Source organism: Fundulus heteroclitus, chromosome 14 (assembly GCF_011125445.2).
Source record: "Fundulus heteroclitus isolate FHET01 chromosome 14, MU-UCD_Fhet_4.1, whole genome shotgun sequence".
NCBI lineage: Eukaryota > Metazoa > Chordata > Actinopteri > Cyprinodontiformes > Fundulidae > Fundulus > Fundulus heteroclitus.
In genome coordinates, this window is record NC_046374.1 from 27603150 (window position 1) to 27747328 (window position 144179).

Below are 144179 nucleotides of genomic sequence, written 5' to 3' on the forward strand. Positions count from 1 at the left end.
TTCTGTGGGGAATAATAAATATGGGCACTATTATCCTAATAGAGACAGTGTTTTAGTCCTTATCTGTGTCTTGCCGATCTCTTCCGAACCTGAATAAAAATTTCATAAAACATTTATATGTATACTATATATATATTAATATCTATCTATCTATCTATCTATCTATCTATCTATCTATCTATCTATCTATCTATCTATCTATCTATCTATCTATCTATCTATCTATCTATAGATATATAGATATAAATAGTGTATATATATATATATTTATTTATTTATTTATTCGAACATGATACAAATATAAAAATAAAATAGTGCACAGTAACAAGAAGTGCATAAGAAAGAAGAGAAAATACAGATTTTTGTTTCAGTTAACATATCATGCTCAAAAACGGGATAGGAAGAAGTGAGAACTTATAAACTCCTACCCCTAAACACTTGAGATTTTAGAGTCCTACTGTCATTAAAAAAAAAAAAAAAAAAAATCAAAATCAAAGTGGCAGTTTGAAGTAACAGTTACTAATATTTACCTATACATTTTCCCATTTTATGCTGGTTTATCTTTCTAAACCCTTACACCAAGTTATTATCTTCAATACACACCTTATTGCTTTCTGTCCCCATGTGTATATCTATTGAAAATTACCTCTTTGTACCTTCTTTTGAATTGTGTTAAACTATTGCTTTGTTTTAAATCTTCATGTAACTTATTCCATAACTTTACACCTTTAATTGAAATACAGAAGCTTTTCCTTGTTGTTCTAAAATTGCGGATCTTGAAGATTGAGTGACCCCTTAAGTTATACCCCCCTTCTCTTTCAGAAAACGTGCTCTGTATGTGCTCAGGTAACAACTTCTTTGATACCTTGAACATAAATTGAGCCATTTTAAATTCTACAAGGTCGTCAAATTTGAGAATTCTGGATATTATGAAGAGCGGGTTTGTATGCTCATAATAACCGACATTATGGATGATTCTAATGGCTCGTTTCTGTAGGACGGTTACCGGATGTAAAGAGCTCTTGTAATTAACTCCCCACACTTCACAGCAATATGATAAATATGGTAAAATCAGAGAGTTATATAGAGTATGAAGTGATTTAGCATTCAATACATGTCTAGCTCTGGCCAATATGGATATACTTCTACTGAGTTTACTCTGTAAGTGTTGAATATGAGGTTTCCAACTGATTTTGTCATCTATTATTAAACCGAGGAACTTATTAGCAAAAACCCTTTCTAGAGTTACGTCCTCTATTTGAACTTGAATTTCAATATTTTTATAACAGTTCCCAAAGACCATGAATTTCGTCTTGTCCAAATTTAGGGATAATTTGTTATGGTCAAACCATATCTTTAACTTACTAATCTCTGAAGTGACTGTTGAGAGAAGATGCTCTAAATTATCTCCTGAGGCTAGAATATTTGTGTCATCAGCGAATAAGATAAATTTTAATGCATTGGACACTTTACTGATATCATTTATATAAAGATTAAATAAAATTGGTCCCAATACTGATCCTTGTGGTACTCCACAGACAGTCTCCTGCCAATCAGATTCCACATCTCCCAATTTCACAAATTGTTTCCGGCTCTTTAAATAACTCCTCATCCAGTCAGAAACTACTCCCCTAATTCCATAGCGTTCTAATTTTTTAAGTAGGATTTCATGATTTATTGTATCAAAAGCTTTCTTTAAATCTATAAATATCCCTACTGCCAGTTTCTTACTATCTATTGCGTTGGTTATTTCTTCTATTAAGTCAGTTACGGCCAGCGATGTTGACCGGTTTGCTCTGAATCCATATTGACTGCTGATAAGTAGCGAATGTTTTTCTATGAATTGTTCCAGTCTTTTCTTAAAGAGTTTTTCCAGGATTTTAGAAAATTGTGGGAGAAGAGAAACAGGCCTGTAGTTAGTGAAGAGGTGTTTGTTGCCAGTTTTATACATTGGTTTGACCTTCGCTATTTTCATTTTGTTGGGAAATGATCCTGTTTGAAATGATAAATTGCAAATATAAGTTAGTGGTTTAGAGATTCCTTTAATTACTATTTTAATAGTTTTCATGTCCAGATCATCACAGTCAGTGGAAGTCTTATTTGTACAGTTATTCACAATGTTTATGATTTCTTCTTCTAGTACAGGGTTGAGATATAAGGAGCTGGGATTATTCTCAATTAGATATTGCTGAGTTGCAGTTTTTGTAGTCGGTATTTTTTCTGCTAATTGAGGTCCTATATTAACAAAAAATCTATTAAATTTATTGACGACACTTTTCAAATCAGTTATATTCTGTTCATTATCTATAAAATAGTCTGGATATTTGTTATTGTTAACTTTTCTAATGACTCTATTTAAAATATTCCATGTTTCCTTAATGTTGTTTTTATTCCTATCCAGTAATTTATAATAATAGTCCTTTTTACATGTTTTTATAATATTAGTTAACTTATTTTTATATTTCTTATATTTGTTTTCTGATTCAGACGTTCTATGTTTTAGAAATTCTCTATAAAGTTTGTTTTTCTTTTTACATGCCTTTTGTATTCCTTTTGTGATCCACTGTTCATATATAAATACTATATATAATTAGTTTATATATATATATATATATATATATATATATATATATATATATATATATATATATATATATATATATACTATTTATGTTATCTAAAGTATGCTATTTGTTTTTTATATGATCTCTGTTACTTTTATTATCCATCCATCCATCCATTTTCCAAACCGCTTCTCCCTCATGGGGTCGTGGGGGGTGCTGGTGCCTATCTCCAGCGTTCACTGGGCGAGAGGCGGGATACACCCTGGACAGGTCGCCAGTCTGTCGCAGGGCAACACAGAGAAAAACAGGACAAACAACCATTCACACACACACTTACTACTTTTATTATTTAAATGTAATTGTTCCATTCATTTTTAATGATTTATGACGTTGTATTGTTATTAAATTTCTCTTGATTATTTGTTGATGATGATTTCATAGCACATTTTTATTCTTCAAAGGGCTGGATAGCTAAAGCTCACATTGTTGGCATATAATCTAAATGAGGCCAAACATCTGCATCTTCTTCATAACCATTATCTTTTTTTTATAACTAACAATACCATTGTCTTAAAAATGTTTGCCAAGCCTGTTTTCTTCTGTTTGGGGTCATCATCATCATCATCATCATCATCATCATCATCATCATCATCATCATCATCATCATCATCATCATCATCATCATCATCACCATCATCATCATCATCATCATCATCATAATATCATAACTTTTTTCATCATCTACATTATACTGTTGGTCCGGTTCTTCTTCTTGGTACACCATTTATGTCTGAATTCAAGGAATAAGGGAGAGATAGTTGATATTTTGATCTTCAACTTTTAGTATCTTTAAACTCATAGCAGGACAGACAAGGACAAATTGATTTACACACACTGTCTTTGTTTTAGTAATAGATAACGTGTGTTTGTGTTTTGTAGTAGATTAACCTCTCACAGTACTTGTATTTTCTTGTCACATTAGTTAAAGGGTGTGCTTATATATCTCACAATGAATGTATTCCTATCACTATGATTAAAAGTGTGCCTTAACATGTATCTGAGGGAAATGTGTGTGTCAGTCTTGAGGTCAAGCTGAGAGTTAGACGCACACAGGCAAGGGCAGTCAGACATACATGGTGCACCATGGAAAACATCATGATCAGAAATCAAATTATGTTGTATTGTGAACAAAAGATGTATGGTAAAGGTCCAGGAAGAGGAAACGATGTACAACTGTTTAGCATGGCCACATGATGTTAATATAATGGAGTGTTGTCATCAGCAAAAAGATAATGATGGGGAGCCAGTTTGCAATTGAGGTTAACATAATGAGGTGGGGCCATGTGGAAGGAGGCAGGACAATAAAGTGTTTTAAAAAATATGCACCCTCGGGAAGTTTCCTCCGATATGTAATAAAATAATAAAGATATCCGTGGAAAAGTGATAGAAAATACGTAATAAAAAGGTGGAGCTCAAAGGAGGAGCTCCAAGACACAGAGAATGTATATAAACAGACTGCTCCTGTATGTTGTCAGATGATGTTGTCCGGAGCTCATCTCATTTGTGGTTGTCTTGTGTTGTTGCAATAAACCGCCTTGGACCGAAACTCAGCTACTTTTGTTCACTTTTTGACCGCTGTTGGATATTCTTAACTGCCTTACCAAGAACTTAGAATTTAGAAAGGACTTTGTACAAATTATTACGTTGTGGGAAGAACGTTCCACTACAGTTTGTGTTTGGATATGTGGGAGTGTGCCGGTTGACCTGTGATGACCTTTTGCAAACTTTTATCTGCATCTTTAAAATTACACATTTCTATCAATATCTTTAAAATGATTGCAGCAGAGGCAACAACAAAAAATTTGTGCCCTAAGCAGGCACTAATGTTGCTAAAATATTTGACACAATTTTGTTAAATTTGAAGAATGTGGGGAGGCCAACTTCACCAAGGCCTTTATTTACCAGGACAAATACAGTCATTGTGGAACAGAAGCATGTTTGTTTCTATTCATTTCTACTACTCCTGAGCTGCTAGTTAAACATTCTGCAGTTTTTGTGTAATACTTTATCAACTTGTTCTTTTTCTTCATCATCACAGCAACAAAAATATTGTCAACACAATAAATATACAGATGCCATAAGAAAAGTTGTATCTTTATATGGAACTTTGTCTTTCTCCTAAATGGTATTTGGTGACTTGCAGGTTATTTAGTAGAGTTAGGGGACACGCTAATTTGTTTAACTGATAAAAAAAACTGTATCTATGTTTACAGGATGTTTTCTGTCTACTGTTTAGATTGAGAGACAAATTACATATTTCAAGCATAAAGAGGATTTATAGAGCTGCAACACACACGGTAAGAAGTGGGGTCAATATACTGATCTTTATCTACAACTCTAAAGTTAGCACAAGGGCACACTCACTGTCTAAATGCCTGCAGCCAAGTGGGTCATCTTATAAATAGAGAAGGGCAACAGAAATCCCCTCCTGTCATATTCCAGCTTGCACAGACTAGCAAACATCATCCGTTGCGCTTGTCTGCATGTAATTAAGTGCGTTTTTTAATATTGTTCTTTACCAGTTGGTCAAGCAATGCCATTTAAAGTACTCGTGGGACATTTTACAGGACATGAGGTCAAACGTTCAAGCTGTGAAATCCCCCAACTGCATTTCTCTCTTGCTCTAATCCTCGTTGATCCAAAGCATGAGATTGGTCTCATCTCAGTCATATGGCCCAAAGTGGCGCTTTTCAGAGTTTGATCCAGACTAGTAATAACTTTCACATAGTTGGATAATAACTTGGAGACTAATATTTTATTTTGGTTATTTCTTTTTACCAAAATGTATTAGTTTAGAAGTGGGTGTTAGGGTTGGATACAGATACGGTTTGGTTTAAGTGGAATAAACAAGCTCAATCTTGCCCCATACATTTTGGACACACAACAATTTAATCTACTTTTCGTTTTAATTCAGAGGACCTGGGGTAGGATTTAATAAGCTTATACTTCTTCCAACCCACCTCAAATATAACAGTAAGCTGTTATGCTGAGGATGCTGTGTAATCTCATTTGATTATACATGTAGTATTTATTTGTTCTTTTACTTTGTGATATTAAGCCCCATTTAATGTCAAAATGTCAATCTTGCTTTACACATCCAGCCCTGAGTCACTTGTTCAAAAGTATAACCTATGTAAAGACCAAGCACATTTGGATCACTCCTCCGTTCTAAAAGATAATGTATTTATTTTTTTATTTTTTAGCTGTTTACTCCTGACCTATAAGCTTTCTTCTTCTTTTCTTTTCTGATCCGTACCACCTCCTGCTCATGTTTGGGTCCCTCTCAACCACAGCAAATGACATATGATGATCTAAAGTGAAGGATCTTATTTTACACTTTTTACAAGTGGTCTTCTGTAATACAACATTATACTGTGAGTCTGAAAAAGGTATTTACTAGCTTATGGTCGGTCAGAGCCCTTCTGGTTTGATGAGGGGGTCATACTCTCTCATTTAGGAGTTTTGTGGCTCAAATGTTGATCAGAAACACAAAAAAATGGAGGATGTAACTTTAAATCCCCAGAAAATAAAATGTTACAATAAGTTAAATTGGAGGATTTTAACATATTTGTATCGATATAATCAAATGCACGGCCTGAGCATGTGTTTGTGATCCCTTGGTTTCATGCAAAAAACTAAACAAAAAACAATCCAACGCCTGTCAAGTGCTGGTAAAGGCATCCTCTGAATGGAAACCTTCTCTCACTTTTTTGTCAGTGTGAAGAAAAAATGATTATGTGTCATTCAGGGTACGTATGACTGGAAAAATGAGCGTGTGTGTTGCCCTTTAAGCCAGCTGTGATTGAAGGGACAGGTTGTATGCATGAGTCAGCTGTTGGTGGGGTGAGGGAGCGCAGCGCCACAGCTCCACCAGTCGCTGTCCAAGTCCTTATTCATTCTCTCTCCTCTTCCCGTTTCCTCCTCTATCTTTAACTGGATCGTCCCTGATTTCCTAGACATGTCTTTGGGACCTGTGTGTCCGTCGTCTGGACTCCAGCGTGTGTGCTTATGTTGATGGGATCTAAAGGATTTGTGCCTGTGTGTGTGTGTTTGAACAATGTTGCGGGTCTTTATCCTGTGTGCGGAGCGTCTTCAAACGCCAGATGACGACATCAGTGACGCCTACTGCAGTGTCACCTATGAAGGTATGGACGGCGTGCGTGTGTGTGTTTGTCCGGGTCAGAGGGGAAAGTGAAAGCGAAGAAAGTTCAAAAAGCCAAAAATGTCTTCGCTTGTGTGCAACTGTGTTTTTCCTTGTTGAGGTTCTCACCGTGAAGTAGCTGCAAGGTTATTGAACAAACCCCCCTTCTGGTGTTAGGGTTTTACAGGGTGAGGCTGAAAACAGAAATAGAGGTGGACAGAGAGGAACAGGCGTTAGTATGATGGGAAAGAGTGAGCAGCTAAATCGAGGATGCAGTGACAGATGGGGAAGAAGAATGCCAGTGTTTTTCCTGTAAAGCCTGGCTGTGTTCATGGTTACCCCTCTGATCTTTCAGCAGAGCTCATCCTTTGGGAACTCCCACACTCCTCCCTCTCACACTCCTGCTCGCATGGTGTTGATATGTGGCGTCATTAGGGCAGCTGGTCCACCGGTTGGGTTGAAATCAGAGCTAGCAGACAGAGGTTTCTTAGACTGACCACTTACCAAGTTTTATATTATTTAACAACCAACTTTCAATAGATTAATCATTCAATGTTTTGAACGTTTGAATTATTTTAGTTGTCTTATCATAGCCGGGAGTTAAAGAGCTCAAGTGTGGACAGAAATCAGCAGTGGTCTGTTTCTTGCATAGTGAAGGAAGAGCTGCGTATGCATTTTTTTTTTTTTTGCACAAAAGCCAAGCTTGTTCCTAGTGAATGTGGGACTTCTGTTTGTGGCATCCATCGACTGGATGTCAAAATGTGTAGACGTTGAAGCGGAGGGTGCCTGCTTGGTTTGGCAACCTCAGGGACTCACTTTGCTTTTTTAGCAGATGATGTTGTTCTTTGGGCCTCTTCCAGCCATGACCCTCAGCATGCACTTGAATGGTTCACGTCCAAATGTGAAGCGGCTAGGACAAGAGTCAGGAATGTTTAGCTGTAGACCCAGTCTCAGGCTCAAGTGGAGGACTTCAAGTAGCTCTGTGGCGTTTTCACGAATTATAGCTGGGTGGGGCGGAAGGCGGATACTCTGATCCTGATCTGAACTGATCTGTTTCTCTAATATGTTGTAGTAAGGAAATAATAGACCCAACAATTCGTTTCAACTCAGTTCAATTTTATTTATATAGCGCTGATTCGTGATAAATGTCATGTCAAGACACTTTACAAAGTCAAATTCAATCAAATCATACAGATTGGTCAAAGAGTTTCCTCTCTAAGGAAACCCAGCAGGTTGCATCAAGTCTCTCCAAGCAGCATTCACTCCTCCTGAAAGAGCGTAGAGCCACAGAGGACAGTCATCTGCTTTGTTGATGGCTTTGCAGCAATCCCTCATACTGAGCATGCATTAAGCGACAGTGGAGAGGAAAACTCTCCTTTAACGGGAAAGGAAAACCTCCAGCAGAACCAGAACCAGGCTCAGTATGAACGGTCATCTGCCTCGACCCACTGGGGCTTAGAGAATCAGAATCAAGTTTAATTGCCAAGTAGGTTTGCACTTACAAGGAATTTGACTTGGTGTCGATGGTGCAGACAAAAAATAACAATACAGTATTATAAAAAGTAAAATGGATATATATACAGAAGCTGTATACACTCAGTAAACTAACGTTAATGTAACGCAGAAGCTTGTAAGTCCTGAACAGGGGAGAGAGACAGTGTCCAGTTTCACGGGCGGCTCTGGGCCTTGTTCATAAGGCCGGTAGCAAGACAGAGCAACAAGCAAAACTGTCTATTTACCGCTCCATAACTGGTAAACCAATGGGGCTGACCCTTGCCTAGGGTCAAGAAATATGGTTTCTGACCGGCAGAATGAGATCTTGCATAGAGTTAGCTGAAATTAACTTCCTCTGTAGGTTTCTAGATAGGGTGATGAGCCGCTTCATTCAGGAAAGCCTGGAGTAGAGTGCTGCTCCTCCTCAGCAAATGGAGTCAGATAATTCAGTCACCTGATCCGAATGGTTTTGGGTTTCTCCTTTCATTGCCTGTCCCTCTGGACCCTGGAGCAGACCAGGAATCTACATCCTACCAGCTTTGAGAAGATCTTGTGATCTCCTGGGACGAGCTGAAGAATATCATAAGGCCGATTAAAGTCTTGGCTTCTCTTCTCAATTTCTTAATTTCAGTTGTAATGTATATATATCACAAAAAAACTTCAAAGCTATTTAATTTATTGAATCTTGTATCTCCACTCATTCTTCAGCACTATTATTGCATTGCTTCTCCCCCCTCTCAGTTTCCAGTAATTTGATCAGATGAATAGATGGGGCACTGAGTCGTGGCTCCTCTCCGGGTCAGAACAGTAAGGATGTAACAAACCTGATCACTGCTACTTTATCTTATCTCTGCATTATGCATGTTAATGCAAAAGAATATGGATTGTCTCTGGCATAGAATAGACAATGGTACAGACCATGCTCATCATTTAGAGACAATAACGATGTCTAAAAAGCCTTAAATGAGTTAATTTTTTTTTAAGTAGCACCTGACAAATCTGAAACAAATTGAAAAAAAAAGTATATTTGCTCAGTGGAAATAATTAATTTGCATTGAGAAACAATTTCGTACCATCACACCTGTAACTAATTATGATAATATAGTATATAACTTCTTCTTTCGGGTCCTTAATGTTTCTCACACAACTTTTCCAACCTCGTAAATTGTGTCGTTTATGATTTTACTCCTGTTTTGCGTTGTTATTCTTATGGCTGCTTCCTTGGCTAGCAACATTTAATCTCAGTGGGACTTCCTGGTTAAATGAAGGTAAATGCATAAATAAACTAGTTATTTCATTTATTAGAACTTTGTCACTCATATATGTCACTTTTATAATAATTTTTCTTAAATACTACAAATTGATCAGTCAGCATTTCAACATAGTTTTGTCTACAGAGTTTTTCTTTAGTCGAGTTTAAGGAAACATTTAGTTTGACAAAGTTCTAAGACTTGAACTTATGACTCTGTTTAAGCACAAAGGTTTCCCTGTGTAATATAGGCCAGAGCCTGCAGCAGGGTTTTAGACACCACACACAAACTTGTGACTATCCAGGCAAAAATCTGGTACTGAATAAAACCCATCATGAACACTTATCCAGATATTTACCATTCAGCTGTCTGCTATAAATCCCAAGCAGCCTTTACACAAGATCTTTGTGTTTAAGTGAGACATGAGTTTACTGTTGTTCTGCTTTTTATTTTTGCATTTCTCTCTAAATACTATCCCAGTGTTGGCCAAGAAAATTATCTTCTTATTGCTCAGATTGTGACGGACGCATATTTTAAACTTCAGCATTATGATTTAAAAGTTAGATGTTTAAACATTGTTTCAGATACAGTATTAAAGGCCCTCGGTAACAGTGAGCGTAGGAAGATGTGAAACAAGGTCATCATTTTGTAAATAACTAGAATAATTCATGTATTTAACAAGCCACTATAGAAACTCATGACAAAGGACAAAAAAGAAGTCTGGTTTTAAGGTTGAAGATGTAAAACTATACTACAGGGCATCAAAGATTTCGTACACTTTGCCAGATTTAAAGAGATTTCTCATATATTTTAATGTGTGCTTCTGTTGAGATTTTACAAACAGTAAAGGTCTTATCTACGGTTAAAAAACGCTCTTGTGATGTAAACAAAATTGCTCATCTAATTAAACACCACAGAAAGTAAGTTAATGTTAATGATCGCCCTGATTATATCCAAAATGCTTTCCTTTTAGTTCAGTTCAATGCAATTTATAAAGCATCATCTCAAGGCACTTTCCAAAATGAAATTCAATCACATTATACAGATTGGTCAAAAGGTTTCCTCTCTAAGGAAACCCAGTAGATTGCATCAAGTCTCTCCAAGCAGCATTCACTCCTGAAAGAGCGTAGAGCCACAGGGACAGTCGCCTGCATTGTTAATGGCATTGCAGCAATCCCTCATACTGAGCAAGCAAGAAGTGACAGTGGAGAGGAAAACTTCCTATTAACCAGGGTCAGTGTCGTCTGGTCATCTACCTCAATCGACTGGGGGTTAGAGAAGGCACAATGAGAGAGACAAAAAAAAACACAGAAGCACACATTGATCCAGTAATCTGTTCTACATTAGATGGTAATAGCAGGTGATCTGTCTCCCCTGGATGATGTCACAGCTGACAGAACGCCAGACCAGGTGTACCTACTATGATGAAAAATAAGAGAGAGCAAAAAGTTAAAAGCTGAAATAGTTATGGAGCTTAAGCAAAAAATTCAAACTGAAGAAACTCTATTGCCTACCTCCATCAATCAGAGACTCATCCGTCTCCGACGCAAGGCAATCAGCTTTGAACTTCTCCTCCTCGAAGCCAATCAGCATCCTGGGTTCATCTTAAAAGAACTCCACATCCTCGTCTCGGCCTTCTGCTCAGCGAGCAAGCAGTGGCTGCACCGTGTCTCTGATGACCCTGATTCAACCCGCCTCCATCCCCTTCTCCACCATCGTAGCAAGCTTCGCCTGGCTTTCCTACGGTCCTCCTTCAACCTCGTCCCTATCAGAGTGTAATTCCTCCTGGACTCTTACGGAATTCCCAGCCACTCATTAAAACGGTCCGGCAGAAGACCGCCATGTTGAGCCTGGTTCTGCCAGAGGTTTCTTCCCAAAGGGGAGTTTTTCCTCTCCACAGTCGCTTCATGCTTGCTCATCATGGACAGTTCATGCAAACCTGTGTTTATCAAGTTGGACATCTAGCTCTAATAGTTCATCATATGGACTGAACAAACTTTATTATCTCCACTCCACCACCAGTTTCAGGCCTGGGGGGAAATATCCCTATTCTCATACGCCTGCTTATGCATATTGAAGTATAATTCAGCGTGAATTTTTCCTGCCGAGGTCTGAGCGCCAAACTCTTAAAATATTGTATCAATAAAATTCTTCTGATTGCCTTTTCTTTCTGTGTGAGTTTTTCAGATTGAAATGTTACGATCTCCGTTGCCATCATTTGTTTGTTTGACATTCATGAAATTTTTAAATTTTTTTAATAAACGATCCCGAGGAATGGTACCATTGCTAGTAATGTTATCTAATCTTCCTTGCAGTTTTCTCACTTATGTCATTATACACACACTGCTATGACTTTTAAACACTCAATATATCATATTAGCTCTGCTTAGTTTAGCTAGTTTGTTAAACTGTTTGTTTAACAGAGGGAGATACTTGATATTAGTGCTAACATGTTAATACTAGCCCTAAACATCTCCTGAAGTTCATGTTAATTTACTATAAGCATTGTTGACATTTAAGAAGTTATTAAAGGATAGCTCCCTATTGACCTTGGTTTGCACAGTCGCTATGCTATTTTTTCACTATTAAAATATTATAGAGAGAAAGGATACCAGATGAAGCACAGCGGTGCTACCATGCCAATACTAGCCCAAAAATCTCCAAAATGTTTTATTTATGTTAATTCACTATAGCAATTTTCATCATGTTTTTGTTTGACATTCAAGAAGTTAAGACTGCCTTTCATCCTCGCCATTTTACTTTCATGTAGACTTAAGATTAGGCTGTTCAAATTGAATGTAAATGAGTCAATCATTACTTTCATTTGTTGCCAAATATTGAGATGTTAAAACATAATTACCTTTTAGTTAATGTTTCTTTATTGAGTATAACTTTTGGCGAGTATGCAGATAAGTGGGTGTATGTTTAGGTAAGTTATTTGATCTGGGTTGGTAAAGCACTGGGGATTGTGTTCAAACTGGGTTGCTTACCTGAACAACCGAGGATTAGTTCACCTTATTGTTAAACAAAAGGTTTAACAACCAAAGGAAATGTCTTGTTGAGTTCATTACTTTAAAAGACATCATAACCAATAACTGTAAGAATTTTACCATTGCCTATAGATTTTTCTTATATTAATAAAAAAGTTCTTGATACTCTATAACACTTTAGACAATAGACAAAACAGAAGGATAAAAAGCGACTTATAAAACTTAAAGGAGATCAATCTAAAACACATGTTTGCAAAAGCTAAAAGACTTGAGCTAAGACTTGAAGTTGAAGTTAAAATTAAAGATAAAGTGCAGCAATTAGACCTTAAATCAGGACCTAATTTGAAACAGCAAGAGTTATAACATGATTCATAGAGAATATGCATTTTTTTTTATTTGATCAACTTTACTTTTTGATATTCTACTAATGTTTGTCCTAAAGTTTACTTTCGCTTTCTTTCCAAATTAATGTAACATTGTGGAAACAGTTTACCACCAGTAGGTGGCGCTATGTTACTGTGTGTCCTTTTATTTACCATAGTATGAGCCTAAAATAAGTGGTTTTTGAATAAAAGCAATACATTTCCAAATGTAGGTTAGTCAAATAATATGTCTGAAATGGTAACTGATGTTTAATACAATTAGGTGAAGCAAAATATGATAGTACTGTAGCTACATATTTTAAACAAATAACTTTTTAAAGCATTTTTTAGTTAAATTATTAGTTTTTTTTTTATTTTTACATATGAGTCGAATCCTGCAGACATTTCTGTTAAAATCACAAGTAAAACTGTAGATTCTGTAAAATATTTTAAAAAGTATAACAAGCCTAACACAGTTTGTTATGGTTTTGAAAACATCAGGACATTTAGCCATCTTGGTTTACCGAAAACATCAGATTAAAATCAGACCTAAACAGTTACCAAAAAGAGCAAGTCAAATGAAGGCACTGACAGAGAGGAAACGGGTGTAGGGAATAGAAAAAGATATTATTCTGGAAAATATTTGGTTGAGAAGGGAACAATCATGAGATAAGAGAGGAAAAGAGCACAGGAAATGTTGAGATTTCCTTTGGATGTGAGGTGTGTGTTCCTGACAGGCTCGCTTAGGGCACTTCTTCTCCACAGCAAAGTCAGACAGAGTCAGAAGGAGACAAGAAATAAACCAGAAAGATTCCTTGAGAAGAAAAAACTTACTTTACTTTTACTCTGTAGATTCTGATCCAGACAGAGACAAAACGGGAGAACAATCCGTGGATAACCAGCATCACTTTTTTTGGCTTTAAAGAACTTTAATTGGTGGATATCTTTTTTTTTTTTGGAAGGAGCAAAGAAGATTTTTATTCTACCAACCCATCCAAGGTTGATTACTTTGGATGCCTTTGGATCATTACGTAGCTCATCTTTTGTTCATGTGAGCCATCGCCTCTTCTGCCCTGGATCCTTACGATCTTCTGAACTCAGCGACCCCTCATTCATTCGGCTCTGAGGGAGTTCTTCAGAGCCCCGTTTGAATCTGCTTTAGCCATGTTACGGTGCGTTCTTCAGCGGGCTAACAACTTAAGACGATCAGACCCTCTGGCCAGTGTCACGTTTAGAGGTAAGGGAATGGTTTGGGGCTCTGGTGAAAGGTGTGTCAAATCATCTAAAACCTCCTGTTTTCATCAATATCCTGAATAACATTAAAATGAACACAGTACCAGCTGAAACCTGGGATTAGAGATGATCAACAAATCACAGATTTCTCACAAAAGTTTACCATTTGCTTGGTTATGTTTTACACATTTGTTCCAGGATTTTACCATATTATTTAGGCCAGCTTGGATTTTAACGTAAAGTATATATAAATTGATGCTTAACTTCTTGCAACAGCATCTTATAGTGAAATAGACAATATTAATCATGTTTCCCATATCAGTTTTCTTAAGTCTTCAAACTAATACTAAGTATAATTACTCTAGAAATACTAATTGATAAATGTCATTTAAATCTATTTTTAAAAGTCTAGAATGTGCAACTTCAGCTTGGTTTTGTTAAAGAGTGAATTGTTTTCATAGTAAAAATATTACAGAAGATTAACTCTCCCACTAGTTTTAAATCAGTGCTGTTGATGTACTACTACTCTGTCTTAATATAATGTAACTCGACTTGTCTTTTCACAATTTAAATAACTCATATAATTTATTAGTCTAAATTTGGTTAGGTTTGGTGTCAAAAGCACTCATTTTTGATTTGGAAAGAGTTTATAATAATATGGCATCAATGTAAAATTTTCACAAGGTAAAAGATGTTTATTATATCACTAAATAAATGGAAAATAAAAGTAGAAAAGTTAATGTTTTGTAAATTTGAAGTAAAATTAGCTTCAAGATTGGCTGTTAATTTTCTACGTCTGTGTTGTTATTGAAGTGTTGAATTGTTAGCTTGTTTGTGAAAGCAAGCTAACGTTGCTTACTCTTTGAACTTTAATCAGGAAATAAGTCTATGTTGTCATTATTTATTCCAACCACGCTGGTTTAGCTGAAGCAAGATGCTAATTTGCTTTGTTAAATAAAAGGAGAGGAAGCGTTACTGTACTAGCGATAATGTTAATTATCACCACAAGGCTTTCATTTATGTTGTCACTATGTTGCGATGTTAAAACAGCATATTAGCCTAACTTAGTTCAGTAAAGATACTAATTTGCATACTTAATAAAATATTAAAGAGAGGAAGAATATCAGTACCAACATCCTTACAGTAGTGCTGTGTTTTTCACTTAAATGTCACTTGTGCCATTGTTATTATTTTTGATCGCCATTCACACAGGTAAGATAGCAAATTAGCCTTGCTTAGCTCAGCATAGTGACTAACTTGGTCATGGCGAGGAGGAATATCAGTTCTAACTCACTAAAATATATTCCTATTGGAAATCATTCAAAACAGTTCTTAATTAAAAAATAATTTATTCATCATTGAAGGGTCAAATGTGAGTAAAAATTTGCTAATCCAGAAATATAGGAAAAACTTTGAATCTATTTTTTTTTTCTTTTGTTATATGCCTATGTCCAAAACAATTCTAATTTGAGAATTATCTTGGTAGTAATCTAGTTACCAGTTATCTAGTTAGCTCCAACACAATGACTTGATTACATCCTCAACATGTCATTAAGATCAGCAGAGGGCCCATTACAAGCTATTCATTTTTGGCTAAGTTTTATATCCATAAATGTAAGACTACTATGATTAAACCCTCGTGTTTCTCTTTTTTAAAGGAAGCAACAACTTATTGTTCTACTTTGTCCTCCGCCAATAACAAAAAAGCTATTAAATCTTTATGCTCCAAATTCAAAGTATTTATGTAATCCCTTTACATGCTGCTATGTGTAGCTTTACTTTATTGCTATTTTTACTTTTATTTAGTAATTTTTTTGTTTATTATTATTATTATTTTATGAGCCCCTGACGATTGTTCACTGGAAATTGTACTAATTTCTTTTTGTATATTATAAAGAATATTCTTCTAAGCAATTCGTTTGACTCAGGTGTGTTAAACAAAGGGAATGTTTATAACACACAGGAAACTGGCTCTTGAGCAGCAAAGAAACAAACAAAAAAAAAACACAAACATGAACAAACACTGTCTAAAGAAAAGTTCAAAAAGGAGTCTATACAACTTTTACCGATAAGTAAATTTGAGTTGAAAGTAAGTAAGTAAGTAAGTAAGTAAGTAAGTATTGTAAGTAATTTCCCCCTGGGATCATTAAAGTATGTCTGAGTCTGAGTCTGAAGTAAGTAAGAAGACAACAAACTCAAAGGAAAAAACTTTGGTCAGTCAAATTAATCACAACTGATCTGAGCTTCCATCTGCTTGGTCCTGTCTTGGCTGGACAAAAGTCAGGTTATTTGCTCATCCAGTTATCCATCTGTGTTGACACTCTAAAACAGCAGGTTCTGGGTTTTTTGGTCCAGTTTCTCACTTTCTTTCTGGTTCCACTCTCTGAATTCGGAGCAAAACTGTTAAGGGGAAAAGAAGTGAACTTGCAGAGTTAGTGTTGAAGCTTCTCTAGCTGATGGGGAGGGGAAATCTTGCAGTAAAGTACACATAATTAGGTTCAATGCAGAAAAAGAAAATTGTGGCGAGCAAAACGATTTTGCATCCAAATGTGGTTGGGTGAACAAGCTCTCCTGGTTCGTTCGTCTGAGCTGCTTCAAACTACGGGGAGAGAGTTAAGCACATATCAACAAATCAATCGATATAATGAAGTTCTGTAGATAAGCATGTTCTTTTAACACATTACACATAAATCTCTATTCAAAGTAATGAGTAATGGATTATTTCAAAAGCTGCATGGACTCCTAAACTAGTACAATACAATTTTTCCCTTTAAAGGAAACTTTTTGACATCTATAGACAGTCAAACAACCAGTTTTTGATCCTCACACATCAGGGTAAGAACATGTTGACAACCTCAGTGATATCAAAGACTATTTTTAGGCCAATCTAAAGTCAAAGCATCGGTGGAAGTAACACAGAGACGGAAAAGGTAACATTTTTACAGCGCAGTATGGGATGAAGCAATGGGTTTCGGTGCTCTTTTGCACATCCACTGGGTCCAGACATGGACTACTGGGACATTGGTCTGCCCAATATGAACCTCCTGGCCTCATGCAAACCCACAATATAAAAATAAGCCTGTGATTTGACTGAGTGACCCATTGGGTAACACTGACACCCATCTGTGCCTGATCTTGATACTCCTATATTTGATTTGTAAGGAGCTGATCTGTTATATATATAGGGAAATAAATATAGGGAAATGTCTATTTATTTAACTCTGCTCCCACTAAATGGGTCTTTTCCTTTAAATTTGATGAAACGTGTTGGCATTCGTGCTATTTCCAGCCGTTCTTCGCTCATCAGAGTAGAGTTCAAACATCCAGAAACTGGAGCCTTGTTAAAACATAAAGCATACTGAGCTATGCAAGTTAAAAAAAAAAAAATCTAATTTTGGATATGAGAACAAAACGTTCTGGCTAGATTCAGCCTCCGGTTTACACCCGTATTAGGAACAATATAGGCCTGAAAGGATAACAAAGTTGTAGCAACCATTCTACCTGTTCATCACGTTGTTTGTCCAACTTTTTTGTTCTTTCCACGAGTTGGTGTTTGCCTCCTTAATGAGGTGAACTCTGTTTTCAGCTTCCTGCCTTTGTTCTGCCACAATTTCCTGGTGCCATCAGACATTTACCTTCCTACTGCAGCCTGAACTTATATCCAATCTTGAGTGCTAAAATAAAGTCCTGCACCAAAACCAGTGCAACTCCGAACAATGGACAGGGGAACAACAGCAACAAGCAATGCTTTGATATCTGTTATTTCTGTTATTCAAAATGATTAATTTTTAATTCAGTGCCGACAGCTGTGTGTCTAAAAATTAATGTGGTGAGTTTCCCTTTCCTGGTATGTGGCGTCTGATTGGATGGAAACCTTTTGTAAGCTTGAATGGAAAAGCTGAAGTTATTTATAAAAGTATTCACACCTGTTTAACTTTTCCACCTTTGGTCACATTAGTCATGAACTTTCACAATCATTTTTATGATATTCAAGCCAGACACAGAGTCTGTGTTTGTTATAAAGGGCCGAGATGAATGCTAAGCAAATGAAGGAAGGCTGAACATGCAGAATCAGGCTGGAGCAGAAAACAGGCCAAAAAAGGCAAGGCTAAACCCACTAATCAGTGAGCAGTTCACATCGTGACCAGAGTAGGCGACCGATAAGTCCCCCAGAACTGGTCTGAGCGAGCACTTATCTTCGTAGGAGCACTATGACGCTAGCATCCCGCACAAGCTCTAGCCACTGAACTAGTGAGGGCAAGCCGAGCACTGGAACACAGGAAAGGCAGGCTGAGCACACGAGCTCTGGGAGAAAACATGCAGGCAGTGAGATAAGATGATCTGGCAGGGTTTGTGGGAGGAGGGATTAAATAGAGTCACAGGTGAACTGGCTTGAGCCTTATTAGCTGCAGCAGGTGGAACTGATAAGGGAGAACAGAGTGGTGGGTGAAGGAAACCAGAGCATCAGTCAATCAGCCCCAAAACACAAGTAAAAGCCCAAATCTTGACATGTAATCCACCAGCGTTAGGGTGGATGTCAGGTCTCGACTTTGACTAGACCATTCTGAGACATAAATATGCTTCGATCTAAACCAGGGGTCCCCAACTTTTTTGAAATTCAGAGCTACTTCATCGGTACTGTGTCAGACGAAGGGCTACCACTACTGACCTTTTAAAAAAAAAAAAAAAAAAAAGAGATATTCTTATTTTTAATGTGTGTTTGCAAAAGTAGAGCAACAGACTAAAGTAACATTTTAGAGGCAGCTCACTGGGGGGGTTGTGCTAGTTTTAGAAAGGGCTTGAGGGTCCCACATGTGGTCTCTGGGGGCTACCTGGTGCCCATGGGCCCTATGTTGGTGACCCCTGGTCTAAACCATTCTATGATAGCAATGGCTGTACAGTACATTCAGAGTCACTGTTCTGTTGGAAGAATCAATTAAATTAAATTCAATTCAATTTTATTTATAAAGCGGCAATTCATGAAACATGTCATCTCAAGGCACTTTCCAAAGTCAAATTCAATTAGATTATACAGATTGGTCAAAAACATTTCCTATCTAAGGAAACCCAGTTGATTGCATCAAAGTCTTAGCAAGCAGCATTCACTCCTCCTGAAGAAGTGTGGACAGTGGACAGTCGTCTGCGTTGTCCATGGTTTGCAGCAATCCCTCATACTGAGCAAGCATGAAGCGACATGATGAATTTACGAGCTAGTCTTTTACCGCCTCTAATGGAATTTCTTCCTGTACTTAGTGTAATCCACCTTTCCATCAACTTTGTCCAGCTTCCATGTAAAGTAGCTCCATGAAAAGCAGCTCCACGGCACAATGCTGCCGTCATTATGTTTCCCCAAAGGCATGGTGTGTTCGGCGTGATGTGCAGCGGTAGTTTTCTGTTGCACAAGGCAATTCGCACCTTGGTCAAAATGTTCAGTTCTTCTCTCTTCTGACCAAAGCACCTACTTCCAGATGTTGGCTGTCTGCTACACGGCTTATGGTTTGACGTCTTATAGCTTTCTCTTAACAATGGCTTTCTTCCTGCCACTTTTCCACAAAGGATAGATTTATGGAGTGCAAAACTAAGAGCTGCCGTGTAAAAGTGATTCTCCCACCTGAGCTGTGGATCTCCGCAGCTCCTCCAGAGATGTCTATGAGGGTTTCTTTGTGTTTTTGGACGATGTGGGATGCTTAATATTTGGTATATTGTTTTAAAGCCTAAGTCTTTAAACTTGGGGCCTGTGCACAGGACAATGTTTTAACTATGATCTATGTGCGCATGACAGTAACGGAAACGTACAAAATGATGTCATTTTCCAGCCATGCCACTAGTGGGCGGTATATTCTTTGAAACTTAAGGACATCCATACAAACACTCCTTGCTTCAAAAGAAAACACCACTACGCTGCACATTTGCCAGCGGGCTTCCCCATCCAGGTGGATTCTGTTTTTCCTGTGTACACGACAACGAAGACTGGGATGTTTTCAAAGCATTACTTTTTGGAACCTGTTTATAAATCAAACCATTTTCAGTGAAACGCTCGCCGTTGTTGTGTATACAGACACTAAAAACGCAACAAAGCTTCTCCGTTTTTTACCAAAAAATGGGCGTTACACAACTTTACCTATGTCTGCTTAGTTTTCATGAGACTGTTTGTTCACTAATACTAACAGACCGCTGAGGCGTTAACAGAACAGCTAAATTTATATTGATATGTTACAAACAGGAGGACTGTTCACTAATAAGGTACCTTCTGGAGGCAGTTTGTTGCAATAAATTAATTTATGAAGGGTTATGGGGGTAAAGGGATACAGATTGCATGCCACACTTTAAGGCTTGTGTTAGTAAAACAATTTGTAAAGCTTCCACTCGCTTTGTGTTGGTCTCACAGGGGTAGAAATAGGCACCGAAACCAGTTGGCGGTGTTGGACAGCACTTACTGAAATTAGAGCAGAATGAACACAGAGGGCCAATTCTGTCACCAAACAGCTGGGTAGAACCATTTTACATTTACAGGCCCATCCTTTCCTGTAAATGTCACAACACCAGACATTTTTCACTCTGTGGGTTTTTAAACCACTCAGGGACTTGCAGCGAGCAATTGTTTCACTCTGGAAGACAGATACCACGTCCATTTATAGAAATTCTGACGGTGCAGCAAGGAAACAGTGGGAGGAGAAGCAGACAGAGCTGTCGTATGGGTGTAATAAATCCTAGTTGAAATATAAACATAGGAAGGGACTGATACCACTGGAACCTGAAAGATTCCTGCAGAAGATTACTCTATTTACAGGAAGAAAAAAGGTTTCTGCTTATCACAGCTATTAACCCAGTTTATATTTCTAAGCTATTAAGTCCTTCTGACGCTGCAGCTCTGTGACACTTTGACGATATCGTGCGGGTCCATTTCAGTCATTCCTGGATCTGTTTGTGTCTGCAGGTGCAAAAGCGATTGAGTTTGACAGCATGCGCTCGTGTTTGTGAGCTGAAAGAAGGATTTCCGGACAAACAATACACCCCCCCCCCCCTTCATCCAAACAAGGAATAAAAAAAACGTGAAACCCTGCCACTTAATCCCTGCCCCATGCTGATTATAATCTGGAATCGTTGCCTTGCATCAGCGTGTTCAGTTGTCAGGATTTGAATCGCCCTACTCATAATTTATTGGTGTGTTTGCACAATAGCGCTGTTAAGAAAAGAACAAACTCCTCACCGGCTTCTGCTGTCGAAACAACACACGCAGTAACGCACACGGACAGACAGACAAACACATGGGCCGGGCAGAGCTAAACTTAGGTTTCCCATGCGGAGTTCACTCAGCGTCCTGTTCTATTCTCAGACGCTGGTAGAAAATGTGCCAAGCTCAACCAACCAGGAAGTGAACACAGATTCAAACTAAGATACCAACCCGAGGGACATTTACGGCTTCACACACACACACAAAAAGTAATGCAACCTCTCGACCTGTGTGTGGAAGGGTGGGGATGTTTTTTAATATATCCTCTAAGAACGGAGGTCCACTTGCGTAGGTGCTCTTGTGTGTGTGTGTGTGTGTGTGTGTGTGTGTGTGTGTGATTCCTTTCTTGGCCATGAGTGGGTCTAATGAGGGTTGTGTGTTGGTGTGCGTCCTGAAAATGAATGATGGAAGCGGGAAAAACAGGAAAGCAAACAAGATTTTAAGGGTAAGCGTTACAAGGGGTGGAGGCTTGTGTGTTTTTGCTTTTTTAACTTTAAGAACACAAGCAGCAAAACAACGAAAAACACTTATAGATTGATCAAGTTGTGTGGTTTTTGGTCAGAAGGACTACCATTTGTGTTTGGGGAAAAATAACTTGATTACATCTTAATTTGTTTCATGCAATTTTATGCTTTTGTCGATTTAAATTTAAGTCAAAATAAACTCTCAGAAGAAAATACAAATTAGATGTACACAAAATCTGGAAGTACTTCCAAATAAGAGACTGCTTTAAAAAGGAGATCAAGTTGGACCCTTCTGGAGTGAATTGTTGCTAAAGCATATCAGGGAAGCAATAAGATTGACATCCTCATGATATTAAGGAATAATATTAACAATAAACATTTAGCTGAATATTTTAAGGTGAAATGGAAGAACATAATGCATAAATTTCAAATGAAATATAAAAGGAGTTGAAGGAGGTTGCATTGAAAAATAAGATCCAGTGGTTTTGTCACATCAAAAATGAAAAATAAGCATCTGCACAGCTGACAGAAATGTTAAGCCTTAAATCTTTTAATGTAGACAACTATCACATATTTTGGAAATGTGAAAAAGGTACTACGACCACTTGCGATAAATACTTGATCAAAATGCTGCTGGTGGCAGCAAAGAAAGCCAGCACCAAGAACTGGGGATGAGAAACTACGCAAAGCACAACTGAGCAGAAATTCGAAAAAAATTGACTCTATGCAAGACTAAATGATAAAAGTGGACGCTAATAGTAAGGCAAGGCAAGGCAAATTTATTTATATAGCACAATTCAGTACAGAGACAATGCAAAGTGCTTTACATGATTAAAATATAGGAAAATAAAACAGAATAAAAGCAACTAGGGATAGAATGTAGAAACAAAAAAGAACATTAAAAACAGTAAAGCAGTTTAACTGAAACATTCAAAGGCAATTTTAAACAAATGTGTTTTTAATCTTGATTTAAAAGAACTCAGGCTTTCAGCACTTTTACAGTAACTGACAGGCACCTCTTAGTTTAGTTTATTTGTTGTGTTGATTGAAAATTTAAGTGGAAAGAGCAATATTTATCAAAATTGATCAAAAACAGAATAAAAACATTGATTCTTCCAAAACTTCAGCTCAAATTCATCTTTCGGGTGAAATCTGGTTGACTTCAAGTTTTCTAAAATGTCTTTATTTTAACTGCATTTGCTTGAATTGAAGGAGATGCCCTTGTCGTTCTACCTTCTGCTTCTAAGAAGTCACAAGCAATTGAAACCAGATATTACTACACTGAAAAAATAATACAGAACCTTTTTTCCCCTCACTGTATGACCTTTCCAGTTGTAGGATGTTGGGTTTGCTTCATCGGGCCATCTGGCCTCTGGATAATAAAAGCTGGTGTGGCGCTGGCACATAGTCAAAGATGTTCCCAGAGCAGCTTGGACTTCACCAGGGTTGCTCCTTCTTTGCAATCCTGCTTTAGATTTTCACCAAAGGGAGTCTTAGGGTGGTTCTGAAGGGGGAACATGTTTGGCCTGAGAACCTGCATATAGCCTGGCTCTGTAGGCATTGTTAAAGCAATCTCTAACTGTTTAGTGGTTTATTTTAATTAGTGGAGCACAGGTTAGTGATGCCAACATTTGGGTTAGCTGTGCTCACCATTGGCCTTCAGTAGAGTAAGTTCCTCTTAGTACAAGGCAATGTTTTTTTTTAACTTAGCAGAAACAGAAAGTTAAAAGTGAAATAAAGGAAGGGAAAAAGATGAGGAAAAACATTAAAAGAGAGAAAAGGTGGAAAAAAATGGGGCTGAGGCTAAAGAGAGTACAAGATAACATCCTCAGAGTCTGCTTCTACACCTGCAAAGAGAGATATAAAAAGAACAGCAAAACCAAACAAAAAAGTATTACAGGTACAAACAACACCTTGAACACGTCAAATTAAAAAATACAAAGTATTGTTTAATATAAGCTGAATAAAGTGACAGCCAAAGCTAACTATAGGGTTTATCTGTATATAAGTGTATATAAGTGTTAGCACCTGGATTCAAGCACCTTTAGGGACACATCTAAAGGTTGCAGGACACCGGCCCTTGAGGACTGGACTTTGACACCTGTGTGTTAAAGATCCTGGTTGTATACATGAGGTTTGTCCATAAGTAAAAAGCTCAATAATGGTTGCAAGAAGCCATAGAGGTGGACACCGGGAGACGAGAGCCCCAGACGTCCGACTGAGGGTGTTTTGGCCACCAGAGATGGACTGTGACCAAACGACCGAAACCCTTGATACAAGCAACTGAAAAGAGCTACCTGGACCCAGCCTTAGACGTAAAGAGGTTCTTCATCAAGGGGAATAGAGGAGACTTTGCTCCTCTGCAAAGAAAAGATTAAACAGAGGTAATTCAGGTTTTTGATTGGGACGCCTTGTTTTGGAGGTTTTCTATTCTCACCTCATTGGTAAAACACCAGGGGGCAGTTTTCGGACGTGCTGGAGCAACTAACCATCTGCTGGTCAGAGACGGAGAGCATTGCTGGACTGGTAACTTCCATCACTTCAGCCCAAGCAAGAAGAAGACAATGGAATAACAGATGAATGGATTATCTATAGTCGCTCACGCTGTGGGAGAGTTTCTTCGGTTGTGTCCAGTTGCGTCACGGACCAGACAATGAGCATTGTTTTTATTTCCTCCTGTCCGGATGGATCGGACTTTGTGTCTGGGTCCGTTCCTCTTTTCGATAAAAACCGAATAAAAACGAGGGAGGATAAGAGTCCTCGTCTGCAAATGTTAATAATTCAGGCTCCTATGTGAGTGCTCATAGTTTGTCTCTCCGTGTCCTGAGATGACCTCTGTATACGCTGATCTGAAATTAGCTGTTCAGAGCTCCCCTGTGTGGTCGATCCCATGTTCTGCCTGCTCAGTGTCCCCCATCACCCTTCACTTTCTGTCTGACAGGCAGGAAATCAGAGCTCAGGACTTTATGTTACAGGAAATGACAGAAAGATAACACCCACACACGATATTGTTTTTGTTAGAAGTTCTTATTTGTGAACAGAACAGGACTAGGACTAATGCGTACTATTCGCCTAACTTGGGGCATTTCCATTTCCAAGTATGATCACCTTCTTCACTGAGATCGCCAGACCTCACAACTCCAAAGGTCCTTTCCTAATGAGAAAAAAAAAAACAAGCTTTGAAGTTAGAGTTAGGACTGTTTAGTTTTTAGGGATCCTGGACACATTTATTGGATGTGAATACAATGTCTTATTGGAAACAACCAAGACTTGAAGGCAGCTCAATCAATACGAAGCTGTCATTCAAGTCTGGCTTCATGAAATAGAAAATCATGGTAATTCTGTTGTCTATTAAATAACATAAGGGTAAATAAAATGGCTTAACACTCCTTTTGCCCATGCTGAACTGAGATGAGCTTTTATCCTTGGATTAAAGAAGCTGTGGTTCTCGTCATACAACGCTCAATAAGCATATTCATCCCTTTTCTGTTTTTTTTTTTTGGCAAGTTTGAATTTCAGAGTTTCTTTGTTGTTGTTTTGTCTAATTTGTGTTTACCACACGATCTTGTTTTGCAAACTACCCTATAAAACCTTCTGATTTAAACTTTCATTCCCAGGGCTTCTCCTCTACACGTCCCGTTAACACGTCAATTCATACAAAATGTCGTCTGTTTTCACTAACCGTGACTCAGACATACAATTTTCTGTTTAAATCCATTAGAGAGCTCATGGCGCGCTATTTCCTGTCTGAATTTTACTCTCAAAACTACAAGCAAAGGGTGTTTTGAACCCGTCATACCTCTAATAGAAAACCCTGTAGACACATAAAACTCCATTTGTGCCTTCCAACCACATATTGGAAAATAAACAGTGATGTTGGATGATGCACAGTTGGCAGGACTGTTGCTTTGCAGCAAGAAAGTCCTGGGTTTTAATCTTGGGGTCTTCCTGCTTGGAGTTTATATGTGGGTTCTCTCCTGGTTCTCCAGCTTTCTGCTTCTGACCAAAACCATGACGGTGAGGTCAATCTCTCTAAGCGTCCCTTAGGTGTGAATGTGTGTGCATGGTCTTTATCCTGTGTTGCCCTGTGATGGGCTGGTGACCTCTCCAGGGTGTGACCCACCTCTCGCCCAATAACCATTGGAAGTAGGCACCAACCCCTCAGTGACTGTGCAAAGTGAAGCGGGTAGACACAATGTATAGACTGCTGTTGAACCTTAAACAATTTTGCAGCTGGATCTGATATATTCCACAGATAATGTCACAAAATTAAGACTAACACACATTAGTGTCAGCTATGATGTATTTATTTTACTATGAGCCACTAATAAAGCATTCTTTCTGTGTTCTGCTTTAGGATCGAAGAAGAAGACCAAGGTTGTTAAGAACAACTCCAACCCGGTCTGGAATGAGGTGATATACATTTTTACCAAAATTTTGAAAAGTTCAAACTTGATGACAAATTAAAGCTCTTTGTGCTATTTGAGAATATATGTAAAAAATTGCATTTAATCGTTAAGAGATTTGTTGTAATATGACCTAAATACTTAGTACTTGTCTGAGCACATTTTTTTTTGATGGGAGCCTTTTAGAAATAAATATATAAATATATATATTGAATATCAGGTATGTAGCTTTCAGGATGCATGTTAAAATGCATATATATATATATATATATATATATATATATATATATATATATATATATATATATATATATATATATATATATATATATATATATAGTTAGGACTCTTTACAGTTATAGATGTAGCTTTCATGAATAATTTTACACCCATTTTTTCAAATGCATATCATTCTGACTGATTGTTGAAACAGAAAATCATAATTTTCTTACCTAACATCAAACCCTACACTGAGTAACAACCTGTGATGCAAACAGCACTTTAGGATAATTTTAAGCAGATCTGAATAATATTCAGTGGGAACAATAAATAAACTATCCGATTTTGAGCATTTACCTTTTTTACTTTATTGTGGAGATATGACGTTTACATGCTCTTTTGTGTTTTATGACAATGTCCTCTCCCTCTGTTAGGGATTTGAATGGGATCTGAAGGGGATCCCTCTGGACTCTGGAGCAGAGATTCACTGTGTGGTTAAAGACCATGAGAAAATGGGAAGAAATAGGTATAAAAAGCCAAATGTCTTATTGTTTGCATTTACGTAGGTTTAATATTTTTAAAATTTGTATATTAGCTGTATGTGGTCAAAGCTGTTAGAGCTATACAGTGTTGGCAAGTTTTACAGTTTTACTTAAAAATATTTACATTTATGTCATTTATAAAGCAAATATGACCAACTAAATTACATATCTAGATGCTTTACCCTAAAACAGGTCAAATACAAATCTGATTACATCTAATCTATTTAATTCACTTTTAATGCATGAGGGCTGAGAGGACAGGAAGGAAACACAGAGAATAGGATACTTTGTTAATCCAGCTCTCTAGACGTACAGGCACATCTAAAAAAGTAGAATATCATTAAAAAGTATATTCTCTGTCACTCTGTCACTCATGAGTTTCACTTTGAGAAAGTGAAGCTCATTTAATATATATACTGATTACACAGAGTCGAAAACATTTCAACCCTTTATTTCTCGTAATTTGATGATTTTGGCTCACAGACATGGAAAACTAAAGTGACACAGTTGGTGTTGCCTTGCAGCAAGAAGGTCCTAAGTTAGAACCACGGTCTGGGATGCCCTCATGGAGTTTTGACAGTCCAAAAACATGACGATCAACTAATTTACGCTACATTTCCTTTAGGCATGAGTATTTCTGTGCATTGTCCTAAAAGGTGTCTGTGTTGCCCTGTAATAAACTGGCAACCAGTCCAGGGTGAACCCCGTCCCTACTCAATGATCGCTGAAGATAGGCCTTTTCCTGCCTATCTCCTGCTGGAAAATGCTCGTCTCCAGTGGGTTGATATTATCTAGCTAATAGCTACAGTAATTATGGGAAATGGTGTTTGGCACTGTTGCCATGACTGCTTGTAAATTTCTTGAGTTTCAGTTTTTTGGGCTTGTTTCTGAACACCCAGTCGCTTATTTTGGCTCTAAAATAAGCAACTATGAACACGAGTAAAGAGACCCGCCTCTGCTTTCACACTACAGGCAGTGAACGGGCCGGCTGATATCCGATGCAGACTTACTTCCTTTTCTTTTCTTGGTTACTTTCTCTTACCTCTCGCTGAGTAGATAGAATGATCTACGGTCGTCTTTGCTTGTTTTATACTCCTCCACCGACAGCACGTCTTCATATAGGAGACAGATGGGGGGAAAACACGTATGGCTGACAACTTTGGCCCCTTTCGGCTTCTGAAATCAGAAATAGCGACGCAACATGGCGTCTCCCAGTGGGCGCACTGACACTTACGTATTTAGAAACTGCTAAGTCTAAGTTATGACAACACTTTCATTTTTGATGTGAGGTTATTAGACTTTGCCAGAATATGTATTTGTAAAAGCAATACTTGATTTGTGCAAATAAAAAGCCAAATTAGTTAAACACTGTCCTTTTTAAGTTAGGTCTACAGGAAAATATCTGGAGAGATTGTCAATAAGTTTCAAAAGGCATTCATGGTTTCCAGAGGATCTTAATTGCTCTAGATTAGAACATTATTTACCTGAAACACCAATCGATATAATGTGACGTCGCAAGTGGCAAAGCTTGTGTAATTGATGAGATTTACATCAGCCTCAGTTGTTTGTATCTGGTGCTGTATGGCACATGTCAGAGGTACTGTTTAGGTCAACGTGGGTTATGTGGGTTTTACTGAAAGAGTTTTGTTCTCCTAAAAGTGTTGAAAAAAATCCATGTAAATCTTTTTTTTCCTGGTCTGAGTAGGTTTCTGGGTGAATGTCGGCTGGGTCTCAGAGACGTCCTCAACTCTCCCAACTTTGCAGCCAGCTTCACCGTCTCGCTGCTGGACACAAAGAGAAACAACACAGGGGTGAGCTCATCTAGCCATGCAACTCAGACACAAAAATCTCACTGTGCCATGAATACACAAGATACAATAAATCACTCTAAACTACATTGCTGGAACAAAAAAAAACAAAAAAACAAAGAAAACTATTCCTAAATCACTGTGTTAACACTTCTCTTTCTTTTCTTCTAAGTTTAAGTCTGTTGTTAAGTGCGTTTCATAAGTCAAGCACCAAATGAGTGCTAAACATCTATAGACTGTATGAGATGAATATGTTCATATGTTTTATCTTCTTAATCATTTGAATATTTAAAACAACAATGTTAAAGAAACATTAACTACATATTTAATTTTCAGAGTTGTTGTGGGAATTAAATGTGTACCTAAACACATTTAATATAAATAAATCCAAATTCAGCTTAGCTGTGTTGAGTAAATTAAACTAAGCTAGCTTTAGCTAAACAAGTTCAATGTAAACTAAGCAAAACTCAGCTATGTTGAGTTTACTAAGTTAAGATACCTTCTAAAATAAATTCTGTAGACCTACTGTGAGATATGTTCAAGTGACCTTTAGGAAAGCGAAGTTAACGTGTTAAATTAAACATACCTGAATTTAGCAAAGCTTTGTTAAGCTAAATTCAGTTGAGGTAAATAGATAAACTGAACTAAGCTAACTTCACCTAAGCAAAGATAAATTAAACGTATCTGAATTTGACAAAGCTTTAAGACACATTTTACTCAGGCAGTAACTATCTTAAATTTAGATAAGCCAAGTAAATGCTAAAATACCTTGAAATAAGCTTAAGTTAAGTAAAATAAGTCAACCTAAGGTAAATTTAGCTAAAACCAATTAAACTACACTAAATCATACTAAACTAGGGTAACTAAGTTGAATTAAGATACTTTTAACTGTGCTAAACCAATGCTAAACTGAACTCTGCCTGTTAACTCAAACCAAGGTAAATTTGGCTAAACTGAGGTAAACGAAGTAAAACTAAGCTAACTTCAGATAAACAAAAAAAGATAAACTAAATAGTCATGCAAAGTTATGCTAGATAAAATTTCGCTACGTTAAAATTTAAATTCAGATAAGCTGAGATAGCTAGCTGCATATTAGCCAACACTGTGTTTCCACAGGTTTCCACTTCCTGTAGCTTTTTCTGGCAGCTATCGATTACCTCATGCTACTTTTTTGTGTTTTCATTCTGCAACTGGTGAGGTGTAACCCTAACAATCACAGTCTCACCAAAGTCCTGCTTTAGCTTCTTGAAGATACACTGATCTACTTTAATAAATAACGCTACGCACAGTTTGATGGTACACGGGGTCTGAACAACAGATAGAACAATGTTTGGTTTTCCAAAACGTACGCTACATGCATTGCATTTGTTCACTGAAGAAAGAGTCTTCATTTACACCCTTACCAGCTGCTGCTTAGGTTTGCATCATCACAGTTAGGGAATGAAGCGAGTCCTTGTTTTTATTGTTGATGTAATGTCTCACCGCTATTGTAATGGTTGTGTATCACAGTCTGTATCAACCCACTGAATGCTTTGCCTCCACCAGGCTACGCTGACCCTGCAGGTCTCCTACATCCCTCCTCCAGGATCGGCTCCAATTTTCCATCCTCCCCCACAGCAGGATTCCCTTCCTCACAGCAACCCCAATATTGAGCTGGACACAGTTACAAGTAATATGATCTGCGTAAAAGCCAATCAATAGTTTTAACAGAGATTTTGTTTTTAAAACCATGTCCAGATGACAGAAGTTGTTTTTCTTTCTAATAAAACGCGGCTCCATGTTTTCCATCTTGCAAATTTTTCCCGTAACAGTGATTTCTCTGGATACTCTGGGCGAGGAGGACACAGAGAGTATGATCATGGTGGAGCCTGCAGAGGAACCAGGAGTTGACGACAGTCGCTCCATGGTGATTGTTGGCCCCCAGGGGCCTACTGGACAGGAGTCCCCCACCAACCAGACACCAAAGCGCTCCCCACCAGCCTACAACACTCATGGAGGGCTGAGGAAGAGGAGGAGAGGAGCCAGCAGTCAGCCTAAACAGTTACCCAACAAACCTCAGGATTTACAGGTGGGGCAAAATCTTACTTGCTTTGACTGTCAATGATTCAAATAGGAATAAAAAAAACCTTACAGCAATGCTTTCATTATATATTTGAAATTATTTATAAAAAAAAGGTGACAGTTGTTTTCCAGGGAAAAGTCACTTAAGTATTGGTGGCATTAAAGTAAAACAGCTTCACACATCTTTTTTGTAATCCCAGTTGTAATCTGATATGAGCAGTGGCAGCTCTTTAATGAGGGGTGGTGGGGCGCTGCTCCCCCCCCCCATCAAAACTGCAGGAAGAACAGCCCAGACACAGTTAACATAACTGTTTACTTTGTCTTCCATCTGACTTTAAGATTCCCATCAGATAAGATAAGATAAGATAAGATAAGATAAGATAAGATAAGATAGGCTTTAATGATCTCACATTGGAGAAATTTAAATGTCACATCGGCTCAGTAATCAGAAGAAGGTGCCAAAGTAGGACGAGGTGCATCAGGTATATACAGTGTGTCCTCGTTTATACAGTGGATCAAAAAGAAGTAGATAAGAAAATAAAAATAAAAATGCAAAATAGAAATAAGGCAGAGGATGTCTTATGTACATTCACGGTGACTTATATACATGTGTATTGACATATATTCAGGTGTAATAGCAGCAAAAGTCACTTCTTTCAGGATTATTGCACAGTGTATTAAATAGAATTGCACATTAGTTATTGCATGTTGGTTCTTACAGTTAAAAGGGAATCAGGGGACAGCTCTCTGAGACCATGGTCTTTTGTCTAATTCTTCATCCAGTCAGATTAATTCATGATAGTTCTTAATAAAAGCCACATCCCTGGTAGCTCAGACATAGAGACACAAATACATCCAGATGCAAACAGAAGAGCCAGACAGCAACAAGAAGACTGGGGAGAATGGCCCACTGAAAGAAATTCAGTCATTTATTTACAAAATAAAATTTTTACTAGACGTTTGCTGGAGGAAAAAAGTGGATAAAAGAAATTGGACTGGACCAACCAGACTTATAAATGAAACAGCTGGCAAATGACCGTAGATGGATTTATATTTAATCGTAGTTTGTTGTGTTGTAATTTCCGGCCTCTAGATCGACTGAAGCTGAAGTGTCCTCTTTCTTTTATTTTATTTTTCCTTTAGGGGTTAGTAATTTGTAAAATGATATTTCAGTTTAAACCGCTCTGTTCATGGTGGTCCTTAAAATTAAGGTTGTTGCTCTTCAGTTTTCTGGACTTTCTTGGAGAAAAACCTTCTCGTTTCTCCTCGCCCCTCGGCAAATGACTGAAAAGCTCCACTCGGTCTGACCAGAAACAGAGAAACCAGGGCTGGTCCTGAAAAAAAAAAACTGTCTACTGAAATTCTGCCAAGTCATTGGAGTGGAGTATAGCGCTCCAAACCGAGGTGGTGGAAATGGAGCTCAACTGACATGTATCCAGTGCTAATCTGATAGTATTACCAAGAGAAAGCATATGTATACAGTATCAAAAGAATTGGCCTGAGCTCTAAGCCCTGCGGTACTCCATATTTTTTTTTTCTCATAAAAGTAAGATCCAAACCAGCCTGCTGCTGTTCTTTTCATTCCTAAATCATGTTTGAGCCTTTTATAGAGAAAACTGGGACCAGGGGTTTAAAATTCAGCACTGAGATCCAACAGGAAACGAACAGAAACCAGTCCAGAATCATTTAATAATAAAATACCTTCAGTGACTTTCAAATTGCTGAGACATGTTCTGGAGGGAGATTGACATATTTTGACATATTTTACAAGTTACACTTTGTAAATGCCAACTTTGAGTACTTCAGTGACAGGAGTCTCTAAATTCATATACAACCATTATAATAAATAAGCTATTCTTATCCTGGATATAACTCGACAAAACTTTTCTGCTCAGGTTCGTGTACGGGTTATCGAAGCGCGACAACTACCAGGAGTCAACATCAAGCCTGTTGTGAAGGTAGCTGTAGCCGGACAGTCTAAGAGGACCCGCATTAGAAAGGGAAACAACCCGGTCTTTGACGAGGTAAACAACCTGTTTCTGACTTCTTTTCACTCTAGCACTAATTATTTTCATGTATCCCTGTTAAAACTCAGATATTTGTCGCTTTCCGTCCCCAGACGTTCTTCCTAAACTTCTATGAGACGCCCTCAGACCTGTTCGACGAACCCATCTTCATCACTGTAAGTGTGGCTTTTGGTTTGTGGAAGGATTCAAAAATAGTCCGAGGAACCATAATTTCCTTTGTTCTTTACATACAGCAGTTTTTTCCCCTGGTATTTGGCAAAGTGGACATAAAAAAAGCTGATTTTAATCTGAAATTTCCTACCACAGGTATGTGACTCCCGCTCACTCAGAACCGACGCTGTAATTGGTGAATTTAAGGTGAAATGTTCACCTCATACTTTTAAATGTTAAAGTTAAGTTTTTTACTTCTGGTTCTCTACCAGAAACAACTACAAGTCACATTTAAATCTGATACCTATTGTCGTCCTCCACAGTTGGATATCGGCACTGTATATAATGAGCACAGTAAGTATGTTTTTAACTGTCCCTCTAGTCTTCACCTTCTTATCGATGGATCGTTTTGCAGCTATGTCTCACAAGCTTGTCCCCCGCTCTTCAGGACACTGCTTCTTGAGGAAATGGCTGCTGCTATGTGACCCCGACGATCTCTCTGCTGGGGTCAGAGGTTACCTGAAGGTCAGCGTGTTTGTCCTGGCAGCTGGAGATGAACCACCGGTGAGAATGATGACGTGGCAGGGCCATAGCTGCTTCAACGATTTCAGTTTGTCTTCATCTGTCTGGATGTGGTCGTGTTGACCTCGTATGTTTCCAGGCTGATAAACGGGAGTGTGTTGAGGAAAAAGAGGACATAGAAGGAAACCTGCTGAGACCAGCTGGGCTCTCTCTTAGAGGAGCCATCTTCACGCTGAGGATATTCAGAGCTGAAGATCTGCCACAAAGTGAGTCTCTGTACGGCACCTGTTTTGTCGTTATCCTCTTAGAACCTTAAATTGAGCAAGCTCTAACATGTTTGCCCAGTGGACGATGCCTTCATGGACGGAATGAGGCAGATTTTCGGCTTTGATTCCAACAGGAAGAATTTGGTGGATCCGATGGTGGAGATCCACTTTGCTGGAAAGACGGTGACTTTTTGCCATCTTTTCTATCGCCTTCAGCAATCTAATCCTTTCATTACTTCAGGCCAAGCTAGGTGCCACTGGTGAAAACAAACCATCTTAAATCCAGAGAGCGTTGTCTGTGTCTTTCAGGTCTATACCAAGATCCTGGAGAAAAACGCCAATCCCCAGTGGAACCAAAGCCTGGCAATGCCCATTAGAGTAAGACACACAAAGACTATTACACCGAGAAATGGTTCAGCACAGAATAACTTTAATGTTTCTGTTTCTTTTACAGTTTCCCTCCATGTGTGAGAAGATGAGGATCCGAATTGTGGATTGGTGAATTCACACATACACACAACTGTCTTTTATTTTACAAAATATTACTAGTTTCATGGTTTTTGTCCCTTAGCCTAAATTCTATGTGTCCCACCGTTATCAAACAGTGTTGATGTTAAAGAAACTAATTTTCAGGGATGTTTTTAAGAAGACATCATAAGAAGGAAGATCATATCAAGACTTAATTTATTTCATTTCATTTCCATTAATGAAGTAGGTTTTTGCTCAGTACTTCGTCTTTAACATGACAGTTGGCATCAAATATACTTTTGGTGGCATAACAAAAAATACTGAATCCTACTTTAATTTAATCTAGATTATGTATATGCTGCAAATGATGAGAGATTACAGGTTTTTGATTCCTGGTTTTTCACAAAAAGCTTAACACAGATATTTTCTTGTAATTTTTACAACGTAGGGCAAGTCTTTAGTTTCTAAAATTACCCAGTGGTAGATTTGGCTTAAAGAGGATGTTTGACAGCTGTGGGTTCTTCTTCTTTCTTGTTTCAGGGACAGAGCAAGTCATAACGACATCATCGGCACCACCCACCTTTGTATGTCTAAGATCTCGGCCCCTGGAGGAGAAATCGATGGTAAATTTCTTGTCTAAAGTCGTCTAAAGTTAGACCGGAATGGACTGTAACCCACCTGCCAAAACTGGCCAGGTCTTTTTTTAATTTAAAGCTGCAAAACCATAACCAGAAGGACCAGACATGTTTGGCATGCAGCCCTTTGCAAAAAAATATAGCATAGACAGATAAATATAACATTACTAATTAACTGGTGACCTCTTGTTTATTAGTACACAAGCTTAACTCAATCTAATGCTTATCATTTACTTGAAAAGAATTAAGAAAAGTTTTGCTTCTCTCTAAGCAAAAGTCTGCTGAAGATACATGATAAATGAGACAATATCTGATTTCTAAACAAAGCCAGAATGTGATCCGAAAGTGAAAGGGGAAAATACTTTTACAACAAGACGTCTTTTGTTATGTAAATTGTCATGAGGCAGACAGGCAGGGAACCTGATATTCAGGACACCGCATTGCGCTTTAAAGGGTTTATTTACAAAGCCCTGGTGCAGACAGGAAAATCTCTGCAGGAGCACGCTGGAGATCCTGTCTGTGAAGAGAGCTGACTTACTCACTGCAGAGGAAACAGACAGGATGACTGAGGAGTGGTATGATGCAGGCTTAGGCCATACACACGTGGTTAGGGCCGAGATAGGCAGACGGATCCAATGGGCTAGACGTGGCTTGTAGCTGTGACATCAATCCTGGTCATGGTCCAAAAGACAACAGCTCAGGCAGATGTCTGACAAGGGCAAGACAGGAAAATCCTTAGATCATGGTTGAAACGTGGTTAGAGGCATGAAAAACTGCAGGACATGTACTCGCTGGAGCTTTCAATAATCTGGCACTGTCTTGCTGTCTGAGCAGAGCTTATAAAGAGTATGAAACAGGTGTGTGGAATGGTAAATGGGACTTGTATAGCGCTTTATTAAGTACAAGGACTCTGAAGCACTTCACACTACATTCAGTCATTCACTCACATTCACTCACACATTGACACCCTGACAGCCCAGCTGTAGCCACAGCTGCCCTGGGGCAGACTGACAGAAGTGGAGCGGCCATTCAATCTGCACCACCAGGTCTTCTGACCACTGGGAGAAGGCAAAGCCGGTGAAGTGTCTCGCACAAAAACACAACTGAGATGTACAAAGTGGCGGTTCGAACCGGTAACTCGTTGGTTATAGGATGGACTGCTGGCTCCTGAGCCACTTTCGCCCCAGACAGATGAGGTTGATTGCAAAGCAGTGGAGAAGCAACTTTGCAGGTCCATCCCAAACGACTTAGAATTAGAAACTGAGGTCTGAGTAGTGGCAGGGTGAAGACAGCAAACAGGCCAGATCATGACACTAAATGCAGTTCAAATATGATTGGGTTGATTAAAAAGCAAACAAGGCTAGCCTTTCAACGCCTTTGTTTGTGGCGCCAATGTGAACGCACCTTAATGTTGTAATGCCTCTGTGTCTGTTTTTAGGTAGAACCACATAACCATGAGCAGACATTTTTACCCCAAATCTGAAGTTTTAACTGTATTTTTGCCTTTTCACAAGCTTTATTGGCAGAAACTAGCTATAACAGAACTATAACACAAATTAGGCCTATTCAAATTGACAAGCAATAGATGAAATTGTCAATATAAGTCAATATTGGCCACACATCATCCTGTGATCCGCGCTTATAAAAGTGATGCCAGCATCTGAGCCGTAAAATGAGGATGGGAATGGGAAAATGAGTTGCAGTTCTGAGCCATTCTTGTTTTTGTTGTTTTTCCACACCAAGTGACAAGGAGAACAGGCACAAGGGGAGGAGCACAGCAGAGTACACCTACTGTGCTTATTTGAAGTTCAGTATCTTTTGATGTCATCTAAGTGTTGCATTCATCTTTCATTAAGCAAGAATTTTTGAATAAAGAGTCGACAACCTCACAAAAACTGTCTAGAATAAGATAATGGAAAAATATTAAGCTCAACATTCATTGGCATTGCATTACCCCTTCTCCACTGTAGGGACTTTCAGCCACAACCCTGGATTTTGAAATCTCACCACACATTCCAACGCAAATTCACCCGAGTAATTTCAATTTCCTGGGTCCACACCTTACCCGACAAAAGTCATAGTCTGGGGTTAGGACTTGCAGATTACCCCGGGATTGTTAAGGGGTGGAGTTATGTGCTGATTTCTCGCTTTGTTTTGGCTTCCGCTTTTCCGCCACATTTAAGCCCTGCATGTTGTTGTTTTTTTATTTTAGATTTCTATTTAAGCAAAGGTTTTGTGATCGCGACTGAACCAAAAGAAGAGGACATACAGCAGTTTTACTTTCTCCATCTTCTTTTCTGAACAAATGGCGGGATATAAACTTCTTGGTTGGGATTAGCTTGTTTGACCTTTGGTGTCATTTGAAAACAAATGCATAAAAAACAAAAGTGCTTTCAAATTGAGAGTTTTGTCCCCTGTGGCAAAATGTTTCTACACCACAGCTTCAAAACCTGGTCCAAAAAGGTTAATTGAGCAGCTGTGCTTTGCTAAGACCTTGGTAAAAATGAATATGTTTTTAATCATTTTAAGGCAGGCTGGTTCCATGTTATTTTGGTCCAGTGATCCTGCATGAGACAGTCAGGTGTACCCTTTGGTCCTAACCTTTATCCATTTCAGGTCTGAATATTTTGCCCCTACATATCTGTTCATTTCTTTTGATATTTAAGTATTTTTGATGAGATATGGGGAGACATAATTATAGACAAGCCCAAAAATAACTCGTAATAAAAATGTCTTTACCTTTACTTGTATGAAGATCTTTCCTTTCTTTTTTTTTTTTTATACTTTATTTTTGAAAAGGATTTTATACAAATCAAGCCGTAACAGTATACAATGAAATAAAAATAAAGTAAATAAACATACAAATAGATAAAATTGAATGTCACAACCAGGACCGTAGTCGACACTAAAAAAAAAAAAAAACAAAAAAAACAAAAAACAAAAAAAAAAAAAAAACAGAGAGGTCACCAAGGGAGGGGAACAGTTATATCATACAATAAGATAAACCGAAGATCTTTCCTTTCAATGTATATTCATTGTAGTTCTAATCCCTGGTCAGGCTTACTAATGCTTCTAAAGAAATCATGACTTCTGATCAAACTCAAATAACTTAGAAACCATCTTTTAGTTTGATGGATATTCTGTTGCTTCAAATTTCAATATTTTTCTACAATGTGTACATAATTGAAGATAATTTAAACTGCTGGCTCCGGAAGTGTGCAAGAAGAGACCCTCCATATGGATGCTGGTTTCTTTGCTCTTACTTTAGGAGACACTTTTCCCAATAAGTGTAGTGACTTGGACACTTGACAAAAGTTGTTTCATTGTCCTCAACACTTTGATGAAGTGGTGGCGTGGTCAGCGTAACAGCATGGGTACTTTGTGGTTGACATGCATGAACACTAACTCTGTGTTTGTGTGCCAAAAATACACGTCGCTCCCATCTTTCAAGTTCCTTGTATTCCAGACAAACTTAGCCTGCTTGAGATTTACTTGATGCCATGTTTTCGATGCATCTGCTGAAGAAAACATGAACAATTTCACGTCATCAGCATCTTTCAAACCAGACAAAATAAACAACATTTGCTAGTTTGCTTGGGTTTGAGTTGCGTTCAGAAACCTCTGTTTCTACACTTTCTTTTGGATTTCTTTGTTTCTTAACCATCCTTCCTCTCTACGCATTCAGATGACTTGACTCCTCGGACCATCCACCCAGGCAGTACGTCTACCTTCCTCTCTACATCACTTTACCTTAAAGAGACCCCACTGACATTTCATACAGTTCTTCCGATTTTTAATCCATCAGCTCTTTTATCTCAAATTAGTTTGAATGAATTTCTGTGTAAAAAAACAAATCGGTTTTTAAACAGAGTTTGTATCATTTGGTTTTAATTGTCCTAGTTGTTCACTTTAACCCGCATCGATGTATTCTGTGTGATTGCAGTTGACGACAGTCTCGGTTTCCTGCCAACATTCGGCCCCTGTTTTGTCAATCTCTACGGGAGCCCCAGAGAGTTCAGCGCCTTCAATGACCCCCACGAAGCTCTAAACCTTGGAAAAGTGAGACTGCATCAATCATTCTTCCTTTTTACATGATTATTTACTCATTAGGGAGCCCAATACAAAAGCAAAACCAGATGTGTGCGGTTGTCAATAATTTACAACCATTAAAACAGGTGTTACTATTTTGGCCTTGGAGACTCAGTAATCTATTGAATGTGCTTGAAATAATTTTGGTATGGAATTTCTACTAATAAAAAAGCAATGGTTGAATGGATGGATTGATGTTACACAGTATCTTTGGTCCTCAGTCGGTGTAGGTTAAAGAAGGGATGTGACTCCTCCTACAGGGTGAAGGTGTGGCATATCGAGGCAGAGTTTTACTTGAACTGACCACAAAACTGACGGACAGGCCGGAGCACAGAACCGAAGACATACCATCAGACGACCTGCTGGTGGTAGAGGTGAGGGACGAGAAAGATCTAAAGGAATGTAGAGAAATGCTAGGCATAGATGTAAAGAATCCAACGTCTATTTTTCCTTTCTTTCCGTCTTACAGAAGTTTCTCAGAAAGAGAAAGTTTTCTCTCTTTGTTGCCTTTTACTCCGCCACGCTGCTTCAGGACGTCGATGACGCAATTCAGTTTGAGGTCAGCATCGGTAATTATGGCAACAAGTTTGACTACACCTGCCTCCCTCTGGCCTCCACCACACAGTTCAGCAGGGCTGTGTTTGATGGTGAGTGAGGGGCCGCAGCTTAGGCTGTTACCAATGCGAGAAACAGATCTTGTTTATGTAAAAATCACCGGCCGTGAGATTAATTGTTAAGATTTGTTTTGGGTCTTAAACAAGTCCACTTCTTCAGCTTGCATTAGGATTCTTTCTTGCACATTTTGATGTATTATTTTTATTATTTTTGATTTAGGTTATACCCTTTTATTGAGGTAATGCTCTTAGCTGGAGCTGGTTGTAGATCTCAAGATTGTCAACATAGTAAAAGCCAAATATTGAGCCCTAAACAAAGCATATAAATCAATCAACAGACTGGGATCTAAAATAGAGCCTTGAGCTGCTTCACAACCCATATATGGTAAATATTTCAAGAACAGTTGCCTGTATCGAGAGAGAAAACCCTTTCTTAAATATTATTTTATAATAATATTTAATATTAATAATATATATATATATATATATTTTTTTTTTTTTATAATTTGATTATTTTTATTTTTATTTTTTTGTTATGTACAGCCCATTGGAAACTTTGTCTGTTGTTAAATGTGCTATATAAATAAAGTGGATTGGATTGGATTGGATAAAACTGGAATCCTTTAAGAACTGTAATTATAATACAAGTTCTGATTCAAGGGAAACGCTGCCTTCATATGTAGCACCAGGCAGCAAATAGTAGCTAAAGTAAGTGCTGGACGATAATTCAATGACGATATATATCGATGATAGACGCATATCGATGATAGAAAAAAAAGGGTCAATAAAAAGTTCAATAGAATACCAGTTTTCCTTCTTCATGCATTCTAGTCATGTAGGTTAATATTACAGTCATTACATCCTCCCAACCAATCACAAATAGAGACCCAGGAACACGCCGTCACCAAGCTCCGCCCCCTTCAAAGAGTTAAAAGAGCACATGTTCTGCTTTTCTTTTTAAAAAAAACTTACAGTTATGGTAAAAAGTTGGTTAAATAAATGGTTGAGTTTGAATTCAGTGTTTTTGCATGTTCTGTATCTAAAAATAGGTCGCTAAGCTACAGCATAGAATGACCAGGGCTGCAAGTTGTTGATATTTATCGATATCGATCAATATGACCTCTATTTTATCGATATGCCTCTTTCTCTATATCGCCCAGCCCTAACTAAAATCTTAAACGAGGCGTTACAGCCTAATGACGCAGTTTGAAACCCACCTGAACTTTGAACAATGACGTTTTTGTTTTAGGTTGCCACTACTACTACCTCCCCTGGGGAAACATTAAGCCGGTGGTGGTCCTGTCCTCAGAGTGGGAGGACATTCGACCGAGGATCGAGGCGCTCAACATGCTGCTTGCAATCACAGACAGACTGGTGCGTGCTCCTGTTACGGCCTCCTGTGCTGTCGTAGTGCTGCACAGATACTAATTTACCGATACCAAAAACATCAAACCAATCTGTTGTGGCACATTTTGCCGTTTACAGGAGGCTAACCTGCAGCAGGTGCAGCTGGCGGTCAAGGATGGGAGTGACATGGAGGACGTGGAGCTGCGAGTTGTCGAGCTGTTGGATCAGCTCATTGCAGACTGCAGGTAAACAATAGATAGTTCTCCTGTCAGTTCCTGCATGGTTAAATAGTTTCATTTAATGAGAGCCACTGCTACTGGAACTGGCAAGTAAATATAACCAGCCGTAAAATAAATGTGTCCTAATGTTGAAGTTGAATCATCACACAATGACAATTGTCTATTCATTTTTGCAGATTTATGCAAATCAAATGTCAATTTTTTTAAACTCTTAGCAACACAAATTCCTTTGAAAGATTAAAAACAGACCCCTCCCCATCAAAACAACAACAAAAACAGCTCACACCATTAAGAATAAACGACAAGAGACATTAAAATGTCCCAAAGGTGAATCTGTCAGTTTGGAAGGGTTGCAGGATTGTTAACTTTTTTTCCTACCCTTTATCAACAAGAAAACACTGAATTACAAAAGCATGAATTAAACTTAATAATAATAATGAATAGAAAAGTACTAATAAAGATCTTTTTTAAAAAAAGAGTAAGAAATGATTTATTAGATTATTAAAAATAAAGCGGTAGAATGCTGTAGAAAAATAATCTGCTGTGGAGTATCTGTCCAGGACACAATTTCTAGCCCGAGTTGATCTGCTTTACTTCAACGGCATGTTCTCCTCTCTTTCCCATTTTGAAGAATTGTTAAGAGGAAAGGGCCTCAATGTCACATCATATTTAATATCCAGGGAAACAGAAAATTACAATTTGCTAATTCCTGGACATTTAGATAACCTAAAAGTGGAAATTTTAAGCTAAATTTGTAGTGGTTTTATACATTTTAATGGCTGGATTTTTGTAAATCTTGTATAATTTTAGATTGATCGGCTATTGCAAAAACATTTAATCCTTTCAGGACTTTCAACAAGTTTTTACCAAATAGTAAAGTGGCACTGAGAACTTTCAGCATGCTTTTCATGGCAGAAATACTGCCAACAGAACGTTATTAAATGTCTCTGCTGTATATTTCTGTTGCCGTTTTTTTCCATCTCTCTCCTCACAGCGAGGAGCTGCCCTCTCTCGACCAGTGGCAGTGCGCTACTCCTCTTGACCGCTCGCTGAGGCACGTCCGTAGCCTCCACCTGCAGCAGATCACGGCGGCGGCTCTGGCCCTGAAGCACGGGCCAGAAACCGAGCTCTCCTCGGTGCTGGAGCAGGCGGAGGACTGGGCCAACAGGCTGAGGACCATGGCGGAGGAGGTGACAGCTGACGTTTAAGTCGCCCTGACTAATTAGCAGGTCACTGAGCTAATTAAAACCTCCACGTTAATGTTTGTCTCCCAGCCTCAGAACAGTCTTCCAGACATTGTGATCTGGATGCTGCAGGGCGACCGCAGGGTGGCATATCACCGCATCCAGGCACACACGGTCCTCTTCTCCCAGCAGCACTGTGGGAAGCAGTGCGGACAGCTGCAGAGCGTCTTACTCAAGGTGTTCACACACACACACACACACACACACACACACACACACACACACACAGACACACACACACACACACACACACACACACACACACACACAGACACACACACAGACACCTGTGCAGTTCTCTATTAGGAGTCTGCTGCATGTGAGCCCTTACGTTGACGTCATCAAGGTTTTGCCCTTGGAAATAACCAAAAATCAAACACTTGTCTGATTCTTTTTGTGATTGACAGTTCTACTTTCATTTTCAGAATTCAACAATAACAAACATACCCCCACTCATCCTTTTCTGGTTACAAACACTTACCCCCTTGCTCCTTCGCGTAACTACCACCGCTACACTAACCATATCGATGAGAACATAATGCAAAAAAAAAACAAAAAAAAACCTATATATATATATATATATATATATATATATATATATATATATATATATATATATATATATAGACAGAAAGTTATTCGAAGGAAGGTCAATACAAGAAGAAAATGAGCATTAAAGAGATATTCTGATGACAGTCGCTAAGATCAGAGTAACAGTAAAAACAGAACACATATCAAATTAGGAAGTAGCACAGTTATATACCTATACACATTTTAATGAAACCTTGCGTCTCAGCAGCATATACCATCTAATAAAGTTAAATATTTGCCCCACTTTGCCTCTCATGTATGTATATTAGGGCTGGGCAAGTTAACGCGTTAATTTTGCGTTAATTCATTAGACTATTAACGGCGATATTTATTTTATCGCGCATTAACGCATGTTGCTCACATGCTTTCAGTCAGTGTCAGTCAGCAGGCGCGCTGACTGCAGCGCGCTGTCACGGCAGCACTCTCCCGCTCCCCCTCCCCTCTCGTACATGGCTCAGCGGCGCCAGCCAATCAGCACGCAGGCTCAGCCTGGCCCGCCCACTCAGCTCTCACACAAACTTAACAAACAAACAGCTGAGAGAGACCACAGCAGCAAAAAAACATGAGCACGGGAAGTTGCACCGTTTGGCTTTATTTTAATACCGTAAATGAAATCAAGCTGTATGTTTTGTAAAAAGCCGGTTCATTTCAGTGGAAACACAACAAATTTATCTAAGCACGTGAAAAAACATGAAAACGTCGAGCCCCAGAAACGGAGAGAGGAGACGAAACTTCTGTCATTGCCCCGACAGACCCACAGACGTCTCTGACTGAGGCGTTTCAGTCCTCCAGGGAACATCCAGGTAGATCAGTGGATGGATGGATGGATGGATGGATGGATGGATGGATGGATGGATGGATGGATGGATGTTACTGGAGCCAACACATAACATGTAATTAAGACCTTGAAAGAACCCAGTACATATATTAAAAAGTGTTATTTAAGATAAGATAACATTAGCTAATCCTTTTTTTTATCCCACGACAGGGAAATTTATAGGATTAAAGCAACAGGCAGGTGCACACAACACAGACAAAATTACATAAGGATTGAAATATATAAGAGGTGGATTAGCGAAAAAACACTGAACATAACATTATTATTATTATTATTATTATTTAATTGTAATAATAAAATAAAAACCACAAAACCCAAAAGGTCAACAGTTTCATGATACATCAAGCTTAGGGACTGGCTAATATACAGCAGGTCAAAAAAGGCCATATTTTGGCTGCAGTGCTTGCTGTTCTCTTATGAAGAAAAGATGGGTTTAAAATATCCAGTATAAAATAAGTGCTACAAATGTTACAACACTTTTGTTCATATGGCAGCAGAACATTAAAATAAAAGTGCTCTTTACACTACTTTTGAATTCATTCTTGGAGTTTGTAAATACAATGCGATTAATCGCGATTAATCGCGATTAAATATTTTAATCGTTGCCCAGCCCTAATGTATATATATATATATATATATATATATATATATATATATATATATATATATATGATATTTTTTCGAATGTTGAAACTCGTGCCATCTCCACAGGGTACCCCCTCCGTCTTCCATCCCCTGACTGACAATACTGGTCTGATAAAACTTTGAATATGTTTATAAATATTTGTCTGATTCTTATAGAAAAAGAATCACAAAATTACCGTAGATCCTGATGAAAAAAAAATATTTTGCATGTTTACCATTTTAAAAATTAACAAATTAAACTCTTTTGAGATGATTGCTTCTGTTTTGGTCCAGAGGAAAATAGCTGAAATGTTGCTCCTAAAGAACCTGAATAAGTATGAAGCAGTGTTCACCTTTGGCCACATGTGCACCACATCTGGACTGAGAGGACCTGGTGTGTTTCTGTTGTTTAGAACCCGCAGGGCAGCGGCGGAGAAGCCAAACTCCCCGGTCAGCTGAGGGTGAAGGTGTGGTTCGGACTGGCTGCCGACACCAAGCACTTCAACCAGTTTGCAGAAGGAAAGCTGTCCGTCTTTGCTGAGACGGTGAGAGACATGTCAAGATTAGGCCATAGGCTGAAGCTCGAAATGAGGCTAGAAGTAGGATTTCGCTCCACTAACCTGGGGGCTACTTTTAGAGAGCAGTTTTCCAATCTTAAATATGTACTCGAGCTGGGAAAAAAAGTTCTCCATGGGATTCCTGCCAGTATTTGAGAAAATGGGTGCCAAAGGTGGCAGTTTACCCAAAAAAGTGACAAATTTGGGTCTTCTACCATTTTCAAACCCTTGTAACTTTTTTATTATTAAGGCGATCGGACTCAAATTTTTGATTCCCACAGACATTCATACTTACTCAGAGCTTATAAAGCGGCAATGTTCTGCGTGCTTTAAGTAAGGAGTAATTCTAAATGAAAAAATACACTTTTTAACAATTTCACAATCTCCCAAAATATATCTTTATTGCACATTAAAACGTGTGAAAATGTGAGACTTCAGGGACGTTGGAGAAAACAGCTCTGATGCCAGTTTTACTGTAACGTTTTAAAGTGTCTTGATCAATAGTTCTCACTAAAGTGTAATAATGTTGCTGGAGGGTCAGATCCCTCTACGGTTGTACAGCTGCTATTGAATTCTGTCTTATTTGCAGTACGAGAACCAGACCCGGCTGGCTCTGGTGGGGAGCTGGGGAACGACGGGTCTGACCTACCCGAAGTTCAGCGACGTCACCGGGAGAGTGAAGCTGCCCAAAGAGAGCTTCAAACCCTCGCCTGGATGGACCTGGGCCGGAGACTGGTTCATCAGCCCTGAGAGGACGTGAGTCTTTGTCCCTCAGCGGTTCCGCCATCGCTTGTGTCAGAACCTTTTATCAGTGCGCACAAGACATCAATACTGGGTCATCTGATGTTTTAGAACTAAGGGAACTTTTTCAGTGGTTTCTACTCACATAGTCAGTTATGATCAAAATAATAATGTGTTTAAAAAAATGTCAAAACCTCCAAATTCTTATAATAATAATAATAATAATAATTATGTATTTTACTTGAAAAACACCTTTCATATCGTCCAAGGACACTATTAAAAATGTAAACCAAACAAGTGGCGGTACAACAGCAAAGCATCAAAATGATATAATAATAAATTTGCTTTTATTTCCAGACACCAATGCATTTGGAACACTAAATTATTCTAAATCAAAGCATGAAGACAGATTGCTCAAATTTGTTCATTTGAACCCACGGTTTTCTTTTATTAAATTAAGGTCCTGCAATAAGGTTGGCTGCGTCATGTTAATTCTAGTTGGTCCGGAACCAAGATGCTGCTTGATTTCTGGTGTTGCCATCTTATTCAAAAACACAATGAGATGGTATTTCCTGTTCAGAACAAGGTGGTTTGACATTTTAATAAATAAACCTGTCATCACAGTATGGTTTATGTCCCCCATACCATAATGTCTGAGCCACCATTTTTTTCAGTGTACTGTGGCTTATATTCAATATTCAAAGACCCAAAGAGGACAATATTACTTTTGTTGGTCTATAAACGGTTGCACCATTTCTCAGTTTGTTCCTCGGCAAACTTTAATCAGCAGTCCATTTTTCAAATATGGCACTTTGTTAGGGTTTCGATTACTTGGCCTTACCTAGTGTCTTTCAAATGTCCTTAAAGTCATTTGTTGATCACATAGGAGCTGATAATTGCCTGATTCGTTGGCATTTTGGTTATGCTTTGATAATTGAAAAGGATTCCTTTCACATCTTTCTGATTATGCTTTGTAATTTAAATAATTTGCGATCATTTTACTCAGCTTTTAGATGAATTGACTATAACAGTTGCTATTTTCTACTTAAACAAGGGTCACCTGTTAGTCACCTGTTTTCCTTCCAGCTGTACTCCACGTTGCTGTTTTTTAACATTAATTTTCAATTAATGGTTACACAATTACACAGAATCTGCAGCGCAAATGTCATGACTGTTAAATCTGTTGATTTTCTATTTCTCAACTACTTATACTTGTAAATTGTTTGCCATTTTTAATAATTAAAAAACAGTGATTGGTCTTGGTTAGTGACAAACAGACAGACAAGGTTGTATTTCAGTTAATATCAGGACTTCGTATTTACTGCATTTTAGTTGCTGCATTTTTACCTAAACTACATTTAGTTCACAAACTTAGTTTCTTATAAGGGTCTTCAATCTTCAGTAGGTTGGAAAGGTCCTAAATAGGCAACATGAGTGAGTGTTAACACATACACACACTGACTTTTTAACACCATATTTATGTCCTTCGAAGAGTTTTATGATGTCACGAAAAATAAAAATGTACGTATCCCAACACCGGGTTGAAAACCAGTCAAGACAGCAGGGATTTATTTAGCCTGGGTCCTATAGTGTAAATGAAACTCAAACAGATGTGGAATAAAACCTTTACAGAGTGTTTTTGGGTTGTTTCCCTCTGCCAGGAAGATTTAACATGCAGAGTATTGATGGTAATTGCAAGCAACTATACTTTTAGGCAGATGATGCAGTGATTTCTGTCCCTCTACCTTTGGTTTCCCTCAGACTGCTGTTTGACACGGACGCCGGTCACATGACCTTCACAGAGGAGGTGTTCGAGAACCAGATGAGGTTACCGGGCGGACAGTGGATCGGCATGCCTGAGGGATACACTGACGTGGTTCGTACCTGGAAGTGTTTCTCACCATGTTGTGGGGTCTTTTGTTTTCGTCAGTAAAAAACAACAATGTGTCTTTCTGCGTCAGAACGGGGAGAAAACTGTGCCGAAGGACGAAGTGGAGTGTCCTCCCGGGTGGGTGTGGGATGAAGTGGAGTGGAGCGAAGATCTCAACAGAGCTGTTGATGATCAAGGTGCTGAGAAAGTAAAAGCTCCGTCGACATGAAGAGGCAGAATCTGTTTTCCGGCTCTAATAAGCGGGCTGCGTTACCTTCAGGTTGGGAGTACGGCATCACCATTCCCCCGGACCGCCGTCCCAAGTCATGGGTTCCTGCAGAGAAGATGTACCACACCAACCGGAGGAGGCGGTGGATACGGTTGAGACGGCGAGACCAGCTGAAGATGGAGGCTCTCAGGAAGGTAATGGGGGTGAGGGACGCCAGAACAGAACTGCTTCTCTTGTTTTTAAATTGAAAAGACGAGCCAATTGAAATACCTATGAAAAGGTAAGTAACACACTGCAAAAACAGAACTAAAAATAAGCAAAAAATCCCTTGAAATTAGTGTATTTGTCCTTGATTTGAGCAGGTAAATAAGATTATCTGCCAATGGAATGAGTATTTTGACCCCTAAAATAAGACAATTAGATATACTGCACTTGAAATAAAGATGATGGAGATGAGTTGTTCCTATTTTAAGTGCAATAATCTTATTCCATTGGCAAATCATCTTATTTATCTGCTCAAATCAAGGACACATTTTTAGTTCCGTTTTTGCAGTGCACCGGCACTTTTCCAGCGCTCAATAGTTGTTCAATGATTTCAACAAGCTGTAACCTTCATTAAGTTCTTAATACTCAATTAAATTCAATTATATTCATTCATCTAGCAACAACTCCCAACAATTGATCCTGGTTGTCAAGCAATGCAATTAAGCTCAGTTTATTATTTAAATTGGTTAAAAGGTTTTCTGTCTGAGGCAGTGGTCAGCAACCTTTACCATGTAAAGAGACATTTATTGAGTTCACTCTTTCTAAATTAAATTCATCCACAGTGGAAAAAAACTCTAAAACCTCTCAACAAAGTTATAAATACCTACAACGCAGGATTTTATAGCAAATTTACCATAGTTTTTCCTTCTATGTTCACCTTTTACAGCAAAGAAAAGCACGAAGGCTTTGCAACCAGAGAACAGATTTTCCTGAACAGAATGTTCCATGTTTACAGAAAATGAAGGAAATAACTAAAATAAATAAATATGTTAAAAATCTGATGTGGGAATTCTGTGCAGATATAATATTAAAATACTTCAGCCTGCCAAAATGTGCCTCTTCATAATTACACATATGTTTCCACATTGTGCTCAGTTTAAGCTAAGAGCTCCTGTGAAGGGCCCACAGAACGACACGTCGCCCCAATGAACATGGCATGGGTTACACTTCGAATTGTAACAATGTTTTTTTTAATGTTCTGTCCCTATCAAATAAACGTATTAATAATAATAACTCTTAATTGAAAAACTGTTGCCTCATAAAACCTTTTTTTTCATCAACTACTACTAATTCTAATTTTGTGGGTATTATATCAACATGTGAAGAAAACTGCACCTGGAGCAGAGGGACAGTGTTGTAATTTATAATTAAATCGGGAGGATTTTCAAGCATTACAACCTGACTAAAGGTGCTGATCCGGAAGTTCTGGAGGAAATGGAAAATGAATCCAAATTCAGCGTAACTTGGAAGAAAGGAGGAAATAATCCCTGACCATTGATGAATTCACATTTAGCTGTCAATTGGCAGAAAAATTATCTAAAACATTTTAATTCATAACATTAACCATACACTAGACATGGTCTAATTTTATTGAAATGTAATATGTTGAATAAAGTGATGTTTATTAATTGTAAATGCTCTGTCAGCATGTTTGCTACTGAAAAACATGCTAAACATGTAACATTTTGATCATTTAACTAAATTTGAGTATAATTAAACAAACAAATAGAGTTATCAACCCTAAATATCTTTCCTCAGCGTTGGTCCAGTTTTTTTCCCTGCCATGATTTTCTCCGTTATTGGCTGAAATTCCCTTTTCTAAACACTAGATGGCGGTCTGGTAGCACAAATCAGACGCAACAGAACCTGATAGAGGCCTCACCTTTGGCCTTGTTTCTGATTTTAGGCCTTTTTGAGAGGAGAAAAACAAAGTATAAAAAGAAAATGTATATTGTGAATACAATTGCTTTCATTGAAATGTTTTTTTTTTTCTCAATTTTGCTCACTTTTATTTCCCACAGCAGCGTCCGGACGATGCGGACAGGGAGGGCTGGGAATACGCCTCGCTGTTCGGCTGGAACTTCCACCTGAAGCCCAGGAAGACGGACAGCTTCAGGAGGCGCAGGTGGAGGTGCCGCATGGAGCCGCTGGAGAAGACTGGACCGGCTGCCATCTTTGCTCTGGAATGCTCCCTGGTGAGGCTTGAGGACTGGAAAACATGTTTACGGATAGGTTTTCTGCACAGGGCACGGTCATATAGTCTTTCTCTTTTTAAAATTTGAATACCTCCTCTGTTGGCGTTCTGTATAGGACAGTCAAGTTCATCCATGTCAAAATGCATATTTACTGTATTTGTTAATGAAGTTGACCTTTGGAGTTGGACTATATCACTACCACATATGAGCAAACAGCAGGGCCTGCATTACTTCTTACAATATTACCGTCCTGTAATTTTAAGGGTTTCGTTGCAAAGAAAAATGTGTTTCCCACTTCTTTTTCGTCCACAGAGCAGCATAGAGGACAAGCACGACGACAAGTCGGTCACCACCACTTTTGGAGTGAACAGACCAACCATTTCCTGCTTCTTTGACCGTAGGACAACACCCACACTTCTACGTCTTTGCTTTTTCTTCCATTTCTGGATCTCACTCCCGATTTTCACGGACTTTCTCTCAGCTCAAACTGCTTGTCCTTGCAGGCGGCACCCGCTACCACCTGCGCTGCTACATGTATCAGGCCAGGGACCTGCTGGCGATGGACAAAGACAGCTTCTCAGGTACAGTGCAGGGAACTGTTCAATGACTCTCAATGGATCTCTTCTGTTATTCAGAGTCAATCATCGCTGGTCATTTGGCGCCCTCTGATGGCCAACTGGTGAATCCAACATTGTTTGGATAGATAAATAAATAAATAAATAAATAAGTTGTATATTAGCATATAATGAATTTCAGTCACAGTATTTCATTAGTTCACTCTCATTAAACTTGGGAAATCAAACTTACCTGAAATGTTTTTGGCCTATTACACATTTATTGTGTGTCAATGAAAAATACAATCTTGGATGTTGATTTATTCAATTGATCATAAATGCTTCAAAGGGAAACATAGCTCAATATTTCACAGCTGTAGTTTTTTTCTCCACAGATTATTTATTTTAATTCAGTTGTATGGCTATGCATCTATTAAGGTTTTCCAGGATGAACGGCCTGTCTAGTTGTATTCAAGCCCGGACTTTGATTAGGCCACTCTAAAATCTGTACTCATTTCTGACCATTCAGAAGTGTATTTGCTGCTGTGCTTCGTATCATTGCTCTGCTACTATGTGTCACCCAGGTCCTATGTAGACCACACCATCACTCTACTACCACCATGCTTTACTGTCGTCTGAGTTATTTTTCAGACATTTATACCAGATTTAAAGGATACAAACGTTTTAAACAGTTCCACTTTTGTCTCATTAGTCTGCAGAGTATTTTCCCAAAAGTAAGGAAATAATCAAAAAAATGTTCTTGTAAATTTTAAATGAGTGGTTTTCTGCTAGGAACTCCCCAAGGAAGTGTCATTTGTCTAGTTTCTTATTGTTGACTCATGAAGTGTGGCTCTAACAGAGTCCAGTAAGGGCTGCAGGCCTTTAAATGTTGTTCTGGGTTTATTTGTGACCTCTTGGATGAGTTGTTGGTGTTCTCTTGGAGTAACTTTCTTAGGCCACCCACTAAGAAGGTTCACCACTATTCTATGCATTCTCCATTAGTGGATAAATGGCTCTCCTTACAAAATACTTTGTAACCCTTTCTTTAGATGTTATAATTTGTTCTTTCTTCAGATTGGGGCAAGATGTGTTGCTTTTTGAAATATTTTCCCTTAGCAAAAAGCAGCACACGTAAATTACATTTTATTAAGTATACTTAAGTATAAGCTTGTCTTAGTATTAATCTACCATACTTCGTCTTATACTTCTTATATATTCTTTTTACTTTTCAGAATAAATCAAGAATACTTCATTACACTATTGTTAAATATATGAAATACAGTTTATAAAAAGTAAACTTCAAATACACCGCTTCATTTTAATTATGAAACAAGTCTTAGTACACTTGAACAAACTACTTTTTGCTTAGGGTCATCCCGCTTTGTTTCATCAGTCGGGTTCAATAAGTTATTTCTTGATTCTGGAGGTTGGGCAGTAATTGGGCCTGGTGATAATGGACCCAGCTTTGCAAAAAATGTTGTTAATAGGGTTAGGGTCAATTAATGATTAAACAAGGGTGAGCATTAAATTTTCACATCATAAAAGTTTGTTTTGCACAGCTGTTTTTTTCCCAGTAAATGACATAGCCTGATCATCTGAAAACTGCATGTTGTATTCAGGTTATCTTTGTCTGATATTGAAAGTTGTTTCTTGATCTGAAACATTTAAGAGCTACAAAAAACAAACAAAAACAAAGCAACAAACGAAGCAAAAACAGAACAAATCTTTGGGGTGCAAATAGTTTTTTTTCTTTACAGCATTGTGTCTGTTCTGGAAACGCTTTGAGATCACCCAGAATGAACTGGAGAGTGGATATTGTTTAAAAAAGAAAGTGAGAATAGTTTCACAATAGTCCTGTCATTTCTTGCAAGTAAAAACTTGCAAATAATGACAGGAGAAGGCTAACAGCTAGCTAACCCCGCCCACTAGCTAAAATAAGCTCATTTTAGCTAGCTTAGAAAAATTAGCTAGCTTACCTCTCTGCTGGTAAAAATAGAAAAAAAATGGCAATCTTAAAGGTGCAACAATTTAAAAAGGTAGCAAGAAATATACATTTACTTTAATTTCACTGGATAAAATAATTTTACTGTGGGTTTAACTGTCAGCACGCGCAAAGCATTAGCCTAACGTGTTGGCGATTGCCAGCTAAGCACAAGCTTCTTCTTTCAGATGTGAGTTTTTAACTTACAAAAGAAAACAGGAGCGATTCAAGCTGACCTTTTAATAATAATAAAAAAATAAATCTGACAGATTAAAAGTCATAAAACGTATAGACTACTACTTTTAAATGAGATGTGAGAGCCAGAAAGCGTTTAACTTGAGGAAACAGGCTTAAAATGTGTGATTTAATTATAAAACAGCTCTGATTGTAATTAGAAGAGAGAGAACAGCGGAGAGAAGTATTTTTTTCCCCCCTTTGATTTAAAGAGGTCATGGAAACTACAGCTACCGTGTGTTAATCAGAAGCCCAGCACAGACTCGCATGTAAAAAACTGATCTTTTATAAACAAACTGGGTGGCAGAGGGAGAGATGATTGATGGGAGGCTGCTTTAAAAACAGGGTCAGAAAGAGGCAACATCAAACAAGATTCTGGCAACAAACTAATGATAAATCACTATCTTAACTCGGCCTCGTTAGCCCATTCACACACACACACACACACACACACACACACACACACACACACACACAAAGAGAGTAATGGGCGAGTAGAACTGATGGATGGGCTTCACTTGTGTTTCCATCTGGTGTTACATGGCATTTTGGTTGAGGATGATTAAAGACTCAGTCTCCTATCAAACACTAAGGGTTTTCTGGTTTTCCTTTTTATTTGTCGTCCCCATTTCATGTGGCCGCCTTTCATCCTTTGTTTTCTTGTATTTTTTTTTCTTCTTCCTCGCCATCAATCGTTTTGGGTCTCGCTCCATGCTGAAATCTGTCTTTTTAAAATCTTTTTGTTTTCTCTGTCTTTGTTTTTTTCTTATTGTCTGAAATAGCTTTGAGAAAAAAGTTTAAGTCGAGCAAACATCATCCTTCACCTTCCCGCGGCATAATTATTGAGCTGAGGCCAAATTTTAAATGTTCAGTTCTTAAAATAAGGTTTTCACGGCGTCACCACGGGCTTCACAGTGGCACACTGGGTAGCACTGTTGCCTTGCAGTAAAATCCCAGCATGGGGTCTTTCTGCATGGAGCGTTCATGTTCTCTCTGTGCATGCGTGGGTTCTCTCTGGGTACTCCAGATTCCTCCCACAGTCTAAAAGCATGGCTGTCACACCTTAGGTGTGAGTTCTTTGGCATGGCTGTTTGTCCTTTGTGTCTCAGTGTTGCCCTGTGAAGGACTTTCCGTCTATTCAAGGTGTATTCAGCTTTTCGCCCAATGACTGTATTCAGCCCCCCTATGACCCTGGGCTGGGTGTGCGGGTATAGACATCAATGGACAGAGGATCACATCATGGCCTTTTTGTATTGAGCAAAAATAAGGATAGAAACATTAACAATGTTACGAGATCTATGATACAATTGCACACAGTATGATACTATATGATTTAATATATTGCAATGAGATCCTATATATATCATATAATATATAATATATTCTAAATTATATATGTGATGGGGAATCATGATACGTAATATATAATAATAAAATATACAATATTATAAGATATGATATAATGCAATGTGATACAAAAGAATGTGACACAATACAATAACTATATATTCAATTCAACTCCTTTCAGTTGAGTCGATTACATAAATTTATTTTGCAACAAGGCACTTTACAAAGTTGATACAATTGAAAAATGCTGAAAAATTAGACTTCTGTCTAAAGACTATAAATATTATAAAATATGATACAATACAATAGGATAAATACACTACAATATATGAAACGATATGATACAGTAAAATGTAAAACCTTCTGATGTTATAATATTTAATAAAATGCAGAACGACACAATACAGAATAATAGCAGAGGATATGACGCAGTGTTGCGATATACTGATATTTTTATGTTATCCTTACACACCCAGGCTTGAACGCTTGTTTTAGTATTTAGAAATCGATTATTTGGTTGTTGTTTATGTTTTTTAAGTTGATGTTTAATCTGTATTTCTAAGCATTTATTCCGTTTCAGGAAAGACGTACACTCTCCTATTTCAAAATCCACCATCTCTTCGAACAATTTCTTTCACTTTCACTCCTTATCTAATATCCCATCTGAATTCCTACCTTTCTTCCTTCTCCATTGTGTTTATGTACCTTTTGTCGCTCTGGCGGAGCACCGGCAACTGCTGCTTCCCCTTTTACACGCTCACAAAAACCCACAGAGATTTAGATAACTCCCCCTGGGCTGTTTGCGTTGTTGTTAATACGGACTAATGGGCTGTTGGGAACGGATGCTAATTGAACAGGTCACCGTGGGTGGCGTGTTTGTACTCTGTTGTGGGTGTGTGTGTGTGTGTGTGTGTCAGCGACAGGGTTAATTGAGGACTGGTGGGAAAATGCATCTCAAGCTTCTGTTTACTCTGATGCAAACGGCTCCGCAGAGACTCGTTACTCAGCCTAAAACAACAAACTACCCGGCTCGTGTAACTGTACGTACATGTGGGCTTCCCCCCCCGTGCATGTGCCATACACACTGGAAGCAATGTGTTTGTGTGTTGGCACTGAGGGGATGATTGCGACCTGGAATAACAAACTACTGGTGGCGTTCCCAGCCCTCTGTCCCCAGCCTGACATTCCCAAGCTGCCGATGTCACCGCGCCGAACGCCAGGATAGTTTGGACACATGCATGCAAAAAAATGTGCTGCTGGACTAGAGAGAACCGTCCCAGAAATGCCTTCATAATGCGTGCAGCCGTATTGTCTCTGGTAGGTTTGGGATATAAGTGGGCTTACAGTGCCCTGAAAAAGTTATTCTGCTTAGCTTTTCCCTGTTGTGCCACAGTCTTGAAAGGGTTTTAGTGGGATTTCATGTGGTACACCAACACAAAGACGTGTATAATTGTGAACTGGAAGGAAAATAGAAATCATGACATGAGTGGGGTCCATTTCTATTCTGCCACGCTGACTCATTTGACGCTGTACCTCTCCATTTGGCCAGAGATGGAGAGGTACAGGTCCTTCCATCTCTCCAGGACTCTGAGGCGTGCAGGGAAGGTTGTGGCTGATCCCTCGCACCCCAGTCACAGACTATTTCAGTCACTTCCCTCTGGCAGGAGGCTCACGCCACTTGAACAGTTTTTTCCCATCTGCTACCAGCCTTATGAACAAGGCCAAGAGCTGCCCGTGACACTGGACACTGTCTCTCTCCCCCCCGTTCAGGACTTACAAGCTTCTGCGTTATTTATTGAGTGTATATTGCTTCTGTATATATATCCTTTTTACTTTTTATTTTACTGTATTCTTATTTTTTGTCTGCACCATCAACACCAAGTCAAATTCCTTGTAAGTGCAAACCTACTTGACGATTAAACTTGATTGTGATTCTGATTCTGAACACATGACGGGATCACCGGAGAGCAGCAGTTGTCAATTCCTGCTCCAGTTTTTCAAATGGAATCAGATCTGGACTTTAACTAGGCCGTTCTAATTTGAATATACTTTGATCTAAAATATTTCATTGAACCCATGTCGATGTGCCCCTGGGCAAGGCACTTAACCCCAAATTGCCTACCGAGCTGCGTCTTGGTGTATGGGGAGTGTTGGCCTAGTGGTTAGAGCAGCGCGCTTGCACTCAGAGAAGGATGCAAGTACCCGGTTTGATCCCCAACGCCTGCACTCTGGGTCCCTGAGCAAGACCCTTAACCCCAGATTGCTCCCCGGGCGCCGCACATGGCAGCCCACTGCTCCCCAAGGGTGATGGGTTAAAAGCAGAGAACAAATTTCGTTGTAATGTATGTTTCAATGACAATAAAGATGATATTACTATTACTATCCTTGGTAGTAACTAGTTACATTTACTTGAGAAAATCATGCGCTGCATGTGTGCTCCTCCATCCTGCACTACGCTGCTCTGACTGTGGTATCTTATGGCCGGAGAGAGTTAAAGCCCTGAGTTGCACCTGTTCACGTGCAAGAACTTGCGTGCAAGGCCGGGCCCGGCTATATAAACAAGAGACTGGAGAACAACACAGAGAGATGGTGTGTGATTTCATATAGTCCATCTAAAAGATACTTTTAATTCTTCACTAAACAATTTTTTTTTAGTTCTTTCTATCTGTCAAGATATGTCTGGTTTGATGTTTCAGCTCCTGCCCAAACGTGAAAAATGGCTGGTCATCACCAAGAAGGACGCTGGGCACAACTCAAATCCTTTTCCATTGTGTTTTATTTGTTGAAACTGGTGTTTAGGTTTGTCGGAGGATTTAGGATTAGGATTTAGGTTGAAAACCTAAAAAAAACAGAAATTCAATTAATTCCAAACAAACATTTTACATCAAACAATTTCCACTTTGGCTCAACCATAAGCACAATACAAACTGAACATCACCAGGCCACAAACCATAATACCATATCTTCAAAATTTCCAACTCAACTCCTACCTTTTAATAAACAATATCTTCATAACTGTAACTTAATTTCCTCCTTACCAGTTGTGTATGTGGTGATTTGGCCATGAGCTAAAACCTGCTTGGCTGAGAGCCTGTCTCTTCCTTTGTCTTCCTAACGGCCACCACTGAGCTAAATTATACACTGGAGTGCTAATCGCCCGCTGTTAGAACGAGTCGCTTTGAAGCCACCAGCCGCCATATTGGTACTTCCTATTTTCCCCCAGTAACTAGGGAATATGTGCGCTACAGCATCAAATAACGATGATTTTCTCATGTTCGGGGGGACTTAAAACTTTTAAAATGTCAAATGCCATATACTTTTATGTTATGTTCTAAAACGATCAAGTACTGAGAAAGTCATGTGCTGAAATATTTAGCATTTTATTAATTTAAATATATATATATATATATATATATATATATATATATATATATATATATATACACACACATTTATAAATATATAAATAACAATATACAAAAACATATATTTACATATATGTATACATATGTATACATATATACATATACACATATTTATATATACATATATGTATATTTAATATGAATAACATGTAAAATATTTCAGCACATAATTTCCTAGTAGTTGATAGTGTTAGTACATCCACTGACTGTAGAATTACCTGTGAAACGTTTTCACACAGCCAGAAAACTGTTTGTTGTTGCAACCAAATCCTATGGGATTCTGTGAGAGTAGGGAGTAGCAAGATGGCGGCCAGTGACTTCAGTTTTTCTGCAAAATCAGCACTCCAGTGTATAATATAGCTCAGTGGCAGCCACACAGGTGTTTTAACCACAGTAAGGGCTACACAGGACGTCCCGCCCTCCAGCACAAGTTCACTCCACTTTTCCTCAATAATGAATTATTGCTTATTGCTCGTTTAAATACTTTTAGTTTAAAAAAAGTAAAACTGAATATGTTCGGTGCACTGTATAAAAAGATTTCCCCCGAGGTGTGTTTAATTTAATGTACAATGCCGGTGTTAAATGGATGAAACGAACGTTGCTCTCTCCCCAGACCCCTACGCCATCGTGTCCTTCCTCCATCAGTCTCAGAGGACGGTGACCGTCCGTAACACCCTCAATCCCACCTGGGATCAGACGCTGATCTTCTACGAGGTGGAGATCTTTGGGGACCCCGACGTGACGACAGCCAGTCCTCCCAACATCGTAGTGGAGCTTTATGATGAGGACTCATATGTGAGTATTTAAGCTCCTTACATCCATCTGGTGCCTCGATCCGTCTGCACATTTTCATATCGGTTGGGGCCAACCTCGAACTTTTACGCCAACGCGACTAAATGTCAAATTCTGGAGACAGCTTTGAACATCTGTGTTGTTTTATAATTGCTCAGGGAGCTGATGAGTTCATGGGCCGCTGCGTGTGCCAGCCCTCCTTGAGTCCCTCGCCCCGGCTCGCCTGGTTCCCGATTCGCAGAGGGAGCTTGAGCGCCGGCGAGCTGCTGGCTGCCTTCGAACTCATACGTAGAGAAAAGGTCAAACGTTTCCCCCTCAGCATCCTCACAATTATATATGTTTTTTTTTTTAACCTTGTGTTCCTCGGTATCTGCTTTTCTGTACACGTCCTCTTCCTATTTATATTCTCTGTCCAAAAGTTGAATAGTACATTTAAAAAAGTAAAACATTTTTTTTGTGAAACCCCTTTTTGATCCCTCACTGAACATTTTAGAAAAAGACGCCCTTTCATTTGAGTGCATTTATTTAAAGTACAAAAAAGAGAGTTCAAAAATAAAAAAAAATACCTCAAATTGGTAAGATTAATACAATATTTGATAATATCAGTTATCAAATATTGTAATTCACAATCGACAATACAGTTCGTGACCCTGCATGGATAAGCAGGTATAGACAATATAGATGGATGGACACATATTTAGCACATGTTGACTTGATCAGTGTGTACAAAAAAAATGCTTGTATTTCAACAAAATTTATACATTTTGATTATGGTCTGAGTCTCTTGGGCCACTTTTATTAAACACCTTATTGTGCACACAATTATATGTGATTTCAACAAGTGATTTGGAGTAACTGAGAGACTGTGTCCATTATATCAGTGAGTGGACTGGACCACATTTCCTCCAGATTAATACGGCACAACACTGAAAGGGGTTTTGGTCTCAAATTGCAGAGATGGGCGTTCAACTCGTCGCAATTAGAGTTAAAAACCACAAAGGATACAGAAACATGGCGTAATCGTGGACTGAAACCAACATTTTCAATACTATTTCCAATTCATCTTCTTATTCTGTGTCCACAGCCAGCAGTTCACCACCTTCCAGGACTAGAGGTCAGTTTATTTCAACAACCTCTTCCTATTTTTTTTTCCTTTTAAATAGTTATGCATAAAAATTTAACTTGATCTTTTACACAGGGTGACGTTTGCCTGTCAACACATGTACTGGATGAGGTAAAACCACACTGAGTAAATTAGATGACACATTTTGCTCATTTAACTTACATAGAAAACTGAAAAGGTCTGAGAAGAAAAATAAAACTGAGTAAAACTGCAAAATAAATAAATGTCTTTTGTGTCCAGACCAATGGCCGTGGTTTACAAAAACAACTCCTCCTCTTAATTAAGTCTACTTAGCCCGAATATTGTGATTAAGGAAGAAACAATCATCAAGACTTATTTATGTATTACGTTTGCTTCTTTCTATTTTTCTTCTTTTCGTCACTTTCTATCCCTCAGTTGATGTTTCCAGGATTCCTCAATGAAAACCTGCAGCAATGGGTACAATTTCTAAACATACACATGAAGCATCAAACCCATCATCCTGTTTCATGCCTTTAATTTTTCACAGATAATCCTGTTGTACAAGCAGCCATTCAAGCTTGCTCTCTGTCCTTAGTTAACATTTTTTTCTTTTACTAACTTGTTTTGCATTTACATATATTTACAGAGGCATATGGAAGCCTAAAGAGGATGTGTTAATATTCCTGCAGGATAAAATGTATGTCCTCATTTTTTTTCCTAAAACTGTGAACATGCTCCATATTTTTATTTCGACCGAAAAGGAACACATCATTCAAATAGGTTGTCTTTAGCCTTCCACAGATCCTGTAAATAGATATTTTGTGAATAATAAAGAGCTTTGTTTAAAAATAAATTTCTTTCTTAAATTAAAATGTATGCTATGTGTGCTTTTAACCTAATGTTTGACATGCTTCAACTAATCATTGTCATTGAAACATTTCTCCGTGTTGCTAAAGAGAAACCCCAGCAGCATTTGCATCATCGTAAGTCGCATGGCTCACTGCGCGATGTATACTTCATACTCAGAAGCAATAGATGTTCTCTCTCCGACCCACTGCTGTTCTCTGTTCTTATTGGCAGCCCGAGGAGTCAGACCTTCCCTACCCGCCCCCTCAGAGAGAGCCCAATGTCTTCATGGTTCCCAAAGGAATCAAACCGGTTTTACAAAGAACGGCCATCGAGGTACAACAATAATTAAAAAAAACTACTGCCATTAGACATGTTCTTTTTATAAACTAAAGTAACAATTTTACTCTTATAGAGTAAAATATTTGATTGCTGTTTTTTTAGTTGTCGTTATTGCATTGATGGTCAAGCCAAAATAAACTATTTAAAGATTATACATTGAGGTGTTTGTTAAAAAAAAAAGGTTTTTAAAGCGTGGTCATATGGAATAAGATTTAGCAGTCAATATCTTAACTGGCATCAGCAGCAGATGAAGATTTAAGTTTAGATAAAACAGACAGAAAAGGTCAGCATCAAGTTTACAGCTAATCAGAGTAATACCCTCATAGTCCAGCAAATGGCTTCTCAAGGTCAAGCTAACAACTACTCATAGTTGAGCTAACCACTATTTGGGCTCATATCAAAACGGGACTTTCTTTGTCCCATTTTGTTTGACCCGCAATTTTTATATACGAACACTAGATCCACACCTTTTTCCTTAGAGCTATATAAAAAGGTTGCATCGAAGCAGAATGCACGGACCGTGTAGCCATGTCTCTCCAACAGATTAATTTTAATCAATCCTCCCAAAGCTGTTCTGTGTTCTATAAGTGCAGAGTTGGCAATGCCAACGCACTCCTTACATGCAAGGTGATCTTTGAGGTCATGAGCCCTGTGTACTTTCAGAGCATGCAGCAGGGCTAATTAAACCACAGGACCTTGGTTTACAACTTACATCTTTCACCTGAACACTGTAAGAAATGTGGGGGGTTTCCCTAGAGGATTAATTCAATCAACCCATTCTATGTCGGGACCTTTCAGGTGATCATAACAAGAACATGTATCGATCATGTAAGGAGAGAATTATCCAAAATGGCATTTGGAGTCAAGCTAACAGCTACTTAGAGTAAGACCAGCAGCAAATACTTCTGTTAGTCTAATAGTCCCTGAATGGCTTAGCACCTAAATACATCCCATAATTGTTATCAGTGTATCAACCCTCCAGACAACTCAGGTCTTCTGGCTCAAATCTACTTTGCATACCCAGAACCAGAACCAAACATGGAGAAGCAGTATTCAGTTCTTATGCTCCACTTATCTGGAACAAACTCCCAGAAGACTGTAAACCCTGAATTCCTTTAAATCAATGTTAAAAACCTATTTGCTTAGAGTTGCCTTTAAATGTTGAAGTTTGTAGTCCAACTTGTCTTATATCTTGGTCTGCTGCTACTGTTCCACTGCAATGTACTTTACTCTGTAATGTTTTCTTTTCTTTGTTCTGTTCATGTACCGCACTTTGAATTGTGTTGTTACTGAAATGTGCTTTACACTTCACACATTGCCTAAGTAGTGTCAAGGTTACATAATCCCAGAGTTAAGCAAGCCGCCACTCAGAGTCAGGCTAACAGCTACTCAGAGACAAGCTAACAGCTACTGAGAATCAAGCTAACAGCTACTCAGAGTCAGGCTAACAGCTACTGAGAGTCAAGCTAAAAGCTACTGAGAGTCAAGCTAACAGCTACTGAGAGTCAAGCTAACAGCTACTGAGAGTCAAGCTAACAGCTAAACAGTGTCAACGTAACGGCTTCTTAGATAGGGCGACCAAATGTTCCCTATTTTCAAGGACAGACCCTGTTATTGACAGCCTTTTCACATAAATGTTCCCGATTTCAGTGTTTTATGAATGACAACAAAATGTTTTCGGCAATAGCAGCTATTATGGTAGCTGGTCGCGCTGCTGTTAGCGTTACAGAGTAGAAGAAAAAGAGGCGAGTGCACCATTGGCTATTTAACAGATTCTCAAAGTAATGCAGTTTCGCATAGTCATGCTAACACTGAATGCTTGCCATATGTTTGCCATATGGATTAATATACTTAATTCTTATTCTTAATAGAGGCACATTTTAATAAGTGCTTTAATGCTGTCAATGTTTTTTGCCTGATGGAGTGAACCAAACTGCTGCTCAGGATTTTAACCATTCAAATGCAAAATTTCATCTTGTCATTGTAAACTGGGAAGGGGTAAAGAGTACATTTCTTGAAAATTAGCTTGAAATACTTTTTTTTGCTTTGAGTTGGTGTAAATGCAGGATTTAAATTATTTTTTTTAAAATGATGACAGTTGAATGCTCACAGCTTTCCCACACAAACCCATTAAAAAACCCAAAAGCAAATAAATCCTTAAAGCTCCAACCCATCTCTAATTAGCTAATGGCATCGGATTCTGCAGTTAATTGGCTGTATAGCCTGTGTAAAAATATAAACCCTTCTGTTCTTGTCTCCCTCTGTTAGATCTTAGCATGGGGCGTTCGAAACCTTAAGAGCTTCCAGCTGTCCAGCGTTACGTCTCCAAGCCTGCAGGTGGAGTGCGGAGGCACCATGCTGCAGAGCTGCGTCATCCGCAGTGTGAAGAAAAAGCCAAACTTTGACGTCAATACGCTCATCCTTGATGTGGTGAGAGCACGGGGACAGACCTAACCATACACAAACACAGAGTGTAATCAGAGCACAGACCCACTGCTTTCATGGTTAATGAGACCTCTGCTGTGATGTGGTTTGCTTCAGTCATTTATCTTCATCAGCAAAGCCACAATAATGGCACCAGAGGGAAGGACTGTAGGCTTTCCTCCCTTTTTCCATGGAAAGTTCAAATCTTTTAGTAGAAAAGTAAAAGCTGCAGCTTGAGATGCTTCCAGCTCTGCTGCAGAACTGTTTTAACTTCTTAAAGCTTCTGCAGATGTATAGTGGAGGAGGTTCCAGTGGCGACCAACATTTACGGTAGATTAATATACAACATAAATACAGGGTGGAGAATTTTGTCATGCATGCGCTGGGAGTTCAGATATGCGCCAGATGGTTTGAAACTGGACGCGGCTGAAAAATAAACTCAAAATTCTTGCAACAAAATGAACCTAATTCAAGTATTTGGTCTCAAAAAATGAAGGACTTTGCATTTTTTTTGTCAAAAAAGTATACTGACTGATTTTACCAGAGCTGCACACTGGCTCAGTTGATAGCACAGCCTTGAAGCAACGAAGGTCCTGGGTTTAAATCTCAGGCTGGGATGTTTTTGCACAGAGTTTGCATGTTCTCCCTGTGGGTTCTCTCCAGGTACTCCAGCTTCCTCCCACAGTCCAAAAACTTGACTGTTAAGTTAATTGGTCTCCAAATTGCCCTTAGGAATGAGTGCATGGGTGTTTCCCTGTGATGGACCGGCGACCTGTGTACCCTGCCTCTCATCCAGTGACTGCTGGAGATAGGCAAAGTCCTCCCCCTGTATCCTGCACAGATCAGCGGGTGTAGAAAATGGATGGATTGGTGATTTGACCAGTGACCAGATCCGTTTGACGTGTTGATTTCCAGAGTCAGCCTCACCAGCGCTCAGAAACCAAAGAAAAAAAATCAATTGTTTTGTAAAAGGTAGTGCAAGACCTGCACTTGTTTGTACCCAGACACAAAGAAAAAAACTATCATGAGTAAAAAGCAGAATGCAGTTAATCAGATTATGTTGACAGCATGAGAAAACTTTAGATAAAACATACTAAATTGGTGTGCTAGTTGACGGAGAATAGGTATACACTGGATTCAAAGTATAGTTTTCCACTTGAAGTGAATTAAGCTGTTGCCGATAAATGTCATCCACAATGCTGACTTTAAAATCTATTTCTTTCCTGTCAAAAATCTATATATTATATAAAGAAAATATTTGAACTGTGAGTGGTATAATCTTCAGTTGGACCCGCATGTATAATTTATTGTGTCTGAACTGTTTAATTTAAATTTCAGATTCGATATAATAATTCAGAACAATTCAAGCTATAGGATTTAGTCTTTAGCTGCACAGTCTAGCCCTAAATTATTTAATTTCTGACAGGAAACAGGACAGGCATCTCCCAGAAGATAATAAACCAATTGTAAAAGGAATGTCAGTTTTCAAAATAAAAACTGTTTTTATTTATATGACATGCCAAAAAATATTAAAAACCTCATTAACAGTCTATGGGAAACTCTTAGTACTGTAGTGAAGCCAGTCAGGACTCCAGACCTTCAATATCACCTCTAGTCAGAAGAAACATGTTTATAAAATAAAACAGTTACTTTAAAGCTAAACCTACCAGGGGTATGACCAAAGAGACTTTGGTCTTAAATGTATGCATTCTGCAATATTTGCTGAATTGATAAGAAATAAATACTTTGTTTCCTATAGCAATAAGAGGTACAACGGGGGAAATTTATTTGAAAAAGTATTTAAAAGTGACTTTTAAATGGTGCATGTAGATATCAAAATATCTATATATATAATATATAAAATAAAAAAATATTAATAATAGTTTCAGGGTCTAATCTGAATATCCTGTTGGAACGTGTTGATACATTTTAAAACAAAAATTGTGTTTCCTGTAGAAACTGTAAAAGTTCCTAGAAGAAACCTTCATTTAGTTTATGTCCAGCTTTCTGTGACTGGTTTAAATTTTGAATGATGTTTCTGCTTGTACAAATATGGATGAGAAATAGAGCATCAGTAAAGATCGGGATCTTTCGCTTTTGCCAATATTAAATCAAAATTGAGAAATATTCCAATGTTTTTTGCAGATTTCATTATAACTAAATCTTTATGGCTTAAAAAAATAGTGCACCATTGAGCCACATATTCAAATATGTTTTTAAATGAATGTCTAACACTGTGGAAAGAGTGGCAAACGAAAACTTTTTGGCTGAAATGAAGGAATAATAAGAAATGGACTGAATATTAACAAGGGGGCTTCAATGCTTTTGCCCAAGCACCCTTAAAAATCAACAAAACAATTCCAGATTTAATCCCTACTTTCTACTGCATGACATGTCTTTTGCTGGTAGACATTGTTCCAAAAAATATTTTGGAGATTTTAACTATGTTAAAGTCTAAAGTTGATCCCCCCTCTGTGTTTTATTATGACAGCTTAAACAAGGGTATGGAAATTATCACGTCTTTTCTTCCCCCTCAGACACAGATCCAGCTCATGCTGTTTAATGTTAACAAGATTAAGGCCCCGCGTTTGACCACCACAAGGCTATGACAGCCTGAACCGGACAGTGGAAATATGCACACATTTTTCTCCCTTAAATTCAGCCCCTGAACTGAGTCCAAACATTCACTGTTAACAATATTAGGGTTTAGAGTTGACTGCATAAGTGTTTTCTTATGCCACAGGGGCAGAGGAAAATGCCACATGCATATTTTCCTTAAATACGACTCTTTGAAGCGTCAAACCACATCTCTAACTCTCTCAATCTAGTGTGTCTCAATCTAGTAGACTTACTCTAGCCTCCTCAGAGCCAAAAAGGTCAAAAGAATTACATTAGCTGGCTCATTTCTTAGGTATTTACTTAAAATGTAGATCCTGAGGCTTTTTTTTTTAAAGTAGTCGCCTCTAAAGCAAGACCCTCACTCCGTAAAATCCAAAGGAGATGCATGAATTAGTAGTAATTCATTGTGGCTGAGGTACATGTGTCACAGGTGCAACACAAGCCATGGCTTTTGAAGTTGTTAAATCACACAACTTGTGTGAATATAGAAAGGCTTCTGTGGAACTAAGATCTGATTAGTATTAGGTACATAGAGACAGTATGGATTATTTGGGGTACATGGAATACATTTCGGGGTTAGATAAAGGTTGTTGAAGCAAAAACCTAAAGGATACCTAGGGGATATTTATGGCGTATCTGTGTGGTTACGTACAAGGTAGCAATGTGGGGACTGACAAGGTATATACTGGGAGACTTTTGGGATGTCTGGAGGATTACTAATAGAATACATGGCAGATTATTTACATGGGGTACCTAACATTCAGGTTACTTATAGGGACTGGGATGTTGTATGGGGCATGCCATTTTGCTAGGGTGACCAGACGTTCCGGGGACAGTTCCTGTTTTGGCTGTCCCTGGATTTCAGCTTCTTATGAAGAAGGAAAAAAATTGCATGCAGCAAGTGCTATTTACCCAGGTTTGCCACTTTGAAGATGTGGTAGGAGAGCTGAGCGGGCCTCCTCCCGCCCCATTAGTGTTAGTAACTGTTACTAATAACAGCCATTTATTCATTGAATCCTTATAGTCCCATAGGCCATTCCAGGTCTTGTATCAATGTTTACAGGAATAGGAATCCTATAGGTTCCATATAGTGCAAGTAGCCCCATAGGTGTCTTTATTCTGCTACTTACTCACATAAGTATGCACAAAGGCTACTTTATGCTGATGATCCTGTGTTTTCTTTTTCCATTTTATTGTAACGATCAGAGGCAGGGGACCCAGAATTCAGCCAGACCAGCAGAGGTTCAGATAAGGTTCTTCTTTTATTAACAAATCAAAAGCAAGAAAAAAGCCAAATAGACCATCAAACCAAAAGACAGCACAAAAAATAAACAGACTAGCAGGGCAGACAAGGCAGGAACAGACAGAACAGGATGGCTCAGGTTTCTGGAGACAAAGGGGGTCAAAAATCCAAACGCAAAACCATAAACATAACCTTGCAAGAGGAGACTCACCCATAACTCAACAAGACGACCTGGCACTGATGTCTGATCTCAACAGTTTATATGGAGGAGGAAGCAGGTGAAACCAGTGAGAGGTGATTGAGTTAGGCAGGTGTGCAGAGTAAGTAATTAGACCAGAAATCAGTGCAGAGGCTCAAAACAAGAACAGATCAGAAACCAAACTTAAAACAATAACTGTAAAAGAAACCTCAAAACTCCAACTATGACAGAACCCCACAACCTAAAACACAAATAAACCAAAAAGCAGGGAAAAGCTAACTTCAACCAAATCATAAACAGGAACCAAGACAGAATATTACATTTATTTTTCTAATTATAATATAAAAAACATTCTCTAAAGTCTCCCCTTCACTTCCTGTCAACAGAGACTTCCCATTGAAGAGCTCTACATGCCACCCATCGTAATCAAAGTCATCGACAACCGCCAGTTTGGGAGGAAGCCGGTGGTCGGTCAGTGCACCATCCGGTCGCTTGAGGAGTACCGACGCACGCAAGAGGAGGAGCGAGCAGAGGATGACGAGGAGGAAGAGGACGGGTGGAGACGTAGGAAAAGGACCTTATGGTCAATACAAACAGAAATACACACTGCACATCTGTGATCATTTTTTTCCCCCTGTGTTCCTGTATCAAGGTGAGACACCCACATTAACATCTGGGGAAGTCTTCATTGACATTGATGATCAGGAGCCGCTTGTTCCAGACCAGGTAAAACCAGCTGTTAGCAAGATGCTACTTCTGACTGTTGAATTATACAAAATTAGGTAATGTTCCAATCCTTTGCACACAAACTCTATTTCTTTCAGAAAGCTCCTAGAAATATGCAACAGCATTGAAGCTTAAATCTCGGTTCAAAGAAATACATTTTTTTGGTCTCTTTTGAGATTTGTTTTGACACTCAATGATAGTGTCCCCATCTAGAGTGGCATTTATAACCAAATCCTTGATGAGTAACAATAAACAGGGGTAAGCACTGAAGTCACGCCTTTTCAGTTTCTCTTGACGTATTCACTCAACCCAGAATTGACACTGAGGTATGAAACAGAACCACTAAAAAAACCTGAAATAACTACAAGAAGGTTCCAGGCTTTCTATCTGTTGTTAAAACCAATATTAAAGGAAGATTTGCAAAAGTCTCGATAGTTTGACTGTTTTGAATATTCCCTAAGACTTTAGTACTGAGGTGTTTTATTGCTCTAGCAGCATATCTGAGCCCTGGTTGGGACTTTGGGTGTCTGTAGGGCTGGCCTGCAGCTGCATTTTGTAATCACCAGTGAATATCCAGCAGGGCTGACAATGGTGGCTTAATTATTAAAAGTCCCATGACATCACTTTATAAACCATTTCATGTAGTTGATATTGCTGCATATGTAAATTCTACAAAGAATTTCATTAAAAATAATCTCAGCTTATTGTCTTGTCAGGCCAAACGTCCTTCAGTTTAAGGGTTAGTTGTGGTAATGACATGCAGCTCTACAAAGTTGACTTCACTCTGATTGGCTACAACCATATTTGGAAAACTGGTCAATGCGTTATTGTAACAATCCTGGTACAGCAGCAGCTATAACCATTAAACTCCTGCTGCCACTCTGGTTTTAACCAAAATTATTTCACAAAGCAGTGGCTGTAAACAATCAATACTTGTATAGAACAAACACTGCAGGTACATGAGTTTTTCACATGGAAACTGGGATTTGCTGGAGTCTAATGGGGCGTAGTGTTCCTAGCTGGGTAGAAGCGCGTACACACCTCCGAATTGCGCCTAGCTCAAGTCTGGTTTTTGCCAGAAACCTACACACCTTTGTTAAAACTACAATTTTATTTTTTGATAAAAAATGAGAAACAGCTTGGCAGGTCCTGGAAAACGCTATGTAGAAATACAAAAGTGTAAAGATTTCGAAGATACAGGATTCAACTCAGAAAACCTTCCGATCTGTCCATCGAAATGAGGAATGAATTCCCTGCTCTTGATTCATTTTTTCTGTGTTGCTCCATCTCTCTTTCTCTTGTCCACAGTCTTCAGCTTCCACTTCCATTCATCCCACTTTTTGTCCCTTATTCCTGCTGTCATCCTGCTCTTCTAGGGGTCAAATCTATGCAGTAATCTCTAGCCACACTTGAAAAACAATTTACAAGATCTCTAGGGCCTTTCAGCAGCATTCTTTCCTTTTAAACTTTCCCCTGTTTCATGATACAACCCCAAACTTGAATACATTTAATGGGATGGACCAACACAATGTTGTTTATGACTTTGAAGCAGAAAGTTATAAATTGTTTCAAGGATTTTTAACATGTTAACATTTTGTACCTTCAGAAACTAAAATGTTTGCCCATTTTTGCCACAGACTCAGAAATCGGATTCGGGTCTGGAATTTGACTAGGCCACCCTACAGCATGAATATAGTTTTATCTGAACCATCCCTTTGGAGCTCTGGTTGTATGTTTGGGGTCTCTGCCCCTGCTGAAGAAAACCACACCCACAGCACAAGGCTATCTCCACCATGCTTCAAGGTGGAGATGGTGTGTTCAGTGTGATTAGCAGTGTTAGCTGCCTGGCACATGTAGCGTTTTGTATTGTGAACGGATTCTCCAGCCTGAGCTACGGATCTCTGCAGCTCCTCCAGAGTTACCGTGGGCCTCTTGGCTTAATTCCCGGATAAATGATCTTCTTGCTTGGCTTTAGGTGGACAGCCATGTCTCTGTGAGATACTCAAAGGTCGGGATGCTGTTTTATAATATACCCCGCTTTAACTTTCTATACTTTTTCCACTGACGTTCCCACTGTTGTCCTTGGTCTTCACAGTGCTGCTTGTTCACCGATTTTCTCTAATTCTGAGGCGTTTACAGAGTAACTAGATGTAAAGTATGTCAGTATGAGGGATTGCAGCAAAGCCATGTACAATGCAGATGACTCTCCCTGTGGCTCTACGCTTCCCCAGGAGTGAATGCTGCTTGTCGGGACTTTGAAGCAATCAACTGGTTTCCTTATATAGGACATTTTTGACCAATCTGTATAATCTGACCCAATCTGTATAATATGATTGAACTTGATTTTGTAAAGTGCCTTGAGATGACATGTTTCATGATTTGGCGCTATATAAATAAATTGAATTGAATTGAATTGAATTAAATGGAGAATAAGCGACACACCAGTGGACTCCACTACTCATGTGACTTCTGAAGGGAATCCGTTGTACTGAATTTTATTCAGGGGTGTTTAAAGAGACGGTGATAAATACAATGCACATCTCATTTTTGGATTTAAAAAGTATTATTTTTTTCAGCATCACACTTATGAAATACTTTGTGTTGGTCAGTCACAAATCTGAGCCCAATAAACTCCATTCCAGTTTGTGGTTGTAATGAGACAAAATGTGAAAAATGTTCAGTGTTCACTCCCTGACATTAACACCTTCGTCCTTCGACACTCCCTGTCTTTTTGAACTGAATTTCTCTTGATTATCAAACCTTGTGCTTGATTTCAAGTCTCTTGTCTTCCTTTCTTTATTGTCTTCACATGAAGCAACGGATAGTCAGCTTTCTCCCTTTATTCCCTCTTTTATTTTTGGCTTCATGCTGCTTTTCCTGCACACGTCTGTTTTATCCATGGTTCCTTTATCTCTGCTTCCAATTATTTATTTTCTAGCAAACTGTTGTCATTTTCTCTTGTTTTCTGGGATCCTTCAATCTATTTTCTCCCCCACATGACATTGACGCCTAAACCTCGGTTCATTCAGGTTGTTTATGTTTGATAAAGTTTATAGAATCAAACAATTTAAGTTTACAGGCCATTTCCTCCCTATTTCCCTTCATCTTTCTCTCCAAACCTCCTTCAGATGATTTGTTTAACCTCCTTGTTTTGTAACCAATCAATCCCACTCTCCAGTCCTCATTTCTTCCCTTTTATGCTTAATTTCTCTGTCTCATTGCTTATTTTGCTTTTGTTTTTTTCTCCAGGCACAGATTTTAGTTCTTTAAATCTTTCATTCCATCCCATTATAATTTTCTACATGTCTACATCTTATTTTTCTTTATCGTAAACATTTCCTTTACAAGTTAAAGTAATGTTGATAAATTTAATAGAACAAATTGACAGTTTAGAGCCTAATTAGAGGAAAATATCATCTTTTAATCTCTTATTATTGTAATTTATCAGTCATTCGTCTCCCTACAGCTCCTTCTTCATCTCTAAGACCTCCCTGGGTGTTTCTAATTTCTCTATCCACCCTTTTCTGTCCAGTACAGCTTGACATGTTTTTTTTTCTTCCTTCTTTCCTTTTCCGTCACATGAGGACACTCAGCATGAACCTAGATTCATTTCCTGGGCGTTAAAAAAATTTGCCTTTATGCTGAAATAACGTTGAGGATTGCGGGGAACGTTTCAACACTGACCTCTTTCACGCCTCAAACCGCACATTTTCCATTCTCCTCCGTTCCATTTGTCTCATTGCGTTGGGGTGGGAGTAGCAGGTTTTAATGTGTGCCAACATGGGAGGTCCAGAAATGCACAGCATGAGCTAAGGAGCATAAATCACTCTCTACGTGTCTGAGGGTTCATGGAGTCTAAGCAGGGTGTCGAAATCAGTGTACACTCCCTGACATTAACGCCCCGGTCCAATTAAAGCACCCTGACATCAAAACAACGGCGCGGACACAATGAGAGCGACTCAACCCGGCGATAAATCTGTGGTTCCTGCTGAATGCTCTTCATGTCTGCCGATTCTAACCAGAGGAGGATTTAGAAATCTGTAATTTGGAAACAGCTGTAAAGCGTAACAGCTGGTCAGCATCCTCGACAACAAGCAGCATTGTTTTTGATCCGTGCAAAAAAATGGCAGACTTTTATTTGCTGTTGTAAACACATTTGAGACCTGATGTTTCGTTTATTCCTCACCTGTTGGAGTCGCTACAGAGCGATTGTGTTCGGAAGAAAAGGCCTCTTTACTCTGAAACAGTCACTTCAGCGGGCGAAAACCAAAAATAATCCAAAAAAATAACTCTTCAGTCACACTTCAAAGCAGACTATATACATCTTCAGTTCAGATCTCTAATTTACATTTTCATAAGGCACAATTAAACTCAACCAAAGTGAATCCAAGTGCTTTACAAAGCAGCAAAATACAGAAAATGTGGGTACAACAAAGTGGTAAAAGAACAATAAACTACACAGATTCAAACAGAATCTATGAAGTCTCTTTCTTAATAAAAAGGTGAGTTTTAAACGGTATGAACGGTAAAGATGTGAAGAAGTTAACAAGGTTTGAATTATTCTTGTTGAACAAAGAGCTCTGAAAGTTGTCTGGGTGTGAACGACCTCAGATGGTACGTGGTTCTTCAATTTCCCTTAACAACAATAAAAAATCAACACGTTTATTTAAAAAAATAAATAATCATTTATCCTTTTTTTTTTTTACTTTCCTTAAATCTAGAAGTTTGCAGTTATAAATAAATGTTAAGGTACACTGTATAGACTGATCCTGTTTAAGGTTAAGGTGACCAAAATTATTATCTAAATGCCAAATGTCTAAATCAGATTAATAAGATTACCATGCCTTCAATCAATTTGGACAGCGAGGGTTATAATGTCATGGCTTTTTAAACTTCTTATTGGTTAATTCTCAACATTTCTGCTTCATTGTGTGATGTCATGGACAGGTCTAAGAAAACCAACCAAGACATAATAATAATAATAATAATAATAATAATAATAATAATAATAATAATAATAATAATAATAATAGTAGTAGTAGTAGTAGTAGTAGTAGTAGTAGTAGTGGTGGTGGTAGTAGTAGTAATAGTAATAATAATAGGAATAATAGTATTAATCATAATCCTTCATTTGTGAGTCACTTTTTAATTGTAAAAAGATATCAAAGTGTTACAGGATAAAGCAATAAAAAAGTACAAAATAAAAACACAATGAACACAATAAACTAAAGAGTAAAAGATTAATGGGAAATGCAGGTTCAAAAGGGAAAATATCTAAGGACAGAGTTGGGCCTCCACAACAACTTCCTGCTACCTGATGGAGCAACGTGGATCTGTTCTAATAACTATATGCAATTATAATCAGCACCAGAATGGGTCCAGTCATCGTAGCGTTCAGGAAGGGGCGGGTTCTGTGTCCTAGAGAGGAACGTGTTCTGATGTCTTAATCCACCCCAGAACTAAAGCAGAAGTCATCATCCACAGTGAAAGGAGTCCTGTGCTCACATGGGCTGACAGGCCACTCAGCAAGGAAGAAGCCATCATTTCAAAAGGAACATAGAACGTTAGATTACAGATTGTAAATGCATTCAGTGAGAAAGATAATGTCCTTGTCTGGAGAAAAAAAAAAGTATTCTCAAGCTTGCAACCACGAGTTTGCTGCAAAACAGACTGTAGCTCTTAGTAAATCACAAGGTATCATGAGAGGAAACGACACCGTGAAGAAACATTGAAGCAACATCTCAAGCATGGACACAATTTGGTCTTCCAAATAGAAAATAATCCCAAATTAGCAGGAAGATCTGATCTTAGTCCCACAGAACATCTTCGGGCAGAGCTGAAAAGGTGCGTGATGATGGCCGACAAACCTGACGCAGGTCCCGCAAACTCTTTGTGAGAAGCTATTGGGAGGACGCTTTTGACCAGGTTATACGGTTTTGAAGGCAATTCCACCAATTCCAATTCCTGGTATTAAGCAGATAAAAATAATTTTGGTCATCCTGACTGACCTGAAACAGAAAACATTTAGTCCGATTTATTGTCAGACAAGGAGGGGAAAAAAAAGATTATATGTCTGTTGATACAGTGTATGTAACTGTATACATGTATACAGAGTGACGATACATTACAGAGATGCTCTAAATGTTGCAGATAAAAAGTAAAAACTAATCTAGATTCGTGTTTATCAACTTTGTATCAAACTTTTCCACCCTCACATTTTGGTGGGTTGTGTGTGGAAGCCTCAGCTCGTCGTTTTTACGCTGCGTGTAACAGCGATGTGTTAAAGGCTCTAACGGTGATGTTGTGTCCATTCGTAACCGTCTAACCTAAAAGTGTGTATGTTTTCTGTGTGTTTTTTTGTGTGTGCTTTTGCATGATCTCTTCTAGTCTGCGGACGGAGCGAGCTCAGCTATCATTAACCTCTCAACCTCTAGCTCCAGCCTTCATGTAGGTAACATACTCATCCTTTAACACCTTCATCATCCCGTGTTCATGTGTCTCATTCTGTGCCCATTCATTTACAGTAACTCTTGTTTTCACACCTGTCTCATACACTGCAAAAACAGACCTAAAAATAAGCAAAATTTTCTTAAAATTTGTGTGTTTGTCCTAGATTTGAGCAGGTAAATAAGATTATCTGCCAATGGAATGAGTATTTTGACCCCTAAAATAAGATAATTAGACATCCTACACTTGAAATAAGATGACGGAGATGGTTTGTTCCTATTTTAAGTGCAATAATCTTGTTCCATTGGCAGATAATCTTATTTACCTGCTCAAATCAAGGACAGATACAGTCATTTTAAGAAAATGTTACTTATTTTTAGTTCCGAGTGTAGTTGGGATTTTATGAAGCAGACCAAGACAAAGTGGTGCATATTTATGAAGTTGAAGGAGAGCAATAAATTATTTTATAACATTTCCTTTTAGAAATAATCGTTTGAGAAGTTTGGCTTTGCCTGGATCCCCCCTCCTCCTTCGCCAATACTTTGTTAAAAAACTTTTAATATATATTTTTTTGGGTTATGTTTCCACCAGCTTTACACATCTACAGACTAGAAATATCTGTGCTTTTAGATGGAGAAAGTCTGCGAACATTAATTTCAAGTCATGTCACAGATTTTCAATTAACTTTAGGTCTGTGCTTTGACTAGGCCATTCTATTCATTGGATCTCTGGTTAAGTATGTACTTTGTCCTGCTGGAGAACGTACACCTCTCAAGTCCTTTGCAGCCTCTGGCGGGTTTTCTTACAGGATTGTCCTGTTTTTAGCTCCAATGAGCCTCCCCACAGCATGATGCTGCCTCCACCATGCTCTGGTCATGTGAATGGTGGTTTTATGCTGAGATTTATCCACAGCTGGGCTATATTTCCTAATTAGATGACTCCTGTTTGATTTTATTTAGGGGCGTCACAGCAAAGGGGGCTGATTCGAAAGGATACCACATGTTTCTGGTTGTTTTCAGTGAAAAAGTTTTTTTTCCTTCTCCATAAATATGTGCCACATTGTCTTTAGTTAAGGCCTTAAATCCCAACAACAAACACTGAAGTTTGTGGTTGTAACGCGGCTAAACGTGAAGCACTTTTGCAAAAAGGAAGTGTGCACGCTGTTGTATCATTTTCCGTGTATTCAGATCTGCTCTCGCTGGCAACAAACAGAGAGGATTTCTTCGTTTCTTGCACTTGGTCTGGTGCTGTGTCAGAAATGCACACCAAAGTCTTCTCCGACTGAGACCGATGGATGTCACTGGCTCGGAGGGATGAGGACTGATGTGGAAGGAATGCAAGGGGAACATTTTGAACTGAGAAATCCGGGTTTTCGGCGAGCGACACGCTCCCATCCCTGCGGTCTGAGGCGAAATCCGATCGGTGATTTGCAAAGGAGACCTCGCTCCTCGCTGCATTCTCCCATTCCGCTTCTCAAGCCAGGTCAATTTAGAGACTAAGCCTGACCCGAAGCAGACTACAGCACGCTCTCATCCAGTAGTTCCTCACTCGACAGTAATTGGGAGGGGGGGAGGGGAAGGAGTTATTTCTTTCTCTCCAAACAAAGATATTTGTTTTATTAAGGGGACAGATATTGAAACCACTCAAATTAAAGGCTCGGCTTTCTGTCTGCTCGGGGCCAAAGTCAACAGAGCTGCTATAGATCCTCTGTACCGCAACTCCCTGCGCGCCGACAGTTACCGCAAGGAATAAATGAGAGAGGGTTAAAGAGGGAGAGACTGACGAAAGGAGAGGCAGGAGCGACTGAAAGAATCAGAAATGGTTTGAGTGAAACGAGGGGAAAAGAGGGAGGTAATGTCGCATGGCACCAGCGAAAAGAAAACTGGCCCCCTTTATGTTTGGGTCACGACCAGAAAAAAGTCGAGCCTGATGATTACCAGATTACTGCAGCAAAGTGTACTGCGGAGCCGCTTCCAGTCGGATTTGGTTTCGGCGTTGGAAAAGTTTAAGGGGATCAGCTGTCAGTGGCATCACGACTCCGCAAACGGGCGTATCTGAGATGGAAAAAAATGTCACCTCTCATCTGCAGGATGCGAGCTTGATGACAGTATCTATCGGGGATTTTTGTTTTCCCCTTCTCCCACAAGGAAGCTGCATTAAAGCCTATATTTTCTCCACAGGTGAAAAAAAAAAAAATGCGGTCAGACTGCACCTCTCCATTCCCCATCAATTTTCATCAAAACTATTCGGGTCCTGTGCCAACAAGCAGTCAGATCGGGTTAAAATCCCACTTTGAAAATGCCGTAGTTTGCCTCAGCTTCCATAAATCCTTTTCTGGCTGCTTTCGAACCCGAGGAACTAACCGACGTGGCCCCGTGCCAGGCGACGCTGTGGCATTTTCTTGTTCCTGCTCGGAGGAGAAAGGAAAGGCCTTTCTAATGACACTGTGACCAGAAACAAGATGTCAAAATAGCTTACTAAATCATTATTGTTTTTCTTGTTCTGCTAATCACAGCCACAGACTGATGTAAGCTGCTGCCCTCCTCCAAAACTCTGAGCGCTGCACATAGTTTCTGGCCAGAATGTCATTCAGATGTGTCCGCGGAGCTCTGGGTGGTGCGTTGCTTTTGAAAGTCCACTGTTAGGCATGTGGCTGACTGTGAGACTTTTTAAAAAAATAAGATCTATGGTTAAATTGTTTGGTTAAGCAGAAATACTCAAGTCTCCCTGCAAAGAAAACACCGTCTTAGATGAGCAAAGCTTTAAACTACAGCTTTAAAGCACACAAAGGCATGGACTGAATAGGAAAAATAACCCAATTTGTCATCAGACTTATATATTACTACCACAGGCTGATATAATATAATAAGTCCCCCTCTGCAAGTTCTAGTTGCACATTAAATATTGGATTTCTTTTAAGTTCAAGAATCAGCAGCGGTCAATCTTGCTCCAGCATGACAAGGTTTATTTCTGGCTCCTTGTGCATGCAGTGGTATTTTATGGTATGGAAAATAGCAAACAGCTTTTTAAGGTAGAGAATCTTAATTTCATTGAATTTATTAATTTTCATAGGGACAAATGTTAGGAATCAAAGAATCATGCCCTTTAACCTTTATGGCCTTAATTAACTTGCAATGTCTATTGTTAGTTGGACCATTGGCTTTATAAAACACTAAAAAGTACTACAAGATTTGATATTGACACATAAAACAAAATAAAAACATAAAAGTCAAACAAAACTCTTTAATAAAAGAGTACATTTCAATTGCTGAGGAAGCAGCCGGTGTATATACAGCTGACCGAGTGAGGACGCACAGAATGAGGTGTGTTTGGAAACTGTGGCTGAATATTGCAGCTGTTAGGCGAGTACAGCTGAGAGCTGATCCCCAGGAAACGACATTGCTGCTTTCTACCTTTACTGGTAGAAAAAGGTCATGCCTTGCAGAACAGGAAGGATTATTCAGAGCTGCAAAGAGGCAAGCAGCGTGAACACCTACAAACAAGTGCCTGCCATGTTTTCATTGTGGTCCACATCTGTAGCAATGGTGGGTTTTCTATAGGATATATATATATATATATATATATATATATATATATATATATATATATATATATATATATATAAAAAATCTGGTTTAAAACAGGATGCAGTCATGAGAGTAAAGTAAATGTGTGCTGTAGAAGGGACAATATTAATTGGGAAGTTTCACTGATTTCTTAGGCTACCCTTTTTGCAGTTTATGACGGAGAGATGCAAAAAGTTTGAGCTCCTACTTCTAAATGAAAAATGCAACTTCAGCAACATGCTTCACGCGAGAAACATTTTGTGTGTGTATATTTAAAACATAACTCCGGTACAAAGGACAGGCTGGGCAGCAGAGCAACAGGGAGAACGAAGTCAACAGAAGAAACCAGCAAAAATCTAGGAAAACCAGTGAGCTTATATACTGTGGGGAGGTGTGGTTTTAATTACATGGTCTACAGGTGCCAATCAGAGGATAATGCTGAGAGGGAAGGGGAAGCAGGGAGACTGGATGTATGAATTTAGATGGGAAAATATAGGAAAAGATGCCACAGTAATAATTGTTATGGTAGTTGCCTCGGAGATATATCTTCTACAAGTTGTTCACAACTGTGGTTTTACTGCACCTACTTAGTCCTCTCTGGTCAAAATAGTTCTAAAATCAAGGTTTCCATTAATCAAATTAATTGCTTCAGATGCTGGAGCACATCTGCTGCAAGAGATGCATTTTTTTCCCATCACTATTCAAATTGGTGGTACACATCAAACATTCACCTGACAGGTTGATCCAATGCATTTTCAACAGGTCTTTGTTTTGTCCTCAGTACTCTTAAAAAAAGAGACGTAGAAGTAGAAGAAGTAAGAGGCTGATGAAGTTTTTCTGTATGAAATTTCCATCACTGTAAACTAAACCTTCTCTTCTACCAGTTATTGCCAAGTAGCTGAAAATACGGTCCATTTTCTGCACCTCAATATGGTTTTCTTAAAAAAAAATGCTCCAATGCGGCACGAGACTAAAGCGGCAAATGGAAACATAGCATTGGGAGTGAACCAGTTCTGTGTAATGTCAGTCAGTGATCGCAAAGGAGAAATTTATTTATATGAAAGATGCCACAGATTTTTGCTTGAGGTATTGTGCTCTGCCTTCAAACCACAAGGAAGCAAATGACAAAAACAGGCCCAGCAGATTCACATTCTTCACTCTAAACTGGGTGCTTTTCAGCCACTCAACCAAAAACCTGTGCAGATTTTTAGCAGTGTTTATTATTATTAGTATGTCTGTCACCTGAAGAGATCTTTAGAGAAAGTGACAGTGAGATTTCTATTCATTTAAGCAACACTAATAAATAGGAGTTGGACAAAATTACTCCACAATGATGCGTGAGACTAAAAGAGTAACTCCGAAAACAACTTCAAGTTGTTGCTACGAAAGGTGGTTCTAAATGCTAAAGTATACTTAGTTTTCCTAAGATTGTATCAAGTGTCTTGGAAATGTTACTTTCTAATGTGTCCAGTAACCCAGTAATGTGTACAGACAATAGCAAATTTAATGATGCGATAAATGTGAAGAAACCTCCTTCTGTTCTTACTTTTTCGCAATACATAAATGTTTCAGATCATAAAACAGGTTTTTAAAGCAGACACAGACAACAATTCATTAAGAGGAAAAAAATGCAATCCATACCAACCTGACCCTCTGTGAAAATAGTAATAGTAATTCTAAACCTAATAATCGGCGTGGTTGTAGACACTGATGTTAAGTATTTGACCTTGTGGAGAGGTTTTAGCTCACTCGTCTTTGCAGAATTGTTGTTATTCTGCCACATTGGAGCGTTTTGGAGTCATTCAGGAATGGCGTTGCTGTTTTGCTTGGAAACCTTGTTTTGGTGCATAACCCTTCTAATGGCTGGACATTCGCCGTCAGGGTTTTCTGGTTAGAGAGCAGAATCCGTGGTTCAATCTCACTACCACCACTGGGGTTTGACTCTTGGTTCTTTCTCTGTTATTCTAGCACTAGATATAACAGGACTTTTGTCGTTTCAGTTCACTAACATGATTTGGTGTTCTTTTTGGTAAGCCTGTCCTGACACTCTCCCATGAATGCCATTTTGCCCTGTCTCTCTCTTATTGTTGGTTTATGAACTTTGATCTTAACTGAGAAAAGTCAGGTCTGTAGTGTTTTAGATGTTGTTCTGGGTTCCCTTTGACCTCATGGATGAATCCTTAATGTGCTCCTGGGGTAATTGTGGTAGGTTGGGCCCTCCTAGAAAGGTTCACCACTGTTTTCTCCAAAGCATTAGAAATGGTCTCCCATATATGTCAATGACTTAGTTTCTCACCTTTTGTTGAACTTCCCTAGATCAGGGTGTTAATGTGATGTTTTTTAAAATATATTTGACCCTACTTCATGTTGTCAGAGAGGTTCTGTTTAAGTCCACAGGTTTGATACTGCAGGTCTGGCACTGGTGGAAATTGAGCTCGGGTTTCCAATAAAATCTAGTTTAATGGGTACAATTCATGACTTAAAAAGGGGTACAATTGCAACTTTGACATATGGACAAGTTGCTTTGCATAGCTTTTTTTCCCTTAATAAATGCATTAACTAGCTGTTTGCATCATCTATTGTCATCGTTGTCTGATAACAAAATATGTTTGACATGAAACATTTAAATGTGACAGAAAGTAACAGTTCAGGCAACCACTACTTCACACAAACGCAATTACAAAGGCTCGGACGTCTCCACATCAAATAGGATTTCGTGACACGTTGGTACACCTGTTTCTAGTTCACCGTCCTTTTTTTTTTGTGCCCGCTCTGCCGTCGACGGAGAACCTCAGCGGTTTCCAGACCTTCTGACAGTCTAAAATGCTCAGATTGAAATTGTAATGTTTCGTAATTGGGTGTTAAACTGGGCCTTGTGTCTCGCTACAAAACAAGCGGCAACAAATGAAGAAATCTGACCCGACCGCTGACCCCGCAGTGGATGGGGTTTCCCCATAAAAAGCTTTTATGAGGCAGCTCAAAGCTCTTATGTAAATCCCGCCGCTCCGCTCGCAGCTCTTGGCAGTGCCAGTCCGCGTCGGTTACCCTGGCTTTCCCCGCGGGGCATAATGATTGGCTGCAGACCACACCGACACCCTGGACCAACCGCGTGTGTGCACGCTCCCTTTTTTCCAGAGCGTGTACTTAATCCATGTCGCGGCCTTGGAACGCTCCGGCGACTGCTTCAATCTGTCTGAGCGTAGCCTCGCGGACTCGAGCGAACACGCCCTGAAACGACGGCGGGCGAACGCTCGCGCACTCTCTGGCGCCCCTGTCATCAGCGTTTGGCACCGGGGCTGCACACAGAGGGCACATTAACGCGCAGCAGACGTGCCGGGGCCTCAGTCATATGCGTGCGCTGAGCCCCACGTGCTGCCCTTTTTCCACGCCATGACACGGTGCTGCTGCTTTGGAAAAAAAAAAAAAAATCAGGAATTTCATAGTGTTCCCTGCCCTAGTTGTTGCTTCCAAGTGATTGTGTGTGTGCGCGGTTTAGTCTGCGGGAAATACGAGAAAGGGGATTCCGCACAAAGCTGCCGCCATAAGAGCACTTTTGTTGTACGTTAATGCACAGAAAGTTAAAGAGAGGTGCATGCGTCACTGGTTTGAGTGTTCCTTGGAGGGTTCAGTGCTGCAGGGTGGAGACTGATTGCATTTAAATGTGAGGTTTTTTTTTCTTCTTCTGTTTATAGGCTTGTTTCATTCTTCTGACACAGCCGTAATCACACCAAACGACAGGCTTTATTGCTTATTTAGCGGTTAATGTTGCCAGTGTGAGCAGATTATTTTGTAAATTTGATGCATGAAGCATCTTTGCAGTTTCTTACGTCCCCGTTTGATGCGAATGATCGTTATTCATCTCACATAAAATGAATCCAAATGACAAGCATCCAAGCCTTGGCATTTCAAACCAAAGATCTGTGTTTCACCCTCTGAACAGAAGGACATTGTAAGACCTCGCCATGACTCATAGCTGTAATAGTAAGACTTTAACAACCTTTACTTTCATGCCAGCAGTCATGTTGTAATAGAGTGATCACTTCATTTTTTTTCCCCCCTTTTAATGGTGCATGTTTTATTTTAGACTGAAATCCTTAACTTATTACATGAATGAGGACTCAAGATATCTGTTTAGAATGTGTTTGGTTTTATTGTGTTAATGTGTGGCCCTGACACTATTAATGGCACTTTTTGGGTGTTCAGGTTGGGATGATTCTTAATCCCTTACGTTTTATTTTCTCTTTTACTGTTAACACGGACGCTAGATGTTACAGTGGGTAAGTCTGTCTGCAGATTGTTCTTATTCTAGCGGTAACACACGGTAAAACAACAGTGCAGGATGTTCCTGCGTATGTAAGAAAGATTGATGGAAGTGTTTGTTAAATGCTTGAATTGATTGTTTAGTTCTGACGTACGAGCTGTCAGCATCTTACCAGAATTGGACGACATTAGGAGTGATTTCAGTTTGAACAATCAGGGAATAATCCACCATGAAATTTTGGAGATCACACTTACTGCTGCACTGCAAAAAACTGACCTAAAAATAGGTAAAATGTTCTTAAAATTTGTATTTTTGTCCTAGATTTGAGCAGGTAAATAATATTATCTACCAGTGGAATGAGCATTTTTACCCCTAAAATAAGATAATTAAACATCCTGCACTTGAAATAAGATGATGGAGATGAGTTGTTCCTATTTTAAGTGCAAAAATGTTATTCCATTGGCAGATCATCTTATTTACCTGCTCAGATCAAGGACAGATGCACTCATTTTAAGAAAATGTTACTTATTTTTAGTTCCGTTTTTGCAGTGTGATGGTAAGACACTGACAGTTCATAAGTAGCCAACAAAATTGGTTTAAGAGCTCAAAGTCAAAACTTACTTTATAAACACGAGGGGCTATAGCCTGTATTTGCTTTCTATGATAACCCAGAACAATAGTGGAAAAAAACAAACAAACAAATATTACATGCAAAAAACAGCTCAATAGTTATGGAAAAACATTCAGAGCAAAGCAGAAAATGATCCTCTTCATCTATAAACACACTGCAAAAATGAAATTGGTGCATTTTTCCTTGATTTGAGCAGCTAAATAAGACTATTTGCCAATGGAATAAGAGTTCTGCACTTAAAATAAGAACATATCATCTCCATCATCTTATTTCAAGTGCTGGATATCTAATTATCTTATCTTAGGGGTAAAAATACTAATTCCATTGGCAAATAGTCTTATTTAGCTGCTCAAATCAAGAGAAAATATACTAATTTTAAGAGAACTTTACTTACTTTTAGTTCCCTTTTTGCAGTGCATTTATATTTATTTCATTTCTTTTTTAAAATAATATGGTTCCTCTGGTGCGCATATTGACTTTTCATCCACTTTTTTACCTCTTGCCATTGCAGTGTAGCCCATTTCCATTGCTTCAAATCTCCATATACCATGACCTTAATGCCATGGAGCCACCAGAGACAGTTTTTAGTTGTGTTGACGTGAGTTGGCTAACTCCGTCTTGCTATGTGATCACTGGAAAAATCCTGGTTATTTCTGATCCTGGCGCTCCACAGCTCCACGAAGACAAACACAAGTTCATACGAGAGTTTAAATGTGTTTGAAAAGTCAAAGATTGTTAAAGAAGTTCAGCTTGTCAAGCAAATTTAGACACGATGATTAACCGAAGCCCAGTTGGACCGAAGACATTTTGGTGATTGAGGGGATGTCAGTCAGCAACACAGTAAGGACAAAGTGAGGTTGAATTCAGATCTAAAACCCCAAAATGTGTATTTTGGATCTATGAATATTTAGAAAAAGGAGTCAAATCCGACTTGCGTGTAAGACAAAACAGACATTGTACTAGACAACCTCTTTAGTACATCACCTTCCCTTTATAGGTGATGTTTTCTGACTGAATGTTTGATTTCAGGGCGAGGAGTCCATGGACTGGTGGAGTAAATACTACGCATCCATCGGAGATAAAAACAAGTGTGGCACTTACCTGGAAAGAGGCCTGGACACTCTGAAGGTGAGGCTGTGAATGGAGTTAATGGGTAGATGTAGAGAAAACGCCTGAAATTAAAACGATCTAAACACTGTACGCTTCAGTTTTACTTCAATGTTTTTAAAATGCAGTGATTGAAAGTATCTAATCATTGGTCTCAAGGTACAGAATCGTCTTAATCCTTCTTGTCTGAATAAAGGGGATCCCTCAAAGAAAAGCGTGAGAATTTTCTTTAGCAGACGTTTCTGGTTTCAGTCATGATTAGGATGCCGCCCTTTTTGCTTTTTTGAAGCTCATACTGATTAGAAAAGTGTATAAAAAGTTACGCGTCTGCTGACAAAATAAACAGTCATGTTTAATGGTCCGATCACATTCTCTATAAATAAAGCTAAACTCTGACTTATGGGTTTAGAGATGACACATAAGTTAAAATCAGGCTTCTTTGTTCCCCTTTCTTTATAAAAATGACCTGTGCTTTAATGTTTTTCTAATCTACTACGGTCCAGGTTCGGTGATCCTGACTGAATTGTAGCCTCACACTGCAAAAAGGCAACTAAAAGTTGAGTGCATTTTTCCTTGATTTGAGCAGCTAAATAAGATTATTTACCAATGGAAAAAAGATTGTTTGCACTTAAAGTAGGAACAATTCATCTCCATCATTTTATTTCAACTACAGGAGATCTAATTATCTTACTTTAGGGGTAAAACTACTAATCCCATTGGTAAATAGTCTTACTTTCCGGCTCAAATCAATGGAAAATTCACCAATTTCAAGAAAATTTTACTTACTTTTTATTGACTTTTTGCAGTGCAGTCAGTTTCCATTTTCTTCACTGCAAAAAGGCAACCAAAAGTAAGTAAAATTATGTTGAAATTTGTTTATTTGTCCTTGATTTGAGCAGATAAATAAGATTATCTGCCAATGGAAAAAGATTTTTTGCACTTGAAGTAGGAACAATTCATCTCCATCATTTTATTTCAAGTGCAGGATATCTAATTATCTTTTTTTAGGGGTAAAACTACTAATCCCATTGGCAAATAGTCTTATTTTCCTGCTCAAATAAATAGAAAATACACCAATTTCAAGAAGATTTTACTTACTTTTAATTGACTTTTTGCAGTGCAGTCAGTTTCCCTTTTCTTGGCAGACAGGACCAGCACCTGGTCTGTTCTTCTGTAGAACCATCTCCTTCAAGGTTCAACGTGCTGTTTGTTCAGAGATGATATTCAGCACACCTTTGGTTGTAGCACGTCTTTCTTTGACTTCCTGTTGCCTTTCTATCCTCTAACACCCACCTACCCATTCTCACTTGACCATTTCTCCAACAACGGCTGATTGTTTTCTTACGTTTTGGACCGTTCTCCTCAGACAGGAGACGTTTTTTTTTTTTGCGTGAAAATCCCAGTAATTCAAAGTCACTTAAATCATCTTTCATTCTCATTCTGATAAATGCACGCGGTTGCTTGTTGTTAAGCAGGTGAAGAGGTGGATCTAATACAGCAGTTGGTGAGCACATACTCCCTATAATTTGCTCCCTGCCATGTTTTATTCTGCTCGTTGGCTACAAAAAGTGGTTCTCATGCTCTGTCCTCAGACGTCCTCGTGACTCATCGATGCAAACGCTTCCTCTGATCACAGCAGTGGGACGGTTTTAAAGGAAAAAAGGCCACTCTTTGATGTCATCGAGGCATAAAAGAAGCGATCACAGTGTCTGCTCTTGTCCCCGGAGTCTCCTCTCCCACGTCGCCCACGCTCTCGTCGACCTTTTATCCGTTTTCTCTCGGTCCAAACGGCGACCTTTCCCTCCAGCCGGACCTGAAGCAGATCTCATATTGCTCATCTGGTGCCCGAACTGGTGATTTATCGTGTCAGAATGTGGCCTTTTGGATTTTTTTTATTATTACAATGTATTTTAACCTCCAACCTTTCCCTCAAAAGCAGCCTTGCATCAACGCTGGAGTTTTAATCCTTGTCCGCCTCTTTAGCGATAAGATTTAGTTCATTTTATGTCGATGTAAACTACATGTCTAAGTGTTCTTATCGCTAGCCTTTTACTTTTAGACCGCTACACAGACCTTGAAATAAATAAATTGTTAAAAAAGATTGGAGCAAGGCTTATTCTAAAAGCTCAAACATTGCTGGTCATTAAAAAAACTCCCATTCAGATTTCTAATGGGTGTACTTTATTCTAATGTCATCTGCCTCTACCAACTGGGGTTACAGAAGACAGAACAGAGACACAACAAGAGAGACAAAAAAGCACAGAAGCACACATTGATCCAGTAATCTGTTCAACATTAGATGGTAATAGCGGGTGATCTGTCTTCTCTGGATGATGTCACAGTTAACAGAACGTCAGACCAGGTGTACCTTCTATGAAGAAAAAAGAGAGAGAACAAAAAGTTAAAAGCTGAAATGACAATAGTCATTTCAATGTAATGCTAAACTGGAGAACAGTAGAAATCAGTAGAGTGAGAAAATTAGACCCTGATGTCCTCCAGTAGCCTAGGCCTATAGCACCATAACTATAGAGGTAGCTCAGAGTAACATGAGTCACTCTGACTATAAGCTTTGTCAATAAGGAAAGTTTTAAGATTAGTCTTAAAAGTAGACGGGGTGTCTGCCTCACGGACCAAAACTGGGAGTTGGTTCCACAGGAGAGGAGCCTGACAGCTAAAGGATCTGCCTCCCATTCAAACATTGCTGGTCATTAAAAAAACTCCCATTCAGATTTCTAATGGGTGTACTTTCTAATTCAGAAAGCCTAAGACTTGTATATGTCCTTGCTTATTAAAAGTTTTGCAACACGCCAAAACTTTTGCTTCAAATGTTACTTGCCTGATGGAAAAAGATAAAAAATAAAAATAAAGGCCAATGAGCTGCTGATCCCATTGGTACCTGGCCTCTTTTTCACCCTCTCCTTTCTCCTCCGTTCCCAGTCAGCTTGTTCCAGGACCTCCTCGTTATTAATGCCTGACTGAACTTTGTCTCATGTTCCTCTGATTTATTCAACAAGCTCTTTACCCCATAAACTCCCTCTGTCCCAGGAAAGTGAGTTGTTATTTCCAACCTTTACCTTTCTTTAGACCAGAGCTGCCACCTCTTTACTCTTTGTCCGCCTGCTGTCTGTGATTTCCTCCACCCTTTGGCTCAATTTGGACGGGCACCGTGGTTCGAATGGCAGGATTCTGATCAGAACCCCACAAATTAAAACCTGGACATCCCACGTCCCAGAAGACGTAAAAAAAACGAATTGTAGGGGAGGAACAAAACATAATCTATGTCAGAAGTTTACGTACACTTGCCATAGCCACTGATATCCTATCATTAATGGGCTTTTAAATCCCAAATTGTCCCTCTGAGACAAAAGGAAATGGGTGGATTGATGGATGGATGAATTAGAAACTATTAGTTCATGCGGCTCACAGAGAAGAGCCAAGTGTCTCTAGGCGAAAAGTTTTATTTTCAGCCAAAACAAAGACTTGAATTCAAGTTGCTCTCTGCAGGGACTTGACTAAGACTCGTGGTCTGAGACTCAAGTCTTAGAAACAACCTTTATTTCATGTAATTAGGAGTGACAACCAGCCGTCATCGAAGCCGTGGAGTGCTGCACTGACAGCTTTTGTGATGAATAAAACTATATAATAATGTGAATGGCTTAATTTTTAATTAATAGCTAATAAAAAATAAACATTAATAGACATTATTTATCTCAGACATCTTATTCTGTTGCTGTTCAGATAGCGGTATCATTACAAAGACGCCATCTCTTATTTCAAAATAAAAGGACTTTCTGTCCTGTTTATACGTTCAAAGCAATCTTTTATTTACTCACTACATGACGCCTCAGTTGTTGTGCTTTATAGTCAAGTTAGTCAAGTTTAATCCTATAGCACATTTCAGCAGCAAGGTGGTTTAAAGTGCTTTATGTCATGAAAACATAGAAACATGAGAAACACATTGAAACAGTCACTGTCTGTGAGACCAGTAACAAACATTAAATATTATCAGGTGAAAACATCAGTACTCATCAAACATGTTGGTCAGTGTTCCTGTTATTATGGATCTAAAGCAACTCTATAAACAGGCGGGTTTTCAGGAAATCAGTGTTTCGGCTGCAGTTTTCTGGGACTTTGCTCCTGATAAGTGGAGCATAAGATCTAAATGCTGATTCTCCTTGTTTGGTTCTGCTTCTGGGTCTGCAGAGTAGACCAGAACCAGAACATCTGAGTGGTCTGGAGGGTTGATACAGCAACGACAGGTCTTTATTGTGTTTTGGTGCTAAGCTGTTCAGTGATTTATAAACTAACAGAAGTATTTTAAAGCCTTTTCCCTGAGATACAGGGAGCCAGTGTAAGGACTTCAGAACCGGGCTGATGTTCTCTATCTTCCTGGTTTTAGAGAGAATATGAGCAGCAGCGTTCTGGATCAGCTGCAGCTGTCTGATTGATTTTTTTTGGTTAGACCAGTGAAGACACCGTTGCAGTAATCAGTGTGACTAAAGATAAACGCATGGATGAGTTTCTCTAGATCTTGCTGGGACCTCAGTCCTTTAATTCTTGTATTTTAAAGCGTACCTTGGAACATGCTTTCCATTTGGAATTGACAACAAAGGATTTAAAATGTAGATTTAGAACATGGTTTCATAATCATCTGACCATAAAAGATAATTGTTGAAAATCCATGTGTTAAATTAGGATTAAAGAAAACAGTTCAGCATCTAATGTCCTAACCTTTGCAGTTGGACTTTGGACAGGAGACTTCGAATCTGAGCTGGACTTGCCCCTCATAAAATTCAGACTTTCCCCTCAAAAAGTTTAAACTTTGCTTGGATTTGGGGGGAAAGACTTGAAAGCTTGAACTTCCCTTTTGAACATTGGAGGCTTGACTTGGTAAAGATGACTTGTGAAAAGTTTTCCCCAAAATCTAGTTCTAAAGCAGTCGGTCTAAAGAAACTACCAGCTCTGCTGATATTTCACTTTATTCATCCCCTGATGAATAAACTGTGTGCACTAAATTCTTGTTTTCACCCAATGTATAGCTTTATATTGTATAATTATTGCACTCTCCATCATAAGTTAAATAAAAACATGGAAAGGTGAAAATAATCAAACAATAACGAGGGTGAGTGCCTTTACAACAATCATGCTTTGTGTCACTTTTTCATACTTTTTTGTTGGTTTTGTTTTGGAGTTTAACATTTTCAGAATCTGCCTGTGAAGAACTTCTCCACTAAAGCTTAAATTCATGAATGATCCCTTTAAGGATAGCGTTATCTCACACATTTTGAAACAGAGAAAGTAATGTCATAAGACTCTGGTGATAGTTAACAGTAGGATGACGGTCTTGGTCAATTCTTTACCTTCTTAATTTCAGTCTTTCCCTGTCCAGCTTCCAGTTTAAGCCTTTTTTGACAAAGACTGAGTTGTTTTTTCTTTTTTCTTCTTTTTTGGCTTCATTTCTAGACTCGTACACTCACTTGTGCGACTGATGCAACAAACATCCCTAATGAAAACAAATGAACCGTCTCGTAGTTTTGACACAAAGCCGTCCCCGCCCAGCTGCGAATAACAGCGCAGACGGTATCTTATGCCAGCGTCAACGTCCTTCAGGCGTTTCTGTGTGTGTTCGCCTTTTGGCTTCACTTTAAACCCCAAAAAGCCTTCAACTAAACTGCTAGTGCTCATGAAGGACGACCTATGAAACAATGTGGGGGGGTTTCTTGGAACCTGCACAAGGACTGTAGTGAAAAATGAACAGTTTAGACAAAAACACTAAAAGATTAAGGTGTTTGTGGCGCTTCAACTGGAACTGATCACAACCCGTCTTTTCTTGATGTGTTAATGCACAAAATACCTCATAATTAGGTGTGAGGTAAACATTTTAAGGCATGCAAGTATTTACAACAATGGCTTAAAATTTTGTTGAAGTCTGTCAAGCAGCTGTCTACTCATTACGCACTCTTTCAGGAGTGAATGTTGCAAGTCCATGACTGAATTCAATCTGCTGGGTTTCTTTAGATAGAAGAAGTTTTTAACCAATCTGCCTGGATGATTTGAGTCAACTGACTTTGTAAAGCGCTATGAGATTAACCTGGAAAGCTAGATTTATAATGTGTAGCACTCTTAGTTCAGTTCTACACATGATCAGTCTGGGACTGCTCCTATTGAAGTCGTTCGGGGGTAAGGAGGGACCTTCAGCAGAACATTCCCACGCTGATTGGGTGAAGTGACACCTAGAGCCCGCCTACCAAAGGTTGGTTTGAGCCAATCACAGTATCAAATTAAAATGTGGTAAGCAGGAACAAATGTCTTTGCCATCTAAAAATTCACAGCGATGGTCAACCTGTTCTTTCAACGATGAAACAGATGTAATGCTTATTTTTTCATTGTAACTGTATGTCCCTAACCTGACTCTCGCCAGATGTATTTTGCTCCGCCTAGCTCCACTCACATCCATCTGGGACATCTACCATAGAGAGTGATTTCTTAAACCAATTTTATTGTCCAGCCAATCAGGACGCAGGGCTGGAGTTTCATAGATGTGACGTCGTGGAGAAGCGACCGTGACGTGAGACTGTTTTGATTCAGACAACAATGGCGGCTCGCATCGAGGAAGCAAGCGTTAACATTGATGCTGCTATTTCTTCCGTGTTGTCCAATCTACCTAATATTGTTTCATTAAAAGAACATCAGAGAACGGCTCTGAAGGCTTTTGTTGGTGGAAACCATGTTTTCGCCCTTCTCCCGACCGGATTTGGCAAGTTTTGTTTTCCTGGTCGCGCCCGCGGCGGAGCGGTTAGCGCTAACTATGTTAGGAGGCCTTTAGTCCTCGACGCGGTCGGCCCAGGATCAACTCCGACCCGCGGTGCTTTGCCGCCTGTCTTCCCCCCTCTTCCTGTCAGCTCACTGTCAATAAAACGAGTGCCTCTAGAGCTGCAAACACATAAAAAAAAAAAAAAAGTTGTTGTTTTTTCCTGCGTCGCTCTCACAGCGTCACGGGTTAGCTTCGGTCTGAGTGGTAGAAATAGCACGTTGATAAAGATGACAGACAAGTGGCTTATCCAATTATATGCAAGGATTTTTGATAAGGCCCAGCCTTCAATATAGGCAATTCCTATGGATCTGTTCCAGATGGATGTGAGTGGAGCTAGGCGGAGCGAAATACATCTGGCTAGAGTCAGGTTAGTATGTCCCGCCTTGGGGCGGCAGTGGCGCACCAGCTAAGGAGCTTGTTCTGTAACTGGGTTGCTAGCACGATCCCTTGCTCCAACCGTCTCAGTGGTTGTTTCCTTGGGCAAAACAATTTAAATTTCTACATGTCTGCATGTGAATGACTGAATGTAATGTGAAGCAGTTCGGAGGCGCCTGGACTTGGTGAAGCTCTATAAAAGCACAGGCTATAATGCTGCAACGTGATTCGCTGGATCACGTCTCAAACGGTTGAGGCAGGGGTGGGACAAGATGGATTGTCATGCGTTTGTGAGATGGGTCTTGAATATTGAATTTACCACAGGCGGACACCTAATCAAGCTGCAGAAACATCTAAAGGATGCTCCATGGAAACCTGAGCATGATAGACTGTGAATATTTGTGAATATAATATGTCTATTACTCTCTGTAAAAGTACCAAAATAGCTAAAAATCTGTTTTCTGTTTGTAATAACCAAAAAAAAAAAATACTATACTTAGATTTGTTTTGGAATGAGTTTGTGACAGAATGTGGAAAAAAATGCCGTGGAAACTTTCTGGTGAATGTTTGTCTTACAATCTGTACGACCTGTAACTTTATTATTGTTATTTTAAAATGTCTCCCTTGAAATGTACAAAGTGTAAAAAAGAAAAAAAAAAGATAAACTTGAGTCATGTTTGAGTTTATGGGGGAAGAAAAGAATGATTTCTTTCTTCTGCCTGGTTTCATTTTTTCCACTGTCTTTTCTTTTATAACTCAATTCAACATTTTGATGCTTTAATTCCAGCTTTTTTTAATCTTTAGTCCTTTTTTGCAGCTTTTAGATTTCTCTCCTATCTTTGCTCCTTACTTCGTACTTATTCATTTCTTTTACTTTAAATCTTTAAATTCAGTTCCACCTCCACATCCTGTTTTCTGCCGCATCCTTCTTGTTAAGGACGTTAAATAAAGACCGGATAAATAATGAGAACGATCTTACCTCCCTCTGGTTCTGCTCTCAGGTGTACGACCGGGAGTTGGAGAAGGCCGAGGAATTCGAGGGTCTCTCTGATTTCTGCCAAACGTTCAAACTGTACCGGGGGAAGACTCAGGATGAAGGAGAAGACCCTTCAGTGGTGGGAGAGTTCAAGGTAAAAGCTAAAAAGCTTCTTTTCTCCCAATCCCTCACATTTGGCACCGCTCTGATCAGCTTGTTGAGTCCAACCACGTTTTATCTCTGTGCAACATTCAGCTTTACTATTTCTCTGTGTTTGGATCAGGGTATGTTTAAGATCTACCCGCTGCCAGACGACCCGTCAGCTCCTGCTCCTCCCAGGCAGTTCAGGAAGCTTCCCCCCAACGGCATCGAGGACTGCTTGGTCCGGGTCTACGTCATCCAGGCTCAAGGGCTGCAGCCCAAAGATGCCAACGGCAAGGTGGGTCTTTGACACCCCGATCAAAAAGCAGATTCATTCACGACTGAATAAAAGATGTAAACGTCTTGTCCTTTCAGTGTGACCCTTATGTAAAGATCGCTTTGGGGAAACGGACCGTCAGCGACCATGAAAACTACATCCCCTGCACGTTGGACCCTATCTTTGGAAAGTACGTACTGTACTGTCCCTTCGCTCCGTTTACGGATGAAAGAGGAAGTTCAGAGAGGAAGACTCCCTTAAAGGAGATCCTCTCAAAGACGCACTGTTGGGACAATATGGGATTATTTTAGGTCGGCTTTGTCAAATTTCTTTATAACCTATTCCTCCATCCATCCATCCATCCAGCCATCCATCCCCTCACCAACCTATTCCTCCATCCATCCATCCATCCATCCATCCATCCATCCATCCATCCATCCATCCATCATCCATCGCCTCACCAACCTATTCCTCCATCCATCCATCCATCCATCCATCCATCCATCCTTCCATCCATCCATCCATCCATCCATCCATTCATCCATCGCCTCACCAACCTATTCCTCCATCCATCCATCCATCCATCCATCCAATCGTCCCTCACCAACCTATTCTTCCATCCATCCATCCATCCACCAACCTATCCATCCATCCATCCAATCGTCCCTCACCAACCTATTCTTCCTTCCATCCATCCATCCATCCATCCATCCATCCATCCCCTCACCAACCTATCCATCCATCTATCCATCCATCCCCTCACCAACCTATCCATCCATCCATCCATCCATCCATCCATCCATCCATCCATCCCCACACCAACCTATCCATCCATCCATCCATCCATCCATCCCCTCACCAACCTATTCATCCATCCATCCATCCATCCATCCATCCATCCCCTCACCAACCTATCCATCCATCCATCCATCCATCCATCCATCCAGTTTGTTTTGTGTTCAGGTTCTGCATTTCTTGTAGAAATGTATGTTTTAAATTCATGGTTATTTATTTTATTTACACTGTAGAAATTGGCCAAAAAATAACTGACAGCTTGAAATTGAGACTGAAATTGAGACATAAAAACTTATAGGAGCATTAATATCTAATATTAAATATGACAGCTGAACTACAGAAACACTACAGAAACGTGGCCTCTATAGTCATTATAGAAAATATGTATTCTGTATGTATACAGTGGCTTTTGAAATAAAGGTAAAAAGGTCCTGTTTAGGGAGCTTTTGCAGGAGAAAACCGTGCTCTGGTCAGACATGCAATCCAATATATGTGGAGCAAACTAACGGTGTACATTTATACATTAACATTACCAGACCTTCACCATGGTGGAACATGGTAGGGGCAGCATCATGTTTTGGGGGTGATTTTTTTTCAGCAGGGAATCTGGCCAGAGTGGATGGAGAGATAGATGAAGCTAAATAGTTTTCTTTTCGTGAAGAAAACCTGTTAGAGACCCTTTACAATTATACACCACGTTGTGTCAGCCTGTCCCGTTAAACCCTGAAAACACGCATTGAAGTTTGTGGTTGTCAAGTAAAAAAAAAATACAGGTAAATTGAAGGGGTGTGAATACTTTCAGAAGGTGCTGGATAACTTTGCCACATCTCACCTAGCTGTGAACTCTGTCTCATTTAATGTGTTCACTGGTGGGTGGATTTGCTTTTTCCAGCCCAAAACATTACTCAGATTCAAGGCAATCTTTTCCATGAACACATCAAACATGTTAACAATGAGCCACTAATGACTGCATTTATTACATCACCTTCAATAAGCTGACAGATTTATCTTGAGCTCGTTAATTAGTCGCTATGTGGTGATTTCCTCCTCTTTTTATTGTTTTGTTTCTGTGTTGTTTTCTTGCCAGTAGGGGTCAGTACACACAAACCCATCAGCAATCTGGACCGAGCTGATCAGAGGCACATTGGAGCTCTGAATTAAATACCAAAGCTTTGGGATCATTCTCTTTAAAAGCAAAATTGTGATTTTAATTTGATAAGATACGATAGAAAAACACTTTATCTCACTTCCATGTCAGTATACATCTCTCTAATTTTATTATAGTTAATATTTCCATAGCACATTGCTGTTATGTAAATGTGTTAAATGGCTGCTTCCAGTCAGATTATCTTTAAATCCTGTCCTAATCTGTATTTACTCAGGTTTACTTAATGATCCTTCAAAGTATGTCTTTCGACTTCGGCTTCTCCTTCAGTTTCCTCTTTGAAATACTGTTGTACAGAGTAAGGTTAAAACATAAGAAAAAGTGTCAGGTCTGATAAGTTATCTCCAGCAGGTGGGCTTAACCTAAAGAAATTAAAACACCTGTCTTCAGTTTATCATTGGTTGTAATAGTTTATTGGACCCTACCTGTTTTGGGCTAAAAATCATATCCTTTGTCTTGCAAAATGTTATATTTTCGTGTTTTTATTCATTCAATAAAAGAAAAGGGAGCAAAATGTCTAAAGGTCCATTTCAAAGTAGCTTCTTCCCTTAATTGTTATATGTCAACACAAGTTTAGACCATTATATTTTAGGAGGCTTTATGTGCCTGAATGGCTCATATGTCAGGTATTCCGAACACAGTGAGGCACTGGATGAACAATAAGTGAAAAAGTAGTCTAAGCTCCCTCAAAAACTAGCTTCGAAGATTCAATAACCACAGGAATGCCACATGTGGCTGCGGTGAAGGGGTTACCTGGAGTCAAACCCACAACTTGCCAGAAAGCTACTCCTCTAACTGAGCCAAAGTTTACACAAGTCCCCTTTACATTCAAATATATCGCAAAATATTTTGATGTATCTCTAAAGCGCTGCTTTTCTGTAAATCTGATAACATAACACACAGAATTTGACCTCTAGCTAAACCAAGTTTCAATGGATTTTCTTTCTTTCACAACAACAATGGTAACATTGCTTTTAAAATTAAATAAGATCTCCTCGTAATGAACTCATGCTATGCCATGCAGATGCTCTGTCTGCACTGATGAAGAGTTAGTCGCCTTAGTCTTTCTGTAGTCCAACCTGCTTTCTGATTAACTCTGTACATTCACTGATAGATTGTGTCTACATTTAAACTTTCATCCTAAGAAGGTAAGGCATAAATGAAGCACAACCTCCCCCCCCCCCCCCAATGGTCCTTACATTGGACCATTCTTTGAATTTTACACCCTCAATCCTAAAACCAGACAGATTGTACAAAATAAGAGCACATTATATTCAAAATGCGTGCTTTGTTGATGTGACAGGACTTGATGTTTCACAAAATGAAACCAATCTCTTTACAAATAGAACCCTGTTGAACTCGCTTTTAAATACACCAACATACGAGGCAAGAGGAGAAACAGTGACCGCAGCCTGGATAAAGTTCAATCACGTTCCTCACATGAAAATCACAGAGCAGCTCAAAATAGCATAAACAGGATACAGTACAGAAATAACTGAAACAAATCGGACAGACCAGAAGCATGCAAAAGTATCCCTCCGTTGTGAGGTCCAGGGTAAAAAGTGTGTTCCCGTGCCCGCCAGCGAGTTTCTAGGTCTGCTTCAGGCTTTTTATTCGGTCGGACATGCCTGGAAAACCCCTAAGGGTTGGTGTCCAATCGGCTTCCTGATTAGATGCCCGACGCACCTCAGACGACTTCCTTTTGATGCAAACGAGCTGTGCTTCCACTCTGAGTTTCTCCCAGATAAAGTAACTCTTCTTCAGGGCTGAGTGTCTCCACCACTCTGAAGCCCATTTCCTTCTTCCACTCTGATCCATATCCTATGACCATCGGTGAGTGTTGGGGCGTAGTCGGACTGGTAAACTGAGACCTCTGCTTTTCCTCCTTCACCATGACAGAAATGAGCCACGGCCTCGCAACTACAGGCAAATTCATGATCAATTCGTGCTGCGTCCTGCCGCAACTTCGTTTTAAACAGTAAAGTGCCATAATAAGACGGCAAACGATGCATGATTTCCTTTTGCCTGAGCCAAACACTCACCCCTGACCCAGAGGAAGAATTTCACTTATTTCTTGACCAAAAAAAAGATCTAACTAGGTTCTTAAAAACTCTTTGTGGCAAATTTTTAGACCCTGCCTGGTTTGGTCTATTGTGGCGATATTTCAATACAGTCAACTACGTCCAATTGGGAATATTCCCAACTGTACTGTTTGCTTTCTTATGCTGGCAGGACAGGACAAAAAATCCCCAAAAACAAACAAACCCTGAGACATCCACAGGCTGGCGCTTCAGTGAAAGCTGTTTTTTTATTTCCTGCAGGATGTTTGAGCTCACCTGCTCCCTCCCTCTGGACAAGGACCTGCGGGTGATGCTGTATGACCACGACATGCTCACCAAAGACGAGAAGATCGGAGAGACCGTGATTGACCTGGAGAACCGCTTCCTGTCCAAATACGGAGCGACGTGCGGCCTGCCGCAGTCCTACTGCGTGTGAGTAAACGCGCCGGGATTAACTGTGAAAGAACAGATCGAACACCTCGTCCCAGTTCTGCCACACGCATCTGTATGTTCTTCGTTCTGACTGATGTTTTTACGTCTTATATCAGATCAGGGGTAAACCAGTGGAGGGACCAGCTGACACCCAGGCAGCTGCTCTGCAGACTGTGTGAGCGACGAAACCTGAGGAAACCGGTGTATGAGGAGGACGGCGTCCGGTTCAGAGGACAGAGATACACGGCCGCAGACCTCGGTGAGTAACACTGGGCCATTATTGCCAAAATAAACAGCAGAAGGACTTTATCTGTTTGACAAATCACTCTAAAAACACAAATCCCACACTAGTGGGTAACATTATCACACTTCTTTACAACTTTGCTTCTGTTCGTGGAGGTTTGGGAACATCTTCTGCTCTAGATGTAAAATTTGCAATGCTGACTCTTGTCTAAATGTAACAATGTGGTTAAAAAGTGAAAAGACAGCTGTTGGATTGGGACGTTTAAACGGGATAACAAAGTCTGACCTTTGTGGTTTTTATTTAGGTTAAAAATTGCCGAGGCCTACGGGCTGAAAAAGTAATATTTCAATGTTAAATTGCTAAGTAAAGACAAGGACCTGCCAATCTTGAACAGCCAACAACAAAAAAGATCTCCATGGACATCCATTGTGAGTATAGCTACCTCTCCACAGCCTTTCCATCAGGTTAAAGGCCTAATCTTCATTTAAAAGTGTTTTGGACCTAATGATAAGGTTTTGAAACTGTCTCTGCCGGACCTTCTTCCATTCATTGCCTGTATGTGAGGAAAATCAGGCAGTTCCTAGGAGCCTGGACAGTGTATTGTTAGGGCTGGCGAGGGGAGGGACTGGGGAATACTTTCTATCGCTATTGACAGATTGAAGCTCACGAAAAACAGATAAGACATTATTATTTATCGTCCCATAAAGAGAAAATGAACTAATCTCGAGGAAAACTCTATTTCACAGATTAATTTCACCTCTAATCCTCCCTCTCTGTGCGGTTCAGCTTCTTTCCTCGCTCCGTTCCCTCCCCTCACTTCTCTTGAGGAGATACAGAGCAGAGGAGGAAACCACGAGGACCACCTGAGCAGCGGAGCCTTGAGATAAATATTCAGGATCCATTTTGGACCCGTGAGCGCTCACAAACCGAGGCCACACGCGTGTTCCAGGGCCGCCTCCGCTCCTGCTGTGATCCGAGGTCATGGCTGTCGGTTTGGTGATTTATGGCACAGTCGTGTGTGTGTGTGTGTGTGTGTGTACACGTGTGTTTTGCCAACATCCACACCGCGGTCGCCCGTCGGTCAACGAGGAGCGACGCCACGTTCTCTTTCCACGGTTGTCGCGGTTATCATGCGTCAGCTCAGCGCCCACCAAGCGGATGCGTTAATTGGACGTCTTTCATTCTTCCTCCAGCTCTCCATCCCCTTTTTTTCCCCTTCTCATTTGCTTTTTTCTCTTTTGTTTCACCATCCAGATCCGTCATTTTTTTTTTTATTGTACCCATTTAGTTTTGGTGTCTTGTTTCTTTTTTCACTGACCATCCAGGAATAGGTCTTTTTGAAGTCTCCCTTTCTTGGAACATAAATATCTGTTTCTCTCCCCATGCGCCCCTCCATCATTTGGCCCACCCGCTTGATTTCCTCTGAGTTTATTATTTTCTCTTTAAAACACCTTATGTCAAATGAAAAAGTTTCTGCAAAGGAGCCGGATCAGAGAACCCAAACATGTGCGGGAAAACACGCCATAAAGACCATGCAAAAACACGCCGGGCCAGGATTCAAACCCAGGACCTTTAGGCTGAAAGACAGCAGTGCTACAAACTGCACCCCACTGGAGTCACTTCCTGTCAAACCCAACAGGTTGCATTGATGAGCACTGCTCATTTCCGATATGCCAAATATAATAGACTGACATCTCGTCATGCAGTTAAACAAGATGCAACTTTCTAAGTATAGTTTCTGTTTCAAGAGTCTTTTTTATTACTAACGGAGTCTACAACAAAGAAGACCTCTTTGAGAGGGAAAGAACCGCGACAGGGTCTGGTTAAATCCAACAAAGCAGAGGCGTCTATCTTGGCCAGGAAACTTCCCTCACTGGCTCCTGGTTGTTCCTGAGCATCCTGGCTAGCTCTCGTTTATGTGAAGGAAACAGAGCTCGGGGAAAAAATGGCGACACATATTGACAAGCTCGCCTTTAAATCCACAGCTCTCCTTCTCAGATCATCCCTGAGCTTCTTGGACTTCCCTCGTTTTTCTGAGTCTGCTTGAGTTCAATAAGTGCTGTCAAACAAATCATTTTGGTGCTGGCAGACAGAAATCCTCACCGATAGCAAGATTAATTGAGCTTAAGTTAAAGGTTAAACTAAAAGATAGTTTTAAATAAACAGCCACACTTAATTAAAGATGAAACTAAATGCATGTGTTTATAATTTTAAAATGAATAGAATCCTAAATTTGACAATTACACCTTTATGAATGTTTTCTCTCTTTCGTTCCTCCCTGTTTTTCTCCGTTCTGCTACAGTTTCTCTCTTCCTCACCTCGCCTTCTTTCCCTCCTCAGTCTTTCCGTCCTCTCCTCTCACAAATGACTCAACATTATCAGTCATAAACTCTCGACGTTGACCTCAACGTTCATATTTTCGTTTTTCTTGGAGGCACCTCACACTTTCCTCGTTTGGTTGTGATACAGAGACCAACAAATGTGAAAGATGAATTAGTGAGTGAGTGAACCGCTGCCCTCCCGGTTCAGCCAGTAATCTGGGTTTCTGCTCCTCACCCCCCCGGTTCTTCTCCTTGTGCCATTGCCCCCTATTGAAACTCCCAACTGCATGTGTTTCAGAAGGCAAAGACATATCCAAGCGTTACCTCGGTCCACTCAAGGAGCGGCTGTCCCTTCACATCTTGAGGAAAATGGGCCTGGTACCCGAACACGTGGAAACTAGACCACTTTACAGCCCCCTGCAGCCCGAGATAGAGCAGGTATAGCGTACACACCTCCCACTGTCCTTCACGACATTCCCACGGCTTCTGTTTTGACTTGTTTCCTAATTGCCGGTCTTGTCTGTCAGGGACGACTGATGATGTGGGTGGACCTCTTCCCCAAGTCTCTGGGACCACCTGGACCACCATTCAACGTCACGCCACGCAAGGCCAAGAAGTAAGAGGACACACATGAACATAACTCTCTGGGTTACTGAAGGCAGGTAGATCTACTTCCTGGGCTAATAATGAACCAATTAATCAATTAGGAGCTGTCGATTAGGTCGCTCAAGGTCAGGAAATGAGAAAAATTCAAAAGCCCCTCCCGACTAGCTTCCCGGCTAGACGTCAGTCATTCAGTCCATTTATGAACGGATGAACCCACAAGTACACATCAGAGAATGTGAACATCATGAATATCATTTCAGAAAGTAGAACTCATACACTTCATAGATCCATTACACATGCATTGAAAAATGTCAAATCTTTATATCTTGTGATTTTGATAATTGCGGTTTGCAGATACAGAAAACCCAAAATATAGTGTCTCAAAAAAATTTAGGTATAGTGAAAAAGATAAAAATACTGAAAACTCCTGGTGACACACCTTAATCAGCAATTTAATTCAAAACACCTGCAAAGGATTCCTGAGCCTCTCAGTCTGGGTCAGTGGGCGACACAACCATGGAGAAGACTGCTGACTTGACAGATGTCCTGACGACAGTAATTGACACCATGGTGATGCAATAATTCATGCAAAAGGAGCTTAGCTGTGGATTGAGTGGAATGAAATTAATAAACCTTTCATAAACCTCAAATTTCTGAGACCTAAAATGTATTTTAATAAATTAATGACAAAAATATTAATATTTTTCCAAATATTCAAAGTGTATATATGTGGGATGTCTTGTGGAATTGTGGCCATGGGGGTGACGATAAACAAATTCCTCTTTACGGTATAAATAAAGTTTCCCTGACCTACTAAAACGGAGCATTTTATCTTACTCAGATTTTGTCCAATGTCTAATATCTAAGGCAACAGTTTTTCCCAACAAGGTACCAAAAAGCATTCCCACCAACCAACAGCCTGGTCTTTTTGTTTCTGGTAATAAAATGTGACCTTAACAAAAAGACAACTTTGTGTTTTAGTGAAAATCTTGTTTTACACTGACGTCTTCGGGTCAGTTGAGGGATTTCCATCATTTGGGATCCCACTGGCCAACACTGTCATCCTGTTGGCTTAAACCGAGTGGTTTTCCTATGATCTGGAATGAAACTGATCCCTGTACAGTTAAAATGGGCGTTGTGGCTCTTGTGAAAAAGAAGAAAGTTTTTTTTTTGGCCTTTTTCTTCCCAGGGATTTTTTTTTCATCTTCAGCACCCGTCACAGTAAAGGTAGCGCTGCCTTTTAACCATTTTACCTGAGATTTAAAAACAATTTTTTTAGTTTTAAAATAAAAAGTAAATCATTTCTGAAAAAGTTGAAAATGGGCATTCCTATTATAACAAGAAAAAGCTTGTCATTTTGCAATTGAAGCGCTTTTCTTTGTTAAATGGTGGGATTTTTTTTCATCTTCACCACCCGTTACAGTAAAGGTAGCTCTGCCTTTTAACCATTTTACCTGAGATTTAAAGATTTTGTTTTATTTTTAAAATAAAAAAGTAAATCCTTTCTGAAAAAGTTGAAAATGGGCATTCCTATTATAACAAGAAAAAGCTTGTCATTTTGCTATTGAAGCACTTTTCTTTGTTAAATGGTGTGTTTGTTATGGAAAGAACCCCTCAGTATTGCAGCTATAATGCGAGTCGCTGTTATTATTCAGTTTTCCTTTTGAATAATATGTGTTGCTTCCTCAGATTTAATAAATTCAACCCCTGAACGAACTCCTTTCCTCTCAGGTTCTTCTTGCGCTGCGTCATCTGGAACACCAGCGACGTCATCCTGGATGATGTCAGCGTCACCGGGGAAAAGATGAGCGACATCTATGTCAAAGGGTAAGACAGGCTTGGTTCTCATTGGTTTTCTCCGCTCCCTTTGAGGCTTTCGTTGAGATGAGCAGTTGGTCCGAGACAAAAAAAACTGTTTGCGTTTCTCAGCTGGCTCGACGGACACGAACACAACAAGCAGAAGACGGACGTCCACTACCGCTCCCTGGGCGGCGAGGGCAACTTTAACTACAGATTCCTGTTTCCCTTCCTCTACTTACCAGCAGAGCAGCTGTGTGTCGTCGACAGGAAGGTAACCACAAGTAGATATTCTGAGATAAATGTCCAACTCTTCTCCACGTATACAGAGCCTCTTCGCTACTGATGCAGCCATCCAGGGTCCTGCGCTTCTTTACCTGTTCTCTCTCTCTCTCTCTCTCTGCCCCTTTTCATGTATTTGGATTACTGCCACTAGGCCAAAAAGTCTCCCTGAACGCCCGATCATCACATCTGCGATTGTGATAACATGACAGCCACAGAACTGGGCAATAATTTAAAAGGTAGATATTCTATAGTATCAGCAGTTATGGATAAGAGAGCTGAGTCAGGCTGTAGTAAAATTTCTGAGGCAAGGTCCTCCCCTCAGCTCCCCTTCCCACCGACTAATCCGCCGTGGCCTGCAATTAACAAAAATAATGATGTGACATTTGCACAAGAAGGAGTGGATGCCGCTGAAACCCGGAGACTCAACAAAAACATGCAGCGAGGAGCTAGAATAACAGCACTCCAAAAAGTGGAATAACAACCCAGCTGTCATTTGCTTTTGTTGGCCGGAGGCCGAGCCTCTTTAGCCACCCTCTGTCGACGTGTTTTACAACGCCATTCGCTCGCTCTCACCACCGTCTTTAATCAGAGAGCAGCTGAAAAGACAACGGGGAGTTTTAGATGAAAAACTCTGCTGGGTAGAGACAAAGAGCCAGGAATAGAGTTCATGAAGCCAGAAACCTCTGCAGTGGAGTCAGAATGACTGATCAATGGTCCTATCAACTCGTCTCGGTCATATCGTTGGTTTTACCAGTTGATTTAAGGACAATAAGAAAGTTTTTCAAACATATTTGAGGACTCTGATTTAGTTTAAAGTTGTAAATTTGCCAATCATCATCCTTCAAAGACATTTATAACTGCTCGATCACCAGAATCTTTCTCGCAAAGCCTAAATTATTTGATTTGCTGTGGGATAGTTGTGAGTATCTGACGGTGTCATGTAGTTTTTACTTGACTATTTCGCTTGAACTATTGCTTCATCCACAAATCTCCTCCTCCAACGATCAATGGAATCTCAGAGAAAATAAAAAGATGGATTAAGGAAATGCTGGAGAACAAGTTCCTGTACTTAGGACTCTGGCAACACCGAGAACCGGATTTATGCTGTTCAGTATTGTTAGGAACAATTACTCACATTCACCTCTGCTGCTGCTCCTGACAGCAGTGCAGTAATAACTTAATGTTCTTGGATAGAGTTTGTAGTCAAACTGAGCCAGGCGTTGAACAGGCTTTGCCAAGCATTCAGACATTATTAACTTCTCTCTCTCTCTCTCTCACACACACAGAAGGTGTTATATGTTTACTCTACTGTTTGTCTGTGTCTTTTTTTTTTTTTTAAAAAGGTGGAGAGTAAACAATCTTCCTCTTAGTATTTTCCTGGAACAAGACCACAAACAATGAGAACACGGGATGATAAAAGCAGAGACAATATTCCTTTTGCTGAGAAGACAGGAGTACAACTGCATGAGTCAGATCATACAAAGGACAAAACTTTGCTAAAGAGACAGAACAGCCTCACAGATTTGGCGGATAATGTTGCAGGAAATAGGAACGCCAATACTGTTGCTGCTCAAAAGCAGCAAAACCACAAACAGCTGGTCATTTCATACTAAAAATGGCATTATGCAAATATTTTTGTATCATACTAACTTGCACTGAATCCCGGTCATCTTCATCATCGTCATCACAGCGTGTGCAATATCACAATAAAAAACGATTGCTTGGTACAATAGTTACTCAAATGTTATATTATAAGTACCACGCATGAACCTTCTGCATAGCAGTAGTAAATTTAGCTTGGTGGATGGGCTTTTACTGCCTAGAGTCGTTGTCTGTTTTTAGCACGATGCTAAAGCTCACTGTAAGTGGTGTAAAGAGGGAGAAGAAAGAAAACAGGAAAATTTGGGTTGACCAAATTAGTATAGTCATCAAAACACACAGCAATCTTATCAAAATTAATGTTTGTATTATGAAAGTGAGCAAAAATTTAGAATTTTTATTATACTTGGTGAAAATGAACTCTAAAGCATTCCTATGTGTTAGCTTACCTCTGGCTAGCTGTTAGCTTGACTTGGACTGTTTGTTAGCTTGACTCTAATGCTGCATTCGAGTTGTCCTGGATATTGGAGCTTGGTCAAAAAAACAACAGGAAAAAAGTGCTCCTTCACACTAAAACAACAATATACAAAAGTTACATTGTTCTAGGAAACTTTAAAATACCATATACCAATATTTACACATGTAGTTTGAAAGATATTGATAAGGTTTCTAAAAAAAATACAACTTGTTAAATATGAAGTGATTCACAACTGTGTAGAGCCTAGTGGTTAGTGGATTGCTACCTTTTCTTGTGTGCAAAATCATCTTGTCCCTGCGTACTTCATGGAGATACCGTACAAATAAGTAGCAGCACACTCAGTAAGTGACGAGTGTGTGGAGGACAGCACCTTAAAGATTAGACCATCCATTGTTAGTGAGAAAATGTCTGTTCTCCTCACAAATGGACTTACTTCTTTAAGGTCAAACACAAATGCTTGTTTAACTTTTTTTGTTTTCAAAACCAGTTTTATTTAAATAGCCCTGTGTTCCTGCATCATTAAAGCCCTCCACCAACCATCCCCACCCAGGCAGCAAAGCGTTGCCAAATCTCACCCCAAGCTTCACTCAAATTAGCCAACCATGTGTCCAGAGCAAGAAAAACATTGTTTTACGGTATTGTTTTATTTTAGATAAATACCTGCCTTCTGTTGTGTTCTAAATCTGTTTTTAAATCATTTGTTATCATGCAGAGGTGTTAAGTAACTAAGTGCAAATACTTTGTTACCTTACTTAAGTAGAAATTATGGTTATTTATACTTTGGAGGAGTAATTTTTTTTGCCTACTTTATACTTTCACTCCTTACATTTTCATGCAATTATTATTACATTTTGAAAATAGTCTCATTACCTCTATTTCATTTCAGCTTGTTTTGGTTCTGGCTTGTCAATAAAAACAAAAAAATAAATAAAAATCAGATAAATGAGTGATTTTGATTGTGGTTGGAGGCTGTTCTGCCAAACGCCCCCAACTAAATCTTAAGAAGAACAACAAAATGTAAAAAAAACATAGCATTTTTAGGATAATTTGTTATTAAACTTTTTTTTTAATCCTTTTTCTGATTAACCACTAGGATTAATTGTTGATTTTGACAACACTGTATACTGCATACAGATAACCTTACAAGGGTAATTGTTATTAAAAGGCAATGCACTCATTTTCATGTCCAGTTTTGTTATTATATCTGTGGCACTCTGCAATTCCTGTAGCTACGCTTGGATGTTTATTTACATTACAATAATAACAAGTAAAGTATTATTGATAAATGTCTCTGAAGTTTAACTTTTTGCACCAATACTTGTAGGCAACCACAAATCAACTCAACTCAACTCAAATTTTATTTATAAAGCACATTTAAAAACAACCGGGGTTGACCAAAGTGCTGTACAGATAAAAGATAAAAACTGAATGCTAAAATACATAAACACAATGTAAAAAGAAAAATTGAATGCTGATAAAATATAATAGGATAAATGTTTCAATTTAAGTAAAATAAATGTTAAAATAAAATATAATTTGCCAAATGTCCACCTAGACTTGATTAAAAGCCAGGGAAAAGAAATGTGTTTTTAGAGAGGATTTAAAAAGATTTTATCAGAAAAATGCTCCATGAAACTCATGCTGATGGACTATATGGACCTTTAATATGTTTGTTTTGTACTAAATGGTTAGTTTTAAACAGACAAATGTGGGTGAAACAGCCATTCCCAATTTCTTTTTAATATTTACATCATACTATACAATCATAGAAATGGGACTAAAAGGTCTGAGTTGATGCTTCTACTTCTACAGAAGCATTTTTAAACTCTAGTATCTATACTTCTACTGATAGATGTAAATACTTTTGACACCTCTGTTGTCATGTCTGAACAGTTTATGCTATAAATGATGAAATAAAGAGCCCGCTGCAAAGTAGCGAGTGAGTGAACGTTTCAAAATTAACAGCAATATGTCAGAATGAGAGGTTGCTAAGCGCTGCTCTTTGGTTTGCAAGAAAACCCTGAATAAATTTAGGAGCAGCGACGGGCTGACATTAGCTACAAATCACAGAGGATCCATTTAACTTCACGTGTGAAAAGCCATATTTTTATCAACGTGACAGGCGGCAGGGTGTCACAAGTGGATACAAAAGAGCGGAGCGACTGGAAAAAGGAAGGAGAGGGGACCTTTGCGACTGGGTGAAGCCGATTAGCACGAAGACGAGGCTGGATCAGATCCTGTCTGGCAGCTTGGCGCGATGACTTCACCAGCGCTAGTGCACTCACATACAGAAACGGCGTGACCTGTCCATGCCGCTCTGCTCAGGCCCGAGACAATCGTCCTCGTTAAACGATGTTGGACCAAGAGAAAGCATCAGCACCAGCAGGACAAACACGGCAACCGAGCACAAAACGCGTTTACTGCCGTTTCTGACCCGAGAACATTCAATAGCACGTTTAAATACGATTTTTGGTAGCACTTTATTTGAAGGGGTGTACATAAGACTGACATTACACTGTCATAAACATGACATAACACCTGTTATGAACATAAATGACTCCTTATGAATGTTTAGGACTGTTGTCATTAATTGTCATTCGGTAAATTATGACACTATTAAAGCAAAGTTGACATTGTTTAAAGTGTCTTTGTTATGACAACCCCTTAACTTAACAAAACCCCAAGTCCTTAACTTAACCTAATCCCAAGTCAAGCCCTAAATTTAACCTTGTCAAAGGTATTTAAAACAATGTCAACTTTGCTTTAATAGTGTCATAATTTACCAAATGACAATTAATGACAACAGTCCTAAACATTCATAAAGAGTAATTTATGTTCATAACAGGTGTTATGTCATGTTTATGACAGTGTGATGTCAGTCTTATGTACACCCCTTCAAATAAAGTGTAACCTGATTTTCTTTACAGTTTCCACGTTTTTTTAGCGGCAATAAAAGCCGCAATGCGTGTAGTACTTCTTGTTTTAAAGAGATTAAACAATAAAACTTAGTGAGATGCACATGTTGTTATAAAAAGCATGGCATGGCAGTAGAGACATGAAACCAAATTGTCTTAGTGATGCGTCATTTGTACATGTTTTATGCATGAACAATACAGATATAACATCGCCATCACAAACCCATGTGTTGCTTTCTGTATTTCTGTGCAGGAACACTTCTGGAGCATCGACAAAGCGGAAACCAAGCTGGCTCCTAAACTCACCATTCAGATCTGGGACAACGACAGGTTCTCCTTTGACGACTACCTCGGTATAACAAAATATTAAATCACTCTTCCTTTATGCGTGTGTTTTACCCGCACGGTTTACAGGGTCTAGAGAAGAAGCACAATTTAACCCTGGAAAATGTAGAAAACTCCCACGTTAAGGTCGAAGCATCGAGAGATCTTTGACTGTTCGTCTTTGCAGTATCCCTGAAGATCAGGGATCCGCAATCTGTGACTCTTCATGCCCTCGATAGATACAGGACTGTCTCAGAAAATTAGAATATCGTGAAAAAGTATACTAGTAGGCTATTCAACTAATCACTTGAATTAAACACTTCTAATTAACTTGAAACACCTGCAAGGGTTTCCTGAGCCTTGAAAAACACTCAGCTTGGTTTAGTAAACTAAATCACAAGTATGGGGAAGACTGCTGATCTGACTGCTGTCCAGAAGACCATCATTGACACCCTCCATCAGGAGGGTAAGACACAAAAAGAAATTTCTCAAAGAGCAGGCTGTTCACAGAGTGCAGTTTCAAAGCACATTCACAAAAAGTGTGTTGGAAGGGGGAAATGTGGCAGGAAACGCTGCACATCCAAGATCTGGCACCTGCCCACAGTGCCAAAACCACCAGTAACTGGTGTACTGACCATGGCATTACTGTCCTTGATTGGCCTGCCAATTCCCCTGACCTGAACCCCATAGAGAATTTGTGGGGTATTGTGAAGAAGAAGCTGAAAGACACCAGAGCCAACAATGCAAATGAGCTAAAGGCCGCTATTGAAGCATCCTGGGCATCCATAACACCTCAGCAATGCCACAGGCTGATTGCCTCCATGCCACGCCGCATTGATGCAGTAATCTGTGCAAAACGATTCCCAACCAAGTACTAAGTGCATTAATGGACATTTTCAAATGTTTGATTTTGTTTTGCTGTTATAATTTTTTTTTTTTTACTTGGTCTGAGGAAATATTCTAATATTTTGAGATAGGATTTTTTAGTTTTCGTCAGCTGTACGCCATAATCAGCGATATTAAAACAATAAAAGGCTTGGGATATTTCAGTTGATTTGTAATGAATCCAGAATGCATGACATTTCATGTTTTTTAATTGCATTACAGAAAATAAAGAACTTTATCACAATATTCTAATTTTCTGAGACAGTCCTGCAGATAGATAGATAGATAGATAGATAGATAGATAGATAGATAGATAGATAGATAGATAGATAGATAGATAGATAGATAGGTAGGTTTCCCTGCTGGACATCTGATCACGATCTGATCTTGGATGAGTGGAAGACAAACGATGGATGGTTATAAAGGAGGAATATTAGAGCTTCTGGATGGTGCCTCATTTATTTACATTACACGAGACGTGTGTCGGTTTTTAGGGTCGTATCACTTCGACAGCACCCACTTTCACTTGGCGAGGGTTTTTTTTGTTTTCTTACATTCCTGAAATTTTATTTCTCCTGAAAAAAAAGGAACTGCATCCATATTATTTTTTTTTCCTCCAAGCGCATTAGAATCACATCTTAGGCCCTTCTGGGGGAAGACAGACACTTAAGTCAATTTGAGTTTGACATTCAGACAGATTTTCCTCCTTTCTGGCAGCGGATTAGGGTGTAAACCTATCCGAGAAACCATATGTGCGATGTACGGACAAACCACTGCGATAACATTTATCTTTAGAATTAACACCCTTTCGTTTCCACTGTGTCGGCACTTTTTGGACAGGAGGGAGCGGCTGATTTTATTTTTTTCACCGCTGAACTCAAGCTGTCAAAATTTTGCCTTTCCTTCACCCCTGACTCTGCCTCAACCCAGTCTCTTGAAATAACTCACGGCCCCCCTTTTCACTCCCTCCGCCTCGCCTCAGTTTGTTTCCCTGCCCGGGAAAAAAAAAAGGGGAGGACGGCGGTCTGAGCTGCGGATCGTCCCTCTGCGGCGCGATACGACGAAGAAGATGAGGAATCCAGACCCAGAGCTGTTCCTGTCTGTCACCGTCTCGCTCGGCTTTACTCGCCTCATACCGGCTGCGGGTGTGTGGCCACCTCAAAGCATTTTTTCCGTGCCTGCCTGTCTGCAGCTCGTCGGCTCGGACCGCTGACGGTTAATCTTCCTGCGCGGCGTGAGGGTCAGATTCGAGCCGTTTTCCTGCAGACACGCTTCTGAGCTCGGGCTAGCTCTGGAAAAACACTTCCAGTGCATGTCTGGGTCTTTCTGCAGCCCCCTCCGTACTTAGTGTCAACAAAAATTTAAGCCTTCGTCACAAGATCATCTGTAAATCACCCACGGGCCAATTAATTTTTCATACGGACTAAGAAGTAAAAGCCTAAACATGGGTTACACAAAATCCACCTTTGCAAGCTCGGACCTGAGCCTCTGACCTCTAAGTTAACGTCATTCCCCTGCAGAATCCACTCTAGAGTCCGTTCTGCTAGATTTGTCTATTCACTTCAGTCCCGCTTTGGCTTTTGTTGCCGTTGCCAGAAAGACCTGAATGTCTCTTGAGGAATGACGAAAAGAGATATTTTTGGTTGTTCTAAAAAAATAAATATAAGCAACAAAAGGCTCGAGCACCCCTGGAACCGGTCCGATAGGCATCCAGACCATTGATGGGTGTATAAATGACCGTTAGCAAGCAGCTGGCCTGTCTAGAACAAGAGTTGTTGAATTATATGTAGCAAACATTCAGCCCAAAGGCAGCAGATATTTTAAAAAAAAAAGGCCTACTGTCGATCAGGCAGTAGCCAGAGCACCAGTCAGCTGCTCCAAACTGCGACTAAAGGCTACATTCCCACTGCAGCCTGAAGTGACCCAGTTCCGATTTTTTTTGCCTATATGCGACCTGTATCTGATCTTTTTATGACAGTCTGAACAACACAGATCGGATTTTTTCAAATGCGACCCAGGCCGCTTGGATATGTGGTCCTGAATCCGATACGTATCTGATCTTTTTCAAATGCGACCTGTGTCTGTAAGGCCGGGTCGCATTAATCCAACCTGTACGTCACTGATACTCGACAAACGTCACTATTCTGCGTCCTGCTATGCAGAAGCGGGAAGAAAGACGACACCCATAGCGGACTACAATGAGGAGAGCATTCAATGGAGCGAAAGCTCCGGTTAGAAAATAAATTAATGACCGCAAAATGCGCGCCAGCATTATAATCTATGTTTACTTCCGCAAACACTGAGGACGCTTTGCTACGTGTGATGTCATCGCGTCCTCGAGTGCGCATGCGGGACACTTAGGTTGAGCGCATTAAGTTCACACAGGAGATCACATACAAGTCGCATATATTTGGAAATGTGAACGGACACGCAAAAAAATCTGATTTCTCAAAAAAAATCGGAATTGAGCAGTAAGACCTGCAGTGTGAACGTAGCCTAAGACACCGTCCACAGACAACAGTATTACCAGCACCGCAGGTGGCTATGCAGTGGTCAGATTGTGGCTTTGCGTTGTGCGTTGTTGGACTCTCGGTGCTAGGTGGTCAGGCAGTCACTGAGTATAGAGAACGAGAGGACAAGACTGCGAAACACTGGTAAAAATGACCCCGTTCAGTCCTTGAACTGTATGCTTTACACCCTACAAGAAGTGATTTGTGTTTTTCCCACGTTTGTTTTCACATAAATGCGTGTTTAGACTAGAAAAAGCTGTTCCTGCGTAACAGCGAGTGAGAATGCTAATCTGCAGAATGATTTGAGCAGAAGATGCAGAAGATCCCTGTAGAAGAGAAAAGGTAGCTGGAAAAACATTGAAATCAGATTTAAAGAATTTGAAAAAAATAAAGAATTTTAAGGGATTTGAAGAATAAAAATAAATAAATGAAGAATTAGAAAAAAGAAGAATTTGAAAAATTTGAAGGAATTTGAAGAATGTGAAAAAATGTGTAGCAATGTGAAAATTTTGAAGAATTTCAAAAAAATTTAAAAAATTGAAGAATTAGAACAATTAAAAGAATTGGAAGAATTGAAAGAATTGGAAGGAATTTGTATCAATTTGCATTGATTTTAACGGGAACAGCCGAAAAATTGCACAAAAAGTGAAATATTTTAAAAAGTGTAAAGGTTAGCATAACCATGAGATATAGCAGTCATGCCGGGAACGAGCCGAACATTTTGATACCAAAATTGTTGAAATCGGTTGAAGTATGCGGGAGTAGTTAGACGCCGACGGAATAATAATAATAAAGAAAAACAGGAAAACAATCAGTGAGAATGCTGTGTTGCATTCTCACTGATAAGAGACGATGGGACCACGCCTTGGTGGTAGTAATAAGAAAGACACTCAGCAGGCCAAACACTAACAGTAGCACCAGGGGAGTTACCCGTATGACCGATTAGCGTCGTCTTTCCACCGTTTGGACCAGTTTTCGTTTTTGCCGACAGTGGAGGTAAAATTACTTTGAGTTTTCATGGTCATGGAGATCTGGACCCGTTTGATCTCACTGGTCTAAAACATAATGTGTGTTTAGGCCACGTGGCGATGGACCTGAACCACATGCTGCGTCCGGCCAAGTCTCCGGAGAAATGCACCCTGCAGACGCTGGACCAGCCCACGGACAAGCTGGTGTCTCTGTTCGAGCAGAAGACGGTCAAAGGCTGGTGGCCCTGCACCTGCGAGAAAAACGGGGAGAAGATCGTCGCTGTGAGAACAGACCTAGACGCTGCTGCTGCGATGTGTTCAAACCGGGTATTTAGGAGTCTGAAGAGCAACCTGTGCGTTTCAGGGCAAGGTGGAGATGTCTCTGGAGATCGTGACGGAGCAGGAACACGAGGAGAGGCCAGCCGGGGTTGGCAGGGACGAGCCCAACATGAACCCCCACCTGGAGGAGCCTCAGTGAGTCGCTCAGACGTTCAAACGCCCGCAGAGAAACGTACAACTCCACCTTCCTCACCCTCGCTCCTCTTCCTCCTCCCGACAGGCGCCCCGAGACGTCCTTCCTGTGGTTCTCCTCCCCCTATAAGACCCTCAAGTTCATCGTCTGGAGGCGATTCAAGTGGTTCATCATCCTTTTCATCATCCTCTTCCTCATCTTCCTCTTCCTGGGTGTCTTCCTGTACTCCTTCCCGGTGAGTTTCAGTCCGTCTGTGGGTCGGAGATCACGTCCGGTGTAGGTACCAGATCGACCCGGGCTGGGTTCTGCGCTTCTCGATGACGTCATATATGGCAACTCAACTCAAACAAACTACATCGCGCCCGCGGTCTCCATTTACAAATCAATTTTATTTTGTTAACTTACGGTTATTTTCCCGTAAATTAGTCAAGGCATGAAAACTTTTAACATCATTTTGGAATACTTGTGTGGTAGTCTGACAATTTAATCGGTAATTTTGCAGGATCAAAGTTACAACCTTAGAGAAATTTAATTCCTCCCATTTTTTTCTTAAGTTTTGAAGGGAAACTAAACCATAAACTCATTTCATTTTTAATAAAAGTCAGCAGCCAAATTTAATTTTATCACGGCATTCATCACTTTAAAATCAATAACGTTCATTCCTCCTTTTTGTACTGATGTTGTTCTTTCTGATCACGTTTTTTTTTATTATTCCAGATGAAATTGTGATGAATTTGATTATTTTTTTATTGTGGTATTTGGTACATTTAAGATATATGCTGGATAAATTAGTCTGGCTAGCCCTTCCATTTTTGTTAACAATATTCTTCCAAACATTGAGCCAATTGTCAAATTTTTTTTTTTTTTTTTTTTTTGTAAAATGGCTTGGATATTTGTTCAAGCTTTTCAGAAAAAAGAAACCACTAAATTAACTTAATAAAATTGATTCGTTACAAATGCAGACCACGGGCTCAATGTAGTTTGTTTGAGTGGCGTTGCCTTAATGTGACGTCATCGGAAGGCGCAGGGACCATGGCGTATTTCTTCGTAAAATTGTCCGTTTACAATGCGCAATCCCGCTCTCGAATAAAACCTACACCCCGCTATAATTACTTTAGTAATCTGTCCAGACCAATTACAATATTTTGCGCAATTGAGCAAACGTTAAACCAACCATGTACAGCGATGTCATCAGAAGGCGCAGGACCCGAGTCAATCTGGTACCTACACCGGCACCGAACATTTATTTCCTTTGACAGGAGCAGAGAGCATGCTAAAAACCAACGTCAGAGAACCTGACGTAGGTAAAAAAAAAAAAAAAAAACATCAATATATATACATATTTAACACAATGTTCTGTTTTAATCCCCAGAACTACGCCGCCATGAAGATGGTTGGACCATTTGGACCGACCAAGGCTAAAGAGCAGTTATGAAGAAACACGAGGAAAGAAAATGAGAACCAAAAGGACTTTATTAGGAGGGGAAAAAATATTTTTGAAAGTGAAATTCATGCTTTTGTCTTCTGAGGCCTTTTCTGTCATCCGGCTGAAACTGTGAGTGATGAACCTGAACTCACAGAAGAGTTTAACCACGTGCCTCTGTTATCGCATCCGCTTCAAACAAATGCACATTTATTTTAGTGGCACCAACAGCAGATTCTCTGCTGAAAAAAAAAAAAAACAGACATTTTCTGAGCATCTGCATGATGAAAAGAGCAGCAAACCAAAGAGATTTGTTTTTTTGAACCGCTTAATGTTTCACAAAAAGATGCAAATAGTCAAACATTGCTGATGGATGAGCTCTAATTTTCACTGCTGCCAAAGTTAAATCTGACTTAAAATCTTAATATTTACACTGAAGGTTGTGTTGAAAAGTGTAAAACTTTATTGTTTAAGTTGCTGGGAGTCACAAAGTGTGGCCAGTCAGGGATTTCTTAGTGGTTCAACAGCTTTAAACACTAGAATGTTAATATCTCCCTTTTTAGCACTTCATGTTTGTCTTCACTTCTCCCTTGTTAACTTTATCCTCATTTTTCTGCCTCTTCAAATTAGTAACCCTTCATCTCTCTACCATGCTGAAAAAAACTCTCAAAACAGTAGATTAAAAGTAACAAACTTTGAGTAACAATTTGCGTCTTTAAAGTATTTTCCATAAGAAAGTTTTGATAAAATTTTACCTGAATAGTTTATCTGAGTAATTTTTTTGCTTTTACTCTGTTTTTGAGTTTCGTCCGCTCCGCTCTCTGTTTCAGACCCATTCTGACGTTAATTTTCGCTCGTTTACAGAACTATCCATGCACCAGGCACCTGTGTTGCTGCAGGTCATATTTTGGCTGATTTGGCCGTGAACGTTTAAGCTTATAGCAGAAAATTAGCTGCACACTTAAAAATATATCTAAACTAATGTATCTGTTGAATTTGCCAGATTAAGTTTAAATATATACAGTCGGAGGTCGTTATGGTTGGTAGGGACCGCTGAGCAGTCAGTCAGGAGATAATTCGTATTGAAGGAGAGAAAATACACATGATATCTGTTTTATATTATTCCTCTAGATCCTAGATAAAAATAAATAAACATTTGTCTGCTGAATGCATTAAATCAAATTTAATTGTATTCTCATTCTCAATAAGCAAATCTAAATAATTTTGATTTAGGGTCCTTGTTAATATTCAAGTATTTATAGGAGGCCCCTGATGATTTAGGTGGCCTCTGCAGCGGCGTAGTTCTCTTATGCCTTGGGCCGGCTCTAGCTTGAATAAAAACAACAACAATGCCAAACCAGAGTCCAGAAAGTTACTTGATTTTGTTCTTTTGAGCTTCCAGCCTCCGTCTGCTGTGAAACATGCAGGATGTGGAGAAAGCTGGCGGCTTCGGATAGAGGAGATCGATACCCGGTAGAAAATATTTACAATCTAGAAAAAAAAACCAGGGAGAGAGAAAAATGGCTGAAATGATGCTAAATGTTCAAAAAGTTCAAAGACAGCTTATGTTCTTCATTTCATTTGACTTGAAGGACAGTACCTGGTGTTGTTTGGACCAGAAACAACACTAAAGGTTTAGCTAAAAAACTGTTTCTGGAAAATATCCAGAGCATTTCTGAAAAACAAAATGTTTTATGAACGCTTTTTAACATTAATCCCTGATTGCGACAATGTACCAATTATAGATTCTCAGAGCCAATCTGTTATTTTTCTAGAGCTTCTTTTGTAACACAGTATGAAATCGCTGCTTCTCATCTTGATTTTCTCTCGTTCTCCACCTCCACCTCCCCTCTCTTGCTCCTCCAGCCTCGCAGCTTTCAGGGTTCAGCAGGTTAAGTCGTGGATTTGTTCTCGCTGATCTCAGAGCTTCGGTTCTGTTAGTTCAGAGCCGCTCTGAGATGGATGAAGTGACCCGATAAGAACTCATAACAGGTTTTTATGAGTGAGGTTCTTAAATCCCGCAGCAGCCCCTGGTGATCCTTTTATAAGCTCGCGCAAGAATAAAAAAAATAATCAGAAAAAACAATCAGAAATTTGTGAAAATTTTAAACATTTTTTCCCCCCCTCTGGAACCAGCTAGATGCTTAATTCAGTGAGTTCTGGTCAGGACCAGACGAGAGATTTGCTTTAATTTCAATTTACTTGACGAAGACTAATTAACAGTCTATATATAACAGTCAAGCAGCGCCACATGGACCCAAAAGCAGAGCCGAATTTAGGAGGACCTGGGACCCTCGACCCACACAAATCTCCTTTACTCGTCCAGTTGACAGTAAATTAATAATCAGGTACAAACAGATGCATGGTTTAATGTTTAAAACACCACCGCTGTGAGAAATGTCTTCATCTCTGCAAAAAAAAAAAAAAAAACAGAACAAAGCAACCCCAAAATGTTTTCATAACATGTCCTCACAGAGGACATGTTGAGCATAACGTCATATTAAATAGTCTGGGTTTTGATCGGAGGCGGGGCTTTACTTTCATAGTTTTAAAATACTAGAGTATAGTTTATATTAATGAAAATCCAAAAGTATTGAAACACCTCAGCTGCTATGGCCTTTAATGAGTTTGCAAAGCATGCATTAATAAAATAGATATTTGTTGTAGTAAAATATCATACCGATACTGGAGCTTTAGTGGCAGCTGAGAAAAATACAGGGACTCATTTAGAAACTCAGCTTTTCTTTTAAAGCTGAACTAATCAAGAATCTCTTGTGTTTCTGTTTTTTTTTCTGCTGAAGTTCTTCAAAAATCATTTCTTCTGATCCTGCAAATGTTAGTTTTACAGACCTGAGTCCAAGTCTGTTCAAGGCTAAAGTAACCAATTATTACTGATAAATCGATGAGAGCACACAGTGAAAACACGTGATGCTGTGTCAGCCGTTCCTCGTCAAAATTGTCCACTAATTTAAAAAGTCCAGTAAGCTGACTTCCTCAGCTGGATTCTGTAAAAGCGAGGAACCCTAACAATGGCAAACGTTAACAACAGCGTGACTTTTTCTGTTCTTTGTTATTTAGGAGAAACAAAACGTCACCCGTTCACTGAAGCGGCCATTAAGCATCCCAGCTTTGCAGAGCAGAAGATATTATGAGGTTTTACAGCCTGTAAATATGTTTCCATGTCTGCGACATTCATGAAGCTGAGCAGCTTTAATTTATCAAATCTAAACTACATTTGAGACCTTGAGCTCCTTTTTTACCCTGATGTACTGTAAGTTTATTTTACGTATAAATGTTGTCCCAAGTTGAAGAAGATAAAGTTAAAAGGCAGTTTCATGATGAGAGGTCCCTCTTCTGCTCGAAATAATGCAGAGTACTGTGAAAATGTATTTTTCCCTTTCTTGCATTTCTTCTGTTTTTTCTTTTCTTTTTTCTTAAATGTTTCAGATCCTCAAACAAACTTTCATATCAGACAAAGACAAATACATGTTGTCCAAACCAACCTGGCTCTATTTGAAAAAGTAATGGCTCCCCGTTACAGATGAATTAATTAACAGAGATTAAACAAAACGTTTTGGAAAGCTGAGAATCACTAGTTTCAATTAATGCCAATAAAAAAATGAATCCTGTACGTAGAACCTGTCTTACAACATGAAGTAGGTGGTAAAAACAACAAAAAAACCCAGCAAAACATAATGTCCCAATATAAAAAAATCCAGGAACCAATAAGAAAAACAGAGTGATTGAGCTCTATCAGTCTGGAAAACGGCTATAAAGTTATTTTTACGGGTGTGGGACTCCAGAAAACCACAGTGAGAACCAATGTCCTCAAACGTAGAAAAGGTATGGAACAGCGAGGAACCTTTCCAAGGGGGAGCCTCCTGCCAGAATTACTCCATTAGTGCACCAATGACTCCTCCAGGAGGGCACCTAAACCTCTGCAGGCCTGCCTTGCCTCAGAGTCCAGGATCTTACAATAAGAGACTCCATCCAACACAGCATTTAAGAAAAACAACATCAGGCCAACAGTCAGACATGGCGGCGGCAGTAGGATGGTCTGGAGTTGCTTGAGGACCTGAATGACTTGTTTTCATTGATGGAAATGTGATAAATTCTGCTTTTCAACAGAAAATCCTTAAGGAGAACTGTTATCCAGCAGGAAAATGACCCAAAACACACCCGCCATGGCCCCCTAAACAGCATTAGCTGTTAACAGTGTATTACATTCCCACTGAATAGTAAACATTTCAACACATAAGCTGATAAGACCAAAAACAAAATAAATCAAACATCTCCCAGATGTGTGTTAAGAGGGAGGGACGGGGTTTAAAGTCTGTCAGTGCCATACGCATCTCCAAGAGTAAACAACGTCTTTTAAAACCTCCAACTTTCTCATCTCAACATGATATATTAATACGAGTTATACTTCATTATATTAAAAAACTAAAGTATATTTTAAGATAACAATGAAATAATAATTAACTTCTATTGTTTATTTTTGTGTATTTTATCAAATCTTTGTAATTTTCTGAGGCCCTGCTAGCACCCCCCGGTGGCCCCAACTATGAAAAACAATGGCCTAGTCAAAGTATGGATTAAAATTCAATTGAAAGGAAGTGGCATGAACATAAATAGAAGAAAGCAGCCCAAAAGCCTCCACAGTGATGTAAAACATCTGTTTATCAGTCATCACAAATACTTAAAGCCAGATGTTGCCACCAAAGTTGCTGCGACCAGTAATTAGGTTCAGAGGTGCCATTACTTTTTCACATTGTACCCAGGTGTCCCTGTTTCCCCCTTCATAAATGAAATTAGCATTTAAAAACTTATTGTTTTGTGTTACGTGTGACAACAGATACAGACATTTTCTGATTATGAAATCCAACCCTGGTGCTTTCAGGCAACGACGAAGGAGCCTCTGATAATCACAGGAAGATAATTTTATTTTGTATCTTGTGTCTTTGAAAGTGTTTCATATATATATGAGAGCGCCTGTTTTATTTAGACAATCCCGCTTCAGACTTTCAGGCAGAATTCTCCAGATGCCTTTTACAGCGTGAATTCAGAGAGCCGCTTTGTCCTGATTTTTATCGCTGCCAGTGAACGCACCGTGCCTTCCTTAACTGCTTCACGCACAGTGACACTAACCGATGCCTCGACATGAAAACAGCGCCCCTGAGACTCGCTTTGACTTAGGAAGGTTAGATTTTGTGTTGATCTGATTTTGTGTTTCTGCAGGAGCAGCGCTGGGACAAAAATCTATTTGCTGTTATTGTCGTAAGAGATCAAACAATTTATGGAAAAGCAACCTGAATGTATTCTAGAGATATTGTGTATTTCACTGGATGTCAGTATTACCAATAAAACTCAATTTCTGATCAATCTGTATCCAATCATGAACCTTTGCTTCCGCTTTGTCTTTCCAGGATCGTCCAGGTTTTTCTGGATTCGTTCATTTTAAATTCATGAGGAAGTCTCTGAAGATGAATATGAGGGCGGGGTTGTGGCCACTGAGCTGTATAATACACTGGAGTGCTGATTTTGCCGAAAAACTGAAGCCACTGGCCGCCATCTTGCTACTCCCTACTCTCACAGAATCCCATAGGATTTGGTTGCAACAACAAGCAGTTTTCTGGCTGAGTGAAAACGTTTCACAGGTAATTCTACAGTCAGTGGATGTACTAACACTATAAACTACTAGGAAATTAGGTGCTGAAATATTTTACATGTTATTCATATTAAATATATACATATGTATATATAAGTATGTGTATATGTATTTATGTATATATATGTATACACATATGTAAATATATGTTTTTGTATATTGTTATTTATATATTTATAAATGTTAAACATATATATTTAAATGAATAAAATGCAAAATATTTCAGCACATGACTTTCTCAGTACTTGATATTTTTAGAACATAACACAAAAGTATATGGCATTTGACATTTTAAAAGTCTTAAGCCCCCCCTGAACATGATAAAATCCTCGTTATTTGATGCTGTAGCGCACATATTCCCTAGTTACTGGGGGGAAATAGGGAGTACCAATATGGCGGCTGGTGGCTTCAAAGCGACTCGTTCAAACAGACGGTGATTAGCACTCCAGTGTATTATTAGCTCAGTGGTTGTGGCCCAGACAAAAGCAATTAAGCTTTATGACGATAAATACTTTTACTTCATGCTTCTTTTTCTCATTTAGTGTTTCAAAAGCTTACGTATATGTAATAATCAGTAAAAAACAAGCCGCCATTATTATTAAATTTAAATATATTGAAAAGTTTATGTATTTCTTCAATTTAATTTACTATGTGCAACACTTATACAAATTGTATAATGCTTATACAATTACACACAGACTGATGTTTTAAAGTCTTCTTTTGCCCTGATGATTATAAATTTCCACTTACAGCTGATGAAAATGCGACATTTAAGATTTGATTTATCACATCAAATCAATCTAAAACGACTTTTGGAGCAGAAATGTGGGCTTAATATAGACTACGTCTATCTTTTTTTTTTTTTTTTCTACTGGCACAGTAATGGGTAATTTTGGTCCTGGTTTTGCCCAGATTGCATTTCAAGATGTGAAATAGATGCAGGTTCTGCACAGTTTAAAATCCTTCAACCATCAGTTTCCTAGATGTTTCTAATCCTGCTCAGGGCGGCGGGGGGTTGGGTGCCTACTTCCAGCTGTAAATGGTAGGAGGCACAGCTCTCCCTGGACAGGTCACCAGTCCATCATCTTCAAAATGAGACGATACAAATGGATAATTATTAGGCTGTGCAGTAATTTGAAGGTAAACCTTTTGCATGTTGGAGATGCTGGTCGCTAAGAAGAATGTGTTTAGTTAACTGACCTTTGTGCAAACCTGCAACGTCGGCTGAAAACTCTTCTTGAGGGATTCATCTCCTGAGCTCCCACAGACCTTAATTATTACCCTGCTGTCCCACCTCTCTCCTCCTTCCAGCCCTCTGCAGCACATAACCTCACTCGTTTCCCCCCCCCCCTCGTTGTCTTTTTCATGGTCAGTCTTTCAAGTTCTCGGGGGTGCTGTTAGGGTCACCCTGAACTGCCCGTGAACCTCTGACCGCAGGTTGTGTTTACAGTTTGGGTGGCCTGTTTTCACTCCACCATCCCTTTCATTATCCAGGACCTTTTGCCTTTTTTCTCCCTCCCCCCCGTCTTCTTTTCACCCACTTTGGTTGCTTGAGCTCCTTACCACTGCTTGCCAATTACATCCCTCATCGACCATAGTAACTCTGGCTCCTTTTATCAAACCTAAAAGTCTGTAAGGTCATCATCAGGCATGACGAAGACTTTTCACTTCAGACGACCTAATGATCTTTGCCCGTATTCACAAAGATTGTCAGAGTCCTCTCATAAAGCTCCTATCATACCTGAGTCTTGGCTTAAGAGTGATTCAGATAGCTGCTGAGAGTAACTGAGTAAGGAGATGACAGAAACTTTTTGGGTCCATCCGAATACCCTTCAGAATCAGAATCAGACATACTTTAATAATCCCAGAGGGAAGTTACTTTGTTACATGCTCCAGATATACACCCATATATATATATATATATATATATATATATATATATATATATATATATATATATATATATATATATATATATATAAATAAAACTACAGATATAAGTAAAGTGGTAGTTACCCTTCCGGTGTAAGGACCCTTTAGCCAAAGCAGAAGTGCCATCTGAATAGTACAGTCAGTGAGTAAGGAGGTAGGAAAAGGAGCCTGTACGCTCCCTCTCACGTCTAAATTGGCCGAGGAACCTCGCTATGTCCCTTACCGGCACTAAGAAGCCAAAAGGAATCCCACAATCCTTTGCGTGTCATGACGTATAATCACAGCCGACATCACGGAAATTATAGAAAATGTTCAGAGGAGAGGGCGTACACTTTGTAGTTCATTTTCAGGAGGCTGTAGGCTAAGATGCTACTTAATTTGGTGAGGAGGTGTGGTTGACCCTGTGGCTAGATGTCTTCTAAGAGCTGTGGTTGGTAACAGAATTAACAAAAAAAAAAAAAAAAAAAAAAAACAGAAAAACAACACTAATGCATTCCTAGTAATCAACGGAGAGAAATTAACTGATTAGACTGGATTAAGAAATGTGTGTGTCATGATGACGAATCTCGGCAAAAATCAAATAATTGTCACAAAGCATCTAAATGTTTGAATGCACCTTATTTACATCCTCATCATTATTTTGATTTGCTTGTTATGTTTACTCACCATAGTGGTCATTGTACTATTTCATCTATTAATGTGCTCTCACCCGTCAGCATTTTACTGGGGTTGCCTGCTTGTATGAAGCGATTTTATTTGGCGACACGGCCGACATGAAATGGAGAAAAAAGGTGGAAAAAACCGAAGTGAACAGAGGAGGAACAGCACAGCTCTGGGAGGAGAATAGACGAGTACGGAGAGGCAGACTTTGAAGCACATTGCCAAGCAGATAAAGAAGTAATTTTTCTGCTTTTAGGCACCAGCTTGGAAAGTGAGAAGCCCTCCGAGCAGCAACAGCTTCACACAAGTGAATTTCTAGATGCCCGTTTAGACTACTGACGTCATGTACAATACCTAAAATACTCTTTTTCATCTTCCCTCTATGTACAAAGTGTGTATATTATTGTACTTTAGCATGTCTAGAGTATGTTTGTGTGCATTTTCCATGTTTTATTCATAATTATTCAATGGTTTTTCCCATTATTTATTTATCATCAATAAAATCATGTTACTAGAGCCACACCTTTAACCTGTCGTGCCAGTGAAACTAATTAATTTCCCTCTACTAGGATGATTGTTTATCTTTATCATCACATATTATAATTGTGGGATTCTTTTAGAAGTTTATGTGGTCATTTCCTCCATTGTTTAGGTTGTGGAGCAACCAATCAGTTCTCCCTGTTCCCACCATCTTCCCTGCTTAAGACAGGCTTAGGATACTTTCCCGCTGCAGGTCTTAATGCTCAATTCTGATTTCTTTGCAAGGTAATTCCCATTACTTGTAAATAAGGACTCCACTGTGAACCATTTGCAGCTCCAAACATTCGCATCAACAAAATGACAATATTAATGACTTCATACACCCCGCTTTGGTCCAGCAACAATAGGTTTTATGTATTAAAGTGTCCAGCGGAAGTCATTTGTTGTGTTGGTGGGTGCTGAGGGGGAAATAAAAAGAAAGATGGATGCATTTCAGGTTTCATAAATTGTGGACATTATCTGTGTGACTGGAGTAAAACGCTTTTATACTCCCCAAACATCATGAACAGACCTGGATTACAGGTCTGACACAGAAAACTGTCAAATGAATACCTTAAACAACGTGTGTGTGTGTGTGTGTGTGTGTGTGTGTGTGCTTGTTTATGCTGCCTGTTTAGGACATTTTCTGGTCTCTTCACCAACCTTCTGAGGACTGATCGGCCTTATGGGAACCAAAGCCAAGTTGTAATGTGACAAACCCCCATTATTAGGGTTTGAGGAGGTTAGGTTTAGAAATATGGTGTGAACTGAATTTTGGTTAGTGTTAGCAATATATTAGCAATGGTTAGAGTTAGTCATTTTAGGGTTAAGCATAAATACAGTTTCTTATATTAATGGAAGTCAATACATACAATGGAAGCAATCATGCAAAGAAAGCACAGAGAGATTAATGTGTTTGTCCTTTCTTCATAGTCTGAAGGGGTCTTCATGTCTCCTCTGGTCACGAGTTGTTGGATCTTAAAGGCGCAATCCCCTGTCATCATCTCCCATCCCTTTCTTCATGCCCCAGTTTCATCTCTTTGCTATTTTAGTAATCAAAGACAAACTAGAACTCTCTGGTTTATAGGGGTATCTCCAGACTTGGTGTAAAAGGATCTTTAAACGTGTTGGGGTCAGAGTACACCTCATTCACCAGACATACGATGGAAAATGACCGGAGGGGAAGCTCGCAAACAGGATTCCAGTTGTTTTATTATCACCTGTAAGATAAAGCTGCAAGCTGCAACTTCAAACACGTGTAGGTAGTAAAACTGTGGCAGCTAGATCTGCACTCAAGAGTAGTCTTTTCACACCGTCAGGGTTGGAGCCCATGATCTCACCTTGCAAACTCTCACACATGTTCAGAGATATGATATCAGTTCACAAACACTAACAAGTGTGCAGATGTGCATTAACGACTCGTGCCGAAACCTCCGAGGGTGTCCAGAGTGCAAATTCCTGCCTTGCCCGAGATGTTGAGGTTCATGTTTTAGTTTAGAACCTCATTTGAGACAATTTCAAGACGTATTGCACTGAACAACAGCTTAATAAATGTTTATCATAATGCTGTGTGTTCAGTAAAAGAGGAAAATGGGAACTTTGGGAGGACTTTTTGTCTTTTAATGATGCTGTGCTCAACAAGGGTTTAGAAATCACACATTTGTTTAACAAGCAGATCCAGGGGAGCAGATTTCACTTTGAGGCATTTTATCAACAACTTTTTTTTATTATTCTCAACAGACTCCTGCATTTTCTGGAAATGTGTGTTCAGGCCGGTTAAATGTAAAAAAACAAACAAAAAAACAAAAAACAAATAAGTATCCTGCATTGTTTCCAGCATGCCATAAACACTTAAAATGACACTTTTAACTGGAACAAGACAGGACGTTTTTACGATCATTAGCTGACCTCAAAATTGTACATCCCCTGCATAATTTCCAGCATTTTGTGACTTTATAGATTTTACTAGTTTTATCATGGTCTCGTTTTTTTTAATGTGACATTTATATCCTGTAAAACCTAGCTGAAAATAAATAAAAAATTAAAATTGCATGCAAAAACATAAAAGATGAAACAATCCAGACCCTAGATATGCCCACCCTCAAGCTGATACTTTGGAAAAGGACTTGTGCAATCACAAAAACAGTGCAATAACCAAAATACTTGTCATGTTCTACCCTTTAGCTATATTGTATGTTTTTTTAAATGTTCAAATGTTAAGGCTTGTTTGGGAAAACAACAAATGGACTGAATTTATATGTCGCTTTTTAGACGTACTGTCCAATCCAAGCACTTTACACTATAGCCTCATTCACCCAATAACACTCTGAAACATGCATATATTCCCACGCTGATGAGCTAGCTTAATGCCAAAAGTGAAGCAATCGCCGTGTCCATGTCCCCGATCGTGGGCCCTGCAACAAGTTTGCCTTTACTGACATCAAATGGCCCAGAAGTTTCAGGCGGCACAAACAGAATAAAATAGCTGTTTATTCTGTGACCTCAAACAGCATACGCAGTTACTGGCATACTTTCATGTAAGTTTATTGAAGTTTCTGGGGACAAACAAGGATTTTGATTTCTGTTTCCATCACTCCCATCGTAGATAAAGTCTAAAACAACAGCCCACAGTATCTAAAGAAAACAGTTTCAAAGTGTTTTTAAACCTCTTTAAAAAAGATTGGGCGTTGCAGACAGGCTGTATTTCCCATCTTCATGTCTTTCTGTTTGCAACGGTTGATCATACCATCTTCTTCAACATTTATAGCCCTACATTTATTTCTGTTTAGCTGCCATACGCACACCAACTATTTTTCGTGATTATTTACGATACTGAATGTGGCCATTTTGGAAAAGTGGCGTCAACTGTTTAATCTCTCTTTGCTGCATTTCCACTGGTCATGTTATGTACTGTGTTTTTGGAGACTACTGCACCTACGTCTGTGTCAAGTATACGGCCTACAACGCCCAGTCTGCACAGACCTGCACGACAACCCAATAATGGAGCCTGAAGGCAGATTGGTAAACAACATGGTGTTAAGTGCCTTGCCCAGGGGCACAACTACATGGGGCAGGGGGAAGCTAGAATTGAGCCCCCTACCATTTGTTGTGGTTGTATTGCGAAATGACTACCCTGTGAACCTCAACGTCTATCACTGCAAGAAATTTACCTCCACAGAGAAGCATGGTGGTGGCAGTGTCATGCTGTGGGTTGCATTTAGATGAAAATGCAGTTTCTGTCAAGCTGGGTGAAATTATTAAATTTTAAATAATGCTATAATATAATAACTAATTACTATGAACAGCTCCAAATACCAATCCGATCCCACAAGATGAGTGATATTCCGTTCTCAGCATCACATTTTGTAATTTTGTTTCTGTAATGACCTCCTATTGTGTATAGAACATAATCAGTCTGTAAACCTGGGGGATCACTAAAAGATGGTTGTCTAGAAGGCAGATCATCACAATCTGACACATTTGTTTAATGCCGAAACAAGCTGCCTCAATGCCCCAGGCTATTTCCTTTTAGAGGCATTGTGTAGCAGTACTTGCAATGGGAAGAGCGGTGCAGGGTTTGGGTTGAAGTGGCACAATATGCGCAAAGCCTTGCATCTTCAAAATTGGCTACTAAATGGTTTTAAACGAGACACTGTTGTTTAACCTAGTTCTACACCCTTATCTACCTGTACTTAATATTTGGGGGAAAAAAAATAATATTTGGGCTTTAAAGGAAGTACAAACTGTTGTCTTTTTCAGTTTTATATGTCTTCCAACTGCAGGGGTTATTGCGATGTAACCAGTGACCCCGTTTAAACTGGATGTTTTTAAACTTTATCTTTCATGCGTGTGTCTGAATGGTTAGGCCATACCGTCAGGCTAAATTGGCCATTGCTGTTGTTCACTTTCTGTGGGTTGTAAACTCATTTTTACACACCAGGCTCCTCTCATTAGCTGCTGTGTTAACTAGCTCTGAGGAATGCAGTTTGAGCAGCTCAGTGGAAAAAGCTGTATAATTTAACAAGATGCTAATCACCAAATTGTTGGGGGGTTTCGTCACCGTGAAGCTGCGCGTTGTGACGTTTCCCAGACCTCATGTAGAGAAACAGGGTCTTCTATCGTCCTCATCCATTTGTTCATCTTTAAAAAAAAAACTCTGCAGGATGTAATGCATGAGGATGGGCAGAAATGTTTAAGGTGGCATCTGGGAGACAGGCCCTTTGGTCTCTTTAGCAGACATCATTTGATGAGATTACACCAAAAGTCAAATGACATTTTTGTGTAGCCTGGTGTTAAATTTCCACAGTAGCTCTGCAGCTTTTGATAGATCTCACTAATAAGGCTTTTACATCAGTGCAGTTAGTGAAACATGTGGAGAGCTTTTGTCATATTGAAATAAAGCGAAAAGCTTCTAGTTCGTTGAATATCAGAGTTGGTGGGTTTAGCTGGTTCTGCTCTGATGTTAATTTATCACTGCATTTGAATAGATGAGGAGTAACTGATTTATTCAGCAATGTTTCAGGGAAATATAGACCTTCATTTTTCCTAAAAGAACAATACTATCATGGTTTGTGGGTCTTTGGTCTTTTGGTGTTCTCTGTAGATAGAGGTCTTAAGTTTGGGCCAGAGTTATGACTCTTTGAAGGGAGCTTTATCTTGTGGATTTGTTCCTATCAAACAGCTGCTCAGAAATCTGTTGCATTTATTTGAATTTATTTATTTTTAAAGAACCCAGCCTGGGGTAACTCCTTGCATCCAGGTAAGGAAAGCCCCAGAAGGTAAAATCTAGAATCAGTGCTTTCAGATTTCCATCCAAATTATTTGCCAGACATGCTAGTATTACGCTTTGCTTTATGTCTCTTTTTCAGAAAGTGTACCCAGGAGCTTCTTATCTCAGATTCAGCCATTTGTCTTTTGAGTTGACAGCCAGTCGCTGTTTATTGTAATCTTCATTACAGCTGGTTTATACCAGGAGTTTTTGCCCTCAGGAACGGTTTCTCATGACAGAAGCAGTCACACTGTCTGTTGCGGGCATGATCACTTGTTTCGACTGGAGCATGTCCATTTCTATTTACAGCCTTATAAATGATTAATTATAATTAATTAATTATAATTAATGAGATAATTTTACAAAATGTTACATTGATTTCTAAAATCAGCTAAAATGTAACACTTAAGAGGCCAACCTTTGTAATTAAAGTTGCATTAAGAACCAGTTTCCGCTATACATTCTTCTTCTGCTAACAATCGTTAAATACTGGTGGACATGACCCGCAATGACATCTACTGTTTAAATTGGGAACTGCAGTAAATTCACTCAAGCAAGAGTTAAAAAAAAGTCAAAAGCATGTTTGTCAAGTCCACATTCCCTCGAAATATCTAAAAGGTTTACCCACGGACCGCTGCTTACACGGTTCTTATAAAGAAAGTATGGATAACTCAGAGGAAATCATGAGATATTTGCATACTGAAAAAGCACTGCATGCTTACGCTACTGCACTTCTCCCCTTGTGCCTGTTCTCTGTCCCACTAAGAGCAGAGGCAAAGCAGGCGTTTGTGAATGGTTCTGTGTGAAATGCAGCAGAACAAGAAACAAACAAAAAAGTATGGCAGGCAAGACCAGCATAGTTTTCTATTATTCCATTTGACAAATTTGTTTTGTTCATGAAAATATCAATTCTAGATCTTAAGAAGCTGAAAGAATTCTGGAATTGCACCGTCTAAGATATACTCTTTGAAATAATTGTAAGAACATATTTGGTAGTCAGCTAATTACTTCCACCTTTGTTTCATCTGACCAAAGCACGCAGTTCCAGTTGACGTCCCATTACGGTTTAGACATGTGAAGTCACTACTGATGAAAAGTCCCCTCAAATGGCCAGACAGCCAAGGCAGCGCATGCATACCTGTAACGTCTGTAAATCTATATTCTTCACACACAAAGCATCGCATTGAAAGCACTTAGTGCTAGGGTGTATTTTTCTAGCAAACAGGACACATCTTACTGAATTGAATGCCATATTTTCTTGCTGTTCCAATTTTTAAGAATGTCTAAGAAAAATGGGTCTCTGTGTGTTTAAATTTCATGAAAAATAGGATTACTGAGCTAAAGTTCCCAGACAGGAGGTGTTCAAAGTGCAGCCCAGAGGCTCTTTGAGGTGCTTGAAATGATTTTATGTCATATTAAATGTAACATAATGGGTACAGTTCAAAGCATTCATCAAAGTATATTAGCCATATTTTCTCTCTTTCATTAAGACAATTTGTCTCTTTCTAACAAGACGTAAAAAATTGTGGCCCTTGAATGAATTCAACTTCATGATTTTGGCCCGAATGGTAAAAAGACAGTTTGATCCAGATAGAAGTACAGAATGAATTACAGAGAAATGCTTCAGATACCTTGTGCAAAGTTTGAAGGATGTTGAGGGAGATTTGAACGCATCAATTATTTCTTGATTATCTCAAATTAAAAGTTGAATGTTAGATTATCCTGCAAGTGCAACATTTTCACATACCATGTTTGTTGCTTCCCTTACCATAGTATGGCCTCATGGGGATAATTTAAAGGTCTGAGACAAGAACAATGAAGACTGTAAATAGCTACAAATATCCGTGCCCTTGAAGAAGACTCGGGAAATGCTCACAAAGTGTTCCTGTAATTTCCCAAGATCCCCCTTTTTTAAAGCATTCTTCTGTATTCCTGTGCCGGAGATGTCTCCGGTCTGGTCTGGCTGGCTGCGGGTTTGAGCGAGAGGTCACCCATCCAGCTCAGAGTTACGAGAGCCGGGAGGAGCTGGACGAGGAAGAGGAGCGTGAGAGCCCAGCAACGGAGGTCCAGGCTTATTCTGAAGGGACTTTTAAAGGAAACGGCTCCGACTCTGTGACGAACGGCTAGCCTGAAGGTCAGCCTTGCAAATCTTCAAGGCTTCCTTTGAAGGATGTCAGTCCATTCACCCAAACGTCAGGGAGGGGCTCCTGACGTCTGACAAGTCGCCGCGGCCCATTTCCCCGTGTGGAACAGGATGCTGGTGCTGACCACAAGGACCCAAATTTAAACTGGTCTGACTGGTTTTACTGGATGTTTGTGGCCTCACCTTCACTGTCCGGAGCTCGGTGTGGGAACCGTAACCGTGTCCTGCCACTGAAACAATGCCCATCTTTGTTGGGCCTATTGTTGCTCTGCAGGTTGTGCGTGTGGCTTTTATCGCGTTAAAACCCCTTTTTCACACAGTTTTTTTTTTTTTACTAAAGCCGGGGGACACTGTAATTACAAATTAGCATCAGCATTAATATGATTCCAGGCTGTTAAAGCTGGAGTAGCTCGTGAAAAGCTGCACTCAACCAGTTCAGAGGCGGCTGGTAAAAAGCAGCGACGAAAGGAAAACAAAACGCAGTCGTGCAGATCTACAGGATGACACTCCTGTTGTCTTTTTTGTTTGTGTCCTCTGGAGCAAATCTCTGTGACCAGTTGACATTATTTATGCTCCTGCCTGTATTTATGTATGCCTCTGCCACATTTAAACACACATAACCCACCCTGCCTTTCTCCTATAACTGAATTTATTTGTCTCTGTGTGTGTTTGCAGAGCTTTGTGGTGGTCACCATTGCACAATGTCCCTCTGTGTGTTAGCGAGCAACAATAGATAGTAAAGTTAGTTTCGTACTGTGATGATTGCTCTATAAATCTAAGGGGAAACTAAGCTTTTTTTTTTTTTTTTCACTGAAGCTCATTGTTTATTGTCTTGTTTGAATGCTGCGCTGGTTGGTTGCAGGATCCGCCGCGTCCTTCTCTGTGTTTAAAGCGGCACAACAAGCCCCGCTGTGGGCTTATGTCGAGGAACTTTCTTAGGAAATTCAAATTCACCTTTGCTGCACTTCAATTCAATTGTATTTATTTAGTGCCAATTCTTGATACATGTCATCTCAAGGCACTTTATAAAGTCAAATTCAATCAGATTATACAGATTGGTCAAATATTTCCTATATAGGAAACCCAGCAGGTTGCATCAAGTCTCTCCAAGCAGCATTCACTCCTCCTGAAAGAGCGTAGAGCCACAGGGACAGTCGTCTGCGTTGTTGATGGCTTTGCAGCAAACCCTCATACTGAGCATGCATGAAGTGACAGTGGAGAGGAAAACTCCCCTTTAACAGGGAGGAAAAACCTCCAGCAGAACCAGAACCAGGCTCAGTGTAAACGCTCATCTGCCTCGACCCACTGGAAGTTAGAGAAGACAGAGCAGAGACACAGAAAGCACAGAAGTAACACATTGATCCAGGCCATGCAAAAGTATTTCTGTTCATTGACAGTCTGAACATTTCTCATATTAGAACCATACACTTCAAGGCTTTTTATTGAGATTTTATCTAACAGACCTACACAACATCACATAATTGTGAAGGTCAAAGTAAATTATATATATAGTTTTTTTAATGCTTTTTTAAAAGTACAAATTTAAATCTACCCCCCTCAAAGGATCCATATCATGCTTTTTAAAACCTTCCAAAGTCAACTATTGGCATATATACAATAATATATTCCCTTTGGCACTCTAAAGTATTCATTTGTTATGGAAAATTGGTTGTTTTATGGTGCTATTTTCCCAACGCATAAGAAAAATGCTTGCTTTTACTGCGACTCTGCCTCTCCCTAAGTGGGGTTGCCCCAGAGCCGCTGCAGCTTGGTACAAAAAGCTGACTAGGTGCTAAAAGAGCCACTTTGTCCCAACGTTGAGCAGAAATGATCGCGCTCTACCTCAATTTTTTTTTTGGCTGTTCCCATTGAAATCAATGCAAATTGCTTAAAATTCCTTCAAATTCTTCACTTTCTTCAAATTCTTCACATTCTTCCTATACTTCCAATTCTTCTAATTGTTCTTCATCTTCAAATTTTTCAAACTCCTTCAAATTTTTTGAACATTTTAAAATTCTTCAAATTTTTCAAGTTCCTTCAAATTTGTTCAAATTCTGCAAATTTCTTCAAATTCTTTAAATTTTTCTATTTTCTTCAATTTTTTTCAAAATTTTCAGATTCCTTAATTTTTTTTCAAATTCTTTAAATTTCTTAAAATTTTTCAAATTCTTTAAACTTTTTTCAAATTCTTCTATTTCTTCCAATTCTTCAAATCCCTTCAAATTCTTAATTTTTTTTCAAATTCTTCAAATCTGATTTCAATGTTTTCTGCATCTTCTGCTCAAATCATTCTGCAGATTAGCATTCTCACTCACTGTTACGCAGGAACAGCTTTTTCTAGTTTTTGTATATTTTTTCCATTTTAGTCTTTAAAACACCTGAATTTGTATCCAACTGTATATTTATGGCTGCATGATCACATCATTTTTAAATATTAAATCAGATGTCAGATGAGTTTCTCTGTACTTGAGTCTCCTTCTTTCCCAATACTTTTTTTTTTTTTAACTCTTACTTGAGTTATTTATTGGTTGCCGACTTTTTTTCTTTTGCTTGAGTGAAAATATGTGGAAGTAGTGCTACTCTTACTTGAGTACAGTTTTCGGCTACCTGACCCACCTCTGGTTACACCAGGGAAACGGGTTCCAGCATGCAGGATTCAACCCTGGAGGACAGATCTGGACTCCACCGGCACAATGCTTCGCAGCTATCCAACCAAGAAGGGTTTCCTAACTTCGTCAGGGAGCTCCCAGCACTGTCTGGGCATCGCAGAGTTGTCGCCTCGGGTAAATGATAGAACAGAGCCCTGCTTCAAACCTTGATGACCAATCCACACTGTTGCACAAGGACTCTCCCTCCTAATGCACCACCCAGGATCAGAACAGTAAACCAGTACAACCTTCAGTAAGAAGTCACAATAATCCCAGGAGACCTCACCAAGACTCTGCACATACCATTCTCTTTCCAGCCACGGTTTTCACGTCGCTGTGCGGTACTCTTCAATGAGAAGTGGCTGTTGCTCTAACCTCCACACACGAAGTCAGACATTTAGGCCACCCTTCTCTCTATATTCCCTTCAGACACCTTCGGGGCCCACAGTACTAAATACTTCACCATCCTGCTCTCCAGTTTCTAAAGGACCACCAGCTGGTAGTAAAGACATGCTTCTTTCTCAAATACACTTTGGGCCTGTCACTGCGCATGTTTGATTTAGCGCTCAGAGGGCGCTCCTCCGCCTGAGATTGTGGTTTTGGAAGTGGACCTTCAGGACTGAAACTCCACCAGACGTTTCTGTTCGAGAGAAGGATGGCTGCCAACGAGGAGAGACGTGAATCGGCTTAATGTTCTTTATCTACTCGCAGTGTGGTTAGGTCTGCTCTGTGTGTGTGTGTGTGTGTGTGTGTGTGTGTGTGTCCTGAAACAACACAAACCTGCAGAATGATGAAGAACGCTGTTGAGAAGAACAAAACTGAGACAGGCCTTCTTCCCCGTCTTCCACTTATTTCTTAAACCGCTTCATTTCATTACAACTCAAGCTCTCCTTTCACCTTTTTCTCCGGTTTTCTCCAAATTTCTTTTTTTTTTTATTATTATTTATTTTGCATTCCCTCCATCAATCTTGTTGCATTTCTCCACATTTTTTTTTTGCGTAATTCCTAAAGCCAGAGCTTAAAGCGGCGATAATAAAAGTTAAATCAGCGCAGACTAAACATTGGCTTTTGTGGCCGCTCAGAACGCACAATCAAAACCGAGCAGGGACGCCGGCCAGCCTCATGATGCAATATCCTGTTGGCTTGAATCCTTTTATTTGAGTGTAACTTGGAGTCTGTCTTTGCGTCGTAGAGCCGATGCCAAACTGTACGAGCTCCCCCGGCCTCATATCCGTTCACTCACCTCTGTGAATGGGAGCAGGAAAAAAAAAAAACGGGGATCAAGACGTCAGAGAGGAAGCGGCCAGCAACTTTGTTCCAATATGTTTTTATTGCCGCGATTATTAGATTTCATGAAAAAAACTAAAATAAAAAACTAAAATAAATTGTAAGCGCCCTGTTTCACTTGCTGTAATCTTTTCTGCGTCTGGGTGTGTGTTTCTGCCTCTTGGCGACGCGTTCTGCACGTTCGGAGGCGTCCGCCACAATAGAGCTACACATTAACACTGACTCTGTTCCACAGCTCTGCTCACTTTCCATTTAACACTGAAGCGGGTTCCAGCTTCAGGTCCACTCTGATCTGCTGACCCAATTTAAAATGTGTGTGTGTTTGGGCCTGACAGGAGAGCAGTAACTCCTATTTTCCATATTCGGTGTGGTTTTCCATCATGTTTCCACTTGTACTCATGTGTCCAAACAATGTTGTACTGTCTGCGTGTTCTGAAGGCTCAGTGGAGGTCATTCACTGCATTTTTGAAAAAAAACAAACGTGTTTCCGATCTTGTGGAAAAGAAATTAAGATTATTTTGTCAGTATGTCTTTTAGTATTTGTTAAAAAAATGTCTTTGGAAAGTACAGTTTTGTCAAAAATAAAAATAAAAAACTTTTTCCAACACTGTAATGTTTCAAATCATCAAAACTAATTTTAACCAGACAAAATTAGTAAATACAAATACGAGAAGGAGTTTTCAAATGACGTTTTTGTTCATTAAAAGGACAAAAGAATAGCCAATCCAGCCTAGCCCCACGTTAATTAATAAGTCGCCCATAAGCAGAATAACTGGTTGAGCTAAACATCAAACGAGTCTTTGGCTGTGGAGAAACTTTTCCTGTTCATCTGGGCAGAACGGTCTTAATTCTGCCATGTTTTAGAGTTTTTCTGCACAGACTTTCATGGACAGGTTAAAGGTCATGCCACAGCCTCTCAGTCAGAAGCAGTAAGTTGAGACTTTGACTAGACCACTCCAAATGTAATATTCTGGTTTCTGTTCGGGTTTTATTTTTGAGTCATTTTACTCTCCTGCTTTAGGTTCTCTGCTTGCTTTGAGTTTTTGTCCTGTCTGGGTTTTTATTTACTGTTAGGTTATCTGGTTTTGTCATCTGTTTTAGTCTAAGCTTTATTTTCTGTTTTAGGTTTTTTCTTTAGAGTGATTTTGTTTCTTTGTAAGTTGTGTGTGTAGTTTGTTTCTGTCCTCTTGTCTTGTCAGCTTTTTAGATTTGTCTGTTCTTGTTTTGAGCCTCAGCACTGATGTCTGGTCTAATTACCCACTCTGCACACCTGCCTTACTCCACCCCTGTTGCAATCATCTCTGACCGGTTTCACCTGCTTCCACCTCCATATAAACAGTTGAGACCAGACATCAGTGCCAGGTCGTCTTGTTGAGTATGGGTGAGTTTTCCTCTTGCAACTTTCTGTTATGGTTTGCTTTTGGATTTTTGACCCCCTTGTCTCCAGAAACCTGAGCCATCCTGTTTTGCCTGTTCCTGCCGTGCCTGCCCCGTTACTCTGTTTATTTTTGTGCCGTCTTTTTGTTTGACGGTCTTTTTGGCTTTTTTCCCTGTTTTGCTTTTTGTTAATAAAGAACCTGATCTGAACCTCTGCTGGTCTGGCTGAATTCTGGGTCCTCTGCTCCGATTCGTGACACCAAAACCTTCATATGTTTTTTTTGTTTTTTTTTTTAGCCCTTCTGAGGTGGATTTGCTGGTTTGTATTATTTTCCTGCTGCATAACCAAAGGGGGCTTGAGCTGGGCCTCGGTTTTCACCTTAATACTCTTTCATTCATGCCCAGTGCTGTAATGTTGAATCAAGAACTGGCCTTGAATGAGTCACGTGGGGTCTACAGACATTAGGCAGTTCTGGGACCTTGGAGTACTGTTGATAATTCAGACACTCCAGAAAAGGTTCACCACCGTCCCATGTTGTCTCCATTTGTGGACAATGCGTTGTTGGGCTTTGTTTGAGTCCAAAAGCCTTAGAAATTCTTTGTTTTTTATTTGTTTTTGAATTTAAATTGGAGTGTGGCGTGCTGCTTTTTGACTACTTCATGTTGTTGGACAGGTTATATGTGAGTTCTGTATTTTACTGGTAATCATTAATTAGAATTGGGAGTGGCTAATGAAAGCTAAAACCTCCTTAAAACATTATAAAAGCCATGCTGGATGTGTGGCACAACCGGATAACCCATGATAAGATAAGGGGTTTATTAATAGTTTTCACGTACGAAGAGGTTGATTTGGCTTGTTTTGCTTCTTAATGAATGAAATAATTTTAAAGCTGCAAAACTATGAAACAAATCATGTTTTGGAGAAGAAGAAAATGAACACAAGGTAAAGCTTTTAAAAATACTAAATGTTTTGCTTTAAATAAAAAGAGGTTTTTGGAGGAACCAATAACATCATAGCCTACTTATAGTGTGGTTTCTAACTCTTTTTTGAGAAATAGCAAGGACTGGACAACACATCCAATAATAATAACACAACAAATAAGAAAAGATTGGCACATAAAAAACAAATATTTCAAAAACTATAGGTTAAATTTGTAATATCTTTGGTATTTGACAATTTAGGTGCTTGTTTATCATTGCAACACTGTAAAGTGCTTCACTTGACTCCTAGAATGGCGACATTCAATACTAGTACCACTGTTTCTTTTTAAACCCCTCTCTTCTGTGCGTGCGTGATACGTGTAACACATGTGGCACGAACACACACCCAGGTTGGTTCCCATGCCTTAATAATTTCGGTTTTTATGGAGTGTAACCCTGCAGCCAGTGGTGCGGTACAGGTATGCAGGTCTGTCGGTGGGCGCCATTACCGCTAACAAAGGTGACCAAACACGCCCACACACACTCTGGCCCCCTGCTGTTTTAGGAGCCATGGTTTTGTAGGAGCAGACCGAGGCGTCTCACTGGTTGCTGGCAGACGTCCAGCAGCCAATCAGGGACCTTTACCAATTAGAGCTCAATGTATGGCAGTCAGAACGTTTTAAAGGGCTGCCTCATGTGTGTGTGTGTGTGTGTGTGTGGGGGGGGGTCTTTTATACAATACGTGATGCTGCCATTGTAAAGTGTGTGTTTTCAGAGCTTGTTTGTTGTCATTTTATGTGGTTCTGATTGTGTGCTGACTGTACTCATGGCAGTCGGCCCAACTGGACATTTACCCATTAAGATAACAACCCCGCTGCACTGCCAAGACTATTAAAGAGACGTTCTAAGGTGGATGTGTGTGTTTTCTACTTGTGGCTTTTATAATAGTCTCAGTGGCTGATTTAGCACTACCCCCCTGGTAGTATATGTTTTTATAGTGGCTCTAACAACTAATAAGAGGTTCCCAATCCTGCAGTTGAAATTAATCTCACCATTCCAACCACAAGCAGCCTTTTCTTCAGCTTTTCTTGTCCTGGTTGATTATATTCCCTTTCATCCAGGCAGCAGTTGTTTTTAATAAAAAAAAAAAAAAATCTTTACAGAAGTTCATTTTTAGGGCAAACTTATTGATATCATCAATATATATGTATCAAAGCTTATTAAAGCAGAGCATTATAGTTACATTAATTTATTTTTAAAATATGTTGTATCAGACTTCACATTTAGATTTCTGTGACACAAATGTCTTAATGGTGAGGGTTTTTTTTGTAATATCAGTGAGATGTCACAAGTCTGTGTAAAACAAGATGTGTTAACCTTATTATGTAGATGATGATAAATTGTAGATGATGATAAATTGATCTTTGCCCAGCATCAGCACAGCTTTACAATTTCCAATGATAAGATTTTTCAAAATGTCTTAGCAAAATCACATCAAGTTTTGGTAAAATTTAAAGTGTTTTCACTTTATATATAGGACCCCACAACAGACAGCTTTAAATTATGTATGTGAATGCTTCTTTTGACTTTTTTTAAAGTCAAAAGAAGCATTCTTTAAACTTTAATCAGATAGGATTGGTGTTTTAGACACTTTTTGCCTGCAGTCTCCCTACATACTGGTTAATAGCAACAGGCTAGCTAACTGCAGATTAAACTAGGTAGATGACCCTTAACAAAAAGGTGTTTATTCAAGTGTACTACGATTAAAATTATTTCATACTTTAAATGAGGCCACGTACTTCAAGTTTACTTTTTATAAACTATATAGTAAAGTATACTTGACTTATACTGAGTAGTATAAACAGAAGTCTAAGACTAAGTACATTAATAATAAGACTTAAGCTGATACTTATACTTAGGCAACCAGCTTCTTTATAAGGAATGCCTGATATGCCGCAACAGGATAAAATAGCAGGTTGTCTGAATACTGAGATGTGCAAAGAATGTAGCATCCAACTAAAATAGAATATAATAATAGATTGTTTTGTCATTGGTCTACTCAATGAAAAGCATGTAAGCGGCTCTCGTTAGGCAGTGCGAATATCACACATGTATATATACAAAAATAATAAAATAAACAATGCTTAGCAGATATCGGGATATTTAAAACATTCCCGACCATAAAGTGTCTTCAAGTGTCAGTGGCTCCCGTTCCTGATCTCCTGAGAGCTGCTGGAGAACCGCACAATACCCCAATAGTAGGCTTCCTGTCACTGACATGTAGAAGCGTGATGGGAATTAATAAAAAAAAAATTTCGGTCCTAAAAATACAAATTACACGCCCAGATAAGAGAGTATGCATTGACTTTTTTAGTGTCAGACTTATTGAATACCTGCTCTAGTCTAACACTGGACCTCTTGGCAAGTACAGATGACAATAAACTGCTGTTTAGGAAGCATTTTATACAATGTGTCTAGTCAAAGCAGGACTAAACAAAGGAAATGTTTGTTTTGGCGCGCTGCATGAGTCAGTGGCAGAGCAGACGCACCGAGGAGTTTAAGTCCTTGATGCAGCTTTCCTGGGGTTGATTCCCGTTCCATTTATTGCCTGTTGCCCCCTTCTCTTTCTTCCCATCTTCCTGTCAGGTTACCGATGAATAAAGGCTGCTTGGGCCAAAAAAAACACAAGCAAATGGATATTACTTTAATTCGCATTTGGTGTTAAGTGTTAAATTGATTGCATTGCTGTGTAGAGCCGCTCTGGTAACCACATTATAAATACAGAGCAAACTGCAGGGCATTAAGCTCACTTCAGTCTCTAATTGTTACAGATTCTTTCTAGATGTGATCACACATTTTATTGGTTCAAATGGTGATTTAATGAGGATTAATACATCTTTTTTCCTGTGTTTTCTTGTTCTTTTGCTCCCCAGTTGTCCGTGCCTGCCAAAAAATCTCCAAACGCAGACACGCGAAAAGGATAAATCACAAAAAATGTCATATCCATACATATAATTGATTTTAAGCCTGAGTCAAGAAACTGAAAAGAAAATCTACCACACACAAGCACACTCCCACTGACTGTTTAAGAGCATTTATATAAAAAGAGAGGAAAGAATAAATAAATCTATTCAGTAGCTGGAAAGTTATCAAGTCCTTAGTTTGAGAGCTCCACATAGACATTCTCTCTCCAGTGCAGACCTTTGTACAAACTTGACTCACTCAGCACCAACACAAACAAAAGGGCAGAACAAAAATCATCTAAGTAAAACTGTAGCACAGACTGCCAAGGATATGGTCCTCCCTTTTATAAAAATAAATCCTAGCACAGAGTATGAACTGTGCGTGTGCATGCGCGCATGTTGACACACTCGTGGGCGGCCGTCTAAGTGCTGCCTTTGTTTTCCATCCCACTTAAAAAGGTCAGAGCCCGAGGGAGTCATTATATCGCCCCTGATATTAATGCCTATGAGCCGAGGAGATTATGCCTGTGTGTTTCTGTGTTTGAGCAATAAGTTTCTCCTAATGTAACTTGTCTGAGAGGAGAAGATTGTAATTTTTGTGTTGAATTTTTCCATGGTCAGTTTGTTATCAAAGGGCTTAAAACAGTCTTGCATGAGGTACTGCATGGTTTGTATCTAAGAGTGCTTTTGCAGTTATTTCATTGAAAACACTGAACATGGAAATTAAGTAATTAGTGACCTTTGATGAAATTATTGTATGTGCACATTTGTGGATTTTCTCTTAATCTAGGGCTCAGAGGAAGGGTTAGATTTTGTCACTGTTGCTCATCATTAAATGTCTCCAGAGTCTTGGGATTTTTGTAGCACTATTTGTTGCTAGATTAGCAAACCTGACTAATGGATCAATGACTACCAAGCATGTTGAGAATGAGGAAAAAAAAGCACTTAAATTAAAGTCGATCTGTACACCTTACTAAATAAACACAACTATTTTCACCGATATTTACCTGTACAACTAGTCATGGTCCATTGGCAACTCCTCCAGGGCAGACAGTTCAACCCCCCCAATGGGTCTCACTGACCAGTCTCTCCCTCATCTTCTGACACACCTTCCCCCCCCAACCCCGTCAGATGTACCCATCACACAAACATTATCTATCCTGTTTCATTGCTCTACTTCTGTTATTGCAGAAACAATAAAAGTCATTACTTTAAGTACAAAGACGTGGTGCACCTGTAGCACTGTAAAGAAGAATTTCCTGAACCTGGTCTTCATCAAGCCAAAAGGCACAAGGAATGATGGATCTTGGCCTGGAATGGTGGTCAGTAAAGTGCTGCTCTCAAACACTTGTTCTGGACAATGGACAGAACAGTCTCCTACTTATGGATTGATAAGTGGGAGACTGTTCTGGAGACATGCCATGAGTTAGCTGGAGGAGGAAAGAGTGCCTGTCTGTGGAGTGGAATCATCAAGGCACTCTTGAATGATGTAAGGATCCATGCCAACCCACATAGGTAGGGTGACCAGACGTCCCTGGTTTCTTGGGACAGTCTTCGTTTTGGATGACCTGACTCCGGTAAAAGCTGTCTCCGGAAATGTCCCCAATTTCAGTGTATCATGATGGAATAAAAAAGGTTTGAGCAGCAAGAGGTATTTACCCAGTCCTGTCGCTGTCCTGACGTAGTAGAAGGGCTGAGCTGAACGTGCCTTCTCCGCCCTGTTGGCGTTGCAGATCATGCAAAACAAAGCAAACACCCCCATACCCCTTTCATGACAGCCCTGAAAAGGAGGAGCGTTGCTTCTGGGAATGATGTCCCACAAGGCTTCTTTCAAAGCCTTGTTCTAACTACAACCTGGTCTCTTTTCCTGCTCTCTGCCATCCGTGTGTTTTGCATGCAAAACATTATTTTCTTTTCTAGTTGTTAGGTTAGCTATGATTAGCTTTTGGCTTGTCTTTAATGAGCTTTGATCTGGTCTGATTGACTGCCACCTTGTCTTTGATCAGCTTTAACTGGTCATTTTTAGCTATTAGCTTGTCTTTAATTAGCTTCGAAGTGGTCTGATTGACTGCTAGCTTGTCTTCGATTAGCTTTAACTGGTCTTTTTTAGCCTTTAGTTAGTGTTTAATTAACTCTGAGCTGGTCTGACTGACTGCTACCGTGTGTTTGATTAGCTTTAACTGTTCTTTTTTTAGGTGTTAGCTTGTCTTTAATTAGCTTTGAGCTGATCTGATTAATGGCTAGCTTGTCTGATTAGCTTTAACTGGTCTTTTTTAGCCTTTAGTTAGTGTTTAATTAGCTCTTAGCTGGTCTGATTGACTGCTAGCTTGTCTTTGATTAGCTTTAACTGGTCTTTTTTTTAGCTGTTAGCTTGTCTTTAATTTGCTTTGTGCGGGTCTGATTAACGGCTAGATTGTCTTTGATTAGCGTGTCTTTTTTAGCAGTTAGCTTGTCTATGATTAGCCATTAGCTTGTTTTCTGGACTACTCATAACTTTTACACAAAACCAAACAACAGTCACAAACCAACAAAACAAAATGTGTATATGTTAAATTACACTCTGGACGTTGAACATTATGAACATTAAACATTTTTCCCTCTCACCTTTTAGTGTAAACAGTTCAACACAATCTTCAAAATACATACTGCACAATAGCCAATCTTATTCTTCTGGCTATTATTGATAATTTTCTCCTCTCAAAAGGCATTTGCAAAAATGTCATCCTGTCTTCAAGATGACTTGTAATTGACATGGATAAATGAGATGGATTTTTGCTGATTTTCTGACTTTGTGAGCCTTTTTTGTCACACAAGTCAATATGAAAGCTTTTGGTAGAAGACGGTAGTTCTAACAGCCAGGTGAAACTACTCCTTCAGGCGGTGTAAATGGAGGAGCAAGCACAGTTTCATTATAGTTTAAGAGTTGCCCCTGTTATGTTTTTACAGGCTAGTTTGCAACAATATAGCCTTTCTCTACAGTTGGTGAATGGGAGCCATATGGAAAACACTGTACTGTACCTGGGCTGTGATTTTAGTAACAGACAGAGCATTGTACCGAAGGGATGGAGACATGGAAAGAACAGCAGACGAGGAAATGAGTAGAAGAGTAGAAGAAATATAGGGCAAAGAGGATCACTGAAGAATACAACACAGTTGTCACAATTAGTATAAAATCTGGTTTTCAAAATATGTTTTCATTGAACTACAGTTGGACACTTATCCTTGAAAATTCTCCAATTGTTAGTGAGATTTGTAAGGAAACAGAAGGGGAGCAATTGTTTAATCCAGCGGTCCAGTTGAAGAGATTGCAACATGGATCAAAACCATCTGTTTCACTTAAAGCTCTCTTTTCTTGTTACTTTCATTGTATGACTTGGTCTTTTACTGATCATGATTATATATATATTGGGATCATATTAAACTGTTAAAAATTGCGTTCTTGTCCTGCTGGAAGGGGAATTTCCATCCCAGACTTAAATGTCCAATATTTACATTTTTTAGCTGCATCCATCCTCCAATCAGTTCTAACCAGTGAACCCAGTCCCTACTCAACAATAGCTTCTTCAAAACATGATGCTCCCACCACCATGTTTCACAGTACAACTCATGCATTCAATACGACGTGCAGTGTTAATTTTCCACCACACACATAATGTTGGTCAAAAAGTCACATTTTGATCTTATCTGACCAGACCACATTTTTCCATATGCTTATTAATTATAAATTATTTTTAATTGTCTTGAGATGGACAAAATCGGATTTTTAAGCTGTTATCCAATTAAATTTTATTTATATAGCGCCAATTCGTGATACATGTCATCTCAAGGCACTTTACAAAGTCAAATTCAATCAGATTATACAGATTGGTCAAAAATGTCCTATATAAAGGGATTTCTGATATTTTCCTGTATCTTCACAGTCTTGTTTGAAGAAAACAAATTCAAAATTTAAAACCTTTTCTTCATTTTACATAACTTCCATTCAAGATATGGTTCAAGGATTAATGGCACCAGCAGCATTACCAAAACCTTAATCCCAGCCATGGCTGCAGACTTGGGGTTACGAGGTTTTTGTGGAGTTGTGGTAAACATAAATTTTGGACCAGGAATAAATTAAAAACTCCACAGAGGAGCTAAATTTAAACAAGACTATACTGTAAGCAATGGAAAAGCGAGAAGAAGAAAAAGGGTGAAAGAGTTGAGGATGAACTCTGCAGTGGCACTTATTCAAAAGAACGACAAAAGAAAAAGCAAAGTAACTCTGCCTCTGCATTGATTAGAGCGATTACCAAATGGAGGCTGACGCATGATTGGCAGGGAAATCTCTGAATCTCCTAACTATATTTCCTCCCGCACGTGAACGTGCACGTGTGCAAAGTTCGCAAAGACATACTCCACGTATCACATGTGCAAATAATCACACGCGGTGCCGCATTCGCGCATAAAAATTTCCTAAAACAAGCACACCCTGACTTTTGATTGATACGTGCTGAAACACATTGGCAGTTGTGAATGGGTGTTAACATAGGTCTGGATACACGCATGTAAGCTCATGCATTTATTCTATTGATCTTGTGATGCACCAGATCTCATTATTCATTAGCTGCCAGTCAGAAAAAAGGCAGAGTTTAGTTTGCACTGAACTGAAAAAAAATCTTCCCTGTAGATGTTGTCTGTCGTTCTCTCACATTGATGCGTGATTTATGAGTTCTGACTAATTTTTTTTATTTTTTTACTCGGAGAATGGAGTGTGCACCCCCAAGTAAGTCAACTGTGAATGTCATAACCTGGAAGAGGTACATAAATATTCAATGTAAGGAGACAGTTCCTTGGACACAATTATTATCTACATGCAAAGACCTCTGAAGCATGTGAGAAAAGAAGATATGAACCTTTGGACTACAGATGAATTTCCACAACATAACTTCTTCCAGAGATCAGGAATGCTGGAGTCGGCTTGCCCCATCCCATCGTCTGTTATTGTCCAGACTGGCAAGAGCTCATCACACTATTGGAGATAACATCAGAACCGACCCTCATACATTGCAAAAACAGAGCTAAAAATAAGTCACATTTTCTTGAAATTAGTGCATTTATCCTTGATTTGAGCAGGTAAATAAGATTATCTGGCAATGGAGTGAGTATTTTGACCCCTAAACTAAGATAATTAGATATATTGCACATGAAATAAGATGATAAAGATGAGTTGTTCCTATTTTAAGTGCAAAAAAATCTCATTCCATTGGCAAACCATCTTATTTACCTGCACAAATCAAGGACAAATACGCTAATTTCAAGAAAATTTGACTTATTTTTAGTTTAGTTTTTGCAGTGTAAGGTCTTGTTTCCTGATTAACAAAGACTTTCTCCACTTCTGTTTTTCTTTCTTTAAGCTCCAATACATTTTTTTCTATCAGAGATAACCTGGTTAAATGCAAAAGCAGTTTCTTAGATTACAATTTTATTAAATTAGCGAACGTAGCT

The 144179-nt window shown here is 39.3% G+C and overlaps 1 protein-coding gene across 10 annotated transcripts; it reads left to right on the forward strand.

Annotated features, from left to right (window-relative positions):
• Positions 1-6468: 6468 nt before the first annotated feature.
• Positions 6469-114154, forward strand: dysf (dysferlin, limb girdle muscular dystrophy 2B (autosomal recessive)). 10 transcript variants are annotated; one of them, XM_036146653.1, is made up of 59 exons: positions 6469-6769; positions 26150-26205; positions 26852-26943; positions 28665-28770; positions 30313-30436; positions 30579-30835; positions 32724-32852; positions 32948-33010; positions 33162-33212; positions 33329-33359; positions 33454-33569; positions 33667-33793; positions 33873-33976; positions 34103-34171; positions 34248-34291; positions 34802-34884; positions 38582-38614; positions 38840-38955; positions 39246-39359; positions 39455-39632; positions 40849-40973; positions 41085-41191; positions 42180-42375; positions 42460-42606; positions 44896-45027; positions 45629-45795; positions 47542-47656; positions 47742-47847; positions 47931-48073; positions 49946-50119; positions 50432-50516; positions 50623-50700; positions 58274-58455; positions 58611-58751; positions 59537-59566; positions 59651-59686; positions 59972-60013; positions 60493-60519; positions 60617-60718; positions 62993-63154; positions 67596-67773; positions 67862-67935; positions 74323-74382; positions 82214-82225; positions 83870-83968; positions 92138-92266; positions 92396-92551; positions 92629-92720; positions 96812-96982; positions 97099-97241; positions 99846-99985; positions 100075-100163; positions 101885-101980; positions 102083-102224; positions 107481-107580; positions 112024-112196; positions 112279-112388; positions 112474-112621; positions 113759-114154. In XM_036146653.1, the coding sequence occupies exons 1-59, from the start codon at positions 6682-6684 to the stop codon at positions 113819-113821; spliced, it is 6453 nt and encodes a 2150-aa protein (XP_036002546.1). In that variant the 5' UTR covers positions 6469-6681; the 3' UTR covers positions 113822-114154. The 10 variants fall into 10 exon arrangements, with proteins under 10 accessions (XP_036002546.1, XP_036002547.1, XP_036002548.1 ...); XM_036146654.1 differs by having other exon boundaries at positions 49949-50119; XM_036146655.1 differs by lacking the exon at positions 82214-82225.
• Positions 114155-144179: the final 30025 nt, after the last annotated feature.

What these genes read in the sequence shown, in the direction of transcription:
- dysf (XM_036146653.1), top strand. Translation starts at nt 6,682, where the DNA reads ATGTTGCGGGTCTTTATCCTGTGTGCGGAGCGTCTTCAAACGCCAGAT. An exon ending in TCGGACCATCCACCCAGGCA is followed by an intron (nt 38,615 to 38,839) that starts GTACGTCTACCT and finishes GTGTGATTGCAG; the next exon opens with TTGACGACAGTCTCGGTTTC. An exon ending in TTGCAATCACAGACAGACTG is followed by an intron (nt 40,974 to 41,084) that starts GTGCGTGCTCCT and finishes TGCCGTTTACAG; the next exon opens with GAGGCTAACCTGCAGCAGGT.